Source organism: Cervus elaphus, chromosome 1, assembly GCF_910594005.1.
Source record: "Cervus elaphus chromosome 1, mCerEla1.1, whole genome shotgun sequence".
NCBI lineage: Eukaryota > Metazoa > Chordata > Mammalia > Artiodactyla > Cervidae > Cervus > Cervus elaphus.
The window spans coordinates 52245876-52390054 of NC_057815.1; the positions used below are offsets into that span (position 1 = coordinate 52245876).

The following is a 144179-nucleotide window of genomic DNA, read 5'->3' on the forward strand; positions in this document are numbered from 1 at the left end:
CAAAACCCAAACTGCCACATTAAAAAAAAAAAAATTTAAAGATAAATACAAATATCAGTATTTTCTAAAATTCTTGTAATTCAGGCTTTTCATACATTTGAGAACAGGCATCCCTACTGAGGAATACCAACAGGTGACTTGGGGGTGTTAGATGATGGAGGAGCTAAAGTCCTTCCAGTCCTCCCTTTCCACCCCACTGATACTTGGTACAGTTCTCGGATTTGGAAGCCTTGTTAAGTGGTGTAACATGAATTCCAAGTAAACAGTGTTAAGCAGAAATAAATATGAGCAAGCTGAATTCTGTAATGTATACAAAAGACACTATACCATAACTAAATTGTGTTTAATCCTAGAAAAGTGAGGTGGTTTTATCATTTAAAGTGGAGTAATTCACTCTGTTTGCAAATTAAAGGAGAAAAAAACAAATAATCATATTGTTTTTCCTGTTTTAGAATTGTCCTTTTCCATCCTGACAAGCTACCTATGAAACTTTTGTGAAACTTTTAACCAGGTCACTGAGAGATGCTTATGGTTGACAAGATGGCAGATGTCACTAAATGATCATGCCTCACATTGTCTTCTGCTGAACCTCTCTTGGGTCTCAAATTTTTTCTCAATATAGGTATCAGTTATCAAATGAATGGCAATAATACCTAGAGTCTGTTTATGATCCCTGGTTTGGATCAGAAGAACGAGAATGTGGAATGGAATTTCATCAGAACTCTGAGATCACTTAGGAACAATAGGTTAGAAGACTAATACTATTATAATAACAGTAATGATTATGATGACAAGTAATGAATCAATGCTATCAACTGCCTACCTCCAGATTTTTTGTATGAGAAAAATTCCTTATTGGTTCGTAGCAATCTGTTTTTGGATATTTGCCATTGAAAGCATTCTTGATACAGACTTGAAGCCTAGCTGAAGTCTGAGAGATGGGTGAGAACAGACAAAATTTTGCAGAGAGGCACATCAAGATCAAGATGAGAGAGATGAGAACTTTGGTTGACAAGCAAGTGGTAGGGGAAGAAGAATAGGAAAAAATGTGATGAGAATGTCCAGAAGGTAATGAGTTTTAGAAATTGTGTTATGTGAACTTGATCCTAGGGGCAGTGTATAAATGGGAAGTCACTTAGGGGTTTTAAAGGTCTGAAGTATCAAAACTAACATATCAGAATTGTGATTTAGAAAGATCATTCAGTAGCTGAAGACAGCATGCTTTGGAGAGGAACCAGACAAGAGGCATGGAAATCAGTTAAAAAAATGTCATCATGATACAGGTAAGAAAAATGTTGGCCTCTGGACCACACCAGTAGCAATTTAGATAGAAGTTAATATACCCCCAATGTTAAGGGAATAGAATGGCAAAGATCTGGTGATTGGTGCAAAAATCAGTATCAAGAGAGGGAAGAGCAGAGAATGATTTTCATTTCTAGTTTACCTGGGTAGCTGATGGGGTCTGTCAGATAGGACAGAGGAAGGAAATCTGGGGGACAGGGAGAAAAGACTTCAGAGATTCTGAAATCTATTTTTGGATAGCATTGAACAGTCTCTTCCAGAGCTAAATTCATCTTAAGGAATGGATGAAGGGCTCTGTATTGAAGTATTACAACTTTAACTCCACTGTATGACATATAATAGAACAACGTGTGTGTGTGTGTGTGTGTACACTTGTGTTGGAAATGGGATATATATACAGGGGAAGACAGACTAGGTTAAAAGAGTGAAACTGTTGGTTTTTTTTTTCCCTCAGGCATAGAATTTACCTTCTGTATGTTGGTGGGCTGACCAAATCTGTGAATAAGCAACTGGTTCCATAGTGATTTATATGGATGAGCAAGGATGAGTTCCATGTGATGATGGTGTGCCCATATCAGGTACTGACAAACTGGTAGCCAACTTGAAAAAGTAAGAAAGGTTGTAAACATTTTTTCAGGATCTATCAGTAGGCTTTATTACACCACATTTAGTGTTCTGAACTGTGTTAGCGGAAAGGACCAGCAATGCATAAGGTAGATGACCGTGTTTCCATGCCAGACAGGAAACAGACAGCACATTGGGAAAAGTAACAGAGGTCAAGGAAGGGCCTCCAAAAGTATGAGCAAGGTTAAGGCGACAATGAGTGATGGTGAAGTTGCAGGCAAGGGGAGGAGGCGGTGACTAGAACTCTTGAGAAATATGGAGCTGTAGGAGGGAGCAGCAGCATTTGGTAAAGCAGTGCAATCACTGCCAAACCACAGCCCAGAGGGAGTGACTGAGCAACAAGCTGCCCTGGGCTTTCTCTCCTCCTGTCATCTACTCCTGCCAGTGCCTCTCATGGGCTGAATCCAACTGGAAGCCAGAAGGCAAAGGAACCCAAATGTGTCATCCACAAAGGTCAGCTTGATGTGGCAAAGAACTACATGGAGAAGAGACTGGGTCTGCAGGAGCAAAGTAGAGCCATTCCACATGGGAATTTTCTTTCTCTGAGAAAAACATTTTCCCCTTGCATTTATTATTTAAAATTTTTTTCTGTACTAAGATTATGCTAATACATGTGCCCAGTAATAAGGAGGATCTCTGGATACACCAGGACCCTAGTACTGACAATTCTTGAATCTGTCCTTATGCTCTGTGATGACATAGAATTTTATGGTCTGTTAAGCAGAGTATGGATATATACAATATGCTTGCAGGTAAGATGCATCTGACAATACGAGAGATAAGAGGGTGCTCCTAACATGGTGTAAGTTAGAACAACACTGAAATTATACGATGAGGAAACTGAGGGCTGAAGTGAATGTCAGATCAGGGCAGGCATTCCCTATAGTGTATTGAATGTTACCTCTTATGTCAGAGGGAAAAAATTCAAAACTTGGCCTAGGCTGACAAGATCATTCTGGTATACTGGGAAAGAAGGCCAATGATATAGCCAGATTAGAACGTGCATTAGGCCATTCTGCTGTGCTGCCAGATGTTACATGCACAGTCCACCTTTCCAACGGTTTCAGCACCAGTGAGCTGAGCAGATTCATAAAGCTTATCAGGAGTTTCTGTTTTCTAAAGAACACACCACTTGAACCAGCACACACCAGGAGTCAAGCTGCCCTTCAATCTAGACAACTGTAATAAATTTCTTTGGAAAAATGTCTTCATAAAGAAAAACGTCTTCATAAAGAAAAACTCTAAAGTATTACAGACATCAGAACTAGTACTTTACGATCTACTAAGAATTCAGAGGATTGTGTTTAGCATGACTTTACATCAGTGGATAACAGCAGCCAATCAATGTTTATTGGATAAAAGTAGTATCTGTCAGCTGTGGAGTTTCTAACTTGGGGCATTTGTATCGTCTTCTGTAAGCATCTCTAGGTGAGGGGAGAAAAAAGAGGTTACTAGTGTCAGCTTTCATATTCTTTTTGGCAAATTCTTCTTGATTGTAAAATTTTGTATATTAAAAGGAAGCTTAACAATTCTGGGGCTGATAGAGGAAGGACAAACTTCATGTTCTGAGTTAAGTTGAGACATTTATTGAGTAACTTCCATGTGCCAAGTTGCTTTAAAAAACGGGCCCTGCCCTACAGGAGAGCTCACAATCGTATGAAGCAAACACAGTAAATAGATATTTTCAACCTAATGGGGGTAGGTTCTGTTTGCATACAGCTTAAGGCAAACTCCCCAATCATTTCAAATTTTCTCCAGTAAAACATTCTAAAATTAGCCATACTTTCAAATACCTGCCTGCTATGGTAATTATGAGAGGTTCCCATGGCACAGGCTCTAGAACTCAGCTTTAAGGACAGAAACACCTTCTCCATCTATCAAGAGTTGAGAATTCTCTGTGGGAGTTGCCTCTCCATAAACTCACAATTCACTGATGTGTAATGTGAGCATTATAATGGGAATTACAACAGGGAATTAAGCTAGTTAGAGGACTGTGGTTACCTGGCTGCACAGAAAGGACATACACGCATGGTTGGTACCACATAAAGACCAAGTAAGAAACTAGTAAGCATAGACATTAATATAATTACCAAGTTCATCAAAAACATAACAAAGACTTGGGCAATTTCAAGGGCGATCACAACGTATTAAGTTGTGGCTCTCTAATCATGAAAGAAAAACGCCATCTCAAGATCTGGAGTTTAAAAACAGACCTTTTTTAGGTCCAGAATGAATGGACTTTTTTTTTTTTTAAAAAAGCTTTTTTTCCCCTCAGCTTCCTCTCACCCTTATTTGTAAGTTACTTTAAAATAAAAACCTTTGCTTTTGTTTATAACAGACTCAGGCTCCTTGCAGAAAACAGGGGAAAAGTAAAAGAATAAGGGACAAAAAGGTAGACCACCCATAGTTATCACATAAAGCTAATTCTTGAACATTGTGACTTTATTCCTAGGAGGTCTGATCTTTTCCTATGTATCACTACATGTTTTGTATCGTGTTTTATGTGTTGATCTTTAGTTTTAAGACCTCCCAGGTCCATAGGACCTTGGTGTTATCTCACGATGACCGACTATCCACACCAGCAGTTCTCCTTAGTGTGCTTCACAATCACTTATAGGGCATGTCAGAACAGGCTGCTGGCCCACCCCAGTTTCTGACTAAGTATGGGTGGGCCCTGAAAGCCACATTTCTATTGAGTTCTCAGGTAATGCCAGATGCTCACTCATGCTGCTGGTTTAGGGTCACACTTCGAGAATCACAGAAAACTGAAAAACATAGAGACCAGTTGTTTCACCACTGGCACCATTAACACTTAATGACACTATTTGAGTAGAATTTTTTTCTCTTAAATTGATTTCATTTAGAAAATGAGTGTAATAGGTCAGTTCACTGAAAGTCCAAAATGTATTCATATTTAATAGGAACTGGGTGTTCTTTGACTAGGAGAACCTTCCAAGTGGTTTTGACCACAGCCACTCCACATTCCATAGTGAATTCTGAGCACGCAGAGGCCCTTGTTGGCCCCCAAATGTCTCCCCAACCTCATCCTCCATTAGTCATCCTCAACTTTAGCACCAAAATATTTACTCATGGCTCCCCACACTTCCCTTTACAGATGCCCTTCTCTGTACCTGGAGTGCTTCCCTTTCCCAGCATTCTTCCAATCAGACAAAACCACAATTCAAATATGCCTGTATGACCTCTTCCCTGAACACACTAAGCAGTGTATCACTCCTTTGTACTTTTAGTATTTTGTTCTTAATATGTTAATTAAACTATGTTTACCTACCTATGTTAATTAAGTCACATGATCCTAAATGGTAAGTAGTGTGTCATATTCCAATTCAAACCACTGACAAGTTTACAGTGTGCTGAGTGATACTGATAAACAGAGAGTTGCAATATATAAAACACAGTGCCTAACACAACACATGTACATGTGTTCCTATAATAAAAGATGGTATAGCGTAATGGACATGTGTAGCAGGCTTTGGTGCTAAACTACCTGAGTTCAGACCTTGGCTCTGCCACTAGCAGTGTAACGTGGATAAATTACTAACGTCACACACCTTAGTTATCACACCTATAAAACATGGGTAAACAGAGGTGCCCTCCTCAAAGGGCTGCTAGGCAAAAATGGGTTAATAATGTAAAACGCTTAGGGTAGTGCCTTGCACACTTGCTCAACAAGTGTTCACTAGTGTTATTTCTATACTGCAAAAGGTTCAAGCTGGTTTTCTTCTCAAGAAAAACAACCTAGTTGGGGAAAATAACAAGAAAGTTGTGAAAGATGTAACATAAAACAGAAAAGTAGGTATTAGATGTCAAAAAATTAAGGACTAATGAAATAAATACACATTCTCCTGGGATGACTATTTTAAATAAAATCGTATGCATCTGTATGTTTACGTTCAGGTGTATTTGTTAAAAGATAAAGAAAGCCATTTTAATACTAGGTTGAATCACATGAGATTATCTTCGTAGTTCAAGGACCATCAACTATTGGCATTAATAATTCATGTTTCAGCCTAAACTTTCTAGTTATACTTTGCTCTCAAAAACTGAAGATAAGCTCTTCACAGATAAATGTAGAAAGAGAAAGAAAGAAAAAGAAGAAAGAATTTGATATTCTGTATAACAGCAGAAAATAAAGGAATTCTGCTTCCAAAGCACCTCTGGAGGATCCCTAATTCAACCCCATAAAGCTGTAACATACAACTAAGTCAAATGTCTAGGAGAGAATATTAAGGTAAATATTTTGAAGAGAATAATTAGGAATGCTTATTTTTTTTAATGAATTCAGAAAAATCTCCACTGTCTCTTCATCTTGTATAAAAATACAGGTATTATATGTGATCTGTGATGAAGGAAGAAAAGGGAAGGAAGGAGAGAGGGAGGGAAGGAGTGGGGAGGGAAGAAGGAAAAGGAAGGGAGAAAGAAAGAAAAAGACAATTATAGCCTTATTAGCCAACCATAAAGATACTAAACTCATACTTATCACTTAACATTTTTCTATATAAATGTAGTTTACAGCCATCAACTTGTAAAAGAGCACATCAAACTTAATGTTAATCAAATTTTTTTAATAAAGAAAAATCAAAGGATTTAACAAATATGCTCAAATGACAAAGATGATTTGTTTAGGAATCTTAATGATAGAGATGTATGCTAAGAGTATCACCATTAAAAAAAAAAAAGACATTCATTCTATGACTAGAAAATACCTCAAGATAAAAATATTAATTCAATAAGAAAATATTTCATATTTCTTTATCACAGAGACTGTAGATTTAATTAACTCATTTCTATATTAGGTTATGCAGTATACATTCCTTTCTCTAGTTGCTCATGCAAAAGAATAGGGAGTTTTTCTCAAAATAGAACAAGTCAGTGCCAACAGTTTCAAGTCATGACTTAAGAGTCAAGCCTAGAAGAGCTTGGCTTGGAAGGCCATTTATATTCACCTGTACCCTGGCCTGATATCAGCTCTCTCCTTTTTTATGGTTACACTCTATTACTAATGAATGGTTCTTTATACTTACTCAACAGACAAGTTACAACAAATGTATTTATAAATTAATATGATATCATTCAACAGGGAGGAGAGTACCTGGAACCTAACTGACACCCTGGCACTGTTTTCAGAAAAACCACCTCATTCCAGCTAATAAATAAAAATAATATTTTAACACAAAGTATTCATCCTGCCTATGTGCTTCCCCTAAAATGCGGTGTAAGAGACTTAGAATTCAATAAAATTAGGATACAAAAAAATAATGAATACACCTTAAGAAAGGTAAAAAGTGTAAGTGAGAACTGTTTCCTGTAATTCTAACCACATTACCTCATGAGTAACTTTCAGGACAATTATTGTAAAAAAACAAATACTATAATGGAAATATAGGGATTCATTTATTACTTTTTGGTTTACAAACAAAGGCACCCAATAATGCTTCTATTTCTTATAAAAGACTATCGATATACATTTAAAACAAAAAAGCAAAAAACCCTGAACCTACAGACAAGCACAGAAAAGGGAGAGAAATAAGATTTTTCTCTTCCTGCTTCCAAACTTTATAACACAGATTCAGAAAATGTTTATTTAATGCCATCCCCAAGTCAAAGAATGTACTGCCATGCTTCTCAGTGATGAGTTATTAAACATATTAATGTTGCCAAGTCAAGTTTACTTATAGTTACAATGACTTCACAAGTGACAAATGCATATGCCAGAATTAGAAGAATCAAGAGTGAATGGGGGGAAAAACAATGTTTAAAATGTAGCTTTATCAAATGAGTTAAATGATTTATTAGATTTATTTAACAGGCTATCCTGTTAAAATTTGAGTCTGTGTGTAAAAATATAATCAGAAAGAACTAAAAAACCAGGTCTAGCAAATGACATCAATACAAATGATTTCTAAAATCTTTATGTTTGAGTTATGCTCAAAGTCAAGTTGGCGAGGATTAACAACCTATGTATGTTTTATACTAATTTTAAAACTTTTAAGTTCCAGAATGACATGTTAATTTATTCATTAGCTTTCTTTTGACAAAAGAATTCTAAACACACAAAACTAATGCAGTGGCCTTAGCACCCTCCCAATGATCATTTCCTCAAGTTAGATTACAATAATAATGACAGTTCAAAGATATACACCTCCCATGTACTTCACATGCCTGCTAAAGTTGTACCTGATTCTTTTGCAAAATGCAGATAATTCATCTAAGTATATTCAGCAGATGTATAAAAATCATACAAATGTTAGCATATTTTCAACACATTATGGAAATGTATTGGAGAGACGGAGCATTCAAAGGATAGAGCATCTATAGTTAATTATGTGGGCCACTTTAAATCAAAGGCATCATCATTTATTCCATTCTTAGACACTGCCATGGTCTCTCACACCTTATAAAAGGTATGGTCCTAGACCAGAGACTTCAGTATCACTGCAAAGAATATATATATATATATATTTATATACATATTGCTTTTAAAATAATGTTTTAAAAGTTTACTACAGAAAATCTGGCTTCAACATGGAAGCATTTTCCTTTTCAAGATTATACACCTGCATGGAAGAAGGTGATTTCCTTTACATTTAATTTTTTCACAATAATAAAATAAACTTCTTATACATTGCATCTGAATTGACAAAGAAAATTAAGATTAAAGTTCTATGTAACTTTTTGTATTGTAAACTGACTTCATCAAACATATTCAAGATACACTGTTAATGATTTAAATATAGTACAACTTGATCAGCTAAATTAGAACATGTTATGCTGATCTGTTAAACCAAATGTGTGTTACAACAGTAAGGAGAATTAACTACTATTAAGATTTAAAGGGAATTGTAATGTATCATTAAAATATACATCAACTTTCTTGCTATTACTTTTTTCTATACCTCATTTCTTTCTAAAAGCTAAAACCACATGCACAAAAAATAAAAGGTATCTTTAAACTCATTCAACAGTTTGCTACTTTATGTGGTATGTAAATAAAGTTCTTTATTTAATCTTATACACATTATTCTATGCATTATTTTTCTTGAAGGAATTCAGCTCTCAAGGTCAAAAGTTAGTATGTGTTTACACACATATGAGAACATTTTCTTAATGTTATGACTACCTGCAAATACATTCTTCCATAGTAATGTACTTTCAGCTTTAATTGGACAGTATAAGCCTTTTAAAGTCCCATTAGTAAAATCTATAAAGGGAGGCGAGCACAAGTATGATGAACTCCTCCCTGTGCCCACACCTCCTTATCAAGGTCTCAAGGAATCATCCAGCTTCAAAACAGGAACAAAATGTCACAGAATTGGTTGTTATTTGGTCATAATATGGTCAAGAAAAATGTACTCCTATTCTTCTTAATACTAATAGTTTTAGTGAATTTTCATTTTCCTTCTAAAAACACATGGCATATGCTGATATGGATTCTCAAACTCATTTAGATCCAGTAGGGTCTCTATAATAATATATAGCCTTCTGATTATGGAAGTAACTGACTGCTTATAGAAAATGACATGTATCAGACCTCTAACCAGAGAAAGAAGGAAAATGAAAACGTGCCTTTCACATTTGAGACCATTCAGTAACTTACAGGATGATGTGAAAATAGTCTGGCTGTAATTTTAACAAAACTAAAAATCACTTCAACTGATGATAAAAATCAAACACTGAAGAATCAAATATCTACCAACTTAGCTAGTATTCCCATCCAAATAAATGCTTTCCACTGTACTAAATATTATAATTAGAAAATCACTCTATGTTAAGGCATATTTTAATTAGTATGTTCCAGAATTGCACAGTTATACTGGTCAGTGTTCCTATCTCCCCCTCCTACCCTTACCCAACCCTATTCCCCCAGGGATCAAAATGTTAAGTCATGGTTTTGGTGGCTATTACAGATTTGAGTTGGCATACCACAGTGTATTCACTAGGCTTTTATGAGTATACATTAAAATGTTACATAAAATGTACCATAATTTACTCCACATTCTGAGCTAAGATGGTTTAATGTCTTGACAAAAGGTGAAATGACTTAAGTACATTTTATGCATTTAGACCACCATATGCATAGATGTTCTAATGCTAAATTCTTGTCTTCAGTATCTCATAGTGCTGGATGCTCGGAAGTAAGACAGAAACTTGTAACACAGACTAACCACGAAGTACCAGATGTTTCTTGCCATTTGTGATCTTGCAATAAAAATGCGCCAAATCAGGATCACAAGGATAGTATTGAAACCATAACGTATGTTCCTCAACCTGGAAAGCAGATCAAGAAATGTATTGGATACTATCTTCTAGAAAAGAATATTGTTGGATAGCAGATAATTCATATTCAATTCTTAATCTAATCAAAGTTCAAATCCATATTAATTTGAAACTTACTTAAAAATTAAGCAGAAATTAGAAAGTTAGCAAACATCAGAAACACCTGACTGTGCACATTCTGGACAGTAGTCCATCAAACAATGCATTATTTCTATTAACAATAATAACACAAAGTTTTTTGTAACATTTGGGATGTAAATTTACTTATTAACAAGTACTATTAAGCAGCCTTCTGTATGCCCTAAACAGTGCTAGACAACAAGTATGTTGGGTAAAACAGAAATATCTCTTGTACTTCCAGAGCTTATCTCATCTAAAAAGGGAGATTCATTACATACATCATACTACAGACAAAATAAATATTTTTGGACATCTTTAGCTGCTTACAAGTTGTCAGATAAAAGAACTTACTCCTTCAGTTATAGCTCTCTGTCAAGATCAAAAGTCAACTGGACAAGTCCTCATACCATGAATGAAACATGGTACTTGCTCTACACAGGAAGACCCTCCCATTCTCAAAGAGCAAGATGCTCATGTTTCAAAACATTTTTGATGTTTTTTTAATGGTGTTAAAAAGGAATCTAAATTCTTAGGTATGCCATAACATTACATAAATTCCACTAACTTAAACAGGCAGTGAAAGATATAGGACTACAGTTGATCCTTAAACAATGTGGGGGTTGGGGCATCAATCCTGCACACAAGTGAAAATCCAAATATAACTTTATAGTCAGCCCTTCTTACCTGTATTTTTGTATCAGTAAATTCAACCAACTTCACATTGTGTGGTACTATAGTATGTATTTATTGAAAAAACACCACATATAAATGGACCCACACAGTTCAAATCCATGTTATTCAATGCTTAACTGTACAATATATGAGCAATGGGTGTAGACAAAAGAACTTTGCTCTGCCACTTAATACAATATGACCTTTCAAATACAACTTCCCTGTCTCCATTTCTTCATCTATACAACTATCTGCCCTATAAAGTCTCAAAAGAGTTGAAAGAGCAAGAATAATGTGAGTTTTGAAAACTGTTATAAAAATGGTATTAAAATTACTATGAATAAAAGAGATTACTAATAAAACTAATTGCATCTCTGAATAATGGATTAATAGTAATTTTTTCTCTTCCGTTTTCTAAGTGTTCTTTAACAATTAGTACATATTAGTTTTATAAGAGACTAAGGGAAAAAGAATGTGAAAGACTAGAGATCTCTTCAAGAAAATCAGAGATACCAAGGGAACATTTCATGCAAAGATGGGTTCGATAAAGGACAGGAATGGTATGGACCTAACAGAAGCAGAAGATATTAAGAAGAGGTGGCAAGAATACACAGAAGAACTGTACAAAAAAGATCTTCACGACCCAGATAATCACAATGGTGTGATCACTCACCTAGAGCCAGATATCCTGGAATGTGAAGTCAAGCGGGCCTTAGAAAGCATCACTACGAACAAAGCTAGCGGATGTGATAGAATTCCAGTTGAGCTATTTCAAATCCTGAAAGATGATGCTGTTAAAGTGCTACACTCAATATGCCAGCAAATTTGGAAAACTCAGCAGTGGCCACAGGACTGGAAAAGGTCCGTTTTCACTCCAATCCCTAAGAAAGGCAATCCCAAAGAGTGCTCAAACTACCACACAATTGCACTCATCTCACACGCTAGTAAAGTAATGCTCAAAATTCTCCAAGCCAGGCTTCAGCAATACGTGAACTGAGAATTTCCAGATGTACAAGCTGGATTTGGAAAAGGTAGAGGAACCAGAGATCAAATTGCCAATATCCGCTGGATCATCGAAAAAGCAAGAGAGTTCCAGAAAAACATCTATTTCTGCTTTACTGACTACGCCAAAGCCTTCAACTGTGTGGATCACAATAAACTGTGGAAAATTCTGAAGGAGATCTCGGGAATACCAGACCACCTGACCTGCCTCTTGAGAAACCTGTATGCAGGTCAGGAAGCAACAGTTAGAACTGGACATGGGACAACAGACTGGTTCCAAATAGGAAAAGGAGTACGTCAAGGCTGTATATTGTCACCCTGCTTATTTAACTTATATGCAGAGTACATCATGAGAAACGCTGGGCTGGAGGAAGCACAAGCTGGAATCAAGATTGCCGGGAAAAATATCAATAACCTCAGATATGCAGATGACACCACCCTTATGGCAGAAAGTGAAGAGGAACTAAAAAGCCTCTTGATGAAAGTGAAAGAGGAGAGTGAAAAAGTTGGCTTAAAGCTCAACATTCAGAAAACTAAGATCATGGCATCTGGTCTCATCACCTCATGGGAAATAGATGGGGAGACAGTGCAAACAGTGTCAGACTTTATTTTTTTGGGCTCCAAAATCACTGCAGATGGTGACTGCAGCCATGAAATTAAAAGACGCTTACTCCTTGGAAGGAAAGTTATGACCAACCTAGATAGCATATTAAAAAGCAGAGACATTACTTTGCCAACAAAAGTCCGTCTGATCAAGGCTATGGTTTTCCCGGTGGTTATGTATGGATGTGAGAGTTGGACTGTGAAGAAAGCTGAGCGCCGAAAAATTGATGCTTTTGAACTATGGTGTTGGAGAAGACTCTTGAGAGTCCCTTGCACTGCAAGGAGATCCAACCAGTCCATCCTGAAGGAGATCAGTCCTGGGTGTTCATTGGAAGGAGTGATGCTGAAGCTGAAACTCCAATACTTTGGCCACCTGATGCAAAGAGTTGATTCATTGGAAAAGACCCTGATGCTGGGAGGGATTGAGGGCAGGAGGAGAAGGGGACGACAGAGGATGAGATGGCTGGATGGCATCACCAACTCAATGGGCATGAGTTTGAGTAAACTCCGGGAGTTTGTGATGGACAGGGAGGCCTGGCGTGCTGCGATTCATGGGGTCACAAAGAGTCGGACGCGACTGAGCAACTGAACTGAACTGAAGGGAAAAAGAATAACTATTTTATAAACAAAGAAAAAGCTCTACACTGAATAATGTATTATTAGATCTCTTTTCCTCTTTTAAAGATGTATTTCAATAAGGTAGAAGAAACTTTACATTATCTCCAGTTTAAAATACATTTTTATTATCTCCTGATATCTTTACTTCTTCAGTAGCAATAAGGGAAGATGAAAGTGATATTTAAAACTAAATTCCACTTGACTTTCTTACTAATGAATAGTATAAACTGATGAAAACAGTAAGCTTCAATAGTCATAGGTTAAATCAAACTACCAGAGTTACAGTCCAAAGGCAACCACTTTCCTAAATACAATATATTATTAGCAATATCTCAATTTAACAGCTTAGGAAAACACTAGTATTTCATAAGGAAGACAAGATGAAATCAAACTCATATAAAACTTACTTGTTCAGGTGTTTTCTAGCTGCAGGAAGGCCAGACATTTCTTCATTCAGTACATATTTCTTAGTTCCCATACAGTAGTTCTCTATATATTCTGCCCAATGTAACTGCCGTACATCAATATTAAAAGTCTACACAAACAAAAAAATTACTGGTTATTTTCTTGAATAATTTTTCTCATAACCAGTCAAAAATTAACTTTTTCCAAAGGCTAATTCCACAGGACATGCTTACAAAATGTTTACCATATTAATTTTTAAAATCTTACTGCTACTCACAAAAAAAGTTCTTACTCCTATTGCATTATCTTCCATTAAACACAGAAGCAATACACTTATTTCCAGTTTACTTCTATCCACAGTATCTCTTCCTTTTGAACATCTTGCATTTTACACAGATTAATTTTCCTAGAGAATAGTATTGACGTTAAGAGAAAGAATGTGGCTTTCTTTTTTTAAGAAGAACGAAAGCTGGCTTAGGAGTTTAGGTCACAGTAAGTAGGCCATTTGATGAAAATAGTAGATAAATATAGAAAAGAAAGCATTATAAAAATGCTACTTCATGACAAAATAAGAGGGCTATACTCTGCTCAGAGCTCTTCCACACACAATCAGGTAATTTTTTTGGTGTGATAAACAGATTATTCACAATTTAATTTACCATCACACCTCTCTGAAAATAGCAAGCTCTAGACTAAAAATAAAAAAGCTACCATAAATAAATCATTAAAGCACCACAGTACTGAAATGGAGACTTAAGATATGAGATAATATGAGAAGGTCATACATTTGTGTAACTGGATTCCCACAGGAAAAGTGAAAAAGAACAGAAAAAAAGCAGTATCTAAAAAGACAATGGCTAGAAATTTTCCAAAAATTGTGAGCCATCAAGCCACAGATTCAAAACACACACATACCATATATACATACATGTATCTATACATATTAGAGTAAAACTGCTGAAAGTCAAAGAAAGAAAATTTTTTTAAACCAGAAGAGGCACTGTAGATTACCTCCAAAGAAAGAACTACTAGCCTGACCACTGACATCTCAAAAGAAGCAATGGAAGCTGAAAGATTATGAGAAGATATCTTCCAAGTGTTCAAAGAAAGCTTGCTAACATAGAATTCTACAGCAGTATGAATATCATTGAAGAATAAAAATACTCCAAGAATAAAAACTGAGATAATCTAACATCAACAGAAGACAAACACTAGAGAAAGTATACTAGTGGGTACTCTTTAGGCAGAATGAAAATGATTCGACTGAAGTCTGAAATCATCAGAGGAGGATGGAGGAAGAAATAAGAGCAGTAAAAAGACAACTATGCTGGTAAATCTATATGAATGCTAATTGACTAGATTACACGTTTTAACCTTTGCATTATCCAAGAAAAGGTGGAAGTATCAATATTTTATTAGGCCTTGCTAAATTAAGAAATGATACTAAAGCAGGAACAAGTTAGCCTCCAGGCTTCCCTGATGGCTCAGTGGTAAAGAAACCACCTGCCAATGCACGAGATGCCAGTTCAATCCCTGGGTCAGGAAGATCCCCTGGAGAAGGAAATGGCAACCTCTCCAATATTTTGCCTAGGAAATCCCGTGGACAGAGGAGCCTGGTGAGCTATAGTCTGTGCAGGAGCAAAAGAGTTGGACACTACTTAGCAACAACAACAAAGCTAAACAAAATAATCATTTCTAACTATGAGATTTAAGTAGAACACTAAAGTAACATATAACCACATAAGTTAGTGGGGGGTGGTAATCAGAGCTAAAACATTTTATGGTCCTAAGTATCATTAAGGAAGAGGCTATACAAATTGCTCAATTTTTGTTAAGTATGCATGTTCAAATATCTAAGGTAACCTTAAAAGGAAAATTCATAAGAGTTTAAGTTTCAAACTAACAGAAAGCAAAATGTGGAATGGCAAAAAGTAGACTATTTGAAAAACAATTTCTGAGACGTTTTCCTTAAAACTTAAAACAGTATTTGGGGGGAAAATGCATAAAGAAGTAAAAATTCTCTTTGAACCTGACATTAAAAAAGACAATCAACATTTCAATCATGCTTTGAAAATATTTCTGCTACTCTCATACTTAATTATAAAATTCTAAGATAAAGCAACTTTATTTGATTACCAATTATGATTGAAAATGGAACATTATAAACAGATCAACTTTCTTATTGCATAATGTTTGTGGAAAATATCCAATTATTTCTCAGGTTGCTAATTAGCATACTCTAATAAGTATGCTCCTTATTTTCTAATATAAAACAAAAAATACTTGCCTTTTTATCTTCAGGGTTTAGTTGATTCATTAACATATTGACATTGTCAGTATTCCAAACCCAAGAATTACTTGTGAAATATTCAAGAAACACCATAGCTTTGTGAAGACGAGTTATTGTTTTCATCATCCTGTATTGTAAGAAAAACTGAGATTCATAATTTGCATAGATAAGGAAAAATCTCACTACCACCCAGGGAACCAATGTCTATTTTGAGACATTGACAGTAAAATAGTAACATGTAGTTCAATAAGTATACCAAATCACCAGGAAATAAGAATATTTCTGCATCTTGGAACATTATATAAATGCAAAACAACAAAAAAAATTAAGCAGCAGTAAATGAAATTAATACTGCCTAAGGAGAGTTTTGCTGATATATGAAATGGAATATTTCAAGGCCAAATTTTCTACATATAATACTAAGCAAATAAATGAATTCAATTAGCATTCTTTTCCTTTTTTGTTCCTTAAATCACATTTTAGTTCAGCTTCACTTTAGTAAGATTTTCTGTGAATTCATAACATACTGTTACATTTTAATCTCAACTCTCCAGCATCATGGAAGCAAAGTATACAGAAATATTCATTTGCCATTTAGTTAACTCTATGTATTTTAAACAACTTGCTCTTGAACACCTACAGGCGCCTGGATGTGCCATGAAATCAATGACTCATATTGACAACTTTCTCAAATAGATATTCAATATATTCCCTAATCTTCCCAAATCCCCAATATCCATCTTTATAGGAATAAGAAAGTTCAACGCTTTTCTGTTTCTTTTTAAAAGGGCGAGGGGCTTTAATCTTTAAATTTGGCATTTTATATACCATGGTTCACTGTAAGTCATTGATATCACAACACTAACCAGAACAGTAACATCTACACAATAATAATCAATGATAGGGAGAGAAATAGAAGGCAGAACTTTTTGAAACAAACACACCAAAAATTCCTAATCTCTGATAAAAAGAAAAATTATATGTGAAGAAATACTTTAAAAGAATTCTATTTATAGTCCCACAATTAAGATTAGCATTATACAGTTTAGAGATCCCCAAATCAGGGCTTCAGAAATGGGAGAAATAGGAGAAAATGAGAACATTAGCAATGAGGAGGAAATCAAAACAGTAACATTAGCTAAGCCAATTCTGACACATTCAATACATTTAGAAAGAAGCCCTGAATACAGACTACTGAAAGAAAATGAGACAACATGGACTATGTATGTAAAGAAGAACTGCACTTCATTAAAGAAAGTAATTACAAAATAAAACCTCCATTAAACACGGAAAGAATTATTGAGCATCAAAGGCTAAATTTAGACAGGAATAGTTCAAACAGATAGAATTTGAAGGGAGGAGAAGATTTACAAGTTTGGTAAGTAACACCCACTATCACAGCCAGTATAGTATACCTGAATCACACACATACACATATTTGGCTAATGTGGCTTTCTGACATCCACCTTATTTTAGAAGCTTTTCTTCCTAACTCCATTTTCACTGAGAATTCTCACTTAGTCTTATTTTCAGATTCATTCAAGTGACAGAATTACCCGAAAAGTCAATCAGTGATTCTGCCATAATTACAATAAAAAACTGGAGAGGGAGAAGGAAATCTGAAAGGTCATATATTAAGTTCACAGAACATTTATCAAGTAATCAAAGTCTGGATTCAATACTATGGGAAATATAAATAGAAACTTAAAACTCTGCCCCACTAGTCTTTCATTAAACATGTTGTCAGAGCAGGTCCTGGGACCACATTGTCCTGTATGTTCTGAGTGTTCATTCTTTGTTACAGCAACCTGAAAAAAATTCTTAAGAACTTTCAGAGGAGGGCAAGATTCTAACGATCATCTAGTCCAGGGTTCCTCATTCTCAACATTATAGACATTTTAGGCCAGATAATTCTTAGTGGGAGGGGCTGCCATGTGCACTAAGACGCTTGGCGGTATCTCTGATCTCTACCCACCAGGAGCCAGTAACATCTACTCAGTTTGATGACTTAAAATATCTCCAATAACCGTCCAGTGTCTCTTGAGGGAGGCAAAACTGCCCTCCACTGAGAATCACAAAAATAAAAACTTTAAACTAGAGAAAGTTAGCTAACTAACAAAACAACAAAAAAAAGGAGGCCACAGAACCATTTTTTTTCATACCATTTTTAAGAGAAAATAACTACTACATTTCAAGAGCTAGAGCAGATAACTTATACTGCTGCTATATGTGATAATATCACAAATTCTAGTCCCCAGAGACTAGTCACCAGGAATCCATATGATGCATATCTGAGTTGTACTTTTAAAATTATACCCAGATATACAGTTAAGTCAGATTTTTATCAAGTCAACTGACACTCAGAACAATGCAAATGAGTAAAATAGACACCATGAATGACATGACTGACATTCAATTCAATTCAGTCGCTCAGTCGCGTCCGACTCTTTGTGACCCCATGAATCACAGCACGCCAGGCCTCCCTGTCCATCACAAACTCCCGGAGTTTACTCAAACTCATGCCCATTGAGTTGGTGATGCCATCCAGCCATCTCATCCTCTGTCGTCCCCTTCTCCTCCTGCCCTCAATCCCTCCCAGCATCAGGGTCTTTTCCAATGAATCAACTCTTTGCATCAGGTGGCCAAAGTATTGGAGTTTCAGCTTCAGCATCACTCCTTCCAATGAACACCCAGGACTGATCTCCTTCAGGATGGACTGGTTGGATCTCCTTGTAGTCCAAGGGACTCTCAAGAGTCTTCTCCAACACCATAGTTCAAAAGCATCAATTTTTCGGCGCTCAGCTTTCTTCACAGTCCAACTCTCACATCCATACATAACCACTGGAAAAACCATAGCCTTGATCAGACGGACTTTTGTTGGCAAAGTAATGTCTCTGCTTTTTAATATGCTATCTAGGTTGGTCATAACTTTCCTTCCAAGGAGTAAGCGTCTTTTAATTTCATGGCTGCAGTCACCATCTGCAGTGATTTTGGAGCCCAAAAAAATAAAGTCTGACACTGTTTGCACTGTCTCCCCATCTATTTCCCATGAGGTGATGAGACCAGATGCCATGATCTTAGTTTTCTGAATGTTGAGCTTTAAGCCAACTTTTTCACTCTCCTCTTTCACTTTCATCAAGAGGCTTTTTAGTTCCTCTTCACTTTCTGCCATAAGGGTGGTGTCATCTGCATATCTGGGGTTATTGATATTTCTCCCGGCAATCTTGATTCCAGCTTGTGCTTCCTCCAGCCCAGCGTTTCTCATGATGTACTCTGCATATAAGTTAAATAAGCAGGGTGACAATATACAGCCTTGACATACTCCTTTTCCTATTTGGAACCAGTCTGTTGTCCCATGTCCAGTTCTAACTGTTGCTTCCTGACCTGCATACAGGTTTCTCAAGAGGCAGGTCAGGTGGTCTGGTATTCCCGAGATCTCCTTCAGAATTTTCCACAGTTTATTGTGATCCACACAGTTGAAGGCTTTGGCGTAGTCAGTAAAGCAGAAATAGATGTTTTTCTGGAACTCTCTTGCTTTTTCGATGATCCAGCGGATATTGGCAATTTGATCTCTGGTTCCTCTACCTTTTCCAAATCCAGCTTGTACATCTGGAAATTCTCAGTTCACGTATTGCTGAAGCCTGGCTTGGAGAATTTTGAGCATTACTTTACTAGCGTGTGAGATGAGTGCAATTGTGTGGTAGTTTGAGCACTCTTTGGGATTGCCTTTCTTAGGGATTGGAGTGAAAACGGACCTTTTCCAGTCCTGTGGCCACTGCTGAGTTTTCCAAATTTGCTGGCATATTGAGTGTAGCACTTTAACAGCATCATCTTTCAGGATTTGAAATAGCTCAACTGGAATTCTATCACATCCGCTAGCTTTGTTCGTAGTGATGCTTTCTAAGGCCCGCTTGACTTCACATTCCAGGATATCTGGCTCTAGGTGAGTGATCACACCATTGTGATTATCTGGGTCGTGAAGATCTTTTTTGTACAGTTCTTCTGTGTATTCTTGCCACCTCTTCTTAATATCTTCTGCTTCTGTTAGGTCCATACCATTCCTGTCCTTTATCGAACCCATCTTTGCGTGAAATGTTCCCTTGGTATCTCTGATTTTCTTGAAGAGATCTCTAGTTTTTCCCATTCTGTTGTTTTCCTCTATTTCTTTGCATTGATCACTGAGGAAGGCTTTCTTATCTCTCCTGGCTATTCTTTGGAACTCTGCATTCAAATGCAAATATCTTTCCTTTTCTCCTTAGCTTTTCACTTCTCTTCTTTTCACAGCTATCTGTAAGGCCTTCTCAGACAGCCATTTTGCCTTTTTGCATTTCTTTTCCATGGGGATGGTCTTGATCCCTGTCTCCTGTACAATGTCAGGAACCTCTGTCCATAGTTCATCAGGCTGTCTATCAGATCTAGTCCCTTAAATCTATTTCTCACTTCCACTGTATAGTCATAAGGGATTTGATTTAGGTCATACCTGAATGGTCTAGTGGTTTTCCCTACTTTCTTCAGTTTAAGTCTGAATTTGGCAATAAGGAGTTCATGGTTTGAGCCACAGTCAGCTCCCAGTCTTGTTTTTGCTGAGTTTAATGCAAAAGCAGGCATTATATTAAGGTCCTAATGTAAGGTGTAGAGGCTACTACTTTGCTCAGCAAATATCTGAACAAATTTAATAATATAAATTATAAGACTTTATATTTAACATTTGAGGCTTCCCTAGTGGCTCAAATGGTAAAGAAGCTGCCCTCAATGCAAGACACCTCGGTTAGATCCCTGGGTGGGGAAGATCCCCTGGAAAGGGGAATGGCAACCCACTCCAGTTTTCTTTGCCTGGAAAATTCCATGGACAGAGAAATCTGGGAGGCTACAGTCCATGGGGTCGCGAAGAGTCAGACATGACTGAGCAACTACCACCACGTATTTAACATTTATAAAACTGCCTAAATAAAAACCTTTATGTCTCTTGTTGCATTTAAAGTGTAAGCTCCCAAGGCATTCCTGGTTTGATATTTAGAAAGCCTTGTAGAGGACAAACTTCAGTTAAGAAGACTCTATTTGATGCTTCCTATTTGTAGCAAATTTTAATTCCCTAAGGTGGCTGCAAATATTATCTCCCATCTTATATGTTCACCTACAATATTACCTTAACTATTAAGAGGCCCATTAAGAGGTGAAGGTAACTTATACCAACAGAATGAGGTAGAAGTGATACTGTGACTTCTGTGGGGAGGTAAGAAAAAGTAAGGTAGCTTTCTGCCTTGCTCATTGGAATACTCACCCTTGAAGCCTTCATAGGTCATGTATGCTGTTCAACTCCCCCTGAGGCTGCCACACTGTGAGGAAGCCCAAATTAGTCCATGTGCAGAGACCACACTGAAAGGTTCTGAGACTATATAAACAGAGAAAATGTCTGGCCACCCAGCTGCTCAGCACCCTTCCTCTCCTTTACCATTCCCTACAGTGTACCTGGCTCTAGTCCCTGTGACTGCAATCACTTCTAAACCATCCCATCAAAGCTTTCTAGAACTTCTACTGCTGAAGAAGTTCTCAGTACAGAACAGAATGAAATGATTACTGTTTTAAGATACAAAGTCTGATATCAATTTTATCTAAATTTAAAAAAAAAAGATTCTAAATTTGAAAGATTTGTCATGCAGCACAAATAATGGGAACAGATATATCAGTACTAGGAGTGAGGGACTGCTGCAATAAAAAACTAAAACATGCAATTCTGGCTTTAGGATTAGGTGGTAGACAGAAACTGTGAGGCCCTTGAGACCACTGATAAAACACGGAAGAACCAAAGATATTAGTGGAAAAACTAAAAGGCTGGCTATAAGGAAGCTGTTGGTGAGAGTTTCAAGGTAAGTGAGGAAAATAATGTTGCAAGTTAGAACAACAAAACTATTACCTATGGTCACATGGAAAACAGAAAATGTATCTAATAAACTTGATGATCTAAGCCAAGATTTCCTCAAAGAGGACAAAGATCATCTTAAAAAATGAACTATCTGGTTTTAGTGGAATTTAGAAACAACTTCTGATCAAAGATCAAATCAAGAATGCAGATCTAAGATTCTGTTAGGGCCTCAAAAAGATTAAAGTAGTATACTTCTTAGAAACTTTCAGACAAAAGTTTCATTCTAGATGTTAAAGACATGTCTTACAGAGGCTCTAAGAGGCAGGATTTAAGAGTCTAAGGATATAAGAGGCAAAGATTTAAGACTCAAGGGTGCTGTTCCACAGCAACTTCATAAGGAACCCAAGACAGAAGGATATGTCTCAAAAAGATCTGTGGGTATGGTTTTGGCCTAATGGACTGGATTGTTTTAAAACAAATACATGGGAAACACACACAATTTTAAAGGAATCATGAATTTACACTTAAAAGGTCAGAGACAGTACCAAATGCAAAGAGGCCTCTGCATTAAGGTCCAGCAAACCAGAGTTTAGAGCCAAATAAATCTATTTTTAAAATAAAGTCTGACTGGAACACAGTCATGCTTGTTCATTTACATATTGTCTGAGGCTGCAGAATTGAGTAGTTACAAGGTGGAAGCTACATTTAACAGCAGAGGTAAAAAACTACAACAGAATCCATATGGCTCACAAAGACCGAAATATTTACTATATGGATCTCTGCTCTAAAGACTCCCAACTTTTTGTGGGCAGGAAGTAGGATAAGAAGGCTATTCAGTTGCAAACACAGGTCTTTTTATTTTTTTAAAGGGAAAAGAAGGATGACTCAGGAGAGAACGAAAACCTCAGAAAACAACCAGAGAGGGGGAATGAAACTCTAAGAAACCATCAAACATACCCTGCTGGAATGCAGAATTGTTATGGACCAGTGATTGCTGTGTGCCTCTTACTTTTTCTCTTTTGAACAAGACTGTCTAAATTATTTCCTATGCTTGTCTCACTATTATACATCAGATGGGCAGGAGGTAACCTGCCACTTTAGTTGACAGGTTTTCAGATCAATATTTGAGGAACTGTATCTGAAAAAGCTTCTTTCACAATTATAATAGATTTTACTAACCACACTGGCTTCAAGCTTTTGTCAGAGAGGTTTTGTGGGGACAAAGCAAGAACGTTTTCCATGTAGGAGGAATATAAACTGTTGGGACTAGAAGACTGACTACAGCAAACTGCACTTTCCAAAAATGGTTGCAACAATACCTTTCATCTCACCGGTTCATTTACAAGATGATCTTGACTATTCTCTATATCCCTGCTCCTTGAATCTTGAAAGATCTGTGACTCGCCTGGGACTAAATGAATAAGGTGGAAATAGTGCTGCATAGTTTTCTTAAGTAGGTCAGAAAATGCATGTTGCTTCCACCTTGTCTGTTGAAGCACTTTTCCTTAAAGCCTCCAGCTGTCATGTAAGCAGTCCAGCTCCCCTAAGGCAACCACTGGTCCTTGCAAAGACACTTTATGAAAAGATCCGGATACCACATGAAGAGACAATGATACTAGCTGTTCCACTGCATGTCCCCCTTTCAGTTCCATCTGACCTCAATCACATGAAAGACCTCTAAGCCAAAGCTGCCCAGTGGATCCCTTCCTAAATTCCAGATGCTGAGAGAAGCAATAAACCGAAAGAAATAATAAAATGACCATTGCTGTTTTAAGCCACTAAGTTTGAGATAATTTGTTATGCATCAATATCTATTATAAATTATTTAATCAACTCTGGTTCTTCATTTAAGTTTACTAAGCCCCCTTTTCTGTGTAAAGCATTGTGATATATTTAACTTATTTTACTTTTTGAACCTAGTTTTGATTTTTCTGCCTTAATCTACATAAAATCTATTAATATCAAGATAGCATGCACTGCTGTTCAACACCACTCATATATTTCAATATTTAACATACACGATGAGAAACATAATGGACAACTGAATCCAAAGAAAATTCCCTACATGTAACTCAAATCCAGATACACTATAACTAGCAGATACCTCGCTTTTATTTTTTGAGCAGCTGATGGAAGTTCTGGAATCAGCATCTTCTTTACACTTAAATACTCAAATCCTGAACTCTCCAATCAAAGGTTCCACTACAAATGCTAATGTAGTTAAAAAAATAAATATTTTTATAGTATATTTCACTATAATTGTGGTAAAGACAGTAGGATTACTTTAAGTTTGTGAGCTTTCAATAAAAAAAAAAAAGGCCACAACAACTATAAGAAATGAAGTTTTTGATTTGTTAACCTTTGTTTTAAATTATGACATTATCAACCTGAAAAATTAGTCAAAAACTGTAACTACAATATTATAAGCTGAATGGGAAGCTGAAACAGCTCAAGCAATTAATTTCCTAGAAGCATCCTAGGTTTTTTTCATATAAAACTGTACAATCCACTTAAAACATTTAACCCTTAATCCTCTATAAAACTCACCTCCAAGTGATAATGGGGAGGGAAGGGCTCAATTTCAGCTTATAATAACAATGACAACCTTGACGCTGGACATTTCCTGTAATATGGGATTTTGGAGGATCAATGGCCCAATAAGATGAGATCCAGTCTCCCCAAATATCCTCAATTTCTAAGAAATGTTCTAGCATCCGGATTGTGATTGTGATTAATCAGGTTAGTAACTAAAGGTAAAGCTCATGCTAGCGACTTTTTGTCTCTCCAGCAAGCCTCCACCACCTTACCAATACAGTGTATTTACTGCTATTCTTCTTACCACGGTTTCTGACCTGTCAACCTGAGTGCAAGATCGAGCAATAATGCAGGTACTGTGTGTCTGACACCCTTCCAATAATGAAGCAATAAGTTGTTGGAATAAAACTTAATATTGGGGCGCCTGAATACTTGGTTTAAAGGATTCATCTTGAAGGAATGATTTAGATAATATCCTGTAGGAAAAATAAGCATCAAAGCATTTTGAATGTTATTTGTTATTCAGAAAAAAATACCTGAAGTTAGACCTAGAATTCAGCATATGACAATAATTAATCATCCAAAACTTAGAACAGAATGAATTATAACACTACCTTTGCTTTTCTGACAAATTCTTAAATTCAAGAGTCTTCTCAGTCACAAAAGGCCATTAAGCCTTATCATAAGCATAAACAAATACAGAGTTAATATGCAGTTTCGTGTAAGCATGGGTTGTTTAACAGTCAGAGGAACAGATAAGACAGAGCTAGTCACCATTACCTTGGGCTTCTTCCAGTCATCCTGAGGTAGGTATCATACAGGAGTGCTGGGGCCTTATGGCTTACAGCAATCCAGTAATGATATAAAAGGTGATTGGAGGTTAGATTTACATTGGGCCGTCTGAAGGCCTGTTCGAGAGGATTCCTCTTGAAAGTGGAAATTACATGGTATTCTGAGGAAGAAAAGTTGCGTAACAGCTTTGATAATAACCATGTAGTGAAGTTTTGGAAAAAAAATCATGTTTTTACAAAGCAAAATATTTTACCAAAGATGTCAAGAGTTTGCTCATTTAAAAAACAAACTTTTCTACTTTCTATAGTAACTAAGGGAATATGGGTATTAAAGTGCTGAACTCAAGTGGTTTTAGAACTCCCACTATTTATGAATTTTAACTAGATGAATGAATTTTTGCTAAAATTCACTCTTAAAAATCCTTTTAATGTTTTACCTATATCAGTTTACAATGTCACTTTCTATATTTCACCTCTCACGATAGCTTCTTTCTTTCTGTTCCTCTTTCCAGATTCTTATTACTGTACTAACTTAAAAAAGAAAAGGGAAATCATCATCCTTTGTTTATGAATAATTAAGTTGCTCAAATTAACATATATCAACAAGCTTAAAACAACCCCAAATTAACTTCTGCTGTAATTTATCTAGGTTATACAATATCAAAACAATCAAATGTATTATCATTTACGTTAATACTTCAATGTAAATGTATACTGAGATATTCACTAAAAAATAAAGCTCAACTTGATTTTTGCTAAACTTCGGAACACAATGAAAGACTACAAAAAACCTAATTCATTTAAAGTGTTTTAAAATTCTTGAAAGAACACAACCAATTATCATAAAATTAAAAGCACCCTAGATTTTTTTTGACTGTTTATTCTCTAACAGTCAATCATTAAATAGAAATAAAAATGTCATAGAATAACCCCTAGGATAAAAGACAAAGATTTACTTTAAAATCAGAATTATTCCACAAGGGTAACAAAAGCTGTTTAATTAGAGATAAAATAAGACCTAGTATACTAAATCAACACTGTAAATATATTTTACTTTATATTTGACTTAAAAATCATCAAATTTCAGTACATTCTAAGTTATACTATTCCTGTTTTGAAACAAGTAACTGCATACACACTACTGCTGTGAATTTGTGAATTTAACAGATTAATAAACGCAACAGAAAATATTCTGGCAAAATGTATCCTACTTGCTTACTCCTTCAGCTATTCCTCTTAGGACAAGTAGCTATTTCCTGTGATATATCAACTCTTGTAGCTGTGAGTGATACTTCCTGTGAATAGGGAGCATCAGGATTAAGAATGCCCATGAGGGAGGAAAAAAGCTTTATTTCCATACCACGGGTATCTATGGGCATTGCTGCAGATGGCAGCAGAGAAACAGTAAGGGTCAGACAAGGGTGGGATGAGGAGGGAATACACAGCTAGGTATTTTTAAATTAATGAAACATTATTAAGGACCAAAAGGCAGTATTAGTAGATATTCTAACATGGCAACTAAACTAAGAATAAACTTGTAACTGGGTGGCTTTAATGCCTCATGGCTTATTCTAACGTAAAAACTCGGTGAACATTTTAGGTTTATAAAAACGTATTCTAACATTCAAAAATACAGGGAGAATCATACCAACTTCACCCCAGTGGAAGGGATTAGTGCTTCCAGTTGTACAGTTATACACCATGATGTTTCTTGGTCTGCAAAGACAAAGATCAAAGAAATGAAACATTTAAAAGAGCTAACCTTAACCAATCTAAATCTTATATGATACTTAAGTAGGAAGAATGAGGACTTTTCTACCATAAATATTTAAAATATTATCTTTAAAGGATTAATATTTATGTCTGAACAACTATTTACACTACCTTTTTTTCCAATCCTACCCGAAAAATATTTATAAAAAATAACAGACTTCATTTTTCTTCTTGTATTAGCATGAGTGTCTTTTTTTCATACAGGATAAAGAACCACCTTGGCTCATCCTATCTCCTTCCCATTTTCAGAGGCTCTAGTTAAAAAGAAATTGTGAACGGAATCTGCTTTTACCAGAAACAATATATTCATATAATCATATCCCTCCTTTTTGTAAAATATAAAACAGTGACTTCAAAAATAAGGGAAGATTATTATTTAGAAAAATGTCACTGAGGAGCTTAGGTGTTTAGGTTTAAGTGTTAGACCTATAAATACTACTACTCCCATTTAAAAGGAGACCCATGAGTTGATTGAAGTGTACTAGTGTGCATGTTTGATATATGTAAGTTGTTCTCTGTGAATTTCACCTCTTTATATATGACAAGTTTATACCAAGTTTTAGTCCGTATTAAAAAAAAATACATTAAAAAAAAATTTCTAATGACCTTGTCCATCCTGTAGGCAGTACACAACAATTTATGTTAATTCTTACTACTGCTGATGGAATCACTTCATTGGCTGTGGTAAGTCAACTCTTGCAGTTGAAAGGGATAATATCTATATAATATCAGTATGGGTTAATAAAACTGATAAATATCCATTATAGAGGATTTTTTAACATTAGTTCTCATCTCAGTTACTATACATCTAATAAACGACATTGCCATCTCATATACCTATTTACTCCGGAATACCAGGCTGCAGCAAGACTCATGTTGACAACTACATCTACAGGAACAAGATCTGCCAGGGCATTGTTGGAGGCACGCATTGTTCGAAGAATTCCTTTCCCTGCCTTTGTTGAAATTAAAAACAAAACCTTAAGATACAGAAGCCATAGTGCATATACACAATACAAAGATACACAGAAAACAGGAAAAAAAAAACCCCAGAATATTCAATACAGTAAAAAAAAGGCTTATTACTTACCGCAATAAAAAGACCACTTGGTCCATTAAAGTTATCAATCCATCCCTAATACCAAAAATTAAAAAAAAGTAAGGGAGCTTAGAAATACTATAAAATTAAGAGATTTACAATTTGAACTCTATAATTCCACAAACATACTTGGTAGTCTTCTTCTAAGAACTAAAAATCTGACTATATTCAGGCCAGAATATTTCTCCCCATCTTAAATAGTCTTTTCTGAGATTGCAAATGACTAATTATAATAATTTTCAAAGGGTAACCTACTCTTTCATTAACTCTCTGCAAAGAGAATTTGCAAAAAGGAGTTTTTACCTGTCAAATATTTAAGCTAAATTAAGATTGCTCAAGTTTGATTTTATGCCATTTACTAAGACAGTATCCTTAGATTGAAGGAAATGGTAAATTCTCAAGATTACTGAATAAAACAGAGTAATGTCAAAGTAACAAAATAGACAGTATCATTTACTACTACTACAGAGACTTAAGTCTTTCCTAAATCATTTATCTCATTTTATATCTATGTTTTCTCTTATTTCAGCAATTCACAAATACTATAATGCCTTGCTTTTCTACAGCAAATCACAGAAATTTATCTTCCTTAGCATGTGAACTATACAAGGAGAAGTGAACTTCTTAAAAGACCTTCCTCTTTTAGCTACTAAAAAGCAAATGAAATAAAATAAGATCCTGAATATTCTCATTTCTATTCCCTTCACCTCCACAAGGGAAACTAATCCACAAATAATTTTAAAAGCCAACAAATGGTGACGTGTCAGTGTCCAATCTCTTATCAATGACAAAGAAACTTGAAAGGCATGGTCTCCTCTGACTCCAGACAATACCACAGCCTTTAATTTTCAGTTAACATTTTAAAAGTTCATCTGCGTTTCTATACATGCAACATTACAATACATGCACCTTACATAAAAGTACCAATAAGAGTGTCTCTCTCTACAAATGGAAACAACTTTGCCACAATAAGCCATGTTCAGTAAACAAAACCTGCTCTTAAAAAACTGCCAACTCTTTTTGTACAAAATTATGACTTAAAATTCTCAGTTCCAATTATTTACAAAGATCTCTAGCAACTTACCGGAAAAGGTTCTTTCCAACTGGCACCAACAATTGATGGCCTTACAATTGCCACATTTAGCTTTGCTCCTTCTTGCTGTACAACATATTCTGCCAATGCTTTTGTGTATATGTATGTATTAGGTCTGTCTCCTATCAATTTGGGTGTGATATCATTTACTAAGCCATCATCCATCCACCTGGTAAACAAATTACATGCAAAAATATTTTCAGATATATTTTCATTTAAGAAATGAAAAACCACTTTGCATATTTCAAATATATCTGTGGCTCCAACTCAAGTGTCTGACAACTTCTACTAAAAAAAAAAAAAAAAGAAAATCAGCTTTTCTTTCATTAAACATCAACTACAAATCCAGATGTATATCCAGTTTCTATGTCTGAAAACCAAGAGTTTTTTCATATACCATATGTTAGGTAGCAAAAGTGAATTAGAACTGATTTATGGCCTTTTTTTAAAAAAACATCTTCTAGTTGTAAGTATTCATATACTTCCTATGTGTTTGACAAGGAGTACTACCCCGAGCTTAGACAGTTGAAGTTGTTTCATACTACACAATAGATCATATTTTTTTCTAAAGTCTAAATAAATTCCAAAATACATCTGGCCCCAAGGAATTAAAGATTTGTATATAACCATCATAACAGCATAACATGTTAATTATATACATTTTAAATGAACATACATTTACAATTAATATAAAAGGTCTAGTAATCTACTGTGAAGTCATAAAATTCCTTCAGTTCTCTCAGTGTCTCTGAAGAAAATGTCTACTATGATAATCTGTAAGAGGAGGGTAGTATACTAGGTGATCTCTATAGTCTTTTTCAGTCTAAATTACTAATTTCAATGTTATGTACTTGTTTTCAGATAGTTTTTCCTTTCTATCTACAATACTATGCATATTTGTATACTAAGAATACTGTTAGTATACAGTGATACCCATACTAACTGATGAGGATGTATAAAATGGGACTATCAAGATAAATTTTCTTCTGTATGTGAAAGTACTTTTTTGTGTGGAAGGAAAGAAATATTTATAAAATTGAAGGTAGGTTACTATTCAACATAGGAAAAATTCCATAATGGAGATGAACTTCAAAAGATGAATAAAAGAGTTGTTCCATTAAAAAATAAAACAGGCTTAACTAGGAGAGACTGTACAGCCAGTAAGCCTTATCATTGGAGGGAGATTACACAATCTATGAGTTATCCTAAAATTATCTGCTGGGCAGATTTCTTTGTAAACAAAGAAAGGAAATAATAGAATAGGTTTATAGGCTCTCTCTCAGCAACTCAGATGTCTGGATAGAGAAAAAGTAAGAAGATCAATTAACTTCCATGTTCAACTTTTCCCATAGATATTAAACACTTCTGCCTAATGTTCTGAGGAAAATGAGGTAGATATTTGGAACCATCTAAGAAATGGAATTAGAAAATAGAAACCAGGGAGTTACCATAAGAATGTCCCAGAGAGCTCCCAATACTAACTTTCTTACAAATCTATTTTCTCATATTTTATTCCCAGGAAAACCTTAAAGAAATGGACTTCCATGCTTACTTTAGAAGAAAACTTCGAGAAGGAGCTATGAACATTTTGTAGCGCCCCTGGGAAGTAAATAATTTGACTAAGAAAACAGGGGGTGGTAACTAAGGAGCTGAACATGAACAGATCTCTTGGAAGAAGAGAGACCTAAGGGCAAACAGAGAATAAAGGAAGAAAAAGCTTGCAGGAATATTATATGAGAATAAAAAACACGTGAAGATATAACGGATACTGGAATTTTCTGTAATTATAGTCTATAAAAGAAGAAAAGACCCTGATATTTATTCTTGCTCTGATCCTGTCTGTTTCACTCAATCAGAAGGTACAAGCTAAAGCAAATGAAATCTTGGCCATGCTGAGTTGTAACCACCAAATCACAAACACTTCTCAAGCAATAATTGATAGTAGGATTCTAGTCCTTAGAAAGATAATAAACAATAACACTAGGAATATCAATTAAAGGATCATGACTCCTCTGATTACCTAAAAATTCACGGCTCCTCTGAGGATATACAGTTGACACTTGGAAAAACACAGGGTTGGGGCATTGACTCTACTCGCAGTAAAAAATCCCCATGTAACTTTACAGTCAGCGCTCTGTACCATGGTTGTGTATCAACACTTTCAACCAACCACAGACTGTGTAGTACTAGAGTATTTATTTACTGAAAAAATCTGCATATAAGCGGACTCACATAGTTCAAACCTGTGTTACTCAAGGGTCAACCGGACTCCACTGGGCAAAATAAAAGCATAATCTTTTAATAAATTAGACCTTGCTATTGAATAGGCAGTCACTAGTCTCCATGGATATCAGGAACTTCTTGGTGGCTAAGATTGATTCCTTGGAAAAACTGAGACTTTAATACCATGAATAAGCTGTTCAAAGGCTTTCCTCCAACCATCACACCTGTTCAAAAGTGGAAGCTTCACAATGACTTCACCTAGAGTCATTAGGTACAAACTGATACAATAAACAGAACACAGTAGATATATAATAATTTTCTGAATAAGGAAGAGAGCAATGTATACAAATGTGTGGATGGAGAGAGAAACTAAACAGACAAAGAGATACATGTAAATAGATAAATCTGGATTCAAAGTTTGGGGTCAAAGCAAATTTAAATAAATTTCAAACAAACATACTCTAAAGAATCAATCAGCTTCTTGGGATCCACAGGGGGTGGATAGACTACTTCATCAATATGCTTTCGATTGCAGTAGGCATATGCCGTTGATACATGCATGAATACTTCCAGATTCTTCATCTGTTGTGCAAGCAGAATAAGCTGTCGTGTAGCAATCACATTTAACTGAACAGCATCTCTGTAAAACAAAAAGTCACAATAAAAAATTGGGAAGCTATGTCTTTCTTTCACTTACTAAAAAAAACCGTATTTCCATTTTAGAGTATCAAAGACAGAAAGGGACAAAGAGATATTTGTTTCTTTACAACTAATCCCTTAGCTCAGATTTTGTTTGTTATTTTAACATGAAGTACAGCCATTCTATCAGTTGTGTTTGCTTATTTTAAATTACCCAGAAATAGACGCAGATAATTTCAGTCTTTGGCTTTTACGCATACATTTTGAAGTCATTTTACACTTTTTTTGCATCTTGATTTTTGAAAGTATACTGTTTTATGAAATGACTACACCACATACAAAGAAAAGAAGAAGTAATTTTAAACTGCTATGGTAGAGTCAATTAGGACAAAACAGTCAAAGAAAACTCAAAAACATTAAATTTTATTAACATAAAATCAAGTAAAAATGTTTATTTCTCTTTTTGTAGCAATTACCCTAACCAACTTTTTAAGACTACACAATGCAAAGGAGTGTTAAGAATAAAACTGGTACATTTGTTACAAGAGGGACATGCAAAATCCCAAGGTCTATATATTTCCTTCTTGAAATTTATTTGAGGAAAAAATTTCACAAATGCAAAAGTATATATGCAGAATAGTAACTGATTAAGGCACTACCTAGAAAGAGCAAAAGCCTAGAGCTCAAATATTCACTATGATATGATTTAATACAGTAGGTATTTTTAATAGAATGAAGGAATACAGCCATTAAAAAAATTATGACAACTATAAAAGCATGGAAAAATATGTGAATAATATTTTTTATATTTATACATCCTGAAGTGAAGTGGGATTAAAAACAAGACTCTGGAATAAGACCTGGGTTCAAACCCAGCTTAGCATATCTATCAGCTAGGATAAGTGACCTTGTCACTCAAGCACTCAGGCCTGTGTCCTCATCAGTAAAGAAGAATAGGTAAGAGACTACCTACTAAGATTTTATCTAAAATTAAATAAAAAAAAAAAGTTTGCAAGTACTTAGCATTATTCCTAACATAGTCCCCAAATAGGCATTTCATAAATATTACTTAGAGGGTGAGTAGTTTTTGCTATCTATTATGTGCATGCTAAGTCACCTTAGTTGTGTCTCTTTGCAACCCTATGGACTGTAGCCTGACAAGGTCTTCTGTCCATGGGATTCTCCAGGCAAGAATACTGGAGTGGGTTGCCATTTCCTCCTTCAGCGGGGGTCTTCCAGACCCCGGGATCGAACCCATGTTTTTTATGTCTCCTGCATTGGCTGGTGGGTTCTTTACCACTAGCATCACCTGGGAAGCCCACTTCATATTATACTTTCATTTATAACTTATTTGAGGGGGGAAAAAGTTGAAATACTCAAAACCAGTAATACTGTGAAAAAAACTGGCAAAGTTAATACAGTGTTGGTGACACTATAAGCTGATACAACTGATCTGAAAGAGATTACGATAAAGCACCAGGAATTATAGAAGTAACAGTTACTAATTTAGCTGACCTACTGAAATTTTAACTGAGGGGGGAAAAACTTGTTTTAACCCAAATTTTTCAAAAAGAAATTAAAAATTGCTAAATTTGTTGTTTCAGGGAATTTTGGGTTGTGTTTTCACTTTTGTTTTTTAATTGAAGTATACTTGATTTACAATGTTGTGTTAGTTTCTAGTGTACAGCTAAGTGATTCAGTTACATATATATTAACATAAATATTCTTCATATTCTTTTCCATTGTGGTTTACCACAGGATATTGAATATAGCTCCCTGTGCTATACATTAGGCCATTGTTGTTTATCCATTGCGTGTATGAGTCTGCATCTGCTAGTCCCAAACTTTCATGCCAACCCTCCCCCACCCCTTGGCAACCACCAGTCTGTTCTCTATGTCTGTGAGTTTGTTTCATAGGTAACTTCATTTCTGTCATACTTTAGATTCCACATATAGGTGATATCATGTGGTATTCGTCTTTCTCTTTCTGACTTACTTCACTTAATATGATAATCTCTACGTCCATCCATGTAGCTGCAAAAGGCATTATTTCATCCTTTTTTATGGTTGAATAACATTCCATTGTATGTATATATACCCACCTTCTTTATTCATTCATCTGTCAATGAACATTTAGGTTGTTTCCATGTCTTGGCTATTATAAATAGTGCTGCTATGGACACAGGGTTGCATATATCTTTTTGGATTACAGTTTTGTGCAGATATATGCACCCAGGAGTGGAACTGCTAGACCATATGGCAAATCTATTTTTAGTTTTTTGAGGAACCTGCATACTGTTCTCCAAAGAAATTGGCTGCACCAATTTACGTTCCCACCAACAGAGTAGAAAGGTTCCCTTTATTCCCACACCCTCAGAAAAATTCCCTAAATTTGCCATACTAAGTGAATGTGAAATTACAGTATAATAACATGAACTATCACATCATGAAAATTATATATGAAAAAGTCAGAAATACAGAAATTGTTTCAATAGGAAAATTATAAATTTTATGCTTACATTTCATGGAAAACAATGTATTTTCAAAGAAAAACCATGAGAAAAAATTTTTTAAAAAATAAAAATAGTTTTGAGTTACATTTTCAATATTTAACAAGAAAAAAAATCAACCATTCTTTTAAAAGGCCAGAATACATGTCACAGATAAAATCTGGTCCACTTAACTGTAAAGTAGTGCTTTGATGCATATCACATTTACATAACAGTCGGAATGGGGAGGGTGCAGTTTTGGAAAAGGTATACAGAGAATATCCTATTACAGGTTTCTCAGGACAGGACAACAAGTTCTGGGTCACTAGGAACAAGAAATAATTCATGAGAAAAAACTCTTGGGCCTTATTGTTTATTTTAATTTAATAGTATCTGAGAACCTATGAAAACAGAAGAAAAAAATTTTTTCAATGAAATAATTGGGTTGGGGTCTTACAATCATGAGTTTATCTTTTTCTTTCCTTATCTCAACTGAAGGAGGAAAATCTGTTTGAACAGATATCCAGAAAAAAAGACATTTCACAGAGAGGCTACTGTCCACTGGACTGTAAGGCAATGTGCTATTTTCTTTCCCATTTGCAAAACAACAGTGGTAGGGAGAGTAATGTTTTGGGATATTTTGTTTCAGGCTCCTGAGGATGGTAACAGAATTTCTGGGTCACTGAAAATAAGGAATAACTTTAGAAAGGAAGCACACCTGTGCTCTTGTTTGCTCACCTCTTTCCATTCATCTGCAACTGAGAACCCAAAACTGAAGGCATTTTGTGCCCACATAAATAACTCTTAATATCCCTGCCAGGCTAGTATCCTCACTCTTGTTTTGCCACCATCCAATTTCTACACCTTGAACTTTAGGCTGAGATCCTGACATGTTAGATTGGAAAGCATTCAGTAATGCTAAACAAAAATAAAAGTTCTCACTATGTTTTGGTCATATGGATTCTTAAATGCATTTTATGTAACACTGGCTTTTGGTGGGGAGAGCAAAATGAACAAATCTTTGTAATAATGGTCCATCATTAATGCAGACACAGAAATCACTTCAATAAAGGAGAAACCTAAAAAAAAAAAAAAAAAAAAAAGGAGAAACCTCAACTTGAACAGCTAATAAATTTTCTTATTCATCTGTCTTCTATATTGGGTTGTTCAAAATCTATGTTGATAACACCTCTAAGACATAGAACAGAGATCTCATCCCTGACATGACTGACACCTGTTGAGTTATTTAAAATGCAGATTGTTGGACCTCATCCTTAGACACTCTCCAATGTCTAAACTGAGTCCTGGGAAACTACATTTTAAATAAATTCCCCATGCCATTGTGATCTCTCCCTCATCACTCTCTTTCCTATCTCTGAAAAAATACTACCTACATTACTGATTTCAAAAATACTACCTACATTACTGATTTCATCGCTAATGCTGCTGATTTTTCTTTTTAACTTAATGAAGATATAGAAACAGATGTCTAGGGGCCAATTAATCGACCAAAGCAGGAGACCCAGACATCTGTCATTTAAATCACATCCTAGGTTCTTCCTACAAGTGAGGATTCCCAGTTATTATTTCAAAACTACAGGGTTTGAATTTGGCAAACACAGTCCAAGATTCTGCATTTTTAACACATTCTCCAGTAATTCTTAAGCTTCATAACACACTCTAAAGTCTGAGAATCAATGCTCTTAGACTCAACAGTTTCTTAATTTTTTCTAATTATGGATCTTTACTTCCACTCCTTTCGGAACACCTACTCTCACATTCCTACCCTGGGCCTTCTCACCCCACAATGTTCCATCTCTAAAACCTCATACTGTGAATTTTCCCCCACCACATTATCTGTTCTTCCATTTCTGCACTTAAGCCTGTTTTATATCCTCATCATGGTCTCTAGTCTCTTGATACTTCTTTACTCTCAACTCCATTGACCCTGCCTACCCTCACTTTCCTTACTACTTAAGGGATACCAGGCTCTATAACCAACTATTTAAGTAACACCCTTTTTTATCCTCAATATCACTCTCTCCTTTTGTCAGTATTTCTTTATAACTCCTAATCTTGATATCCATTTCTCCCCACTTCAAGATTTATAGACCACCATATATGAAAAATAAATGAGCTCTGCTACCTCTCAACTTGCATAGCACTTTAACATATGCTCTTCAGTAACTCCACATTTTCTATTTTATGGTTATTTAAGCATATTCTATTAGACTATATGGACTTTGCAAATAGGATCTATGTGCAATTTATTCTGATTTATCCAAAAATATAGTTTGGGGAGTAAAATTTAGATTTTTTTGCCCTGGAAGTAAAAGCTTTGAACCGTTTTTTATTTGTGGGCTAACATAAAAAGTGGCTATAAAGAATAATTGCTCTGAAGCAACAAAGGTTTACTGTATAGCACAGGGAACCACACAGAGTCAATATCTTGTAACAGCTTATAATGGAAAATAATCTTAAAAATAATATATGTGTATATGAATAACTGAATCACCTTGCTGTGCACTTGAAACATTGTAAGGCAACTAGATTTCAATAAAATACATATTAAGAAAAAAAAGACATAAAAATGCTAACCATTAAAAAAAAGAATAACTGCTCTGTAAAAGTAGTTATTATATGTCAACCTACAGTATTTAAGAATGTTGTAATATCACCACTTAGACATCAATACCCATTAAAATTGCTTCACAGAAAACAGTAATTTCAAAGTAACAGCTGGGATTAGGTGAATAAACATACATGCCTTGGCAAGGAAGGGAAGAACAATAAATGTTCATCAATCTCTAGTGAAAGAACAAATAATAATAATAAATTTTCCCTTTTGTTAATGGTAATGTTGCTTACCCTAAGGGGAAGACAAAGAGAAAAAAAAATGTTTGCCCCAAAAGTATTACACTTGGGTCCTTCTCATAAGGTTATTTAGATAAGTTTCACCTGAATGAATGTTGTCTGTTTGCAAAACAATCTCCCTTTTGAAGAGATTCTTCAAAATCTTCAAAATTCCTCAAAATCTTCAAAAAAACATTCTAATTTTCCCTTTGAGGATTATATCACAATTATCAAGTATGAATATACCTTCTTCCTCAAAACACTTTCATAAGGTTATGTGAACTCTTTTTTGGTTATGAAAGCTAGAATAAGGGAAAATACTCAATAGATTGACTATTTCATAATAAAAACCCACCTATAATCACACTATCCAAATATAATAACTGGCCAATATTAAAAGTATGTATATAAAACATGTATGTATACACACATATTTTATGAAAATGAGATTATACTAAGTTCTAATAAGATTCTTTTGTCACTTCTGAATCTTGAACACATAACTGCTGCATAAAAAGAACTAAAAAAGTAAATAAATAATTATCACCAGATAATAAAGGATAAAGCCAAGATTAGAACCAAGATATGTAATTCCAAAGTTCATGCCTTTTCCATTACATAGTGCGTCTCAGCTTCCTCAAGTATAAAATGGATTTGCCTATTATATAAAGGTGGGTAATGTAAGCACGGAATGAAATAATGAGTGAGAAAACACCTTGAAACTATACAGCATTGTTAAAGAAACATAAGGGACTATTAATCATTTCCCTCACCTGAAATATAAGCAGAACTCACTGTAACGTTTTGGCGCTGAACTGTCATGTCACACAGTGTCAATTAAGGTTTGCACAACTACAAACAATACGGGGGATAAATCTCAAAATCCTTTATAATCAGAACTGAACTTAAAAACATTTTAAGAAGCCCTCAAGCAATCATGAAACCTAAAAAATAAACACCATTCTAACTGATCTAAGACCATATAAATAGATTTACATCATAAAACTGTATATAACATCAAAAGTGCTCTGAGTTAAGCACCATTATTTGCATTGCATATACATGAGACTTTTTAAAACACAGTGACCATTTGGAAAGCTATGTTTTTTCTTGAAATAGGTATCTTGAAGGAAGTCCAAACTGTTTTTAAAGTAAACCTATATCCAAAGGACCCTTCTATTAACAGTGATACCAAAATTTTAAAACAAAAACAAGGTATGACTTCAACGTATAAGCCATTTTTTCTTTCTCTGCAAAACCTGAGCCTAACTATTTAATATTTAGTATCAGATGAATATGTGTGAAGTAGAAAAATAAGGCTGCTGGAGTAGACACTTCTGAAAGAATGGAGGGAAAAGGAAATAAACACTATTAGTTGTTAAGACTAATATTCCTACCCAAGGTAAAGTTCTTTCTTCTAATCCACACTTTCCATTTGCTTTCTCCCTGCCCCATACTTAAATTCACAGCAACTACTTCTAAGAAACATACACTAGCAATCCAATATTTTTAACTGTTAAAAGAAGGAACATTTTTTTAACACTCTGTAGGATACTGAAAGCTACAATAGAGAGTAAACATTTTCAAAGTATTTTCAAAATGACGACTAAACAAGTAGAATTCAAATTAGATCTTTCAACTATGCTGCAGTCCAAATATATAAATACCTTTACTTACCTCAAATTTTCATTAAATCTTACTGTAGCTGCACAGTGGAATATAATATTGGTAGAATCTATGATGACCTCTTTATCTTCTTCACTAAGAGCCAGTTCAGGTTGGGTGAGTTCACTGTTGATTGCTATAATTTTCTCCCTAAAATCTGGATTTTCATCTCTCAATCTGTCAAAAAGCTATCAAGGGAGAAAAACATTTTAGGGCAGTATTTTTCAACTTTCTAAAATCCATCATCACCATCTTCTCCCCCAAAGATCAGTATTTTTTAGATTTCAACTATGCAAATCCTAAGGTTGCTTAAATTGCTATCATTCTATATGGAAAATACTCTATGGGGTCCACATTACTATCCCCATTTTACAGATGAGGAATCTGAGAAATAGAGAGGTTAAGTAATTCACCAAGGACACAGAGGTAGCAGTTTGCAAAGTTAAATTTTAACTGTTTATGCCTTTGTTTATTAGACTGTATGATCCCTCAGCACAGAGGTAAGCAGTATATATATCAGATCAATGTTTAAAATGATCAGATTTCTAAAATCCAAACCTTATCACTTTTTTTTTGGTTGTAGTCCTCTTTAGCAGATTAGAGTAAAATGCCATTAACTACATTCTACCTCAAATCTTTGAAAAATTTTAAAGGGGGAAAAAAGTAAGTATGTTAAAGGAAAAGAGTTTTTAAGGAAATATTAAGATCAGAAGCTGGAAAAACATGTAAAGTATCATATATATAGGATTCTAATTTGAAAATAGAAAATTCAATATTCCTTAAGTATATTCAAAGGAATAAATTTAACTAGAGAATCAGTCAGATCCCAAGATGGTTACAGTATGAACGTACATTCAACTGTGAGTCAAATTTAATTTTTTTACCCCAGATTTTATAGATGAGACCTCCAGACCACTGTTCTATTACCCCTGACTCTCCAATCCATTTAAAGTCCATACATGTAGTTTAAACAGAGAGTCTTAAATCTGAGGCAAAAAAAAAAAGTCTATAAAACCTACGTGGTACTCACTTTCACCTTCCTACATGACTTTTAGTAAGTAATAGTCTTCTCCTCCACCTCTAGCTAATGACTTCAACATCACTGTTTTTATAGTAATTAATACTTACTAAGCGTTTCAGATGAAATGAGTACTTTCCATACACTGAGAAAACAAGAAAATGACCTTTGCCTCAAGTTATTTAGAATCTTATAGGAAAAATTAAACAAGGAAACAGTTAAAATATAGTGTTATAAGTAATACAACAGGGCTAACACAACAGTGTTATGAGACTGTACGGGAGCAACAACTTGCCCTGCTGGGGAAGGACTTGAGATTATAAAGTAGAAGAACAGTGTTTCAGGCAGAGAAAGTGTCACATGTAACCACCTAAGAGTAATAGAGCATTTATGTTTGGGAAATTAAAAAGAACTCAGTAAGACTTGGCCAATGACAGGAGAAAGAATAAAGACCACAAATGCCATGTGAACAGGGCCCACATCTACTGTGCTCAGCACACAGGCCCCAGATAACAGAGTGCTGACAAACACTTGTTACGTGGATAAACTCATTAGGTGGAAAATACTGGATGAATACCTATGGAGATGAGTTCAGTTTTGTGAATGTTGGCTGTAAAGTGTCAATGAGACTCCACAGAAGATCAATGCCATAGAGGTAACTGGCTCTGTGGGTCCTGAGTTCAGGGAAGACAGAATCAGATTCTATAAACCACACATGTAGCCCTGGGAGAATATCACTCAGTACCAACAATGAGGAGCACCCAAGGTCCAGACTACATGAAGCTTTTTCCAAATCTATTTTAAAATACAACCGTTCATCTCACATACAACAGAAGGTGCTGAGTAATCAGCTAACTGGACCTAGTAAGAAGAGATCTAGGCCTAGAACAAATTCTGAAAAATATTTAAGGGGCTAGCAGAGAAAAAGGAGCCCAAGATACAACCAGAAAAGTACTTTTAACACATTGAATTCACTTTTTCATTCTCCCACACTGCCAATGACCTTTAATTCCTCTTCATATTAGATATCTCCACCACTAACACCAAGAATTGGTCATGCTGCTTCACAAGTTACATCTCAAACTTGATGCTCCTCCCTTCTCTAGCCACCATGTTGTTATTCAAAACCATCTTTTCCAATGCTTTTAACCCACTGGTACCCCAATTAGTTCCTACTTTACTAAGTCCACTAATGCCCTCTTTAATGTACTTTATTCTCTTTCCAGAATGTATTTCATGGTCAGCTATTGTAATTCAATCCTTGCCAGCAATGAAGTTTATTTTCCCAGGGACATTGCTGCATATCACTTCTCAAGCTGGGGCAACTTCAGCCCCCAGGGAATATTTGGTGGTGTCTAAAGACAATTATGCCTTGTCACAACCGGGATGGTGAGCAAAGGGAGCTGCTGGAATTTAGTGGGCACAGGCCAAGAGTGCTGACCACCCTACAGTGCAGAGGACAGCTGCCCACAGCAAAGAATCAGCTGGCCTAAAATGCAGAGTGCTCAAGCTGAGAAATTCTTCTAGAAGACAATGTCACATTACAGTATATGCCCTATGCTTATGCTCTTTTATTCCTGTTTCAAAATCATAGTAGACTCTACTTAAATGTTTAACAACTTTAAGTGTACATACTAATTGCTGCTTGATATAAAAAGAACTCATTTTATTGATTTAGCAGCTATGCTATATATACATGAGAATGAATGGCCCTAGGAATAATCAGTAGGATGTGCCATGGGGAATTAAAGGCATAAAATAAAATGACATAATTTTATAGAGTATTTTAGTCAAATATTTAGACAAATACTTGGGGACAAGGTCTTTTTATATAGAAAATAATGGCCATATGTTTAAACTACAAAAGTTCAATGAAATTTCAGGCTTTGAGTAGAAGATAATAATTTCCTTTACAAATAAGGCTTACTGGTGAGGAAAAATTTTAGATGCATTACCCTGGAGACTCCAGAGAAGATGCCCAACTCTTTCACATTTTACTTAGGTCCTCAACTCCAGCTTCAATAATTGCTCCTATCCAATCTCTCCTAACACTTCTACACTCTTCCTCACCCCCTTCTTAAAAACTCTGTAGACTGTAGGTTCCATTAAAGCAATGACTCTTACTTATTCCTGAATTCAACCCTTTGTATCAAGTCAAATGCCCAGCACTGAGCAGGCACAAAAAATGTTTTCTGAAAAATAAAAAATGAGTAAGAATAAGTTGGGAAACGATTATTAGTGGTTATACCAATTATAGGGGTTCCCTGGTGGCTCAGTCAGTAGAGTCTACCTGCAGCGCAGGAGACCTGGGTTCAATCCCCGGGTCAGGAGGATCCCCTGGAGATGGAAATAGCAACCCACTCCTGTAGTCTTGCCTAGGGAATCCCATGGACAGAGTAGCCTGGCAGGCTACAGTCCATGGGGTCGCAAGCGTCAGACATGACTGAGCAACTAAACCACCATACCAATTATAATTATACCAATTATAAGTGGTTCATGATAAAATGCCAACATGAGTAAACAAAAAGCAGAGACGGCAACAAAACACAAGCAGGCATTATTACGTAAAATAGGCCTTGTGGTCTTAAAGCCCCCTTAATGTTGATGCCTCCCTTTCCAAAAGTTTTAAGGGAAGTTCTACTGCCAAGCTTGGGTTCAAATTAATTTTGGATATCTGCAAAAGTCAGCTCTCTCCTTAAAGCATAAAGATTTTTGCCCCTATTGGTATATCCCTAAGAATGTGCCAGAAGGCTGTCCCCAAATGGTCTAAGCAACACTGCACCCTCTTAATCCGCAGCAGTTCTCAAAGTGTGGTAAGTTCCTAGGAGTCTCTCAGACTATTTTAGGTATTTCACAAAGTCAAAACTATTTTCATAATAAAACTAAAACATTATTTATTTTTCACTTTCATTCTCTTACAAGTATAGAGAGGAATTTTCCAAAGCTACATTTGTGATATCATCACTCTTGATGGCTAATGGAATGTGTGCTTGTACATGTATTCTCTTCCTTTAAAAATGTCTCTGGTTTAGAATCTACTATGACAAATATCAATAAGATATCTGAAACAAAACCTCACAAAAACAAAACCTTTTTGAAGTTATCAATAATTTTTAAGAGTGTAAAGGGGTCTAGAGACCAAAACTTTGAGAATCATTGCTTTATACAAACAATCTTTCAACCTATTTCAAGAATATGAAAAAATACAGTGATAAAGTAGTAATACTATCCGCAACACACTGCAGTCAATATACATTATCAAATAATTTGCTCAAGAGTTACAGTTAAAATTCACTTGGAAAAAAGCTATAAATTATATTATGTTTTTTAAAAACATCCTTATACTAGGCTACCAAATAGTTTTAATTTTAAAATGACATTTTATATATAATTTAAATGACATTTATATATATAATTATATATATATATAATTTAAATGACATTTATATATAATTTAAAATGACATAATTATAAAATGACAATCTCAGCTCTCACAAAGAAACTGAAAATGAACTTCGAACCTACCACACTTTAAGAAGGCAGATTCTTCAATCATAGTTATTATGTAGCTAGGTTTTATGGTGGTAAATACTTTAGCATTAACTCACATCTTTTTTTATTGTCGGTACAGAATCTAGCCATGAAATTAAGACGCTTGCTCCCTAGAAGAAAAGCTATGACAAACCTAGACAGTGTATTAAAACACAGAGACATCACTTCGCCCAAAAATGGTCCATATAGTCAAAGCTATGGTTTCTTCAGTAGTCATGTATGGATGTGAGAGTTGGACCATAAAGAAGGCTGAGTGCCAAAGAACCAATACTTTCAAATTGCGGTAATGTAGAAGACTCTTGAGAGTCCCTTGGACTGCAAGGAGATCAAACCAGTCAATCCTAAAGGAAATCAATCCTGAATATTCATTGGAAGGACTGATGCTGAAGCTGAAGCTCCAATACTTTGTCCGCTTGATGTGAAGAGCTGACCTTCTATGCTGAAAACACTATGCTGAGAAAGGCTAAAGGCAGAAGGAGAAGGGGGTAGCAAAGGATGAGATGGTTAGATATCATCACTAACTCTATGGACATGGATTTGGGCAAACTCCGAGAGATAGTGGAGAACAGAGCAGCCTGGTGTGCTACAGTTCATGGGGTCACAATGAGTTGGACACAACTCAAGAGACTGAACAACACAACAAATCTCTAATAACCTAAACAGCCTCTAGTGTATAGTAGGACTCATATATCTTAATGGAAGGAAGGACAAAGGGAAAGAACACAAGTGCATGGGAGTCTGTGGCAATGGGGAGAATATCAGTAGAGTATAACTACCCTTGTGAGCTATATAGTCACTGAGGAGCCCTCAAAGAGCTAGATTTGTTTTTTAAAACTAATTAAGGGAAAAGAAGTTTTTCTAGTTGAAGCAAGGACTATTTAAAGTTTTCATGTGGAGACAAACTTAATAAACACTAGGATAAAAGTAAATATTATTTTTATTCTTTAATATCTTACCAATAGTTTCAACTAATTTATTTTTAAAAGGAAAAACTAGTATTAATTTACACCTCACTATTAAAACCCTGTGGGTATAGAAGTACCTCTTAATGAATAAAAGGAAAATACAAACAAGAAAAACATGAATGCTTCACAAAAGAAAGAAGTTTATCCTTCTGAATCAAAATTATATTTGAATGGAAATCATTCCCAAACAATATAACACCTTGGTAAAGAAAAATTCTAAATATACTAGTAATTTAACCTTTTATTAATTTATCCTAAGTCATTGTAGTGAATATTGGTGATTGTATTTTATTGCAATGCTGTAATTTTAAGAAAATTAAAAGTTGTATTTAAACGCTCCCACACTTCTGTACAGGTCTTACTCTGTATGGTGTATCTTTTCTTTTAATTGATCTTCTGTTATCATACTTTGGGCTTCCCTGATAGCTCAATCAGTAAAGAATCCACCTGCAATGCAAGGACCCTGGTTCAATTCCTGGATCAGGAAGATCCCCTGGAGAAGGGCTAGACTACCCACTCCAGTATTCTTGGACTTCCTTGTGGCTCAGTTGGTAAAGAATCCACCTGCAATGCGGGAGACCTGGGTTCGATCCCTGGGTTGGGAAGATCCCCTAGAGAAGGAAAAGGGTACCCACTCCAGTATTCTGGCCTGGAGAATTCCATGGACTGTATAGTTCATGGGATTGCCAGGAGTCGGACATGACTGAGCGACTTTCACTTTATCATACTTTATCTCACCTAGGAGATAAGCTTCCCATTACTGCCCTATTCCATAAACTGACTCTTATTCCTGCTGTTGTTAACTCTGTTTTTCTCTGGTCTTCACCCATTTCTTTCTTGCTTTTGCCATCTTTTCTTTTAATTTTTGTAAAGAAGGCACCAAGTTTTTTGCCATCGCCTTTGGGAAATTAAGCTATTTCACTCAGCGTGTACCAGCTACAACATTTACTAGTAAAGTATCCAACTCTCAAGATTACTTTTCCCATTGAATCACAAAGGCTTCCATCATCTTTGCCTTACTTTCTTATCCACTGAGGAAATAATGCTATAAAGTAGAAAGGAATTTGTTATCAAGTCATCTACATTATATCCAACATCTATTAGCTACACAACTGCAGATAAAATGACAACTTCTGAGACTCACTGTCCATATCAGCAAAGTGGGATATAGCAACATTTGTCCCTACCAGAGCATGAGCTCTAAGGTCCAGTCATTAAGAGTTCACAAACACTGGCTCTAACACTAACTATATGACCTTGTAGAATGGGAATAACACCAACACTTACCTTATAAAGTTGCTGTAATAATTAAATACATACACAGAATGTTTTGCACATAGCGCCTGGCACAAGGTAAGCACTCAATAAAGGTCAGCCACTATTAACTATGGATTTCTACTGAAAGATCAAACCAGAATGGACTACAAATTATTTCTAATAAATTACTTATTTATTAACTCTAAGACAGCTGTTAATCTAGAATTAATCATATCTTTTGATACTTCTTAGCAATTCTTTGAATGCTCAGAGTAACTCAGATGTTTCTGGTTTTGGTCTTTTTTTTTTTTTAATGTAGGTCACAGCTGCCCTAGAAGGTTGAAAGTTACCAAATACCTACCTAGTAACTAATAAATTACATAGCTACTATACTGCTTTTGAACTATGGTGTTGGAGAAGACTCTTGAGAGTCCCTTGGACTGCAAGGAGATCCAACCAATCCATCCTAAAGGAGATCAGTCCTGGGTGTTCATTGGAAGGACTGATGCTGAAGCTGAAACTCCAATACTCTGGCCACCTCATGCAAAGAGCTGACTCATTGGAAAAGACCCTGATGCTGGGAGGGATTGGGGGCAGGAGGAGAAGGAGACGACAGAGGATGAGATGGCTGGATGGCATCACCGACTCGATGGACATAAGTTTGAGTCAACTCCAGGAGTTGGTGATGGACAGGGAGGCCTGGAGTGCTGCAATTCATGGCGTCGCAAAGAGTCGGACACGACTGAGCGACTGAACTGAACTGAACTGATACCAAAGTTATTAACAATAAATGTCAGATAAATTCATTCATTTTGAGAAAATTCAAAAGCTTATAACCATGAAATAATTTTACTCCAGCTCATCTCCATTATGTTTTTCTAAAGGTTTAAATGTGTAACATACTCTGTATTCTATACGACCCTTCTATCATCATATTATTAGTCAGAGGAGTATGTGATTTTGCCACTTCCTAATACTTTCATGGGGAGCAATTAGTGCTTACAAAATTTTAACTGTTGTCAAAGTATTGTGTCTTACAGCACAGTAAGAATTAGAAACTAACTTTTAAGTATTATTATTCTGAAAACTATTTAAAGCATCTAGTAATTACAGATAACTTGCCTCAAATATTCTAAAAACACATTAAACATATAACATAAAGGTACTTTAGAAGTTGTTATACAATTTTATCATGGAGGAAAGCTTTTATCTCCTACTGATCAGGACTCATACTCAGTTTACCGCCATTCTTACAGGACTTTCTACTAATTTTTTTCAGGATACTAGGCTGTTGATGATTATAATCATATACACACAAACACACTATTTTCTCTCTTCTTAATGATTACTTTCCATACTTACCTTGCAACTAATGACTTCTTCTACTCGCTCCTGGGGTGTCTGTCCAGCTTTCTGCCTCACCAAAACATACACGGAATTCACCTTAGGACAAGACCTCAGCAACTTTTCCAGAAGTACCTTCCCTAGGAAGCCAGTAGCTCCAGTGAGGAGGACATTCTTGCCTTCATAGTATTCTGGGATGGAAACCATTCTGATCCTAAAGAAAACATGACAAATAAGTATCAGTTCAAAGATCTATGCTAATTTTTATCTACTAAAATCTCTTGGTATTCAAGTATCTTAAAGGACAGGCAAAAATCCAAGATGAATGTTAACAGGGAACATTAACTTTTGGTTCATTTTAGTAAGGTAGAAAGTACAATGAACTGCAACACTAGCTTCTAAATCCTGTGTTTTTTTCCCTGGATCACCTCAATCAAGTCACTCACATTCTCTGGGCCTGGGTTTCTTTAACATAGCTTGTACCAAGTGACCTCTAAAAATTCCTTCAGCAATAGGAACCGAAATCTTCACTTAAACCTCAGTTAAACTCCAAACACGAATGAATGGTATTTCTCTGTCTCCACAAGTATTTATAACACCAAATAGAGGTCAGCAGCAAGGCAATTGCTCAGCTTGTGTAACATGGTGAGGTGTCATATTCACCCATCATCACCAGTTGAAACAAGAGGTAACACCAAGTCCTTTCTTTTATATGTCTGTAGTGACAACATATCCAAAAGATACTTAAGTCTCCCTTTTAAAAAAAGTCCTAGTAAGAAATATATCGGCTGAGTTATCTTCCTTACCCAAATTCCACTGAAACAGGAGAAAACAGAGTGAGTATGCTAAGAGAACGAACAAATAAAAGAACTATGGGTAAGTGGAAAAACCAAGATGCAGAAAGATTCATGCAGTATGTCACTATTCAAGGTTCAAACATATTCAAAAGAATGCCATTTACTGTGAAATGCATACACATGATAATCTTTATGGGTACATTAGAAAGAGTGTCACACAATCAGAGAAGATAATGAGGAGCTTCAACTGTATTTGTGTTTTATTTAAGCTAAGGAATAGATACATGTATTTTACCCCTAAATTTTTCACAATTATAAAAAAATAAATTTATTACAATCTGAAAACCGATCAATAAACAGTAAGAAAAGAAGACAGGAAAAAAATAAATAAATGAGGCTAAAATGATAGAGAAGTCACAGCAGAAGAAATAAAACCTAAGCAAAACAAACATAGGAAAGGACAAAAATGAGGTAAGAGCTATCTCAATCCTCTAAAGAGAAAACCCCAAATTCAGGATCAAGAAGCTAAATTAAAGCATACAGTAATCAAGGTAACTAAAGGTTGCTCAGAGAAAAGCAGAGCCACTCCCCACAGTTTTACTTTGCTGAGAACACCCAGCACAGGCACTAGGGATGAAAGAGGAGGAGGGCTGAGCTTGAAGTTGCTCTAAACATCCACAAATGGAGGTAGGGAAGATGGGGCATTGAGAGAAATAAAACAAAAACAACCAAAACAAAAGAAGTCTTCAGAGCACTGATCCCCAGAAATAAATTTTAGGTCCCCAGGCTATCTGAATGCTGCTGGCCCTTAAAACAAATTCATACAGAGCTCTCAGTAATTCCACTTGGAGAGAAAGCTCTCTTGGAAAAACAGACTTCAGAAAACTGGGAGGAAGCCAGTATCAGCTACCAAAATCAACCATTCTAGTCCTTCATAAATATGGATAACTAAGGATCATCAGATATTTAAGAAAATTAAGAAGGACCAAAATGAAAAGCAACAGAATCAATCACAAAGAACACTAAAGAAGTAAAAAATTTAAAGAAAATTTAAATTCTAATACTCTGTAAGTCATTCAACAAGAATACTGCCCATCCATCAAATAATAAACTACTATGAAAAAGGAATAGAGAATAAGAAAGCACTGGAAGTCATAAATGCAAATGTGGGTAGAAAATTCAATCAGTACATAAGTAACTATCAGAATTACCAAGTGAATTTAAGAAGGTCACCAGTTATAAGGTTTATATAGTGAAAAAAAAATACAAAACAAATGTATCTCTATACACCAGCAAAATACAGGAAACAAAGTAAAAAAAAAACAAACTATACCACTTATAATACCATATAAAAGCCCAAAAAATTATGGAATATATCAACTAGCAATTGATAAGGATACAGAGAAACTGGAACTCATGTACACTGCTGAAGAGAAAGAAAAATGATTCGGCTGATGATAGGAAAGCTTGGCAGTTTCTCAAAAAGTTAAACACATAATTATCATGACTCTGCAATTCCACTCCTAGGTTGTTGTTGTTTAGTTGCTCAGTCGTGTCCGACTCTTTGTGACCCAATGGACTGCAGCACGCCAGGCATCCCTGTCTATCACCAACTCCTGGAGCCTACTAAAACACGTCCATTGCATCGTGATGCCATCCAACCATCTCATCCTCTGTTGTCCCCTTCTCCTCCTGCCTTCAATCTTTCCCAGGATCAGGGTCTTTTCCAATGAGTCAGTTCTTCACATCAGGTGGCCAAAGTATTGGAGTTTCAGCTTCAACATCAGAATATTCAGGACTGATTTCCTTTAGGACTGACAGGTTAGATCTCCTCGCTGTCCAAGGGACTCTCAAGAGTCTTCTCCAGCACCACAGTTTGAAGGCATCAATTCTTCTCCTCTCAGCCTTTTTTATTGTCCAGCTCTTACATCTGTACATGACTACTGGAAAAACCAGAGCTTTCACTACACAGGCCATTGTAGGCAAAATAATATCTCTGCTTTTTAATATGCTGTCTAGGTTTGTTGTTGTCTTTCTTCCAAGGAGCAAGTCTTTTAATTTCATAGGGGCAGTCACCATTCACAGTGGTTTCGGAGCCCAAGAAAATAAAATGTGTCACTGTTTCCATTGTTTCCTCATCTATTTGCCATGAAGTGATGGCACTCCTAGATATATACCCCAAAAGAACTGCAAACAGGTACTCAAAAAAGTACCTGTATACACTTGTTTACAGTAGCAGTGTTCACAACAGCCCAAAAATATAAACAGCCCAAGAATCTATCAACAAATGAATGGATCAACAAATCACGGAATATACGCTGTGTATATATACTACTCTGTGTATATTATTCATTCATAAAAAGGAATGAAGTATACTGACATGTACTACACAATGAGGATGAATCTCAAAAACATACTAAGTTTAAAAAGCCAGATATAGAAGACCACATACTATAGGATTTCATTTACATGAAATCACCAGAATAGATAATCCATAAAGACAGAATGCACACTAGCAGTTGGCAGGGGTTGAAGGGTGAAAAGAGTGGGCCATGGGGGAAAACTACTTAAGGAGCTTTACTTTGGAGAGACAGAAATGTTTAGAAACTAGACAAAGGCAGTAGCTGCACAACATTGAATGGAATAAATGTTATTGAATTTTTCAATTTAAAATGATCAATTTTATATTATTTGAGTTTTTATCTTAATGAATTATTTTTGAAAATACCAAAAATTAGAAGTAAATGTGAAAGATACTAACTGAAAACTAAAAAATATTGAGAGAAGTTAAACAATACTTAAATAAATAGAAATATGTGTATAAACACATTAACCAAAGTTTAAGCTGTTTTTGTTTAGGTATAGAAAGTAAGATTCTAAAATGATACAGAAATGCAAAGGGCCAAGAGTAGCCAAGACAAGCAATAAGAACAACAAGCTGGAGGACTTACATTATCATGTATTAAGATGTATTATAAAGCTACAGAAATATGTCACTGGGATAAGAAGCAAAGACTACCGTATATCATACCACGCACAAAAATGAATTCCAGAAAGACTATACATCCAAATGTGAAAGGCAGACTAGAATATGACACAGAACATCTCCACAATTGGGTTAGGGAAACATTTATTAAATAGGACACAAATAGTACTAATCAAAAAGGAAAAATGTTGACAAACTGGAAACCACTAAAACTGAGTTCATCTCACAACACTATTAATAGAGAGAAAAGGCAAATCAGGTAAAAGATATTTGTAGTAGCACGCATAATGCAATTACTACCCAGAATATATGAAGAGCTACAAATTCAGTAAGAAGAAAAGAAAAATGGCAAAGGCCTGAAGAGATAATGAAGCACAAAGGAGATCTTCACTTGCTTCAGATGTTAGTCAACCAAGCCCAGGAAGCACAGAGAGCCCCAAGGAAGGATTAACCCAAGAAGGAATACACTGAGACACACAGTAATAAAACTGACAAAAGTCAAAGATAAACTATTAAAATTCACAAGGAGACAATGACAACATACAAGAAAACTCCTACAAGGTTATATAACTGATTTCTCAATAGAAAAGGGAATGGCACAATATATTTTAAGTGATGCAAGGGAAGAACCTACAAACAAGAACACTCAGCTAGACTCTAGTTCAGATTTGATGGAGAAATCAAAAGCTTTACAGACAAGCAAAAGTTACCACCAAACCACCCATAAAACAAATGCTAAAGGAAATTCTTAAGGCAAGAAACACAAGAGAAGGAAAAGACCTACAAAAAATAGACTCCAAACAAATGAAAATGGTAATAGGATCACACACAGCAATAATTATCTTTAAATGTAAATGGATTAAATGCATCAACCAAGACACACAGACTAACTGGGTGGATGAAAAATTTGCATGCATGTACTTCCACTTACCACATCACTCTATTTAACCCCCCAACTGTATGTAATTATTTTACATTGTTAATCATGTTAATCATGATAATCATGTTAATCATGTGTCCTTTATGGCTTGCAATTGTAATGATCTTTTATTTTTTGTCTGGCTATTGATTGTGAAAACTGATAAACATGTTTTACTTCCGAGATTATGTTACTATCATTCATTTTAATAACACTGTACCCTGACTGGTCAACAGAAAATAACTGGATTCTATATCACTAAAACTACCATTTAACAGAAAAACCTGTAATTACTTTTTAAAACCCAGATGCACATTAGAATTACCTTGGAATTTTTTTTTTTAAATACAAATGCCACAGGTAATTTTTTTCTCCAAAGCTCCAGATGTGATTCTAATGAGCTGCCATGTTTAAAAACAACTGGACTATATGATGATCTTTTACTTTTATCTAGTTTGTTTCACTTTTCCTATTTCGTATTCAGTACTCCCATTTCATTTACTTTATGCTTTCCAATTTCCCTATCTTTTTTTGTTGTTCTTTCTCCAGTTTTTATCAAGTGTAGACAAGCTTTTGTATACATATAAAAAGAGAGAGTATGTATAAATGTATATAGTATAGAAAACTTTAAATTTTCACTTACCTAAAAAATTAATGACATTTTGGTTCCACTTATCTAAGTAGGAATAGAATGCCAGATTTCTAATTTATATTCACTCAAAACTTTTGATACAGTGGATTCATTCTGGCATCTAGCATTACTGCTAGAAGTCTCTAGTCCAGTTATTATTTTAGTGATTTTTTTTAAATTTGAATGAGGCTTGAAATTTCTAATGCAATTCTGAAAACATAAAGAAATGTTGTGTTGTAAAAAACAAAACAAAACAGGAAACATGATACAGTATTAACTAAGGTACAGATTTTGTTCAAATTTGACAAAATTTTATGCTAGTGTCCACTATTTGTTTTCATATTTTATTCAAGATTCTACATTGTATTTAGTTGCAATGAGCAGCTTCAGCTGCATGCAACAAATATTGATAAACTCTCTTTTCATTTTTATTGTTAAAAATATTTTCTACTTTTCCTTGTAATGGTTTCTTAGATACATACATCATTTAAAAGAAGACATTAAATTTCCAAATACAATGGGGTTTTTTAAATGGCCTTGATATTAATTTCTCATTTAAGTGCTTTCTTCTTCTCTGCAATCACCCTCTGTTTTTTCCAGTCTTTTAATTTTATTGAAGTTTTCAATGGTTAAATCAAAGATTTCTCTGGGTAAATGTCAAACTGCACTTGAAAACATGTAGGTTATTTTCAACTATCTTTTGACATTGATTTCTAACATAATTTCACAGTGATAAGAGAACAGACTCTGTATGATTTCAATACCTCTAGATCATGAAATTTTTGCACCTTGTTTTAGATTCCTTGTTTAGTTCCAGTGTTTCCTGGTTTATAGTCTATGGGAACTTGAACAGAATTTGTATCCTGTTGTGTGAAAATTGTATAAATCTTAATCATGTTGAATTAGTTCACAGTGCTTTTCAAGTCTATTATATCCTTCTACTTTCCTGTCTATTTGTTCTATTAATTTTTGAGAGTCTGATATTGAAACTCCAACTAAAAATCTTAATTTATCTACTTAAAAAAATAATTGTAATATATAGTGAAGCTATATGTAACTGTTTTCTGTATTTTCCAAGTCTCCTGCAAATGTGTTATCACATCTTCATAATTTAAAAAATAAAAAAGATAATAAATAAATAAATAAAAAGACTATTTCAAGACTTTGCCAACCCCAAATCTAATTAAAACCATAGAGCACTAAAGTTGTCATAGGGGAGAAATGAAGAATAATTCTGCATCAATACACCTAACAAATCTGGTAAATACTAATAACAACTACGTACTAAATATATGTTAAACACAGTGTCCTGAGCACATGACCTAGAACAAGTTATCTAATTCACTGAGCTTCAATTCCTCCCTATGTAAATATCTGTTCAACAAACATTTATTAATCACCTACCAGATACCAGGCACCAAAAAGTTTTCCAGAGGTGTGCACGTGCATTTAAGACAGAAAAAGATACTAAGCAAATTTTCCCCTTAATCACTGAGCATTTATAGCCTGAATACATGCTTGGCTCAACCCTAAAAAAAACCCATCTAAGGACTTCCTTCCTTATCCATCAGGGAGGACGCCCTCCCTGTAAAGCCTAAACAGCCAGTTTGTTAACATCAAATAACAAAAATTTTTACCAAACTTAATATTCTGTCCTTAAGAGTATAAAGACTAAGAGAGCTATAAAATGAAACTGCTTATCAGTTTCAGGTATTTAGCTTAAAACTATCTGCACATGATTTTATCTTTAGGGTTTTCTTCATGGAAGAAAGAACAGATTTCCACAATTCCCCAACTTTATCACAATGCAACCACAAACTTTACAAGCACCAAGTATTTTTACACTCTGTCTCCAGGTATTCTTGATTCCCCCACCCACCAATACACTTTACCCTATTAACTTACTGGCAAAGCCAGTACAAATGAGAATTTTTTTAAGCCAAGTCTAGACTGATCACATTTTCCACGGAGTCCTGTCAGTATGGCCAAAAACTACCAGAAAAGCAGAAACCAGGAGAGAAATGCTGCCAATCCTTCCAGAACATGCAGTTTAGATTCTTACTGTGTGATTTTACTTAAATGAAAAGATATCTAATGCTCCTATGATCCATTGAAAACTATCTGAAGCACTGCAAGAATGAGAAAAGCAGCAGTATTATTTCCATGTGCCAGGGCAGAGAAGCAGGGAAACATGACTCATATTTATTTTCACTGTTCTTGAGCTGTCTTAAGAAAACCACCAAGCAGTGGCAGTTGGGTATCTTCTTCAGAAAGTACCTTATCCTATGGTTCAAAAGTTAAAGAGGCAGAAATCTTTTGCAAGACCAGCAAAATGATGGGTACCAAATATTACAATTACTTTCAAGGCTTTCTTGCTAAAGTGGGTTTTGCTACTGGGTTTTATATTATGCATATAAACTTACATTAAGAGAACATATTACAAAACTACTGAAACTAAGATACATTCACTTGCTAGAAGCTCAAGTTCAGGCTCTGCCACTTTGAAGCCATGAGATCCTAAGACAAAACTACTACTCTGAACCTGTTCCCTTATTCATAAATGGAGAACATGCAGGTCTCATGGGCAAAAAGAGCCTGAAACGGACACAGAGAAACCACAGATAATTCTAAGACAGCACCCACCCAATCAACATAAACCGCACCTTTGTAAAATAACTGTAATCTCTTAATAAAAGTCCTAATATTAATGAAAAGCCAATCATGTTGTCTCATTACTTTTAGAAACTTAGTTAAGATAAAATAATTAGATAAGTTTTCTCTCATTTTCAACTTGTAAAAAAAGAGTTATTTAAATAGACAAAACAATCAAAATGAGAGATTGGGGTATTACAAAACCAAGAAAACCGTAAAAATCTGCCCACAAAAAGTAGCTTTTTAGTGCCAAGAAATGGAAGTTCCTTTGCCTATATTAAAGCTAAGAACAACTCAAATTAAAATTTTAACACATTTCAAGTAGTTGTTTCAGATACTTGCTAAGCAGAAAGACAAATATGAACAGTTCTTGGAGATAAGGATATGGTGAGAGAAAGGAACAAGGCGGATCCATGGGCTTGAAGTAAAGTTTTATAGAAGACTCACCAGTGATAAGAAAAATAAATAATAAAGGCAAGACAGGAAAAGGAGAGATTAAGCACAAAAAACTGTATCTCTCATGCTTTCAGATACAATTTCCTACAAGCCTTCTTAATAATTTTTCTTTCTCAATGCAGGTAGGCTCTTATCAACAGTTAAAACTCAAAGGCTGTAGACTTTACCAGTATTTCCCTGAAGGCCATTTCCAGAGGCAGCCAACAAAGAGAACGAGAAAGGACAAGGTCTACTGTCAAACCCAGAATCTGACTCACAGGCCACCGAGGTGGACTTAATTATTACCACCATCAGTTTAAATAAAAGGACTACATGCTAGGGTTAAGGAGTAAACACTTACCAAAGGCTAGTGGATTTATCTCCAAGTCTACACTGAAAGACTTTTCCTAGATATAATTATTTATTGGAATAAATTAAAAAAAAAAAAAACCTTCAGGGTAGTAGAGGTAATCAGGTAAGGCAGACAAGAAGCTCTGAGAGCATAAGGTCTTGCTTAAGATTGATAACAAAATTCAAACATGTTTCTACAAACACCTGTAACAATATATACAAATACCTACACCTATATATAAATATATATAAATACCACATACTACACTTAACTACCTTTGAAAAACAGTGAGTTTTGTGTAACGGGGCATGGGCTCAGATATTTGTACTCCCAAATTTTTACTAATGGCACATGGATTACTTTGAGCTGAAGGAAGTGAGATTTAACATAAGCAGAAAGAATTCTTCTCAGACCTTCCCTCATTTGATTAAAAGCAGAAACTTCCAAGAAGTGAGGGCTGCCATAATGAGGACTCTCTGAGTGAGTTCTATGGCGATAAAGACTGAAAGTTAGCACCAAAAACTTTACTAAAGTAACCTGTATCTTCTATTAGTTTTCCCACATATTTACCTTCCCACAATATATTGCCCCTAAAGTCCAAATTCCTTTGTGTCTAGTCACTTCTCCATAATTTATAACCCTTTTTAACACAGTATATAAGCTCTCAAGTCTCAAGGTGAAAACCACGTCTTTTTGGGTCTTCACTTTTCTGTGATGCCCTTATGCAAGTTTAAAAACCATACATATGCCTTTTCTATTACTCTGTCTTTTGTCATTTTGATTTGTAAGCCTCAGTCATAGAGCTTAAAGGGACAGAAGAAAAGTTTTTCCTCCCCTACAAAAGCTATTAAAAAACTAAGTCTCTGGTGAGGCCATTTTCAGTATTCTACTGAATCTGGTCCTGTTATAAACTGTTTCCTGATAAGTAAGTTAGGCTCACTTTGTGGAACAATCCTTTCGGGCAGCCCAATGCCATGATGCAGTAAGGACCTGAGTCTGGCAGGGTTGGGTTGGAATTCAGGTGCACCCATTTATCTTGGGGGTGAGCTTACTTATCTGTTTGTTTCTGCAGTTTCCTCATCTCTAAAAACATATAGACAGCATATATACCTCCCACCCTTCACTTCATAGCGTTTGTGTAAGGATTAAGGCTGAGCACATAATTACATTTTTGTATTCATCTTTCCTCTACTTCTTTGGCAATGATTTCTCAGTATAGTCCCTCAACAATCAGTCTGATCTATAATATTTCAGTCTAAAAAACGTTAATTTATCTTTTTTTTCCTGCAAATAATCATTTACTTATGAGTATAATTTTTAGACTAGGAAAAAAAAATTATTACCAAAGTAAAAGTGCAAGTGAAATCGCTCAGTCATGTCCGACTCTTTGCAACCCGGTGGACTGTAGCCTACCAGGCTCCTCCATCCATGGGATTCTCCAAGCAAGAATACTGCAGTGGGTTGCCATTTCCTTCTCCATGGGATCTTCCCGGCTCAGGGATCGAACCCAGGTCTCCTGCATTGCAGGCAGATGCTTTACCCTCTGTGCCATCAGGGAAGCCCAACTCAGAGCTAATTTATCTCTGGATTATATACTATTACAGTCACATGCACATAAACTCATTTTTTAATTCTGGGAAGGAAATTAATGATTTTAGAAGGTTTAAACTAAACCTGAGGACTAAAAAAGGGAAGAGGTGGTTCAGCTTATATTGATGTGAAACACAGATTCATGATTAATTTTAAAGGCCAAGATGTAATATACTGTATAATATACCACCTTTTATGGAAAAAGAATGAAAAATGAATGCATATGTTTACAAATAAATAGATTTTTCTAGCAAAAAAAGCCCAAAACTTGATAATAACAATTGCCTCTGGGAGGGAGAACTGGATAGCTCAGGAAGAGAAATTATGGACATTTGTTTCTCACTATATATCCAGTGCATGTGTTATGTATTTTTAAAAACCACTATTTTTGTAAAACAGAAAAATCAGAAGGTACCAAAAAAAATTTGAAAGGGTGTATTTTCCCATCAATTAGCCAGTCTCCATTATCTTTTGTCCTCTAACAATTTACAAACTCCCTTTCATCTAAGAGGAAAAAACAGTATGAAAAATCTTTTTAAAGTGAAAATAGAAGAGTATCATTGTGTTAAGATACACAGGATTTACCTTTCTTGTGGTAACCTTTATTACCTGAGCGTTTCCTTTTTTCCATGTATTTTTGTCCGTGCACACTTTCATCTATTTTGGTTCCAGCCGCTATGTGAGTCTTTCTCTAGTCACAGCAAGCGGGGGCTACTCTCTAGGTGCAGTGTGTGGGCTTCTCACTGCAGTGGCTTCTCTTGTTGCAGAGCACAGGCTCAACAGTTGTGGCGCACAGGGCTTAGCTGCTCCGCAGCATGTGGGATCTTCCCAGACCAGGGATCGAACCTGTGTCTCCTGCACTGGTGGGCAGATTCTTTACCACTGAACTAACAGGGAAGCCCTCCATTTCTTTATTAGATGGAAAACCTACTAGGTTAAAAACCAGAAGGTGCTTTAACTGCGAAACTGCTGTTTAACGAGATTTTAACAGGCTGGATTTCCTAAATGGAATGTGAGAAATTCTTCCCCCATCAGGATAAGGTTGATCTTTGGATCAGATACCCCTCTCTCCCATCTCCTGAGAGGACCTCTACATTCATCATGCTCACCAAGGAATCAAGTACACAAAAGTACCAAATACTACAGTGAAGGTCTGCAGTGAGATTGGCTCTACCTGTATGTTTTTTCTGTACCAGTATTTACTGAACACAAACAGTAAAAGCTGACAAAAGATAGTTGTAGTCCTAAGTTTTAGCTGCTATAGATTTGTTTAGAAAAACTAAGCACTGAATACAAAAGTCTCTAGACAATGTCCATTCATTCCAGCTTCCTAAAAATTTCCACCTAAAGTAGGATCTGTTTAGCTGTCTTCCTCTTAAGAACTGACTCCTTTGTGCCTCTAACATGTAACTAACCCAAAGTAAATAACCTACCAATGGAGACAGTTGGGAAAACAAAGAATAATCTACTTCATCTACCTTTTCATGGGGAGTCACTGATTGACTCCCAGTCAGGGACAATTCTGTGCTTAACACAGTCACATCCAATGCTGTTTTGTCACATCATCCTACACCTCTAAGCTGGAGGACAACTTGGCAGGAGTACTGAAGGAAACTCAAGCAGCAGTAAATAGAATGCTGAGCTAAATGGCCTTTTAATATCCCTTAGATTCTATGACTGAAAAACAAAACCACAACAAAAAAAACTTCAAATATTCTTAAAAGGGGGGAATTAATTCCAAAATATTTTAAACCGAGAGTTGGCACAGGTTTTCTGTAAAGGGTCAAGTAATAAATATTTTCGGTGTGTGGGCCATACAATCTTAGTAGCAACTACTCAATTCTGCCATTTGTGGCACAAAATCAGCCATGACCAGTAAGCAAATAGACATGGTTGTGTTCCAATAAAACTTTATTCACAAAAACAGGAAGATAGTTAGTAGGTCATAGTCTGCCAACCTGTTATTTCTAAATAAATATTCTGAATATTTCACATTCTGAAAAATGAACTAAGAAAGGTATCAATGGTATCAACTGTACCAGGAGTCTAAATATTCATTGCCTATGATTCCACTACTACTAGAGTTAACTTGCATATCACTAAAATGGACAGTAAATACTCGATTGTTACATTTTAAAAAAAAACAAAACAATAAATGAATGCCAGGCTTCATTTATACAGATAAGCCACAAACTAAGTGCAAAACAAAGACATGATTGATAACCTTTTTTCAGATAGACTAAAAATATCTTTATTTTTAAAAGGGAAGTCCATTAAGTTGTTCAGGGCTGAAGCCTGGGCAAGACTGTTTTGGAAAAAAGACTACAAATGAAGAGTATGGAGTATACAATCCAGTCATAGACTCAGAAACCCTAGACCACTACCATGTTCAAAAAAATCTTGATACGATAATCAAAACACAACACAGAATGTAAAGAGGTCAAGAGCTAACCCCAACACTGTGGAAGATACAAAGTTTGTTTATAATCTGTGTAGAGCACAGGCTCAATAGTTGTGGCACATGGGCTTTAAGTAAGAGGTCTAAAAGTACCTATTCTTTTCTACGTAGAAGTATTACATGGCTAAAGGAATGGGATTGGAAGCAGAAAAGAGACTAAGCACATAGTAAATATTACCTAAGTATGAAAATTCCCCCAAAAGCTACACTGAGTTACAATGATGACCATGAGGATATCCCATATACATACTTCTGCTTCTTCCTTATTGTTTTTCTATTTCATTCACTTTCCAATAAAAGATTAGGTATCTGTAACTGCTAGGAATTAATATCTTTCTAATCCAGAAGTTCATGAACAGGATTGCATGAAGGCGGGTATCCAAGGGACACTTAGTTTCATGAAAAATATTTTTCTGAGTGTGTTTATATATGTGTGTGTACAGGTGTGCAACCCCATGCATATATCTCTACATTATTCTAGAGGAAAAAATCCACTGCTTTTATCAGATTCTCAAAAGGGTCAGTAAGTCTAACAGTAAAAAACTACTATCAAATTTTATGTGTACTATGTGTGTATGCTAGAGGGAGGAGGACCTAAAATGCAGAGAACAGAGCTTCTTCAAGGTCACGATTAAAAACCCCATTCACATCTAATTTGGAGTGAAAAGTGAAAGTGTTAGTCACTCAGTCGTGGCCAACTCTTTGTGACCCCATGGTCTGTCAATGGAATTCTCCAGGCAAGGATACTGGAGTGGGTTGCCATTCCCTTCGCCAGGGGATCTTTCCGACCCAGGGATCAAACCCAGGTCTCCTGTATTGCAGGCAGATTCTTTACCATCTGAGCTACCAGGGAGGCTGGAGTAAAAATGTGTAAACACTTAAAACATAATTATATCCATCTCTCTCAAAGCCTGTTATGGATTGAATTGTGTTCCTCCTAAAAAGACATGTTGAAATCCTAACCCCTAGGATTTTGGAATGTGACTTATTTGGAAACAGGGTCACTGAAGTATAATTAGTGAAGGTAAATGATATAACACTGGAGCAAAATGGGTCTCTAATTCAACATCACTGGTGTCCTTATAAGAGGAGATGCATTTGCAGACAGAGATACACAGGGAGAACTACACCTGATAACAAAAGCAAAACTGGAGTTACACATTGGAGCTACAAGCAAAGGAATACCAAAAATGGTAAGAAAAAATTAGTAAGAGGCAAGGAAAGACTCCCTTACAGGTTTCAGACAGACCATGGATTTTAGACTTCTAACCTCCAGAACTGTTAGACAATAAATTTCTGTCGTTTTAAGCCACCCAATTTGTAGTACTTTGTTACAGCAACCCTGGAAAACTAATAGAAGGTCAAATATCATAGTAACTAAAATTAAAGAACAAAAGACTAGAACAAAAGGCTTTCTAAAGATGTTCATGTGTCCTTAAAACCTAATAAACACATCATGGGCACTTTCCAACAAACATGACAGTTTCAATTACCAAAACACACTCTACTAAATAGTTAAGAGATGGAATGGCTTTTCTAAATGGGTACAGGAAAGAAGAGAAGAAAAAAGTTTTATGTATCAGAGGTAAAAGACCAAAATAAAGTTAAAGATCAGATCCCAGAACAAATCAGTGGGATATACCACTGACTGTACATCTAAATACTGTATAGAGATAAATACTGTATACTGATAAATTTCAGTATACAGTAGCAGATTCAGGGAAAGCAGTGTTCTGATTATCTACTGCTATGTAACAAAATCACACTAAAACTTAATGTCTTAAAACAACAATAATCATTTTTATTTTCTCTCACTGTATCTCAGAGTTAGGAATTTGGAAGAGCTCTAACAAGCAGTTTTAGCTGAACAGTCCCAGCTCCTGCTGTTGGAGTCCTGTAGTCTGTCCACATGAGGCAGTCTGGGACAGCACGGCAATCTCAGGCTATACAGCTTAAAAGCTGCTAAAGACTTCAAGACCAGTATTTTGTTGAGTTGGATAGGGAGTTCACCTTTTCAGACCACACCTTATTGCTCACAAGTGAATCACAAGATCACCCAAATTCAAGGGAAGGGGGCATAAAATGCCACCTCAGGATGAGAGAATAATCAAGGTCACATTAAAAGAACATATGAGAAGGAAAATATTGTTACAACTACATTCAGAAAATACAATCTGCCACAGAGAATATGGTAAAGTGACTGACTATTACTCTTGAAATGGTCAATCATTTGAAACTCTCCCATAGATAAACAAACTGATGACTAAAACAAATTTCTGAGCTTGTCTTACAGAACAGCAACTAAGGGAACAGCTTATTAAAAACCCCTCTGCTTGGAATCTGCTTCCATCGATCAAACTCATCTTAATTATTTCTTCTAACTCTTTTAAACACCCCCTACAGATATACCTCTGCTGAATGTGTCCCTACAGTATCAGGGGCTTATGCCACTTTTCAGAAACTTGGAGTCAGCTCTTATTCAGTTTAAGCTGGCTAAGATTTTTGGTCGGGACCACTGACACTAAAACTGGGCCTATGCAAGTGTCCAACAAATGATGTCAGAGGGCTCAAAAATCCACCCTCAGATCATGCTAAATGCCTCCAGTTTTGAACATGCATCTCAAGAAGCAGCATGTAACTTAGATACACCTACAAAGAATACTGATTACTTCAGCTTTTCCCTACCTTTGCCTATGCCTAATACCACCCTGCTTCTTTATTCCATAAAGACTGCAAACCCCTTACCTTCAGGGAAGCGAATCTGATCTCTGTTCTCTTATCTCCTCACCTGACTGCCTCCTGAATAAACTCTTTCTCTACTGCAAACCTTTGAGTCTGTTGCAAACATTTTGGCCTACTGCACACATGGGGCAAATGAACCTGGTTTAACAACACATTTAATCCATGTCTGACCTATTTCACAGGAAATACTTAATCCACCTAAAACGTCTTTTAAAGACTTGGCCCATAGGTCTCATATTTTCCAGTACAGATGATTCTTGAACAACACAGGTTTAAACTACATGAGTGTAATTATGCACAGATTTTTTTCAATAAATGCATACCACAGTACTGTATAACAGAGTCAGTTGAACCTGAGGATGCAGAACCATAGAGTGCTGTTTCTTAGTTGCTCAATCGTTTCTGACTCTTGGCAACCCCGCAAAGACTGTAGCCCACCAAGCTCCTCTGTCCATAAGGATTCTCCAGGCAAGAATACTGAAGTGGATTGCCATGACCTCCTCCAGGGAATCTTTCCAACCCAGGGATCAAACCCAGGTCTCCCACACTGCAGGCAGATTCTTTACCATCTGAGCCACCAGGAAAGCAAGCCCATAGATACAGAGAGCCAACTGTAAAATTACATATAGATTTTTTTGACATCCCTGAGGACTGGCACCCCCAACCCCCACTGTTGCTCCAGGGTCAACTGATTTTGCCTAACAAATAATTTCATTCACTCAATAAAATTTTCATTTTCCCATATTCACTTAACTGTGAACTTCTAACCAGTAGATTTCTACTTGGAGTTGACATACTTGCAGCCAAAAACCACCCAATTCATTCTAGCTAGACTATTAAGAGGCCTCATATTGTAAGTGAGCATATATTTTCTTTTAAAAAATTTTTGATAGACTCTCATCTAGAGGCATACTGGGAACCACGAATGTCTTTTTACTATATTTTAATAACTCTAGAATCTTTATTTATATAGATTAACTTCAAAAAATAACTCTATAGAGTCTTGAGTGTTTTGTTTAAGATGAAAACCTCCTCTGCAAGTGAGCTGTAAACAACAAAAAAAGGGCTAAAATCCCAACTCAAAATGTACAAGTTGATAAGAATAGTGGGTTCCTTTTTCCTTTCAAAAATTAAGGCTTACAAAGCATTTTTTCCACAAACAAAAGAATAGCTCTAGCATCTTGGTTTTCAATAAAAGATGCTAGTGTCTAACCCTGTTGTAAGCACCCATTGAAGTAAATATAATGGTCACTCTGTTTGCCTACACAGATATTGATGCCAATATTTAACTCTCTATATCCATTTTTCCCCAATGTCTAGGATACTTCTCAGTAAGGAATCTCAGTAGGTTCATCAGTCCTTAGGGCACTACACAACTATTTTGAATACTGACATTGCTCTGTAAGCAGGGCACTTTAGCAAGTTAAAATGCCTCATTATCCTGGAAAATTACACATTAAAAAAAATCAGACTCATAATTTCTTTGAGTGACATAAAAATCAAACACAAAAACATCTTTAAATATCAAGTTTTACTTCATCAGACAGGAAATATTAATTCTACAGCATTAAAATTACCAGCTGACAAGAAAACTTAAATTTTTTAGCAACGCCCATTTTCCTTTCTGTCCTTAAGGTCTGTACCAATAGGGTAACGTCTCTACCATAAAGCCTACAGAAAAAGGACTGTGCTCTTGTTAACATGTTTGGTGAAAAGCAATTCCACTACTTACAAAAACATGCATTCAATTCCATTCTGGGATAAAACAATTCTTCGATGGGGCGATCTTCTCTTCGCGTCTTTGGATCGACGTGCCCTCACGCCTCAAAGATGGATTTTCCTGCTATTATCTAAATAAATAGAGCTGTAACACTGAGCTGTAACACTGATTTATTTAAGAGCTATAACACGCACGGTCTGTTCTCCAAGAGCTGTGACCCGCCAAGGTGCTTTAATGTCCATCACTCCAAATTTTTGTTGTGACGAGACAAAGAACTGAGGAACATACACTCGCGTGACATCTATGGTGCTGTGACTCGGGTTTAAGCTGGCTGAAACAACCTCCACGCGGAAGATGCCAAGCGCAGCAGGAGCCCAACTCAGCGAAGCTCCTGCGGTAGAAGCAGAACTCGAAGAAAATCCAGCGCAGGGGAAGGCCCATCATGCTGGAAACCGGGGCAGCGAAAAACAAACTCAGCAGAAAGCCCACGCAGCTCAGCCTCAGATTCCAGAAGACCTCCGGTTAAGGTACGAGGTCCTCGCTCCTATGGCTGGAAGGACATGCCTAACAATTACAATCTCTCGTTTCTCCTTTCCTTGAACCCCCCGCGAACAGGCAGGCGGCAGTGGGCGCAATTGAGGGACTCTGGAGAGGTTACTCTTCAAGTAAGTCCCAAAGGCACTATCTGCTGAGCCCCAGTAGCTGTTACCCAAGCCGGTGGGGGTTCTTCTGTCCTTACTCTTTGTGCCAAAAATCAGGCCAATGAAAACTGAGCACCGGTCAGATATCTAGCAAATTTTCCAGTAGGCTATGAAGGGGATTCCTTGGCACGTTTTCCCACTGCTTTTTCCTCTTTTCCTTCAGCTCTTTCTCCCAGGACGCGAGCCCGACCAAAACCCAGGATGCCCGGCTCAGGCTTTGAGGTCTTATTGCAAACATTCAGTGAGAGACAAAGCGATAAGTGGGAGGTGGATTTGCTATGATTCAGAGAGAAGCGCCCATTCTACAGGGTACCGGCCATGGAATGTGGCCTAACTAAGTTTTGCGAGAGGGGCGAATTCATATGCTAATGAGTGGGAGGGTCATCCCAGCCACTGGCTTACAGATTGCGGATTAAAGTTTGCTGGATTGGACCCAATTGACTTTAATCAGTTTACGTTATGCTCTGGTGCTGTCATTCTTCCAAAGGTTGTGCTCTGCCCCCCTTCCTTCCTGTTTCATGCTCCTTTCCTCAGCCACATCCGGGCCCACAATGTTGCCTCTACAATCTACTAGAGGGATAACCAGAAAATAGCTGGCCTTGGGAGGGAAGAACTGTATAATATCCAACCCCTTAGTCCTACCTAGCACTGGTCAGGCTGGAGACCTTGGGGACGCCCAAACTCCAGCCCGGGGGTCCCAGGAGGTCATCACGTCTTGACCTGCCTAGGGATCTGGTCCTTGAAAGGTTGTCACGCCTCAGCCTTTCAGGGATCCGCTAGTCCCAAGGGTCCCAGGAGGTCGTCACGCCTCGACCTGCCCAGGGGCCCAATTCTCGGGAGGCCGTCACGCCTCGACCTGCCCGGGGATTCGATCTCTAGGAGGCTGTCACGCCTCAGCCTGCCTGGAGATCTGCATCCTGACCCGGGGATGCCTTGCTCTCAGGTTGCCACAGTACTGGGTAGGATAAGCTTCAAAAAGCCTATTCGTTTTTTTCTTTTCCTTTTCCTCCCTAACATGACTCTTTTTCAGATGGGAAATAACCAATCCACTTCCCGGCAGACGCCCTTGAGATGCATCCCTGATAACTAGATGACCCTGAACATACTAGGGTCTTAAAGGAAGCCAGGAGGTATGCAACAGGGCTTCACATGTCAAGCGATAGATACCCAGTAGGGGAAACTGCAGTCCCCTCCTCTGATCCTAACTGGAATTATAATGACCCTGAGCACATTTGGGAAAGGGATCATTTTCTAATCTGTATAAAGGCAGGACTGAAAGCAGCCCAGCAAAAAGTAATCAGCTATGCCCGGGTCTCAGCAATAACTCAGGAGTCCAATGAGAACCCCATTGCCTTTCAAGAAAGGCTAAAAGAGGCCCTCCAAAAGTTTACCAATTTGGACTTAGACTCTTTATGAGGGACAGGTGATTCTAAAGGACAAATTCCTGTCCCAATGTGCATCAGATATCAGAATTAAGTTACAACAGCTACAGCAGCAGGACTCTGCTGCCTCTCTAGATGAGATGATCCAGACAGCCACCAATACCTTTTATAACAGAGAACAGGAGAAGGAGGCCAAGGCCCAGGAAAGGGAGAGAAGGAAAGAGACAAGGCATGCCCAGATGCTGGCCGCCCTCCAGGGAAGCCCTATGGCACACCCCACAAGCCCTTGAATGACAAGGCACAAGGGAAATGCCTAATCTGTAGACAGGCGGGGCATTGGGCCAAAGAGTGTCCTAAGTGTGACAAGTCTCCTAGAACAGCTTGCCACAAATGCCATCAATTGGGACATTGGGCGGCACTCTGCCCTGGGGACCCAAGAGCCTCAAGGTCAAGCACCAAGCCTTCCCTCACAACTGAAGCGGCCCGCTTCAGCCAGCCCGCCTGTCACAGATAACCATCACAGGTCTGGAGCCAAGGGTGCAACTCCCTTAATGGGAAGAGACATACTCACTAAACTGGGGACCACCCTTGTGGTGGGAAGCTTTTCAGCCCCTAGGGCCCTACAGCTTCTGGTTACTACTGAATAACCCATTACACCTTCTCCAATAAAGAGAGAACAAAGACTATGGGAAGACAAAATTAACCCCCAGGTGTGGGATCAGGGGATTCCTGGACAAGCCCACCAAGCTGAACCTGTCATTATTGTCCTCCGAGATCCCACTCGGTTTCCTAACCGGAAACAATATCCTCTCAAAAGAGAGGCACAGGAGGGACTACAGCTTTTAAAAAATAAATTCCTTGCTTGTGGGCTATTGGTCCCCACCAGTTCACCATGTAACACCCCAATCCTCTCAGTAAAGAAAAAGGATGGAACCTGGCGAATGGTTCAAGATCTCCGGATCATAAATGAAGCTGTAGTCCCCCTCCATCCCACGGTACCCAATCCCTATGTAATCTTGGGAGAAATCCCACCCAGTGCCACGTGGTTTACAGTCTTGGATCTCAAAGATGCATTTTTTTGCATACCACTGGCTAAAGAATCCCAATATCTTTTTGCCTTTGAGTGGGAGGCCCCAGGAGAAAAACACCAACAGATGACTTGGACAGTATTACCTCAGGGGTTCAGAGATAGCCCCCACTTGTTTGGACAGGCCCTTAGCCGGGATCTCCTAGATCTGGACCTGGGAGCTAATGGGAAAATATTACAATATGTAGATGACCTACTAATCTGCTCTCCAGATGAAAAAAGTGCCCAACAACAGGCAATTCAGGTTTTAAACTTTTTGGCAGAAAGGGGATATAAAGTCTCCCATGCTAAGGCACAGATGGTCAAGACAAAGGTCACTTACCTGGGAGTTCAGATTACACATGGGTCCAGGAGGCTGTCCTCTGATCGGGTACAAGGAATCCTCCAGTTGCCCTCCCCCAAGACTCGAAAATAATTGCGAGCTTTCCTGGGGTTAACTGAGTACTGTAGAATCTGGATACCCAACTATGGTCTAATTGCCTAGCCCTTATATAAAAGCTTAAAGGGACGAGCTGATTCAATCCCACTAATGTGGGGAACTCCTCAAAAGGAGGCAGAGGCTACACTAAAACAGGCCTTAACTCAGGCACCTGCCTTGAGGTTGCCAGATCCAAAAAAAGCATTCCAACTTTATGTCCATGAAAGAGAGGGAATAGCCTTGGGAGTGTTAACTCAAAGGTTGGGATCTGAGCCCCAGCCTGTAGCTTACTTATCCAAGAGACTTGATCCAACAGCCCATTGCTGGCCCCCCTGCCTTTGAAATCTTGCAGCTATTGCAATCATGATAGAAGACCTTTTGTTTATGTCAATGACCTCTTCCTAGATCCAGAGGTACAGACCCTCCAGTCTCATACCATGGCCTTTGGGCAACTCCAACAGGATATATGCTTGTGGGGTATGAACCAGGACCCAAAAGACTCTAAAGACTCGCCACTATATGCTCCAGGGACTCCAGTCCTAATTAAAGTCTGGAAAGATGGGTCCCCAAAGGCTCAACTCCAGCCCACATGGAAGGGCCCCTACCCTGTAATACTTTCTACTCCCACAGCGGTCAAAGTGCCAAGACATGACTCCTGGATTCACTACTCACGAGTCAAGCCATGGAAGAAAACAGAAGAGGACACTCAATACACCTGTGAGCCCCTGGGAGATCTCAGATACCTATTCAGAACTACAAATGAGTGCCCTTCTAATAAACAACCCCAAAATCTGGTCTCTGGGGATAAGATTTCTCAAGACAGCTCTAAAGAGCCAACACAGCTTGGCAGAGATTGTACTCCAAAACAGACAGGAGATAGTTCTTCTGATCTCTGAACAAAGAGAGACTTGAGCCATCCTGGTGATGTAAATTTAAAATTGGCTAACGCCCCTACTAGTCCTTGTCATGCCATACTGATGCCATACATAATGACTGTTCCATGTACTGTCAATTGTCTAACCTGTCTTGTCTCTGCCCAGGTCAAGCTACGACATGCAGCGCCAGTTCAACAAAGATAAAACTACAGCCAACCACGGAAAACCTCAGTCACCCTTAGATGGACACCGCTATAAGGACTATGAGGCCTGAGACTAGCAAGAGGGGGAGGCCCAATGCCCCTCGCCGTCCCAGTTCAGCAGGAAGTAGCCAGAGAGACCTCGATGCCCCTATTCCCAAAGAATTGGGCCTCCCATCTCTTGAGGGGGGAATGTTAGGTAGGTAGAATAGGGAAAAGGAGTCCAAGACGGCGGTGGCTAAAAGACCTGGAAGGGAAAGCCCGTGAAAATAGAACAAAGGAAGGTCCGAGGACCGGAGTGAGAACCTCAGGTAAAACAAACAACGCTCCTGCCTAAGCCCAATTTGCATAGGACAGGCCCAGGGGGAGCCAAAACCATATAAAAAGAGGAGCCAAAGCCCTCTTCTCTCTCTCTCTCTCCCGTGACTCTCTCTCTCTCTCTCTCTCTCTCCCCCCCATGACTCTCTCTCTCTCTCTCTCTCTCTCTCTCTCTCTCTCTCCACCCCCCCATGCGATGGGGTGATCTTCTCTTTGAGTCTTTGGATCGACATGCCCTCACGCCTCAAAGATGGATTTTCCTGCTATTATCTAAATAAATAGAGCTGTAACACTGAGCTGTAACACTGATTTATTTAAGAGCTATAACACGGTCTGTTCTCCAAGAGCTGTGACCCGCCAAGGGGCTTTAATGTCCATCACTCCAAATTTTTGTTGTGACGAGACAAAGAACTGAGGAACATACACTCGCGTGACATCATCAACATCCTTCACCCTGGGAAGGCAAAAATAGCTAAGATAGAAATTTAGGTAAAACTAGCCAAAATGTACAAGACCACACCAGATATCATCTTTGAATTTGGATTCAGAATCCATTTTGGTAGTGGCAAGACAACTGGCTTTGGCAGGTTTTACTATTCCTTAAATTATAGAAAGAAAAATGAACCCAAACACTGACATGCAAGATATGGCCTGTATAGGAAAAGACCTCAAGAAAACAGCAAAAGGAACAAAGAACACAATGAAGGAAGTCAAGAGGACTGCAAAGGCCAATGGTGGTGCTGGCAAAAAGTGAGCTGGAGATTGGACAACAGAAGGAATAAAGATTCTGCAGTGACTGTGCAAATTTTTCATGAGATGATTAATAAACTAAGAATGTTTATGTGAAATAAAAATATATATATATACTTCAAATTATTCAGTAAAATTAACTTTAACAGGAAAATGTTCCAGGTATACCCTGATCATTCCATGGAGACTACACACACGTTTATCCAAAAAACTGACTCAGGCAGATTATCAATCATGTACCCTATGTGGTCTAACTTAAAGCTATCAAAGCCTATTCATGAAGATTAGTAATTTTAAGAACAAGTTGACAGAATCAGATATTTCACTGGTTATAGAAGTAGTCAGACTTTGTTTAAAAGAGTTTATATTCAGTCTGATTACAATAGCAAATGTCCTTAACGATATAAAAGTGCTTTGAAGCTCCTGCTATATGCTGTATTTCTTGTTTTTGTGTCACTTTCTTAAGAAGTCTTCTCAATCTGTTCCCAAGACTTAAAAACAGGCTCTATTCAGTCAAGGCAGCATTTTCCAAATCGTGGTAAATGGGACTGGGAAATTGTACACTTTAGCCCCAACCAGGAGAGTTACAAAACACATTAGCATATCAAAGACCTACAAAAAGTCCTTAGGTAAAGAAAGTAGACCTCTTTGAAAGCCTGGCCTTTCACAAATTTCCAAATGTGGCTAAAAAAGCAAAGTGTCTGAGAAGCTCATCGATTACCACACCAGCCTTCTGAAGTAATGACTGTACAAACATGAGCCAAACCTCCCACGAACTACAAATGATTTAGAAAGCATTCCATTGAGCCTCAAGACTACTCTGAATAAACCATTAAGCCAGTTATTAAGAGTTGCAAAAGTGAGTATGCTATTAGAATGTACCAAAGACTTCAGTACCAAAGACTTCAGTTGCTATACAATTACTAATTCTGGGTGCTGCAACTCACGATGCAGCAAAGCACCAAATACACACACTCAAAACATGGAATTATGTAATTTTCAAGAGGAACAATCAAACATCGTTAGTAAAACTGTGTTGTCTTTAGCTGGTCATGGTTTTTAATTTTAATTATTCTTATTCCTAATAAAAAATTACCATTAGTTGAACTTCATTATTTTAGTTGTTTTAATAAACCTGTGAAATGTGTTACACAATTCCATCACCAGAATTTGAGACCTAGCTAGTTTTCTAGCTAGTCTAAACTTTAAGATAAATACATTTTTTGTCATTCAATTAGGAACCATCCATATTCTTAACTGCTGAAGACAGTTCCTCTCCCCCAAAATGCTTATACCTTGACAATTTAGTTGCTATTACTCCACTAAAAAGAAGGAATTACTGAGCTACAGAATGACCCAGCTAAAGGGCTGGGATTAAAAGAGCTGGGCGGTCACTGTTCTAAAAGGCCTCACCTTAGCTATGGGGCCACTAATGTACGGGCGGGTCTTCTCCCTGGTCACCATGTCCACACCAACCAAATATGGCATAAGGACTTGGAATTAGGGCCCTTTGTGGAAGTAATAATAACTTCTCTCATCTTGAATGTCAATGATCCCTCCAGTCTCAAGTTTTGGGTAGGAAGCTTCCGGGAAGGTCTTAAAACAACTTAATCCCACAACAAAGTCTCTTCTCAAAACTCTTTTCCTGGTCTATCTTTAAAACTTTCCAGGTTCTGCTTTCTGATGACTGGGGAGTGGGGTGAGGGAAGTTGTGGGCTGACGGGGGTTGGGGTTCAAGAGGGAGGGGATATATGTATCATTATGGCTGATTAACGTTGCCGTATGGCAGAAACCAACACAACACTGCAAAGCAACTATCTTCCAATTTTGCAACAACAAAAAAAGAACTTTGCCAGGTTCATATGTACAGCTTGCAACAAAATGCTGTCAAGCACAGAAAGATACAGAAAAAAGGAGGGAAGTGTTTGATGATTTTGTGGACTCTTTATCTTTTTCTAGCTCTGAAAGTGACTTAGTGCTTCTAAGAACCCTACCCTATTAAGCCTTGTGACCACAGGTTATTGTGCTAAAGATGGGATTAGAACATATACAGCAAAGTAAAAATATTAGAGTTTAAAAATTCAGAGAATTCTTGGTCAATTTATCAATTGAGAATCAAAGTCACAATGCTAAAAACTCTAGTATTAAGATATTTCCTTCTCCAGAAACTGAGATCCATAATGAAGAGAGTCAAGATAATAAGAGCAACACTGCACCTGACCTTGGGCAAGTCAATTAACTGCTCTGATCATCCACAGAATTTACTGAAGAGAAGGTTAAACCAGTGATGGATAAATCCTCTTCTACTTCTCAAAGTCTAGATATTACCATGTATTAGAAGATGCTATTTCCCAGTTAATACATTAGATACTCAGAAAATTATTAACTCAAATGGGTCACAAGGGTTATCACTTTAAAGCCATACAACCAATATTCACTGATCTTCAAACAATCTATGTTCTGCTCTGCAGAGTCAAATGTCCCGCTCTGCAGAGTCAAATGTCCCATTTAGCAGCTAACTGATCTGTTCCTATCTCCTAAGGATTCTGCTCACGCTAATACCCATAATTATGATTATATTGAGTTAGCCAAAAAGTTCACTCAGATTTTCCCGTAAGGTGGTACAGAAAAACTGGAATGAACTTTTTGGCCAACCCAATACTATTAGCTACTATTCACAAGTTTTTAAAACCCTATACTTCTCAGAAATGTATTTAGAACCATCCGTCACACTAGATGCACAATAAATACTTATGATCTCAGGGCTCTACTGAAAATTAATCCCTTGTCAGACCAATACATGTTTCTAAGCCCGTGTATCATATCTAAGACTTTTTTTTAACACAAATGTGAACCTCAAAATACTTTAACAGATCATTTCCTCCACAGACCTGAACTATTTAAGGGCAACAAAAGTCAAAGTTCTTTCCTTTACCTCTGAAAAAGCAGTATTTATGTATTCATTCTTAAGTCATATTCTATCTCATGTTAATTCAGGATGGACAGCAGCCACTATATAAAGTTCCACACACTTATTCCAAAATCTTTGGTAAAATCATTCCTATATATTCATTAAATTGGCTACAGCTTGTTCTTCCCCAAGAATCCAATTAAGAATGGGTCTTTTAAAAAATTAAGCATTTGCATAATGAAATTTATAATTTCACTCAATAATGAAAAACACTTGTTTGTAAAAGGTCAGGAGCACATAGAAATAAATTTAAGTTGAATTTTACCAATATGCTTTCTGCCTAAACATTAAAGAATGAATTAACAAACCAGAATCTCTATCATACAAACATGCAAAGATATCTGAATGTATTTTAAAAGGCTTATCAGCCCCCTGAAACTGTATGAAAAACTGTGCATATGTGTATTTTTTCTGAGGAGAAGAGACAGCACAAAGCTATGAGGAGATGCTCAAAGGGGTTTATGACCTTTGACTAAAACTCTGCATTATGGGAGATATTTTAAAACGTTAATTTGCAGCTAACAGTTCAAAGTTTTTAGGTCAATACTCCAAAATAGTAAGATACAGTGGTATGAATTCCTTACATTCAAGAAGGAGTTCTCAAATGACTGCCATGCCAACATTTTTTGGCAAAAATTCCATAAAAGACAAGAATGACCTACAGGAGATATTTCAAAGTAATCTTAAAACTGTCAAATGGTTAACATTTACATACACACATATCACACACCTCACCAATGTCATTTCCCATTTAGAGTCTCTAGTCCAAGCACATGACCTGATGTTACTATATTCTGTTTTATATATGTCTATATATATATGACTATATATATATAGTCAAGTCTCTCCAACTACTTATCCCTGTCACATAGTAAATTATATCTAATTTCTCTTGCTCAAAACACTATAACATACAAGTCTCAAATATATTTACACAAAGAAATTTCCACTTCAGTTAGATTAGCATGTCTACTGTTTCACTTATCAAGCTGTACGGTTAACAACTGGTAAAAATGTCTAGGACTTGCTTCAAAATTTAAAAGGCGAGGGGGGCAAGGGGAGTGAGTGAGGATACAGATAAAAAGGATTGACCACAAGCTGAAAATTGTTAAAGCTGGTGATATGCATGTATAAAATGTATACAAAGAAGAAAGCTCTTGAATCTGTCTTTAAGAAGCTCTCTGTTCTACTAGAACAAATAATTTCAGAATTTGTATGGAAGCACAAAAAACCTCGAATGGCCAAAGCAAGCTTGAGAAAGAAGAATGGAACTGGAGGAATCAACCTGCCTGACTTCAGACTATACTACAAAGCTACAGTCATCAAGACAGTATGGTACAGGCACAAAGACAGATCAATGGAAAAAAGCAAAAAGCCCAGAGATAAATTCATGTACCTATGGACACCTTATCTTTGACAAAGGAGGCAAAAAAAATACAACAGAGAAAAGAAAATCTCTTTAACTTAAAGTGGTGCTGGGAAAACTGATCAACCACCTGTAAAAGAACAAAACTTTCTAACAACATTGTGGTGGTGGTGGTTTAGTTGCTAAGTCATGTCCGACTCTTGCAATCCCACGGACTGTGCCCACCAGGCTCTTCTGTCCATGGGATTCTCCAGGCAAGAATACTGGAGTGGGTTGCCATTTCGTTCTCCAGGGGATCTTCCTGACACAGGAATCGAACCCGGGTCTCCTGCATTGCAGACAGATGATTTACCAACTCAGAATGGATTAAAGATTTAAATGTGAGACCAGAAACTATAAAACTCTTAGAGGAAAACATAGGCAGAACACTCTCTGACATAAATCACAGCAAGATCCTCTATGACCCACGCCCCAGAGTAATGGAAATAAAAACAAAAATAAACAAATGGGACCTAATTAAACTTCAAAGCTTTTGCACAACGAAGGAAACTATAAGCAAGGTGAAAAGGCAGCCTTCAGAATGGGAGAAAATAGTAGCAAACCAAAATATACAAGTAGCTCATGCAGCTCAATAACAGAAAAATAAATGACCCAATCAAAACATGGGCCAAAGAAACAAACAGACATTTCTCCAAAGAAGACATACAGATGGTTAACAAACACATGAAAAGATGCTCAACATCACTCATTATCAGAGAAATGCAAATCAAAACCTCAATGAGGTACCATCTCACGCTGGTCAGAATGGCTGCCATCAAAAAGTCTACAAACAATAAATGCTGGAGAGGGTGTGGAGAAAAGGGAACCCTCTTACACTGTTGGTGGGAATGCAAACTAGTACAGCCACTATGGAGAACAGTGTGGAGATTACTTAAGAAACTAGAAACAGAACTGCCATACGACTCAGCAATCCCACTGCAGGGCACACACACGGAGGAAACCAGAACTGAAAGAGACATATGTACCCCAGTGTTCACTGTAGCACTGATTACAATAGCTAGAACATGGAAGCAACCTATCTGTCCATTGGCAGACAAATGAATAAGGAAGTTGTGGTATGTATATACAATGGAATATTACTCAGCTATAAAAAAAAAAAGAATGCATTTGAGTCAGTTCTAATGAGGTGAATGAAACTGAAGCCTATTACACAAGTGAAGTAAGTCAGAAAGAGAAACACCAATGCAGTGTATTAACAAACATATATGGAATTTAGAAAGACAGTAATGATGACATTATATGCAAGACAGCAAAAGAGACACAGATGTAAAGAACAGACTTTGGGACTATGTGGGAGAAGGCAAGGATGGGACAATATGAGAGAATGGCACTAAAACATGTATATTATCATATGTAAAACAGATGAGCAGCACAAGTTTGATGCATAAAACAGGGCACTCAAAGCCAGTGCTCTGGGACAACCCAGAGGGATAGAGTGGGGAAAGAGGTAGGAGGGGGTTCAGGATGGGGGGAAACCTGTACACCTGTGGCTGATTCATGTCAATGCATGGCAAAAACCACCACAATATTGTAAAGTAATTAGCCTCCAATTAAATAATTAAAAAAAAAAAAAGCTCTCTGTTCTATCACGCAAGGCAGACTTCTTTAAACTCTGCTTGCAATTTTCCATAATATAAAGTTTAAAGAAGTCTGTCTTGCCTCTTAGAACAGAGAGCTTTTTAAAAACAGATTTAGGAACTTTCTTCTTTGTACATCTGCCCAGTAGAGAGCAAATACTTACTTTTATAAACATATTTATTTCATTCTTCATGTGAAAGGGAGCAGTATTACTTCTCAATGAAACCTCAACAACTCTTTGATGATGTTTTATTTAAACGATTCTTTTATTAACCCAGATAAAACATATTCATTCACTCATTTAACTACTTACTGTTTACCCACTTTCTCAGATAGTCTGTCTTGAAGAAGATATAAAAAGTAATTCATACTCTCTAATGAAACAAGAATCTGAAAATATCCTCAAGTATCCAGGGAAAAAATGGGCAGGGAAGGAAGACAGTAGATGAAGAGAGAAAAAAAAGTAAAAAGCAACAAATACAGTTGTTTAAGAAAGGGCTTTAAGACTTTCACATTTTTTAATAAGAAAAAAGGCATACAGTTTCTTCAAGTTAGACAGGTCTATAAGTTCCCCTCCTCATTCCGCTCTACAGATGAGGAACCTCAAGGTCAGAGAGAGGAAGTGACTTGCCTCAAGTTACACATCAAGTTGCTAACAAAACCAACATTAAAATTCAGATCTGCTGATTCACAGTGCAATGTAAATTTTCTGTATCAAAATTTTTTCTTCTACACTATAATATTCACTACCTGAAGAGAATGACTATTTTATTATTAGTATACACTTCAATTCTGTATTATACCATACTAAAAAAAAGTAATAGACTAAGTAAAGGTGGAAGACGGAAGAAAATGCAAAGAAACTGCTGAAACAGTTATACACGAAGACTACATGCACATACCACACTTCCTTAATTCTGAGACACATCTGACTTTAAGACATAGTATCCATTTCACAAACATTTTTAAAGAAATATAGACACTGTAAAAACTTCATTTCAAAAAATACTAAAATGTGAAACCATATACCTCTAAAGCAATAAAATATAATGTACCCTCTGAGACACAAAAATCACTGTTATTTAAAACCCTATGTCACAAGGCACAAACACGCAGAGCAAGAGTCCCATCTTCAAAGGTAAGGAAAAGTTACTAAATACCTAAAGCTATGTGGTATTCTTTTCAGTCATATGTACTAATAAACAAGTCCTTCTAGCCATATATTTCAGATGCATGAGCTGTGGGACCAGGAAGAGCAAAATTTGAATCTGAGCCCTGCCACTTGGCTCTCTGGCATTTGGAAAGTTACAAATTCTCCGAATCTCATTCTCTTCATAAAATGAAATATCCACCTTAGAGAACTGCATGAGAATCAAATGTAATATTAATAATTTATTTAAGGAGCATAGTACAGTGGCTAGATTAAACAGTTTCCTCCTACAATTCCTATGCGCCAAATGAAATTAAACTAAAAACTACATCCCACTCTTGACTTACAAGGTTGGAATACATCTATACTAGGACAAATATTTCTAATTTGCTTTGGAATGATTATTTAAGAAAAGATAATTTTCTTGAAATGTATCTCATTTCTTCTTCAAATTGGGAACAGAAAACATGACAAATTCTAAGTGTTTAGGTTAAATTTGTTATATGTAAACTCAGCACTTTCATGTAGCTATACTGAACTGATACTCTAAGCCCATTACAAACACACTGAAGAGACGAACTATAAATCCACAAGTGGGAGCAAGGAAGGGCTACATGTAGGTTTAGGGAAGGCCAAAAAGATAGATAAAATGACTCAGTGTGTGATTTGTAAGGTCTGGTTTTTTTAACCTTAAGTTCATTCATTACACAATATTCAGAAAAGCCAAGACCATATATCTATGTATGATTCAGAGTGCTTTAGTAACCGGATCCTTCAGATTAGGCAAATGTACAGTTTCAGGTTGTTTCCAATAATAATTCATTTTCAAGAAGGAACTGTGCCCATCAAAGTGGCACATATGCAGTAGACACTGAAACAATACTATTTTCCTTCCTATCCCAAACATAGACTAGGCCACCCACATATTCCCTCACTATTAGTTCATATTAGTTGAACAGTTTCCCCCCACTAATTATAAAAATAACAATGCTTGTTTTTATAAACTTGGAGAAATACAAAGAGCACCAGCATTTTTAAATTATCCATCACCTTACCAGCCAATAATTAAAATATTACAAAGGGACATACCAACATCTTTCCTATGAATTTGACCATAATTGTGATCATACCAAACTTTAAATTTGTATAGAGCACTTGCCACTAAACACAATTAACTACCAGCCTGTATTTCAATGTCTTTATTTTGGCTTTCTTGAGATTAAATTCACACTAGTTTTTTCCTTACTTAACTCAATGGTTTCTTCTCAATCTTTGTTCTTCTGAGTCTCTCAGCTACATATTTTGCTACTGGTAACTTCCTCTTTAGTAGAACTCTATCCTAAGTTTCCCTAAACGGTGTATTTCTCAGTGTCAACAAAAGTCTCTCCAACTAATCTTTTTCTATTTCTTCACTAGCTCTCTTCTGTTAACTCCTGACAATCTCTAAAAATGGTTCAGGCCTGACCTTGAATTTGCTTGCCAACTTTGAATCACCAGCACTTAACACAATGCCTGGCACAAAGCAGGTGTCCAATTCACATTCACTTATTGCGTTTGCCAACCCTGACCTGCCACTTACTAGCTGTATGACCCTGGTTAAATTAAATCTCTCTGAACCTTAACTCTCTCATCTATAAAGTAGAGATAATCAAAGGAAGATGAGGCTTGGAAAGTTCAAAATAGCTTCTGGCACACAGTAGTACCCAATAAATTTTGCTATTAATATTAACATAATCTAGCACAAGAATCAAAAATATTTATTACTATATATGCTTGAACACTAAATCTAACTGTGAACAATCCAACTTATTTTCACCATATCCTTCTTACCATAACTATCAAAAAAAATTCTTGTACTCATTTCTTTATTACCATCTCCAAGCCATCATTAAGTATTTGAAGTTCTCTCTCTATGTAGCCACCATACAAAACCATCATTTATCAATTAGGCTATAACAAGACTTAGTTGATTTCCACACCCTTAAATCTTCAATCAAATCTAACTCCTTAAAACCATTTTTAATTTGTCACTCTTGCCCACAGTTGCTTATAACATGTCCATACTACTGGAATATCATCCTGTCTTGCAAAAACCCACACCCCAACTCCTAGTTCAAAAGATGGCTCGACACTCACCTCTTTCAGGAAACTTTCCCTGATTAACTCCACACCACTGAGATTACTCCTCTGCTCCCAGTCGCCTCAGCACCTCAGCACTTAGGTATTCTGTTATACTAAGAGTAAAATGTGATCAGTAAATAACATTACCAAGAAATTACTTCCACAAAAGTATTCCTACATCCTAAAGAATGGTCCATTACCTACAATGCTTTGGTATGTGGTTAATAAAGAAACATACAACAAATGCCCTCTTTGGTTTTTGTCCTTAATATTATATTATTTTATGTTGGTGAGTGAGTGAGTGAAAGTCGCTGAGTTGGTTCTGACTCTTTGTAACCCCATGAATTATACACATACAGTTCATGGAATTCTCCAGGCCAGAATACTGGAGTGGGTAGGTCTTTCCCCTCTCCAGGGGATCTTCCCAACCCAGGGATTGAACCCAGGTCTCCCACATTGCAGGCCAATTCTTTACCAGCTGAAGGGAAGGGAAGCCCTATGTTGGTAAAGAAGTATTTAATTCTTCATAATCCTTTTGCCCTACCCTCAAGCAGAAATTACACCTTAGTGGGAATCACCTTCTCCTGCTTAAATTCAATTGAAATGCATTAATGGACCATTTCATTTTCTAACTTTTCTCTTCCCACACCCCCAAATAAAAATTCGAAAGCTTTAAACAGTAAGAAAGTAACAATGATACCAAGTTAATCTTTCCTCTAACTGAAAGGAACTTTGAACCTATCTAACTACAAAACTCTCCCAAGGCTGAACAATTTCCCAACATGCACGATACACAATCGAATTCTGTATCAAAATGTTTGACTCTTATACAGCAACAGGACTACCTGTGTTCATTCTTATTGTGTTACTATAAGAGACCTTATATTGCTTTTACATTACACAGACAGTTGAGAAATTCCCCTGCAGGGCAGAATTTCTTAAGTATCCTCTCATGTTATCTTTAAACCTACACGTTGGACTAAATGATACCTCACTGTCATCCAATCAAAAGGAAACAATAATTGTGCCATTGCTTCTGGGAGGATGAGCTCCTGCTGAGGCAAAACAATGAGATGAACTGTCACAGGGGTTGGAGAGGAGGGCAATCACCCTCAGAAGTGAGAGTTAACAGGTCTGAGCATTTGGCCATGGATGACAAATAGATGGGAAAACAATGGAAACAGTGAGAGACTTTATTTTCTTGGGCTCCAAAATCACTGCAGATGGTGACTGTGGCCATGTAATTAAAAGACACTTGCCCCTTGGAAGAAAAGCTATGACCAACCTAGACAGCATATTAAAAAGCAGAGACATTACTTTGCCAACAAAGCTCCGTCTAGTCAAAGCTATGGTTTTTCCAGTAGTCATGTATGGATGTGAGAGTTGGACTATAAAGAAAGCTGAGCGCCAAAGAATTCATGCTTTTGAACTGTGGTGTTGGAGAAGACTCGAGAGTCCCTTGGACTGCTAGGAGATCCAACCAGTCAATCCTAAAAGGACTGATGCTGAAGCTGAAACTCCAATACTCTGGCCACCTGATGTGAAGAACTGACTCATTGGAAAAGACCTGGATGCTGGGAAAAACTGAAGGCGGGAGGAGTAGGGGATGTCAGAGGATGAGATGGTTGGATGGCATTACCGACTCAATGGACATGAGTCTGAGTAAGCTCCGGGAGTTGGTGACGAACAGGAAAGCCTGGCGTGCTGCAGTTCTTGGGGTCGCAAAGAGTCTGACACGTCAATAACTGTGAAAGACGAAAGACTGAACTGAACTGAAGTGAGTAGTGAATGAACCTATTGCCCTGGCTTTTTGTCTCCTACCTGACCAAACGGACAGTTTGGTCCGTTTGCTGACTTACTCATAAAAGATCCACACCCTTCAGCTACCACACATAAACCTACACCCTTCAGCTACCACACATAAACCTATCTCCTTTGCTCCCTGTATACTTTCTCCTAACTGGCCTCCTGACGCCTTCTAGTCAAACAGCGTGCACCCACACCTCACCTAAAACCTTCGCCTCTCAGTCACCTTCCGGCTTTAGGAAGTGCCTCGTACTCTGGACCCGCGTGTCCCAAGCCTCTTTCCGTCACTCCCAGTTGATTTCCTCCCACTCTCTGTCAATGCCGATTTCCGAGAGGCCAAACACGCGCCCTGGCTCCACACCTTCTCCGAGGACTCCCTTTTCTGAGCATCACCCTATTCCCATCACTTTCTTGGTCCCCAGATCCAGAATCCTTCCATCACAGGCCTCCTTTCACTGCCACCCTCGAGCGCACAAACCTGCTCCTGCGTTAACTATCCTGCCCCACCTTCGCCACCTCTACGCAGCTTCCCCGCCCCAGGCGGCGCCCCCAGGCTCCCCGTCTGCAAACCAGGCCCCTCCCTACGGCTCCGCTCTGGGTCCTGGCCCTCCAGAGGGCGGTGGCCCCGCCAAGCCGCGCGGAGACCCTCCGGCAGAAGCTTGCACCCCCGGCTCCGGGCAGCAGGGGGTGGGGGTTGGGGCGGGGCGGCGCGTACTGCCCCCGCCTCAACCGGGCCTGTCTCCACAGCTCCCAGAGCCGCGGCCCGGGCCAGGAGAGGAGGGGCCCGCAGCCCGCCTCTCCTGCCCGGGGTTCCCGCCTCTCACCTAGTCGCAAAGGCTCTGGCCTCGCTTTCCTCCCGGCCGTCCAGTGAGGCCGCCGTCGCCGTAGCGCTCTCCTCACCCGCTCTTCCACCGCCCCGACCGGCTGCTGAAGAGCGGATGGGTAGTGGCAAGCCCATTGGCTGTGGCCAGTACTCGCGTCAGCCGGTCCCGACCCGGACCTCGGAATGTGACTGGCTGGCGCGGCGCCTTTTCTCCAAGTCTTGTCCTGATTGGCTCTCCCGCGCCCCTTACCAGAGGACCGCTCACCCTCCTCCGGGTTCTGGCCTCCCACCCCCTCAACCCCGTTTCCATCCGGGCGGGAGGGGGAAGGGAGTGGACGCGTGTGGGACGCGAAGGGCCAATGGGAGAGCGGAGAGGGGGCCGGGAGGTGGGCTCTGCAGCCGGCCTGCCCGCGGGGCAAGTTCAGCCAATGGGCGCGCCCCCCACATCCCCAGCTCAGGAGCGCCCCCGCTGGCCGCTAGCGTTCCAGCGGGTCTCGCCCACGGCCACGCCCGGGCTGCCCGTCGCCTGGAAGCGGCGCCGGTTGGAAAGGCGGGGAAGATGCGGCGAAGCGGGTCCGAGGGACGGCGGGTAGCCATTGTGGCGTGCTCCCGCACTGTCTACGTGAGGCCCGGTGCTCGTCTTGGCGGGGCTGGTTCGGGTCGGTGAGAGCCGAGCCGCCGCTCTGTGGTCCCCTGGAGCCTCCGCGAGGTGCTCTAGAGAGAGGGAACCTAGCGTACGTCTAGTCCAGCCCCGCGGGACTCTGGGCCAGATATTTACTTAACACTTCTTCCAGAATAATTTCATATAAAACTTATCCATGGTGAGAAAAATTAGAGTAATGTTTACCTCACGGAGGTAGGAGGGGAAATGGAAGGGGCCCAGGGCACCTTCAGGGTAGCTGGGAGCGTTTGCCTCTTGTTCCAGGTGGTAGTTACTGAGGTGGTGTATGCCTCGGTAAAAATTCTCCGAGTCGTACAATTAAGATGTAGTGCACCCAACGCACTTTATATATAAATATCTCAATTTTTTTAATGATAAAAGGATTGTGAGAAAAACTCTTGTCATAATATTACTATAACCTTAGGCTTCATGGGACGCCCACGGTATAAACAATCCACTGGGATTTAGCTATAATTCAAAAAGTAGAAACTATAGGAAGGAAAAAAAAAGGATTGTGAGAATTTAAAACGAGTGAAGTTCCTGGCACGGTGACTAAAACTCACAGATTGGTGCTTTAAGGGTGGGCTAAGATGTTTCAGAAGATTTACAGGCTGTTTCATTGCCTGACACTCAGTAGAACAAAAGCACCCAGGGTGCTGCACCTAATTGAAACCTACATAAGTTTACTGAGCTGCCTACTTTATGGCCTACCTAAGTTATAAACCCAGGAAACTGTATAGTTCGGTAAATAAAAGTAAATTACACCAAGTCAGAAATGTATTATAGTAGTTTACAGCCTAAGGTTACTATATATTGCTGAGAATATACATAGGAATAGACACGAAAAACACATATGTTACTGATGAAGTTTATGCATTCCCTCAGACTGTCATAACTTCTTTAAAAACAGAAGACAAGATCAAGCTATAATTTTTTTATTCAAATAGTACATCTTCCTGCTGTAAGGAAATACTTTTCTTATGGTATGTATTGATAACATTTTCTAACTCATATATTGTTCTGTCAAAGTTTCATTAAACAGTTCTTTTGAGGTTCTTCACTCCATCTTTGCAACTCTATGCAACTATTCATTTATTCATCTGAATTTTGTGGAAGAGAAAATTGGGGCTCAATGAGACAAGTAATCTGCCCAAAATCACATATGTATTAGGTGGCAGAAGTGGGGTTGAAATCTAGGCCTATTTGATGCAAAATTCCATAATCTTTCTACAGTGCCACATTTGCCTCCTCCAAAACAAAATCAGGTCATTTTGCTTTGTCCTTATTCATCTTTGTATTCCCCACAATGAGTAGCACAGAATCTTGCCTATGTCTCTCATGCAACTCATGGGGTTAAAAGTTATTACCACCATGCTTCATTTTTATAGATTTCATAACAAAGTGTGAACTACTTAAAAGTAACTTCTTTGATTAAACGAAAGGGAACACAATTTTGTAGCTGCAGTAAACAACCCATTACAACTATCTAGAATACATCAGAAATGCGCTTTCATGGTATAAACCGAGCACAGCATAGAAAGAGTTTTAGGCAGCTTTTCTCAAGAGTCAAATTTCTAGTGAGCACAATTATTCTCTGCAATTCTTTTGGTGTTCTCTACCTTGGCTGCATACAATTATGACATCCAGAATTGGTCTGCTTTAAACATAAAGCCTGTTATTAAAAAAAAAAAACAGGCAAATCATGTGACGGCAGCATTTAGAGGAACCTATCCCAGAAGCTGTCCCTGAAGAGACAGCTCAGAGAACCAGGCAGCCCAGAAACCCAGGCATGGAGATTAATCCTGTTGGAGAAAGCGGTTCGTTATTGTGGATGACCTGAAACGTTTCCTGTATAATTACCAAGTGTTGAAAGGCTCCATGCTACTGTTGTGTCAGAGATGGAGTGCTTATCATTAAAGTGACCAGTGATAACGCTCCAGAGCATGCTTTGAGACCTGGTTTCTTGTCTACTTTTGCCCTTACAAAAGACCAAGGGGGAAAACTCAGACTTTCAAAAAAGAAAGGTGTATCATCTGTTACTATAACACATACCAGGTGGTTGAATTCAATCCTTTACCTTAGGTGGTGAGTTTCATAGCCAGCACTAATGCTAATACAGTACTAATTGTCAGCCTAGAAAAGGAAATTGCTCCATTATTTGAAGAATTGAGACAAATTGTGGATTTCTTAATCTGGCAGTTTCTTACCATCATCATTTCAGACACACTATCAATCCATCAGTCTTTAGGCCACAACAAGAAAGGGCCCCTTTTCCACCTTACACTGGTGAAAGAGCCTATAGATAGAATTTATGAACAGATTGATTGTTATCTTTTCTTGTGTAGGGCTTTTTCTTATTTAGTGAGATCACAGAAGGTTCAGTCTATCACAGCTCCTATGCAGTTAGTCCAGTCACCAAATATGCATGAGATCCTATTTAGTGGCTCAGAATCAAAATGATACTTTAATTCACTTGAGCAATGAAGTGCTCAATATGTACTGTATTGAACAATATGCCATGCCTGCAGAATGAAGCAGACTCTTTTTATTGTGAATAATGAGGGCATATTTTTCTTCATATTACTTTCTTTGCATTGAGTATTAGGAAGAAAAAATGGCTTGTCATTTTTCAGTTACTAAGTTGTGTCCAACTCTTTCTGACCCAATGGACTGTAGCATGCCAGACTTTCTTTTCACCCTCTATCTTCCAGGATTTGCTCAAGTTCATGAGTATTGAGTCAGTGATGCTGCCTAACCATCTCATCCTCTGTCGTCCCCTTCTCCTCCTGCCCTCAATCTTTCCCAGCATCAAGGTCTTTGCCAGTGTGTTGGCTTTTTGTATCAGGTGGCCAAAGTACTGGAGCTTCAGCTTTAGCATCAGTCCTTCCAATGAATATTCAGGATTGATTTCCTTTAGGATTTATTAGTTTTATGTCCTTGCAGTACAGGGACTCTCAAGAGTCTTCTCCAGCACCACAATTCAAAAGAATCAATTCTTTGGTGCTCAACCTATTTTTGTGGTCTTTTTTTTAATGGTTTCGCAAAAGTAATAAAACCAGTACAATCACTGGCTTTCCTTTGTACATATTTTTTTTGGGTGTAAGGAGTCTTACTAACTGCTTTGTCAGAGAATGTTTGACGGGAGGATTCCTACATGCTGTCTCTCATGAGTCCTTTGTCCCTCTTCAGGCAGAACAGCACGCTGCTCCCAGGGACTGAGGTCATTGTGTGAGGCAAGCATGAGTCTCCTTTAGTAAACATTCTCCTTAGGACAAAACAGCTTAGTCTCCTTCCCCTTTGTTGAGATATGGATTGTCTCCCGACCTTGTGACTAACATTACCCCTTGTTCCCTTGGTAACGGTTGCTGTACATTTGGTTTTCTGATCTCTATCATTCCCAAAAGAAGTTTCTTGTACTGCAGCCTATATATACTCATAGAAAAATCATTAAAGCACGTTTGCTCCATCAGAGCTTAGGTCCCTGGGTCTTTTTTGTCTGTCTGTCTCTCTCTCTCTCTCTCTCTTTCTCTCTCTCTTTTTCTGGCTGACTCTCTGGAGCGTGGAGACCCGTCGTGCTCACTTTTCTGCCCGGGCTTCTAAGACCCCCTTGAGAGGGCGCCTGGTGCCTTCGTGAGCGATGCAAGTCCTGTGTCAAGGACTTTATTGGTCCTCTGCATAAACCAAGGGATGTCAGCCTCTTTCTCTCTTTCACTTTCTTATCGTTGACTCCGTACCACAAGGTTCCGGTCCATTAAAGGACCCCAACACTGATTTGATTCTTCCCAGAGGGTGCTGCTCTTTATTGGAAATGAAAATGATACCGAATGTCTTTCTATTGCACTCTGCTTTCTATAACCAATCAGTATTTTTTAATGTTTGTATCTTTTTTATAAAATTTAGATGTGATTCATTATTGAATTCTGTTTCCACTGTTGGTATGTATGTAAACATAGTAATATAGCCCTTTTTTTCATATATGAATATAAACGACATAGTATTTTTTTAAAAGTACAGTTTGAGCATTGTGTAAGTTTTCTCTCCCCCAGACTGTTTTCAAACATTTAAAAATTATAACTCATAATTCACTCTTTCAACCACATGATTAAATGTTTGTTTTTTATCTGGTCTGGAGACAACTTTACCTAACATCAGTTAGTCAGTCAGTTCATTTACTCAGTCATGTCCAACTCTTTGCAACCCCATGGACTGCAGCATGCCAGGCTCCCCTGTCCATCACCAACTCCTGGAGCTTATTCAAACTCATGTCCATTGAGTCGGTGATGCCATCTAACCATCTAATCCTCTGTCATCCCCTTCTCCTGCCTTCAATCTTTCCCAGCATCAGAGTCTTTTCCAGTGAATCAGTTCTTCAAGTCAGGTGGACAAAGTATTGGAGCTTCAGCTTCAGCATCAGTCCTTCCAAAGAATATTAAGGACTGATTTCCTTTGGGATTAACTGGTTGGATCTCCTTACAGTCCAAGGGACTCTCAAGAGTCTTCTCCAACACCACAGTTCAAAAGCATGAATTCTTTGGCACTCAGCTTTCTTTATAGTCCAACTCTCACATCCATACATGACTACTGGAAAAACCATAGCTTTGACTAGATGGAGCTTTGTTGGCAAAGTAATGTCTCTGCTTTTTAATATGCTGTCTTGGTTGGTCATAGACTTTCTTCCAAGGAGCAAGTGTCTTTTAATTTCATGGCTGCAGTCACCATCTGCAGTGATTTTGGAGCCCAAGAAAATGAAGTCTGTTACTGTTTCCATTGTTTCCCCATCTATTTGCCATAAAGTGATGGGACCAGGTGCCATGATCTTAGTTTTTTGAATGTTGAGTTTTAAGCCAGCTACTTCACTCTCATTTTTCACTTTCATCAAGAGGCTCTTCAGTTCCTCTTCGCTTTCTGCCATAAGGGTGGTGTCATCTGCATATCTGAGGTTATTGATATTTCTCCTGGCAATCATGATTCCAGCTTGTACTTCATACAGCCCAGCATTTTACATGATGTACTCTGCATATAAGTTAAATAAGCAGGGTGACAATATACAGCCAAGAAACAAGATGGCAGAGTAGAAGGATACGTGCTCATCTTCTGTGAGAACTCCAAAATTGCAACTCACTGCTGAACAATCATCGACAGCAGAATGTTGGAGCTAACCAAAAAAAGATACCCCATGTCCAGGGGCAACGGAAAAGCCCCAACAAGACGGCAGGAGGGGTGAAATCGCATTTAGAATCAAACATCATACCCACCAGCAATGCTCAGATGGCTCAAACAAAACATTGTGTGCGTCAGGACCTAGAGGCCCCACAGAGACTGAGCCAGACTTGCCTTTGAGTGTTTGAGTGTCTGCTGTGGAGGCACGGGTCAGCAGTGACCTGCCCCTGGGACAGAGGCTCTGGCTGCAGCAGACCTGGGACACCCAGCGTGTTACATAAGCCCTCTTGGAGGAGGTCACCCTTAGCCCCGCCGTAAAGCTGCCAAACAGATGACCCACAAACTGCAGAAAAATTATACCAGAGAAATTCTCACACTGTTAAGAAAGTTCTGGGACCTGCAACTGATTTCCCAACCTAGGGTTCCGGCAAAGGGACTGAGAACCCCCAGGGAGTTTGACCTTGGAGGCCGGTGAGAGACTGATTCAGACTTGCCTGTGAGTGTCCAGGAGTAGGTCAACAGTTTGGCCTCAGGCCAAACAACAGGGAGGGAACACAGCCCTACCCTTCCAACAGTTGAATTCTCAGGCCTAGCCAAAAAGCCTTAAGAAGATAAGAGGCAAAATTTTGCCTCCCCTACAATTTTTGGTGATAAGGTTGGGATTTTAACAGTTGGGACACTCAGATATCCTGGGACATCAGACAAAAAACTGGCAGAAGGTAACAGTTCTTACACATTGGTCCTTTAAATCTCTGCCTGCATACCCCAATCAAAACAAGAAAAATAAAAAGTCTCTCCTTATCTTTTCCCTTTCTAAATGTGGATTGTCAGGAGAAAAATATATGTGAAAATTTGTTCTTTGAATTGTGAGTCTTGTAAATTTGGTTCCCAATACCTATTGGCAATAATCCACAGGCTGCTCATCTTTGTTTTTTGTTTGTTTGTTTTGTTTTTCTGTTTCTTCGTAGTATTTGTCATAAGGAGAAAAATCATAAAAGGAGATGCCCCATTCATCTTGTTTCTTGTCATCAGTGCTTGGCTTTGTGACTAGTGAAAATAATCTATCTTGTCTCTACCAGTTGGACTGGATGGTACAAGTGTTGGCTTGAGTCAGGTAATCAGCCAAACAGGCTAGAAGTCAAGACACAAAATGACAAGCAGCATTCTCATTGTCCAACCTTGCCAGCTTTGTCTTAATTAGAGATTCCAGCCCCTAGGAAACCTTTGTTCTACCTTCACTGTCTTCCTAGAGCTAGGAAGCCCTTATCCTAGTATTGCCCACTGGATGCTACAGATTCGCTAGTTAATGCTGGAAGCATTTCGAATCCCTGTTGGAAGCAAGAGACAACAGTTTCACAAACCCTGTTCTTACTGCTTGTAACAGTGAAGCTCTTTGCATTCTTAGGCTAAATCTGTGTGAGTGAACTTTGTTGGTCTTCGGAGGGCTGCATTTTTTCTACTCTCCGGGCATGCCTCTCATGTCTGTGGTTAAGCCATAAAAGGTTTATTGAATTTTAAGCCATAAAAAGGCTTGTTGGTTTTGAGTCATAGCTGAAATAGGTATGTCGTGTCTGACTCTTGCGACCCCATGGACTGTAGCTCACCAGGCTCCTCTGTCCATACTGGAGCAGGTTGCCATTTCCTCCTCCAGGGGATCTTCCTGACCCAAGGATCAAACCCACATCTCCTGCGTTGGCAGGCAGATGTTTTTACCTCTGAACCACCTGGGAAGCCCCTAAAATAGGTATATTCTTGAATACTTAGACTTTTATATCTGAATTTTTTTAGACAGCACTCACCCTAAACACATATCCTATTGCTACCTATGGGAAGGTCAAATTGAAAGGAAAAAATAAGACAAAGGTAACTCTTGTTTAAGTTTGTAAATTTTGCTTTTCTGTATTTATACCTAATGCATGGCTAAGATTTAAAATGAAAACTGTAGCATCTCTTTTCCTATCTGTCTCTGTATGTCTATGTGTATATGCAATACTTTTCTATCTCTGGATGATATTGCCAAAATTACTTTGTAAAAGGGTTCTATTTAATTGGCTTAAAACATAAATGCTTACATAAATTTAAGTATTCATAAAACTCTCAGAAATATAGAAACTAACCCAAATGTTTCTCGGGTACACAGCATCTGGGATGAAAGCTAGCTTAAGTTTGTTGGTTTTAGTAAAAGCAGTTGTGTCTCCAGAGTTGTCAGCATTAAACGTAATGAAAACACAGAATGTATTCTATTAATATTTGGATTTACTAGTCAAAAAAATTTATGTTATCTCAACTAGATGTTTGAGATTGTAAAATTTTAAAATCAGAATGTATAATGAAAATAAATTGCTTGATGTATGTCAAACACAACAGTATGTTTAAAAAATTGGAGAAAGTCATGTTTTAACTTTTAGGTTCTTTGCTTCTGTGGTTTTTTAAAAATATTTGCCTGATTTATCTACAGGAAAAATAATTTATACTTGGTTTTTTATTAATGAAATATATATGAATATATATAATATATATAATGAAATATTAGATCTACTTAAAAATAGTTTCCTAAATCTGTTCTGAAGCTCAAGGCCTTAAAGTTATATTAAGTTAAATTATGGATATTCAAATCTGTATGCTTGTCCAGAAGCAACAGTTACAACTGGACATGGAACAATGGACTGGTTCCAAGTTGGGAAAGGAGTATGTCAAGGCTGTATATTGTCACCCTGCTTATTTAACTTATATGCAGAGTACATCATGTAAAATGCTGGGCTGGATGAAGCACAAGCTGTAATCAAGATTGTCATATCAATAACTTCAGATGTGCAGATGACACCACCTTTATGGCAGAAAATGAAGAGGAACTAAAGAACATCTTGATGAAAGTGAAAGAGGAGAGTGAAGAAGCTGGCTTAAAACTCAACATTCAAAAAACTAAGATCATGGCCTCCAGTCCCATCACCACATGGCAAATAGACGGGGAAGCAATGGGACGTGACTAAGCAACTGAACTGAACTGAACTGATGGATATTCATTGAATATCTAGATCATTTCTAAATGAGATAATACACTAAAACATTAATTGCTAAACCTAAGTTTATTTACTTTTGGCTTCTTAATTTTTAGGTAAAGGATTTGAAGGTAAAGAATCTGCCTACAATGCAGGAAACCTGGGTTTGATTCCTGAGTCAGGAAGATCTCCAGGAGAAGGGAATGGCAATCCACTCCAGTATTCTTGCCTGGACAATCCCATGGACAGAGGAGCCTGGCAACCTACAGTCCATGGGGTTGAAAACAGTTGGATGTGACTGAACAACAAACTCTTCTTAATTTTTGCAAAGAGAAAAAAGATATTTGAAGGTCTGTTACTATACATATTTTTGCCACATTAAAAAAATTGTGTATATGAAAAAGCATATATCTCTAAAACTTATAAATGTTTATAATTATGTGCCTGGTATACCTCATTTTATTACACTTCACAGTATGTGCAGGAGACTGCCTGCAATGCAGAAGACCTGAGCTCAATCCCTGGGTCAGGAAGATATCCTGGAGTATGAAATGGCAACCCACTCCAGTATTCTTGCTTGGAAAATTCCATGGACAGGGTAGCCTGGTGGGCTCTAGTCCATGGGGTCACAAGGGGTTGGACACAACTGAGTACATACACACCCATAAGATGTTTTTAAATGATTGCAATAGTATATGGATACAAACTATAGTTAAATTTTTTTCTCTGTTAACATGACAAAGTTTATTAGATTATTAGTCTGCTATTGTAAAATTTTTAAATTTTTTAATACAGTTTTTAAAGGTTATGCTATGTTTGGTCTGCTTTTAATACAAGATCATAAAAGGATGTTTTCTTTATTTTTGTTTGTCAAGGAAATAAATATTTTGTGTTTGATCAAAGTAATTTCCTATTTCTCTCACTGTATTTATTAGGTCTTTGCTTACTTTCAAAACTGAGTCTTTGGTATTAAAATAGCTGATGGTTTTTTTTTTTTTAACACCTATGTAATTTTTTGCATTTCCCTTTAAAATCTTTCAATAGTCACCTTAATTAGATATCTGTTTTTCAGTGACCTATGATACTACTTAAGTGTTTTAAACCTTTTGACAATTTTGATAAATTTCCCCCAATCAAATTCAAAATGAAGACTTTTTGACCTTGAACTAACTTAGATTTTCTGTATGCCCCTCAGAAGATCTCAAAAGACTTGTTCCCTCTCCTTGAGAAGAGCGAGATTAATTAGCTTATTTAATGTGTTAAATTACATAAAAGCCATTGTTAGAAATGCTAAACAACTTTCATTTGTTTATATTTGTATGGCCATATGTTGCTAATATTTCAAGAATTTTCCAAATTTTCTAGAAATTTGTCAGTGTCCTTATTATCTATGTAAGTAGTCATAAACCCAGTTATTTAAAAAACATTCCATGTCACAGAAATAACCAAATGTCCCTGATAATTGTATCGTTATTTATTTATTTATTAGTATCATTTTTTAAATAGTGAACTCTTACCAGATCTTTAACCATGGCTGTTTTTAAGTCTTTCATCATTCACAGTTATTGACGTGTCTGACTCTTTGTGACCCCATGGACTGCAGTATGCCAGGCCTGCCTGTCCATCACCAACTCCCAGAGTCTGCTCAAACTCATGTCCATTGAATCGGTGATGCCATCCAATCATCTCATCCTCTGTCCTCCCCTTCTCCTCCTGCCCTCAATCTTTCCCAGCATCAGAGTCTTTTCCAGTGAGTCAGTTCTTTGCATCAAACGATCAAAGTTTTGGAGTTTCAGCATCAGTCCTTCCAATGAATATTCAGGACTGATTTCCTTCAGCATGGACTGGTTGGATCTCCTTGCTGTCCAAGGGACTGTAAGGAATCTTCTCAAACACCATAGATCAGAAGCATCAATTCTTCGGCACTCAACTTTCTTTATAGTCCAACTCTTACATCCATACATGACTACTGGAAAAACTATAGCTTTGACTAGACGAACCTTTGTTGGCAAAGGAATGTCTCTGCTTTTTAATATACTGTTCAGGTTGGTCATAACTTTTCTTCCAAGGAGTAAGAGTCTTTTAATTTCATGGCTGCAGTCACTATCTGCAGTGATTTTGGAGCCCCCAAAAATAAAGTCTGTCACTGTTTCCACTGTTTCCCCATCTATTTGCCATAAAGTGATGGGACCAGATGCCATGATCTTAGTTTTCTGAATGTTGAGTTTTAAGCCAACTTTTTCACTTTCATCAAAAGGCTCTTCAGTTCCTTTTCATTTTCTGCCATAAGTGTGGTGTCATCTGTGTATCTGAGGTTATTGATATTTCTCCCGGCAATCTTCATTCCAGCTTGTGCTTCATCCAACCCAGCATTTCTCATGATGTACTCTGCATATAAGTCAAATAAGCAGGGTGACAATATACAGCCTTGACATACTCCTTTCCATATTTGGAACCAGTATGTTGTTCCATGTCCAGTTCTAACTGTTGCTTCCTAACCTGCACACAGATTTCTCAAGAGGCAGGTCAGGTGGTCTGGTATTCCCATCTCTTTAAGAATTTTCCACAGTTTGTGGTGATCCACATAGTCAAAGGCTTTGATGTAGTCAATAAAGCAGAAATAGATGTTTTTCTAGAATTCTCTTGCTTTTTTTGATGATCCAGCAGATGTTGGCAATTTGATCTCTGGTTCCTCTGCCTTTTCTAAATCCAGCTTGAAAGTATATTGGATACCTCAAGAAGAGCGGAATTCACCTAAATCCATGGGTACTATGGCACATGGGTACATAGGCAAAGTCTGATGGTGAATTCATGATTGGCTTCTTATCCTTGAAAGACTTTTAAAGTTTCAGCCTAAGATTCCTTATTAAAAGTTCTATCAAAGCAGACAAAAAAAACCTATATGATAAGTCATTCTTGCTGCACTTACATAAATAATCAGGCTAAGTTTAATAAGACTAAACTTATTTTACAAAAAGAAAATAGTCTTACTGTAACTATGTTTAATAAAAATGGGGTTGACTCTAGAGAGAAAACATATTTCAGTGAAAAACTATAACACATTCTTGTAACTATTAGATTCTAGCTGTGTTCACTGTCTTTGAGGTTTTGTTACCTACTCATAAACTGCTCTAGATTTTTAATTCTTCTAGTTTCCTCCAGTATATGGCTACCACTCTCCAAATTATCACTTCTAATTTTTCTCCCACCCTTCTGACTTGAAATCACTAAGAACTCAAAATTCCCTTTTCCCCAAGTCCTAAAATCTAAAACTAGATGACAATATAAACTTCAGAAAAATCATCACAATAAATCACACATTAAAAGAAAACCTTCATGCCTGCTGTCTTGTGTGGGCCACTCAGAAAATTCACCAGAACACCCAGTGCCATAACCAGAGACTTCAAACTTCAAACCAGGATATTCATCAAAGTACAAAAAACTACCCTCCTCATTCTACCATCTAAAGATGCTTCTAAGCTTAAATCTAGAAATCTTCTCACCTGGCTGTCCTCTGTACTCAGAAACTAGGTTTCCAACTGTTAATATTTATTTTTCTTTTGTTTCCATTTAAAAATGCTCCTCATTGAATGCCTGATTGTTCACATCAAATAGAGATCTGACTTAGATGAATTACTACTCTCACATGTACCACTGCCTTCTGAACTGAGACACTGCTGTTCAAATGAACTGACCTATTCTCAAGACTAAGAGACTTATTCAATGATAAACAGAATAATCTGCCAACTCAGATTCTGGATTATGAATCTTTAGGGGGAATTTCAAAGGAGAGGAATAAAAAGTGGCAGACTATGCCACTCCAAAATATGCTTTGACATAAGGATTATTTTGAACTAAAGGCACTTGAACGAATGCTGCTACTGCTGCTGGGTCACTTCAGTCATGTCTGACTCTGCTACCCCATGGACTGTAGCCTGCCAGGTTCCTCTGTCCATGGGATTCTGCAGGCAAGAATACTGGAGTGGGTTGCCAAGTTCTCCTCCAGAGGATCTTCCCAGCCGAGGGATCAAATCCACATCTCTTATGTCTCCAGCATTGGCAGGCAGGTTCTTTACCACTAGCTCACCTGCTATTTGAAACAATAACAGATGCCAAAAAAACTTCTAATCTCCCCATTTCTTCCTCAAAAAAGGAGGTGAAATCTCCTGTGTGAAGGATACTCTCCCTATACCAGGAGAAAGAAACATTCTTCAATAGGGAATCAAAGCTGAGAGAATCCTGTATAAACAGACCTGTTAAAATGATTCTTATCTTTTTTTAACCTTCCCACGTAATTTAGTTGGTGGTTTAGTTGCTAAGTCGTGTCTGACCCTGGTGTGGGTTACTATTTCCTTCTCCAGGGGATCTTCCCGACCCAGGAATTGAACCAGGGTCTCCTGCATTGCAGACAGATTCTTTACCAACTGAGCTACAAGGTACTTTCCCACAATTTCTTCTTTGTTTCACCTAATGTAAAAGCCTGTGGGTTTTGCCATTTGTTGGGGGGCGGGGGGGGGGGGTCTTCGTTTTCTTATCAAGTCCCTGTGTCATGTAAAACATACAAATGTGTATACATTTGTCTTGTATTATGTCAGTTTAATTTTCAGGCCCTATTGAAAACCTCTAAGAAGATAGAGGTAAAATTTTGCCTTAGTTTTTGAGCATCTCCTCAAAGACCCTGTTTGATAATAGTGTTCTATTGTTAGCTGGCTTACAGGTATTGGAAGAAGAACAGTAAATGTAACATTTCTTTAAATACCATTTGTTGTCTTTTTTTCCAAGTGTCACTGTGAATAGAAGTAACTGTCTTGCTAGCCAGTTTCTTCCCACAACTGATTTGATAGTCATTTGCCAATCTTTTGTGTATAGCGTTGGCATTTATTTGGAACTTACTTTGAGGGTGGTAGTAAATCAATAGAACCCTGAGACCTGGAGGTTATTTTCTTTTTCCTGCCTTTTTTCGTTTTTCTTTCTTTTTTAGTGATTTACTCCCTTTGTGCATCAGTCAGAATACAGCTGCTCCCAATGCCCAGAAGTGAGAAGCACTAGTTCTGTATTCTAACACCACAACAGGTCCAAGGTGTAAGTCACAGACTCTGACTCCCCTCTGTCCTCCTCTTTGGGTGGTTCTTTTAGAGAATTATGCCTAAAGTCTCTGAAATCAGTATCAGCTCACCCTTGAGCTTCTAGGGAGAGGCCTCTTTAACAGAAACAGTTGAAACAAAGGACCTGAACTGGGAGAGCCTTAGGCAGCAAACCACACCTATGTGTAAAAAAATTGTGAGTGATTACAAATGTATGCTTCTTAAGGAAATAGAACTTACATTTGACTCAATCCCCAATCATTTATTCTCCAGAGTGGAGAACAGTGCACAGATTAGTTTCTCCATTAAAAAAAAGCCATTTTACCACTCTGTTATGATATTTATTATCATATAACAAATATGATATAATAACATATATTTATTAGTGCAGCCAATTGTATGGTTTTTTCTCATGAATTAATCAGTGGTTAGCTTGAGAAGAATAGAGCAGTGATAAAGAGTCCTGACTCTAGGGACTTCCCTGGTGGTCCAGTGGTTAAGAAGCCACCTTCCACAGCAAGGGACACAGATTTGATCACTGGTCTGGGAACTATGAGGGCTTCCTGGTAGCTCAGTTGGTAAAGAATCTGCCTGCAATGCAGGAGACCCGGGTTAGATTCTTGGGACGATCCCCAGGAGAAGGAAATGGCAACCCACTCCAGTATTCTTGTCTGGAGAATCCCATGGACAGAGGAACCTGGCAGGCTATAGTCCAGGGGGTCACAAGAGTCGGCCATGACTTAGTGAGCAAACCGCCACTGGGAACTTTTAAAGACCCCACACGCCTTGTAGCAGATAAGGCCTCAAGCTGCAACTACTGAGCCTATGTGCCACAACTAGAGAGAAGCCCACGTGCTGCAACAAAAGATTCTGTATGCGACAACAAAGACCCGATGCAGCCATAAATAAATTAATAAAAATAGTTTAAAAAAAAAAAAAAAGACTTCCCTGTTGATCCAGTGGTTAAGAATCTTCTTGCCAATGCAGAGGACACAGGTTCCATTCCTAGTCCAGAAAGATTCCACATGGCACAGGGCAACTAAGCCCATGCACTCCAAGTACTGAGCCTGTTGCAGAGTTACTGTAGCCTGCACACCTGGGAGTCCATGCTCTGCAACCAGACAAGCCACCACAAGAGAAGCCCAAGCACCACGGCTAGAGAGTAGCTTCTGCTCATTGCAACTATCGAAAACCCGCAAATGCTGAAACACAAAAGAGAGAGGAGAGACGTATGTCCTGACTTTGGCACTGAACACCTGGCATTACACCACCTAGTAAGTGGCACAATCCAAGCACTACCACTTACTATCTGTGTGACCGTGGGCAAGTTATTTTTGTCTCAGTTTCCTGGGGGTGAAATGGAAATAGCAGTAACAGCATTTACGTCATAGGAATGCTATCAAGCTGAATGAGTTAATATTACATTTTAAAGCATTCTAGCACATGGTAAGCCCTATGTAAAAGCTTATTTTTAAGATTGTTAAATCCTAAGGGGGCAAGTAGAGTGAAAGATTTCTCATAACCGATAATGTCTCTGTCTTTTGAAGATATACAAATATGTCAAACATTTTAGAAATACTATTTCCAAACTCCACAACAAGGTAGGTATTATTGTCTCCATTTTACAAAGAAGTGGAAGGTTAGTAAATTTAATTTCATTGCCTAAGAGCATATAACTATCTGAATAATGAAGTTGGGAATTCTAACAAGATGTGCCTAATTCCAAAATGTGTGTCCTTCCACTGCACATTAGTCTTCTAAAGTTACCTGACCATTCATTATTTTCATGACTCAACTCAAAATACACTGCATTTATTTATATCCACACTATTTTAGGACTGGTCTAAGAGTCACTTTGCCCATCTCCTTTCACAAGTGGGAAAATTGTGTTCTTAAGAAAGTAAGTGGCTTTCCCAACACTAATTATTACTTAATCACTGTTAAGTAGCCATTGAATATCAACTGAACATTGCTGGTAGGGAACGGAATGAATTTACATGTATCGCTTATCGCATTGCCTTTTACTTAGTAAGCAATCAACACCAGCTATTTTTGTCATTCTTCATTTATTCATTAATTCATTTAGCAAACATTTGTTAAGTATTTCTGACAAACACCTGGGAGTACAAAAGTTAATAGGATATGATTCCTTTTAAATGTCCACTAGTTGTTCAGTATGGGAGCCATTAACCACATATGGCTACTGAGCACTTGAAATGTGGCCAGTCTAGATTGGAGAATGCTATAAGTATAAAAAATGCAGAATTTTGAAGACTTAGTACCAAGAAATAAGATAAAATACCTCATTGATAAATATGTTGCATATTGAAATGATAATAATTGGGATGTATTAGCCTAAATTAAAATATCTAAATTCTTTTAATCTATTTCTCTTTACATGTTTAATATGACTACTAGAAAAATTATATGTGGCTAGTATTATATTTCTATTGGACAACATTGATCAAGATGGCAAAAAAATAAGGACAATTAAAGGTAGTCCAACAAGAAGTCTTGAGAAACCTATATGCAGGTCAGGAAGCAACAGTTAAAACAGGATGTGGAACAGTAGACTGGTTCCAAATAGGAAAAGGAGTACATCAAGGCTATATATTCTCACCCTGCTTATTTAACTTATATGCAGAGTACATCATGAGAAACACTGGCCTGGAGGAAGCACAAGCTGGAATCAAGGTTGCCGGGAGAAATATCAATAACCTCAGATATGCAGGTGACACCACCCTTATGGCAGAAAGTGAAGAGGAACTAAAAAGCCTCTTGATGAAAGTGAAAGAGGAGAGTGAAAAAGTTGGCTTAAAGCTCAACATTCAGAAAACTAAGATCATGGCATCTGGTCTCATCACCTCATGGGAAATAGATGGGGAAACAGTGGAAACAGTGTCAGACTTTATTCTGGGGGGCTCCAAAATCACTGCAGATGGTGATTGCAGCCATGAAATTAAAAGATGCTTACCCCTTGGAAGGAAAGTTATGACCAACCTAGATAGCATATTAAAAAGCAGAGACATTACTTTGCCAGCAAAGGTCTGTCTAGTCAAGGCTATGGTTTTTCCAGTGGTCATGTATGGATGTGAGAGTTGGACTGTGAAGAAAGCTGAGCACTGAAGAATTGATGCTTCCGAACTGTGGTGTTGGAGAAGACTCCTGAGAGTCCCTGGGACTGCAAGGAGATCGAACCAGTCCATTCTAAAGGAGATCAGTCCTGGGTGTTCATTGAAAGGACTGATGCTGAAGCTGAAACTCCAATACTTTGGCCACCTGATGTGAAGAGTTGACTCATTGGAAAAGACACTGATGCTGGGAGGGATTGGGGGCAGGAGGAGAGGGGACGACAGAGGATGAGATGGCTGGATGGCATCACCAACTCGATGGGCATGAGTTTGAGTAAACTCCGGGAGTTTGTGAGGGACAGGGAGGCCTGGCGTGCTGCGATTCATGGGGTCGCAAAGAGTCGGACACGACTGAGTGACTGAACTGAACTGAACTGAACAAGAAGTCACTCAGTAATGTCCAACTCTTTGCAACCTTGTGGACTATAGCCCACCAGGCTTCTCTGCCCCTGGATTCTCTAGATAAGAATTACTAGAATGGGTAGCTAGCTATTCCCTTCTCCAGGGGTTCTTCCCTACCTAGGAATCGAACTCAAAGCTACCATACAACTGCACATGCTAGCAAAATAATTCTCAAAATCCTTCAAGCTAGGCTTCAATGGCACATGAACTGGGAATTTCCAGATGTATAAGCTGGATTTAGAAAAGGCAGAGGAACCAGAGATCAAATTACCAACATCCATTGGATCATAGAGAAAGCAAGGGAATTCCAGAAAAACATCTACTTTTACTTCATCAACTATGCTAAAGCCTTTGTGTGGATCATAACAAACTGTGGAAAATGCTTAAAGAGATGGGAATACCAGACCACTTTACCTACCTCCTGAGAAATCCATATGCAGGTCAAGAAGCAACAGTTAGAACCAGACATGGAACAACAGACTGGTTCAAAATTGGGAGAGGAAAAAAAAAATTGGGAGAGGAGTACAACAAGGCCATATATTTTCATCCTGGTTATTTAACTTATATGCAAAGTACATCATGCTGGGCGGGATAATCATAAGTTGGAATAAGATTGCTGAGAGAAATATCAATAACCTCAAATAGGCAGATAATACCACCCTAATGGCAAAAAGTGAAGAGGAACTAAAGAGCATCTTGATGAAGGTGAAAGAAGAGAGTGAAAAAGCTGGCTTGAAACTCAACATTCAAAAAAACTAAGATCATAGCATCCAGTCCCATCACTTCATGGCAAGCAGTTGGGGGAAAAGTGGAAATAGTAGCAGATTTTATTTTCTTGGGCTCCAAAATCACTGCAGATGGTGATTGCAGCCTTGAAATTAAAGGATGCTTGCTCCTTGGAAGAAAAGAAATGACCAACCTAGACAGCATACTAAAAAGCAGAGACATCACTTTGCCGACAAAGATCCGTATAGTCAAAGCTATGATTTTTCCAGTAGTCATGTACGGGTGTGAGAGTTGGACCATAAAGAAGGCTGAGCACCAAAGAATTGATGCTTTCAAACTGTGGTGCTAGAGAAGACTCCTGAGAGTCCCTTGGGAAGCAAGGAGATCTTTACCAATCAATCCTTATAGAACTCAACCCTGAATACTCATTGGAAGGACTGATGCTGAAACTGAAGCACCAATACTTTGGCCACATAATACAAAGAGTCAACTCATTGGAAAAGACCCTGACGCTGGGAAAGATCGAGGGCAGGAGGAGAAGGGGGCGACAGAGGATGAGATGGTTGGATGGCATCACCGACTCAATGAGACATGAGTTTGAGCAAACTCTGGGAGATAGTGAAGAACAGGGAAGCCTGGCATGCTGCAGTGCATGGAGTTGCAAAGATCCAACACAACTTAGCGAACAAGCAGAACAAACCAATTAGAAGAGTCATTAAAACATCTGTGGGAGCACAGAGGACAAACTGCCCAGAAGTCAAGAAAATCTTCACAGAGGAGGTAAAATTTGACTTGAATCCTAAAGGATAAGTAAGAATATTGTCAGATGAATATTTTCCAGGCAGAAGATAAACATGTATGATGCCATACAAACATGAAAGAATAACTGACATATTGTCCGTTTTGGGATGAGAAAATGGGAAAGGAAGAGAGATTCAGATGGCTATAACCTGGGTCACGTTAGTGGGAATCATTAAGAAGAAAGGGCCACAAAAGATATCTCAGAAGTAGAACTAACGGGACTTGGTAACTCTGGTCAGGGAAGCAACAAAAAGAGAGGGATGAAGAGAGATACCTAGTTGTATTTGTACATGGCTACATATTATTGACATTTCCTTCTGTTCATTCACCAAATATTTACTGAAGACTTATTTAGGTGCCAGATAGTAGGCAGTAGTGTGTAATGGCTCCTGGTGACAATGTCTTAACATTATTTTATTATGTTTTAAAGACTCATGAAGGATCAGAAAAGAATATATTATTAAATTCACATTTATTACTGTCCCGGGCTTCCCTCGTGGCTCAGTGGTAAAGAATGTTCCTGGCAATACAGGAGACATGGGTTTGATTCCCGGTCTGAGAAGATCCCCTGCAGAAGGAAATGGCAACCCACTCCAGTATTCTTTCCTGGAAAGCCCCAAGGACTGAGGAGCCTGGCAGACTACAGCCCATGGGGTTTCAAGGAGGTGGACACAACTTAGCAACTGAACAACAACAACTGGCCCACTATTGAAACTTTTATTTTACTTCTGTGGAGTAATCTTATTTTCAGGGACATTAAACAATCAAAGATCTAGTGCTAAGGTGAAAATAGGGGGCTTCCTTATCTAATGAGACAGTCAGAGCAGGAATCTGATCCCTGAGGGGAGAGATCAATCCACAGGCTGGCAGGTGTAAACTCCACAATATGGAGTTTAGAAAGAATGTGAAGAAATAGGAGCTCCTTCATAAACTGCTTGCAGATTAGCACATTGCATTTTGAAAAGCAGTTTCATGGTTTGCGGTAAAACTGAAAATGTACATTTCATAGAAGTCAGCCATTAGATTTTTGTATCCCTGAGCACGGTTATGGAAAGCAAGGCTCTAGCAGCCCAGGCATCTGTGGGAAGAAAATGTGAGAGCTTCTATAGATGTGTTTTTAAAATATGTACATATACAGAAAGTGTGGAAATGTTAGTCACTCAGTCATGTCCAACTCTGTGATCCATGGACTGTAGCCTGCCATTTCTTGAAACTGTCCATTTCTTGATGTTAAGTTTATTTACTGTAATAATCACACACACAAAATTATATGTAAGAAAGTTTGAATAATAAAGAGGAAACAAATATTTAGCAACTTTATTTTTCATTTTAGCTTACATAAGAAGATGTTCTGCTTACCTCTGCCTGGCTCACTAACATATTTCTATTTTTAGTATAGAGTTTGGCAAACTTTGAGTGGTAAAGAAAAGTTCTTGGTTACAATAGTTACTAGAAATTTACAACCAGGTTAGAGTCTTGTTGGCCAGAACTTGAGGTACATAGCAAAATTTTAGGATGGGTAAAAAATTGAGAAGGGGAAAGGACCTCATACCTGAAATATGAATGACATGTGTACTTCTCTCTTCATCTCTGAGAAGTGGCAAGTCAGGTTACACAGACCTTCAAACATAGAATGGTAAGGAAAAGCACAGGTAATGTATACAGAGATGAAAGAAAAATTATGCAGGAGAGAGAAACTCGAGTTCTTTTCTTTCAACACAGTAGGAACCAGATAGAGCCTGGAATCTAGAGTCATTGTTTATTGGTGTTATGCCCCAACTTTTCCAGTATATAGCCACAACTTTTACTTAATAAAAACATCAAGGGGGCTGAGGGAATCTCACTTTGTAAAGTGGTATTCATGTTATTCAAGAGAGTAAAAGGGATGCCAAGATATCAGGGATATCTTATATGTAGCAAGTATGGTTGTTACTGGACTTATTGCTGGGAGAGCGGGCTATTGGGAAGCCTAATAGGCTGGAACAACAAAGTGGATAAAGGGGTGTTGAGGAGGTGGGGGAGGACTTGGGGAGGGAACCCATCAGATTGTAAGGTCTGAATGTGAGGCTTACTAGTCCAGAAAGTAAACTTTGGACCCTATAATGAACAGATTCTCAGTGAGAGACTCAATAACAGAATTTTCTGTGTTGGTGCAATTAGCTTGAAAGCTGGATGATTGGTTTATACAGCGGATGTATTTTTCTAGTGACAGTATGTTCATGTGCCCTTTTCACTGCATTCCTTTCCCAGAACCACAGTTTCTGTAGGCTGAATAAACTATCTTAAAGTTTTTGGCTAGAGGGTCCTTCTTCAATGAGAAGTGCTGTGACAGAAATTCAAATAAGAATGCTTCCAAGGACAGAGAGGTTATGCAACTTTTCCAAAGTCACACAAGTACACTGAGCTGTGGGGATATAAATTACCTCCCTGTGGTCACAAAGCCAGCAAATGACAGATGTGTGTGTGTTCAGTTGCCAAGTTGTATCTGGCTCTTTGCGACCCCATGGACTGTGGTATGCCAGGCCTCCCTGTCCGCCACCATCCCCTGGAGTTTGCCCAAGTTCATGTCCATTGAATGGGTAATACAATCCCACTATCTCATCTTCTATCCCTCTCTTCTCCTTCTGCCTTCAAGCTTCCTGATCCAGGGGTCGAACCTGGATTTCCCACACTGCAGGTGGACTCTTTACTGTCTGAGCCACCATGGAAGTCCTGACTTGCTGGAAAAAACCCTGATATTGGGGGAGTGACAGACACAGGATTAAGAAAAGTCTATATGAGATAATTGGATTAAAGTTTTACTGAGCAAGGCCCTGCCCACCAGAGCAAGACCCAGTTTTCCCCACCGCCAGTATCTCACATCAGGAAGCCTACACAAGCCTCTTAACCTCCTCCATCAGATTAAAGAAGAAGCAAGAAGAACCACAATCCCACATCAGCTAGAACAAAAAGCACATTCAGTTCAGTTCAGTTCATTTGCTCAGTCATGTCTCTTTGCGACCCCATGGACTACAGCACGCCAGGCCTCCCTGTCCATTACAGAAAGCAAATCAGGATGAAAAAGCAGAAAGTTATGTCCCAGATGAAAGGAAAAGATAAAACCCCAGAAAAACAATTAAATGAAGTAGAGATAGGCAACCTTCCAGAAAAATAATTCAGAATAATGATAGTGAAGATGATCCAGGGTCTTGGGAATACAATGGAGAAGATGCAAGAAATGTTTACCAAAGCCGTAAAAGAACTAACAGAGAAGGCAATGGTCACCCCACTCCAGTATTCTTGCCTGGAAAATCCCATGAACGGAAGGGCCTGTTGGGCTGCAGTCCATGGGGTCACAAAGAGTCCAACATGACTGAGTGACTTCACTTTCACTTTTCACTTTCATGCGTTGGAGAAGGAAATGGCAAACCACTCCAGTGTTCTTGCCTGGAGAATCCCAGGGACAGCGGAGCCTGGTGGGCTGCCGTCTATGGGGTCGCACAGAGTCGGACATGACTGATGCGACTTAGCAGCAGCAGCAGCAGCAGAACTAAGAAACAAACAGATAGATAAATAATACACCAGAAGGAATCAGTAATAAATAACTGAGACAACAGATAAATGACCTGCAGGACAGAATGGTGGAAATCACTGTCACAAAGCAATATAGAAAAAAGAAAAAAAAAAAAAAAATGAAGACAACATAAGAGACTTCTGGGACAACAGTAAATGCACAAACACATCATGTATGCTTCACCCAGTTTCCCCTACTGTGTGTAATATCTTTTACACAAACAGTACAGTTACCAAAACTTTCCACTGATGTCATTTTTCTATTCCTAGTCCAAGCTGGTATCCCATATTTGCATTTAGTTATCACATTTCCATTACCATTTCCCCTCCAATCTTTGACAGTTTCTAAGTCTTTCAGTTTGGGTAAACTCCGGGAGTTGGTGATGGACAGGGAGGCCTGGTGTGCTGCGGTCCGCCATGGGGTTGCAAACAGTTGGACATGACTAAATGATTGAACTGAACTGAACTGAAGTCTCTTTGTTCTTTATGACTTTGAGAGTTTTGAAGAGTACTGGTCAGATACTTTGTCAAATATCCTTCAGTTTGGGTTTTTCTCATGATTACACAAGAGTTATGAGTTTGGGGGGAAATTACCACAGAAGTAAGGTGAATTTTCCTCACACCATTTATCAGGGGATATATGATATCAAAATGATTTGCCACTGATTATGTTAACCTTATCCACTTGGTCAAGGTAGTACCTGCCAGCTTTCTCCACTGTAAAGTTACCATTTTTCTTTCCCATACTCTGTTCTTTGGAAGCAAGCCACTAAATCCAGCCCACACTCAAGGAGATGGGAATTATCTCTCTCCCCTGGAGGAAGAAGTATCTACAAATACTGTTTTGAATTCTTTTTTAAATTAATTTATTTATTTTAATTGTAGTCTAATTCTTTACAATATTGTGGTGGGTTTTGCCAAACATTGACATGAATCAGCTGTGGGTGCACATGTATCCCCCGTCATGATTCCCTCCTCCCACCTCCCTCCCATCCCATCCCTCTTGGTTGTCCCAGTGCACTGGCTTTGAGTGCCCTGCTTCATGCATCGAAATTGGACTGGTCATTTATTTCACATATAGTAATATAAATGTTTCAAAGCTATTCTCTCAAATCATCCCACCCTTGCCTTCTCTCACAGAGTCCAAAAGTCTGTTCTTTACATCTGGGTCTCTTTTGCTCTCTTGCATATAGGGTTGTCATTACCATCTTTCTAAATTCCATATATATGCATTAATATACCACATTAGTGTTTTTCTTTCTGACTTACTTCACTCTGTATAATAGGCTCCAGTTTCATCCACCTCATTAGAACTGACTCAAATGCACTTTTTTTTATAGCTGAGTAACATTCAATTGTGTATATGTACCACTGAGTAACATTCCATTGGGTATCTATACCACAACTTCCTTATCAATTCATCTGCTGATGGATAGGTAGGTTGATTCCCTGTCCTAGATGTTGTAATCAGTGCTGCGATGAACACTGGGGTACACATGTCTCTTTCAATTCTGGTTTCCTCAGTGTGTATGCCCTGCAGTGGGATTGCTGAGTCGTATGGCAGTTCTGTTTCTAGTTTCTTAAGGAATCTCCACACTGTTCTCCATAGTGGCTGTACTAGTTTGCATTCCCACCAACAGTGTAAGAGGGTTCCCTTTTCTCCACACCCTCTCCAGCATTTATTGTTTGTAGACTTTTTGATGGCAGCCATTCTGACCAGCGTGAGATGGTACCTCATTGAGGTTTTGATTTGCATTTCTCTGATAATGAGTGATGTTGAGCATCTTTTCATGTGTTTGTTAACCATCTGTATGTCTTCTTTGGAGAAATGTCTGTTTGTTTCTTTGGCCCATGTTTTGATTGGGTCATTTATTTTTCTGTTATTGAGCTGCATGAGCTACTTGTATATTTTGGTTTGCTACTATTTTCTCCCATTCTGAAGGCTGCCTTTTCACCTTGCTTATAGTTTCCTTCGTTGTGCAAAAGCTTTGAAGTTTAATTAGGTCCCATTTGTTTATTTTTGTTTTTATTTCCATTACTCTGGGGCGTGGGTCATAGAGGATCTTGCTGTGATTTATGTCAGAGAGTGTTCTGCCTATGTTTTCCTCAAAGAGTTTATAGTTTCTGGTCTTACATTTAGATCTTTAATCCATTTTGAGTTTATTTTTGTGTATGGTGTTAGAAAGTGTTCTAGTTTCATTCCTTTACAGGTAGTTGACCAGTTTTCCCAGCACCACTTGTTAAAGAGATTTTCTTTTCTCCTTTGTATATTTTTGCCTCCTTTTTCAAACATAAGGTGTCCATAGGTGCATGGCTTTATCTCTGGGCTTTCTGTTTTGTTCCACTGATCTATATTTCCATCTTTGTGCCAGTACCATACTGTCTTGATGACTGGTAGCTTTGTAGTATAGTCTGAAGTCAGGCAGGTTGATTCCTCCAGTTCCATTCTTCTTTCTCAAGATTGCTTTGGCCATTTGAGGTTTTTTTGTGTTTCCATACAAATTGTGAAATTATATTTTCTAGTTTTGTGAAAAATACCATTGGTAGCTTGATGGGGATTGCATTGAATCTATAGATTGCTTTGGGTAGTACACTCATTTTCACTATATTGATTCTCCCAATCCATGAACATGGTATATTTCTCCATCTATTTGTGTCATCTTTGATTTCTTTCATCACTGTTTTATAGTTTTCTATATATGGATCTTTTGTTTCTTTAGGTAAATCTATTCTTATGTATTTTATTCTTTTTGTTGCAATGGTTAATGGGATTGTTTCCTTGATTTCTCTTTCTGTTTTCTCATTGTTAGTGTATAGGAATGCAAGGGATTTCTGTGTATTAATTTTATATCCTGAAACTTTACTATGTTCACTGATTATCTCTAGTAAATTTCTTGTTGTGTGTTTAGGGTTTTCTATGTAGAGAATCATGTCATCTGCAAACAGTGAGTTTTACTTCTTCTTTTCAAATCTGGATTCCTTTTATTTCTTTTTCTTCTTTGATTGCTGTGGCTAGGACTTCCAAAACTATGTTGAATAGTAGTGGTGAGAGTGGGCACCCTTTTCTTGTTCCTGATTTTAGAGGAAATGCTTTCAATTTTTCGCCTTTGAGGATAATGTTTCCTGTGGGTTTATTGTAGATGGTTTTTATTATGTTGAGGTATGTTCCTTCCATGCCCACTTTCTGGAGAGTTTTTACCATAAATGGGTGCTGAATTTTGTCAGAGGCTTTCTCTGCATCTATTGAGATAATCATATGGTTTTTATCTTTCAATTTGTTACTATGGTGTATCACATTGATTGATTTGCAAATATTGAAGAACCCTTGCATCCCTAGAATAAAGTCCACTGATCATGATGTATAATCTTTTCTTTTGTAAGAAAAATTTATTCTTTCTTTCACATTGACATATCTACTTATTTATTCAGTGGTTTCTTTATATCAGCATAAGTTCATGGGTATTTATTTTATTCTATGTATTATAAGAGAATAATCGTTATTTTGTTGTTATTTTGTTGATGAAATAATTGCAGCTTTGGTCAGACTTTTCTAGTTCTGAAAGTTATTTCAGGTTACCTGAGGGTTATTTCAGGTTACCTCCTGTGTCCTTTTATTGGAGAATTATATTTAGGAACCAATATCTGAGTCCTGAGTGTGCTTATTGCTGCTGAGTTGCCACCATTTCTCAGCCCACTCAGTGAACAGAACTAGCAAATGTGTGTGTTTATGTGTGTCTGTGAGGGTGTGTACACATAGACATTAATCCATGTAAACACACACATACATGTTTCTGTATCTGTGTGCATATGTCTTACAACAAACCTGAGTTCATACATCCCTAACTCTAATACAGCACTACAAGATTAATTCTAGCCTTTTCTCCTTAATTAATTTTTAACTTTATTCTCTGAGAGTTAGAAATCTGGCTCCTATTATCTATACCATTCAATTATTCTACCCTGTGTATGTTATAGTCACTCAGTGGTTTCCAGCTGTTTGTGACTCCATGGACTGTAGGCCACTCTGTCCGTGGAATTATCCAGGCAAGAATAGTGGAGTAGGTAGCCATTCCCTTCTGACCCAGGGATCGAACCCAGGTCTCCTTCATTGCAGGCGAATTTTTTTTTACTGTCTGAGCCACCAAAGAAGATCTTATTCTACCCTTCTATGTATATAAAGTAATTTCAGAAATGTTAACTCATATTAACTAGTTCTTTTTGTCTTTAGCCTTGAAGTATCCTGTCAAAATATGTTTTTCCAAAGTCACTTAAGTCAGCTCCTGTTTTTTCCACTTCCTTCTGTCAAGTTATAGTGTACATTTGTAATATTAGGTTCATTCATCATTGTCTGCATTCCATCCTGAGATTTCTGCACATCCTGGTTGATATTTTTTAAATTTGCATATAGAAATTCGCTACTTGTGATGTGTAATTCTATGGGTTGTGACAAAGGCATAAGTCATCTGTCTATAAATACAGTATCATATAGAATATTTCCATCACCCTATAAGTTCCCTTGTGCAGCTGACTTGTAGTCCGAATTGTTTTAAAATACTAGTTTCCCCTATTAATTGATTTATTCACTTTAACTACATAGTTGTTTGTAGAGCCTAGGAGACATTTTGCTGGCTTCTTACATATGCTGAGTTGATAAGTTTAGGATTCAAAGAGCAGTATTCCTTTTCATTTCTAAAACTGTGGAAGGCTCCACATTGCTTCTTACTCCACCACCATGTATTGACATTAAGTCATTTATAGCTCATCTATAAAATTATGATGACTCCAGAATTGCTTCTAAAAGACTCATTTTGGGCTGAACTATGGGACTGTTCCATTTCCTTCTCTATGTAATATCATATCAGAGTAAGATTTATATTTAATCTGTTATTTGCAGTTGATGAGGACTTTGTATAATGAGTAACTGCCAGGGCAGTTGGTAAGGGTGCTGCTTGTTCAAAAGTTAGAACCTAGTCTTCAACTGTCAAAAGTGGTCCACTCAACTTTGATGTCTGTTTATGATGACTCCTTGACCTTTCTTGGCCATCTCATACTCTTTCAGTCTTCTGAGCATGTAGTGAAAATTGTGGACCCATCACCCAGAAAGATGCAAAAACATACATCAACTCAAAATGCTGTATATAATTAGAATGTTTCATGAACCTCCTCCCCACACCTGAAGATGGGAGACCCTCTAGAGATCCATGGATTCCTGATTAAGAATCTTTAGGTCCATGGATTCCAGATTAAAAAACTTTATCTAGGACTTCCCTGGTGGTCTAGTGGTTAGGAATCCCTATGCCAATGCAGGGCACACATGTTTGATCCGTAGTACAGAAAGGTTCCACATACTGAAGGACAACTAGGCCCATACACACAATGACTAAGCCCAGGCGCCACAACTACTGAATCTTACATGCTCTAGGGCCTGTGCTCTGAAACAAGAGAAGCCACCACAGTAAGAAGGCCACACACTGCAATGAAGAGAAGCCCTTGATCACCACAACTAGAGACAGACTGTGTGCAACAACAAAGACCCCGTGCAGCCATAAATAAATAATCTTTATCTAAACACTAGTAAGTGAAGTTGATGAACACAACAAAGGAACTGTTGTTAATTAAACAGTGTATTCTACTATAGAGTTAAATGTACATGTGTACATTGTGATGGTTAATTTTCTGTGCCACTTGGTTAGATTATGTGCCTAGTCGCTTGGTCAAAGAACAGACTAGGTGTGTTCTGTAAGGGTTTTGTTTTGTTTTTTAACATGTGATTAACATTTAATTTAGTATAGTTTGAATAAAGCAGAGTACCTGCATAATGTGACTGGGCCTCATTCAATCAGTTCAAGGCCTTCAGAGTAACGACTGAGGTTTCTGAAGAGGAAATTCTCACATCTGCAACATTGAAGCCCTACCTAAGTTTGTAGCCTGCTGACCTCCAGAATTCTCACTCCTGCAACATCATCCTGAATTCCCAGACTGCCAGGCAGCCCTACAGATTTCAGACTTGCCGGACCTCCCAATTGTGTGGGATGATTTCTTAAGACACACATACAGAGACATCTCACATATATAAAATCTCTAATTGGTTCTGTTCCTCTAAAGATTCTTGACTAGTAGTACATATATCAAACTGTAACAAATACACAGTGAATTCCCAAAGAAATGTTCAATTTCCTTCTTACTATGAAAAATGATGAAACCAATTAGTGTTTAACTAGGTATCGCCTCTGTTTTGATCCAATTTTGATTTCTCTTGTCTTTGCCTTGTCCAAGTCCTGTAGATGATTTTTGTTTTGTCTCGGGCTGTTCTTTTTCTACGTAAGACTGTACTTGGATACTCTAATGCTGCTGTAGCAAATTATTCCAAACTTGTTGTGGCTGTGCATGATGGTTCAGTCATGTCCAACTCTTTGAAACCCTATAGACAATAGTCCACCAGGTTCCTCTCTCTATGAAATTTACCAAGCAAGAATAATGGAGTGGATTGCCATTTCCTACTCAAGGGTCTTCTGGGTCCAGAGTCGAACCTGTGTCTCTTGTGTCTCCTGCATTTGCAGGCAGATTCTTTACCATTGCACCACCTGGGAAGCCCAAACTTAGTAGTTTAAAAACCTTAAATTTATTATCTTACAGTTCTGGAAATCAAGTCTAAAATGCCTGTCAGCAGGGCTATTTCCTTCTGGAGGTTCCAGAGGAGAATCTATTTTCTTGCCTTTTCTAGTTTGGGGAGGCTGTCTGCATTCCTTGGTGATGGCATCACTTCAACTCTGCTTCCATTGTCATATTTCTTATTCTGACTCTGACTCTCCTGCCTTCCTTTTCTAAGAACTTTTGTGATTACATTGAGTCTAACAGGATAATCAAAAAATAATTTCCCTATTTCTTAAGAACTTATTCATATTTTAAAAACAAATTTTGCATGTATGATAACATTTACAGATTCCAGGAGTCAAGACATGAGTATCTTTAAGGATTTATTATTCGGTCTACTACAGATATCATTTTTCTCTAATTTATTCTCTATTTTACTTTTACTTTTATTCATAAAATAATTTACAAAGTTCACATTAAGGACTGTTTTGATTAGTTTATTTTCATAGGTGTATTCTCATACTCTACAGAAGTATTTTTTTCACTTGTTAAACCCCAATTGCTTTTTTCTTTTTCTGACTTTGATGTTGAAGCATTACTCTCTGTATATCTAGGACCCATACATTCTCTTGGAGTTCTGTTTTGTCATTTGTATGGCAATGGAAGGATAATTTAACAATCCTCTTGTTGAGAAAAATAAATTATTCTTTAGTGTTCTAGCTGAAAATGGGTTTCTTCCCACTAGTCAGTGGTGTATAGGTTGGTAGTGTATATGCTCAACTGCTGTTCTTCCCTTTATCCTTGCCAATATTGGTTTGGGTTTGAAGTTGTATCAACCAAAAATGTTCACAAATATTGTCAAATGTCCCTTGAAGGGCAAAATCAGCCTCAGTAGAGAGTCATTGTCTTAGATGAGTCATGACAATCCAGTTCTCCTTTTTCAGTGACTTATTTAGAGAAGAGCATATGTTCTGGCAATATGAAAGGAGAAGTCTATTTAGAGTTTGGGGTGGAAGGAAGAGAGGTTCTGAGGAAAACTTTCCTTTCTGAAAAAAACAAAGCACAATAAAAATTAGCTCCCTCTTAGTTCCTTCCCTATCCTTGCTTGCTGGGATGCTGGTGTGTATAAACTTGAATCTTGGAGCTGTGGCAACCATCTTGTGATTTTGAGGTATGGCAGAACAAAAGATAGGAATAGCTTAGGTCCTCAATGACATAGTTAAGCTGCAGAAATAGCCTTGAAAGATCTAGATACTAGTAACATAATAGATGTATGTTCAGTTCAGTCGCTTAGTCATGTCCGATTCTGTGACCCCATGGATTGCATCATGCCAGGCCTCCCTGTCAATGACCAACTCCCAACGTCTACTCAAACTCATGTCCATTGAGTCGGTGATGCCATCCAACCATATCATCCTCTGTTGTCCCCTTCTCCTTCCACCTTCAATCTTTCCCAGCATCAGAGTCTTTTCCGATGAGTCAGTTCTTCACATCAGGTGGCCAAAGTATTGGAGTTTCAGCTTCAGCGTCAGTCCTTCCAATGAATATTCAAGTAGAAGTGTGTGAGAGGTGTTAAAAAAGAAACATCTGTAACTGTTTCAATACTTTGCAGAATAAACATGTTCATAAGTATACCTAAGGAACTTTTAATAGTCTCAATTAAACAAAGCAAGAACTCAAAAATCAGATAAGATGCAACAAGAGATGGAGGGAAATTGCAGAGTTATGAAAACAATTCAAGGGTCAAAATAACACTAACTGTCTCTAATAAATTAACATAAAATAGGAAGAAATAAAATGCACACAACTGAAAAAGGATTTCTAAAACAAAAAAGCCTAATTAATCACTTATAAGAGAAAAAACAAAAATGAAAACAATTAGAATTTAGTCATTACAGGAAACAAACTTTATTCAACATGAGACTAATTATTATCTGCATAAGAGTGAGCTTGAAAAAATTGCAGCAAAGAGGATTTCCCTGGTCATACAGTGGTTAAGACTGCTCTTTCAATGGAAGGGGTACAGGTTCAATCCCTGGTCGGGGAACTAAGATCCCACATGACGTTCAGTGAAACCAAAAGAAAAAAAGGCAGACAGTGAATATATGTATATGTATAACTGATTCACTTTGTTGCACAGCTGAGAGTAACACAACATTGTAAATCAACTATACTTCAACAAAAATTTAAAAAATGAAAAGACTGAAATAGAGGTAACAAAAAATGCAGCAGAAAAAAAAATTAAAAGAAACTGAATCTGTAAAATAAACAGCTGATTTTTATCATTCTAGAGTGATTTACTTGAGATGAAATATATCAAATTAAATTGAACTTCAAGATTAAAGAATGTTCTTCAAGCATCCACACAGAAAAAAACAGGGGCAGGGAATTTGGATTATCCTTTGACTCTTCCACAGCAACATTCATGCCTGAAATATAATACAATAATCTCTAGAAAATTAAAATGTGAGACAAGAGTACAACACATATAAGGAAGCATATTAACATCCTTAAGAAGAGAGAAACTCAGGAATCACATTACCCAGGAGTACTAACACAAAACTACTTTAAGAAATCCATATATCCAGGGTGTGGAGAAAAGGGAACCCTCTTACACTGTTGGTGGGAATGCAAACTAGTACAGCTGCTATGGAGAACAGTGTGGAGATTTCTTAAAAAACTGGAAATAGAACTGCCATATAACCCAGCAATACCACTTCTGGGCATACACACCAAGGAAACCAGATCTGAAAGAGTCACGTGCACCCCAATGTTCATCGCAGCACTGTTTATAATAGACAGGACATGGAAGCAACCTAGAGGTCCATCAGCAGATGAATGGATTAGAAAGCTGTGGTATAGATACACAATGGAGTATTATTCAGCTATTAAAAAGAATACATTTGAATCATTTCTAATGAGGTGGATGAAACCAGAGCCTATTATACAGAGTGAAGTAAGCCAGAAAGAAAAACACCAGTACAGTATACTAATGCATATATATGGAATTTAGAAAGATGGTAACGATAACCCTGTATGTGAGACAGCAAAAGAGACACAGATGTATTGAATAGTCTTTTGCACTCTGTGGGAGAGGGCGAGGGGGGGATGATATGGGAGAATGGCATTGAAATATGTAAATTATCATATGTGAAACGAATCGCCAGTCCAGATTCGATGCATGATACAGGGTGCTCAGGGCTGGTGCACTGGGATGACCCAGAGGGATGGGATGGGGAGGGAGGTGGGAGGGGGGTTCAGGATGGGGAACATGTGTACACCCATGGCAGATTCAAGTCAATGTATGGCAAAACCAACACAATGTTTTAAAGTAAAACAAATAAAGAAATTAATTTAAAAAATATGGAATTAAATAACTGTGATGGGGGGATCAGGATGGGGAACACATGTAAATCCATGGCTGATTCATGTCAATGTATGGCAAAAACCACTACAATATTGTAAAGTAATTAGCCTCCAATTAATAAAAATAAATGAAAAAAAATTAATTAATTAATTTAAAAATCTGAAAAATAAATAAATAAAAATAAGTTTGTGATATAGCTTAAGTAAATTATCTTTAGGAATTTTAGGAGGGAGTAAACTTAATCCGGGACAAAACTTGTTGGCTTGATTTTTGTCTTTTAAATATTTAGTACCTTGTTCATAATAGTCTTTGCATATCATATTTCATATTCTTATAAACTAGAAGAATAGAATTATTCAGCAGGAAACAGTCTTTAATTTTCTTGGTCTTAAGTTGCATTACTAGTATGGTCTTTCCAAACTTCAAAAAAAAATGGAACAGGAGGGAAAACTTACTGCCTAATTCTGTGAGGCCACTGTGATCCTAATACCAAAAGCAGATAAAGAGAGGATTTCCTGGTGGTCCAGTGTTTAACACCTTGCACTCTCACTGCTGAGGGAGCAGGTTAAATTCCTGGTCAGGGAACTAAGCTCCTGCAAGCCACACAGCTCAGCCAAAAAAAGCCAGACAAAGGCCTCACAAAGGAAAAGACAGAACAAAACTACAGATGGACATCCTTTGTGAATATAGTCACAAAAATCCTCAGCAAAATAATAGCTGTGTATTTGTGCATTTATAAACCATATTTAGCAACATATAAAAAAGGATATACACCATGGCCAAATGGCACTTACCCCAAGAATGAAAGGTTGGTGTGACATACAAAAATCAAGCAAATAATATGCCACATTAATAAAGTTTAAAAAATCACATGATCATCTCAATATTGCTGATAAAAACATTTAACAAACTAAGAATAGAAGGCAACTTCCTCAATCTGATAAAGGGTATATGTGAAAACACTACTGCTAGCATCATACTTGATGGCAAAACTTTCAGAGCTTTCCTCTAAGATCAGGAACAAGACAAGGTTGTTTGCTCTTGCCATTCTATTCAGTGTTGTGCTGGAGAGTCTAGTCAGTGCAATTAGACAAAAGAAAAGAAGACGAAAGAAAAGAAGAAAAGTCATCCAGATTGGAAAGCAAGAAGTAAAACTACTTCTATTTGTAGTTGACATAATCTTGTACATAGGAAATCCCAAGACTCCATTAAAACCATTATAAAACTAATAAATAAATTGTCACTGAAATTACAAAATAGCAGATCAATATACAAATATCAGTTGTATCTAGGTACACCAGCAAACAACCATCAGCAAATAAGATTGAGAAAACAATACCATTTTAATAGCATCAAACAAATAAAATATTAAAAAATAATCTTTTAATTATTAAAAATTTTTGAAAAAATTAAAGAAGACCTAAATAAATGTAAAGACATGGTCACAGGTTAGAAAACTTCACATTGTTAAGATGGCAGTGTACCCCAAACTGATCTGCAGATCCAGTGCCATCCCTTTCAAAATATCAGCAGCTTTTCTTTTGATCCTAAAATTCATATGGAATACCAAGGGATTCAGAGTAGCAAAAATAATCTTTAAAAATATCAAAGTTGGAGGACACACAATTCTTGATTTCAAAAATTACTACAAAGCTACAGTAATCAAGACAGTGTGGTACTGGCATGAAGATGGCAATATAGATTAATGAAATCAAGTTGGCAGTACAGAAATAAACCCTTATATTAATAGTCATTTGATTTCAAAAAGAATACTGAAGCAACTCAATAGGGAAAATAATAATCTTTGCAACAAATGTCACGAGGACAAGATATCTATATGTAAAAGAGGGAATTTGTTCCCCTCACTTCACACCATGTAAAAATATTAACTGAAAATGAATCAGAAAACTAAATGTAAAAGCTTAAACTGTAGAACTCTTAGAAGAAAACATGAGTATAAGGTTTTGTTACCTTGCATTAGCAAGTGATTTCTAAGACATGCCACCAGATAAATAATAGATAGATCAGATTTCATCAAAATTAAAAACTGTTGTTCTTCAATGTCAAGAAAGTGAAATAATTAACCACAGAATGGGAGAAAATATTGCAAATTATATATCAGATAGGGTTTCCCTGGTGGCTCAGATGGTAAAGCTTGTGCCAGCAGTGCAGGAGACCCAGGTTCAATCCCTGGGTTGGGAAGATCCTATGGAGAAGGAAATGGCAACCCACTCTAGTATTCTTGCCTGGAAAATCCCATGGACAGAGGAGCCTGTCAGGCTTCAGTGCATGGGGTCACAAAGAGTCGGATACGACTGAGCGACTAACACACACACATATATCATTTAAGAGACTAATATCCAGGATACATAAAGGAAGGTCTCTTTCAACTAAACAGTAAAAAGACAATCCAGTTACATGTGGGAAAAGGATTTGAATAGACATTTCTCCAGAGAAATTATACAAATAGCCAATAAGCCCTTGGGAAGATGTTCAACATCATCAACCATTAAGGAAATGGAAATGGAAACCACAATGAGATACCACTTCACACCCACTAGAACAGTTAAAATAAAAATGAGGAACTGGGACTTCTCTGGCAGTCCAGAGGTTAAGACTCCATGCTTCCACTGCAGGAGGCACAAGTTTGATCTCTAGTTGGGAAACTAAGATCCTCACGTGCTGAGTGATGTGGCCAAAAGAAAAAAAATGAGGGACAAATAGTGTTGAGGATCTGGAATAAAATCTTATACTTTGCAAATGGTGTTTGTCAATTTCTCAAAAGGTTATACATAGAATTACCACATGAGCCAGTAACTACACTCCTGGGTATATACTCAATAGAATTGAAAACTCATGTGGACACAAAAAACTGTACATAATGTTCATAACTGCTTTATTTACAATAGCTGTAAAGTGGAGACAACCTAAATATCTATCGATTGTGAATGGATAAACAAATTATGATGTATCCATACAACAGAATATTGTTTAGCCATAGAAAGAAATAAAGTACTAAGTCATGTTACAACATGAATGAGCCTTGGGACTTTATGCTAAATGAAAGAAACCAGACATACAATGTCATGTATTACATGATCCCATTTATATGAAATGTCTAGAATAGGCAAATTCATAGAGACAGAAAATAGACTAGTAGTTGTTAGGGGTTGAGGGGAAGGAAAAACATGGAGTAACTAATAAAAACATTCTGGTATGTTACAGTAGTGATAGTTGCAGAAGTTTGTGAATATACAGCAACCACTGAGTTTGATTCCTTAAAAGGGTGAATTTTATGGCATGTGAATTATATAGCTCATTTTAAAAAAGAAAAGAATGAGGGAGTGTAAGGGCCCATGTACTGCTGTTCTTTGGGCTGATCTCTGAGCCAAACCAAGTGAATATTAACTGAGAAAGGAAATACTATAGTATTATAACCCCTTCCCACATGGAACATGTCCAAAGAGAAAATTGACAAAGTCAAGAGACTCCAGCAGAGCCAAACATTCTCTGAAGAAGCAAGTTGATATCTTTTTCTTTATTTTATGAGAGGTTTCATTAATTTCTATAGGAGATAGACCAAAAACAAAAACAGCAGAAAAGCCAAAAGATCACACTTTTCTTTGCAATCTGCCTCAACTCCTTCTGTTGCCAAGTACTGAGAATCATTCAAGTGATGGTTATGGGACAGCCGATGGTAATGGTATTCACAGGAATCAAAAGATGGGAATCCAGTCATGTGGGAAAGCCTCTGGCAACACAGGAAAGGACAGGAAGCCATGTTGTTGGACAGTGGACAGTTTTTGGTTTGGTTCCCAATATTCACCTTTTCCTCCTTAGCACCCCAATTTCCTTTTCCCCTATTATCTCTTCCACTTCAATTAAAAATTTGGAGCTATCATTTGATACTTGGTTTCTAACTCAAGCTAGGAGGGCAGGCCCCTGACTCAAGCTAGGGCATTGTATATTCCCTCCCTGGAATTTCAATCGCTAGCACAGGGACAAAGAGATTGAAACTATTAATGATCATATTTCCCTTCTGTCTGTATAGCAACATCTTGACCAGACCATTCCTGCCACCAAAATAGCTGCTGTCTCTAGGGCTCTCTTGCTTCCCACCAGTTCTCAAGCCTGACTCTCCTATCTCCAGTCAGTTTGATTATATCCCTAATGCCTTCTGAATAAACTCCCTTCTGCTCAAGTTAGAGCTGTTTTCGGTAGTTTGCCACAGAAAAACTCACTCATGAATAACTGGAACCATGATAGGGCTAGGTCCCATGGGACTGGGTGACCATGCATAATCCAAACCGGTTCCTGGGAAACTTCCCTGGTGGCACAGTGGATAAGAATCTGCCTGCCAAGGCAGGGAACACAGATTCAATCCCTGGTCCAAGAAGATTCCACATACGGAGGAGCAGATAAGCCCGTGCATCACAACTACTGAGCTCAAGCTCTAGAGCCCTGGAGCCGCAACTACTAAGCCCACGTGCTACAAATACTGAAGCCCAAGCGCCTAGAGCCTGTGCTCCACCAAGAGAAGCTACCACAATGAAAAGCCTGCCCACTCCAATGAAGAATAGCCCCCACTTGCCACAACTAGAAAAAGCCCGCACAAAGCAACAAAGACACAGCACAGCCATAAATAACAACAATTTAAAAAAAACAAAAAACAGCTCTTGGGTCCTCAGCAGTAGAAAGTCAAATACTATCTCTCTAGTGCAACAGGATCAACTACTGTTTGTCTGCTTCTCTCTACATCTGTTTCTCTCTTTCACCTTTTATCTTTTCTCCAGCTCACAGTTCCTGTACACTCAAGCTTTCAGTTATTCTCTTCAACACACTCATGGTTCTTGCAAGGGAAGAACCTTTCCTCTACCCTTTTAGGTTCTGTGGCCAGGCCTGAGCATTAAACAGACATAGATAGAGTAACAGGAAAAATGTATACAGATTTTGTTTAATATTGTTATGTGCACTTGGAACCTTTAAATGAGAATTGAAGACCCGAAGAAGTAGTTAGGACCAAGAGCCTATATACCTTTAAAAAAAAAATTGTGGAGAAATGACAAGACAAAGGAAAAGAGTTTAACCTTGTAGGAGTGGTAAATTGTAGAAGTGACTAGGAAATATCAGGGGAAAGTAATGGAAGATAAGGGCTTCCCCGGTGGCTCAGTGGTAAAGAATCTGCCTGCAACACAGGAGACTGGAGTTCAGTCCGTGTTGGGAAGATCCCCTGGAGAAGGGAATGGCAATCCACTCCAGTATTCCTGCCAGGAGAATCCCATGCACAGAGGAGACTGAAGGGCTAGAGTTCATGGGTTTGCAAAGAGTCGGACATGACTGAGCAACAAACACTTTCACTTTCAGGGTGATTGAAGGTTGGAAGCACACATTCTCTTCACCCCCCATTCTTGGGGATAAATCTTCCCTTACCTTAGGCTCTTACCATAAGGATCCTCTGAAAATAAAGAGCAGTCCATTTTCCAACATATGAACAGCTCAGTCTTTTGCATTACCACATGTAGGTTTACAACCAATCAAGCTCATTTTAGATAACTGTGACTTGTCTTCAGCTCTGATTTCCTACTTCTACTTACTTGGACAAAGTCACATACCTTCAGTGATTTTTAGGTGTAGGCTATTCTATTTCCAGACTAAAGAAAAATGTTTTTAATATCATTTTCAGGAGGTAGTTCTGCTTTTAAAAAATATCAATTTACCTTTCTAAATAGGACACTCAGGTTTTCAACATAAGCCCTCTATATTTGTGTATTTTTACTGAATTCCCCAAGGAAAGTTTATAGATACTTGACTCATATTCGTGCATGCATGCTAAGTCACTTCCGTCGTGTCCGACTCTTTGCGACACTATGGACTCTAGCCCACCAGACTCCTCTGTCTTTGGGGATTCTCCAGGCAAGAATACTGGAATGGGTTGCTGTGCCCTCCTCCAGGGGATCTTCCCGACCCTGGGATCAAACCCACATCTCTTATGTCTCCTACATTGGCAGGTGTGGGGAAGCCCCTGACTCATATTCATATAACTAAAAAAGTCATTCAAAAATAATACTTTCCAGAGTATGGATAGGGTCTGCTCTTAAAAGTAATCTGTTTTTCCAGATTACTCTGAGGCAGAAGGTACTTGTAGCATATAAATGAAAATGTTATTGCATATACATTTTTGGCAGTCTTTAGTAAGCAAAGTTTCAGCCTTTAGTAAGCAAACTCCTTCCTCAGTTAAGGCAAAGCATTTCATGTCATTCCACTATATAGAATGTGAGCCAGCCTATGTATAGGTGGTCCTTCTGTCAGGTACTTACCTGTCCTCAATCAGCTGTGGCCATGTGGTATAGGATGAGGTGGTCACATAATATACAACAGTTACTTGGTCAACATGGGCTATAAATGGGACTGAGAACACAGCAAATGGGCTCTCTCAGGTATTCAGTATAATTCCAAGTAAGTCACAACCACAATGAGGAGCTTGGTGCAGACACAGAGAACAATACAGTGTTCTAAGAGTTGTCATACAGCCTCTCCCTGTCCTCTGTAAACAATGGTGAAGAAAATAACCCAAGTTCCTTGTTGAAGTTTCTGCTTCTGCACAATGAGTAGCATTGTGCATTTATCACAGGAAGAGCAAGTGTCCAAAGTTCAGTTCAGTTCAGTTCAGTTGCTCAGTCGTGTCCAACTCTTTGCGACTCCATGGACTGCAGTATGCCAGGGCTCCCTGTCCACAACCAACTGCTGGAGTTTATCCAAACTCATGTCCATTGAGTCAGTGATGCCACCTAACCATCTCATCCTCTGTTGTCCCCTTCTCCTGCCTTCAATCTTTCCCAGCATCAGCGTCTTTTCCAATGAGTCAGCTCTTCACATCAGGTGGCCAAAGTATTGGAGTTTTAGCTTCAACATCAGTTCTTCCAATGAACACCGAGGACTGATCTCATTTAGGATGGACTGGTTCGATTTCCTTGCAGTCCAAGGGACTCTCAAGAGTCTTCTCCAACACCACAGTTCAAAAGCATCAATCTTTCTGTGCTCAGCTTTCTTTATAGTCCAACTCTCACATCCATACATGACCACTGGAAAAACCAGAGCCTTGACTAGACAGACCTTTGTTGACAAAGTAATCTCTCTTCTTTTTAATATGTTGTCTAGGTTGGTCGTAACTTTCCTTCCAAGGAGTAAGCGTCTTTTAATTTCATGGCTGCAGTCACCATCTGCAGTGATTTTGGAGCCCCCCAGAATAAAGTCTGACACTGTTTCCCCATCTATTTCCCATGAAGTGATGGGACCAGATGCCATGATCTTAGTTTTCTGAATGTTGAGCTTTAAGCCAACTTTTTCACTCTCCTCTTTCACTTTCATCAAGAGGCTCTTTAGTTCTTCTTCACTCTCTGCCATAAGGGTGGTGTCACCTGCGTATCTGAGGTTATTGATATTTCTCCCGGCAATCTTGATTCCAGCTTGTGCTTCCTCCAGCCCAGTGTTTCTCATGATGTACTCTGCATATAAGTTAAATAAGCAGGGTGAGAATATATAGCCTTGATGTACTCCTTTTCCTATTTGGAACCAGTCTACTGTTCCATGTTTAGTTCTAACTGTTGCTTCCTGACCTGCATATAGGTTTCTCAAGAGGCAGGTCAGGTGGTCTGGTATTCCCATCTCTTTCAGAATTTTCCACAGTTTATTGTGATCCATACAGTCAAAGTCTTTGGCATAGTCAAAAAAGCAGAAATAGATGTTTTTCTGGAACTCTGTTGCTTTTTCAATGATACAGTGAATGTTGGCAATTTGATCTCTGGTTCCTCTGCCTTTTCATGAACTCCTTATTGCCAAATTCAGACTTAAATTGAAGAAAGTGGAGAAAACCACTAGACCACTCCGGTATGACCTAAATAAAATCCCTTATGACTATACAGTGGAAGTGAGAAATAGATTTAAGGGCTGAGATCTGACAGACAGAGTGCCTGATGAACTATGGACGGAGGTTCATGACATTGTAAAGGAGACAGGGATCAAGACCATCCCCAAGAAAAAGAAATGCAAAAAAGCGAAATGGCTATCTGAGGAGGCCTTACAAATAGCTGTGAAAAGAAGGGAAGCCAAAAGCAAAGGAGAAAAGGAAAGATATACCCATTTGAATGCAGAGTTCCAAAGAATAGCAAGGAGAGATAAGAAAGCCTTCCTCAGTGATCAGTGCAAAGAAATAGAGGATAACAACAGAATGGGAAAGACTAGAGACCTCTTCAAGAAAATCGGAGATACCAAGGGAACATTTCATGCAAAGATGGGCTCAATAAAGGACAGAAATGGTATGGACCCAACAGGAGCAGAAGACATAGAGAAGAGGTGGCAAGAATACACAGAAGAACTGTATAAAAAAGATCTTCACGACCCATATAATCATGATGGTGTGATCACTCACCTCAAGCTAGACATCCTGGAATGTGAAGTCAAGTGGGCCTTAGGAAGTATCACTACAAACAAAGTTAGTGGAGGTGATGGAATTCCAGTTGAGCTATTTCAAATCCTGAAAGATGATGTTGTGAAAGTGCTGCACTCAACATGCCAGCAAATTTGGAAAACTCAGCAGTGGCCACAGGACTGGAAAAGGTCAGTTTTCATTCCAATCCCAAAGAAAGGCAATGTCAAAGAACGCTCAAACTACCGCACAATTGTACTCATCTCACATACTAGTAAAGTAATGCTCAAAATTCTCCAAACCAGGCTTCAGCAATACGTGAACCATCAACTTCCAGATGTTCAAGCTGGTTTTAGAAAAGTGTCCAAAGACCAGAACAGAAAAAAGTTGACTAGAGTGAGGGGACTTTAGAGGTGTTTGATCATTTGTAGAGGTGATGTGACTAGTTTTTGAGCACTAAAATACAACCCTTTATTTGGTCTTTGAGTTTCCTTTATGCAGTCCAAGAAGAAACAAGCAAGTGGGACAAATTGTTAAGAAGACAATCCCTGGTTTAGAACCAATTTCAACAGGACATTATTTTGCATTTTATTTTGTTTTGTCTTTAAGCTTAAACAGAGGACAGATAAATAGACAAGAGTCAGGAACTGGAAAAGATTTTATAGTTCCTTTTCTATTATTTCCATCTTCAGGATGATTTTTGGTTTTGTGAGGTTTTTGTTTATTTTGTTTTTTTTTTAATTTTTTGTCTATTTATTACATGTCTGAAGTACCATTCTTTGAAATAGCACCTTCCTTGTCTAACTCCAACTCCACTTTTGGAAAAAAAAAAAAGTTCTCACTTTTTAAAAGAGCTTTAGAAATTTGTTAATTTTACCTTGGGGGCAAGGAGGTAGGGAGCTTATGCCTTATGTTGCTATAGATGAGACTTTTGAAAACTATTGTTTTACTAAATCTTGGAGTCTCCTCTCTGAGTCACTAAATCATTTTACTTCTTAGTTTAGAACCTGCTAAGCTTGATTTGTTATTGTTGTTCAGCTGCCAAGTCATGTTCAATTCTTTGCAACCCCATGGACTGCAGCAGCCCAGGCTTCCCTGCCCCTCACCATCTCCTGGAGTTTGCTCAAGTTCATGCCCACTGAATCAGTGATACCATCCTACCATCCTGTCCCCTGTTGCCCTCTTCTCATTCTGCCTTCAATCTTTTCCAGCATCAGGGTCTTTTCCAAAGAGCTGGCTCTTCACATCAGGTGGCCAAAGTATTGGAGCTTCAACTTCAGCTTCAGTCCTTCCACTGAACATTCAGGGTTTATTTCCTTTAAGATTAACTTATTTGATCTCCTCATTGTATAAAGGACTCTCAAGAGTTTTCTCCAAGACCATAGTTCATAGTTCAAAAGCATCAATTCTTCAGTGCTCTACTTCTGCTCAAAACATAAATTTAAAACAAAGTTCCTTCAGTCAAATTTTATCAAGTTGCCCATATTTAATTAAGCTTTGGATTCCCGTGGGAGAGAGGGAACATACCATTTATTGAACATACAATGTGTTCTATGCACTATACATCATATTTTTATTCAGTCCACAAACTGCTCATTGTATTAAGTGCCATTGTCTCTACTTTACAGATGAGGGATAAAAATGAAATTCAGAGAAACTGAATAACCTATTGCCTAAGATTACCCAATGGATATGCAGCAGAAATAAAATTCAAACTGAACTGTTAGGTTCTTAACACTATTTTTCTCTTCCATCTCTTCAGTTGATGACTAGGTAACAAATAAACATTGCTTACAAAAATTTCTTTGCTGTTATGTTCATACTATTGTTAAATGCTTAATTCCAGTTCTATCTTAAAATGTCTGTAATTCTGCCATTTCACAAATAATCCTTCTTTCCTTCAGAAGTGACTCTTTCTTGGATGATTCCATTATGCCAGTTCATATTCAAAGTGTAAGTGGAATATTTCACTCAGTTTCTCTAACACTATCACATCTTTGGTTGACCATCCAGCCATAAAGTTTTCTATCTGGCTGCCTCCCAAGTTAACTCAAATAGGTTGAAGGCTGCTGTCTTATTCCTCAAACTGTAAGGCTGTGAGGCTAAGGATGGAATATCTCTTACATGCTGTCAAAGACCCTAAGGACAAATGATGAATGATAGAGTCATATCTGAGGTCAAGATAGAGTAGTATGCATCAAAGGGTCTTAGAAATGCCAGAGGTAGGTATCAAGGTGCAGAGGCAAACAGATGAAGGAGACAGTAAGAAGTATTAACAGCAGTAGTTCCCAAACTTGTATGTCCTTAAGGAGATTCTGATCTGTAGGTCTTGGGTAGAAACAAGGTATCTGCATCATTAACACAGGCCAGAAGTGATCCTAATTTGAGAATCCCTATGAAATGCATCCCTGAAAACAGACAGTATCTATTGATAAGTTCACCACAAAGGAGAAGAAGTAGGGAATATCTATGGTTTGGATACGATCTCCTCCACTCCCAGCCCAACTTGATGTACAAGGGGCTGATCCAAATAAATAGGCAAAGCTTCAGAGAACATGTTGAGGGAATGGAAAGTTTTGTTTATGACTAAGACTTCCAAAGGGCAGAATAGATTGAACAGGTTGCAGAGAAATTATACGGCATCAGATCAATAACTAGAGGATGCTCAGAGCTATGTAATTTAGAACATTCCATCTTTCACAAAATGTTTCTTGACCACACTTCCCCTTACAAAAGCTGCTTTATTTCTCAATTTCACTTTACTGCAAAAAAATTTGAGAGAAGATCCAAATTAATAAAATCAAGAATGAAAATGGACATTACTTTAAATATTACATAAATAGAAAATTTATAAGAGAATGTTATAAAAAATATGTATTAACAAATTGGATACCCTGGATAAAATAGACATATTCTTAGAAACACACAGAAAACTAAAACTGACTAAAGAATAAATAGAAAATTTGAATAAACCTGTAACTAGTAAAAGGATTGATTCATTTATCTAAAAACTTGCAACTAGTAAAATCCCAGAACCAGATAGCTTCACCAGCAAATTTTATTTATCAAACATTAAAGAAAAAATAACACTAGTCCTCAAGTCACAAACTCAAGTAAGATTTATTTCAGGAACATAAGGGTGGGTCAACATGAAAATCAATGTAATACACCATTTTATGAAAATGAAGAGGTGAAAGTCAGATGATCACCTCAATAGATGCAGAAAAAGCATTTGACAAATTCCAGCACCCTTCCATGAAAAAAAAAAAAGGTCTTCAAGCCAGGAGGAGACAGAATCTTCCCCAACCTACTAAATGGCATCAGTGGAAAAACTCGCAGCTAACATCATACTTGAAACTTTCTCCCTAAAATCAGGAACAAGACAAGGATATCTACTTTACACTTCTATTCACTATCTAGCACTGGAAGTTCTAGTAAAGGCAATTAGGCAAGACAAAGAGTAAAAGTCATCCAAATTGAAAAGAAAAAGTAAGGCTATTTCACTGATGGCATAATTTCAAATACAGAAAACTGTTAAGAATCTATTTAAAAAACTATTAGAGCTAACCAATGAATTCAGCAAAGTTGCAGGATACAAGATTACTTATAAAAATCAATTTTATTTCTATACTCTATCGACGAACAATAGACCCTAGTGGTCCATTGGCTAAGACTCCATGTTCCCAATGCAGGTGCCCTGTTTTCTCTCCGTTGTTAGGGAACTAGATCCTACATACCACAACTGAGAGTTCACACACCACAATCAGAGATCCCAGGTACTGCAACTAAGACCCAGCACATCAAAATAAATAAATAGAAATAAATGTTTTAAAAAAAAAGAACAATCTGAAAATGAATTTAGAAAACAATTCCATTCACAATATCATCAGAAATAATAAAATACTGAAGAGTAAATTTAACTGAAGAGGTGCAAGATTCACATACTAGATACTATAAAACACTGCCAAAAGAAATTAAAGGGTCCTCCCTAGCAGCTGAGTGGTTAAGACTCCACTTTCCCAACACATGGGTCATGAGTTCAGTCCCTGGCTGGGAAACTAAGATCCCACATGTTGCATCAAAAACAAACAAACAAACAAGCAAATAAAAAAAGAAATTAAAGAAAACCTGAATAAATAAAAAGACATCATGTGTTCACTGATTAGAAGATGAAATTGTTAAGATGGCAATATTCCCTACATTTACAGATTAGTTGCAATCCCTATCAAATTTCAATTTCCTGCTTTCCAGAAATGGACAAGTCAATCCTAAAATCCATATAGAATAGCAAGGAACCCATAGTAACCAAAACAATCTTGAAAAAGAATAAAGTTAGAGGACTCAGAACTCTAAACTTCAAAACTTAACTACAAAGCCACAGTAATCAAAACTGTGTGGTATTGGTATCTGTGTAGACATATAGATCAATTAAATAGAATTTTGAGTCCAGAAGGAAATCCTCACATTTATGGTCAACTGATTTTCAAAAGGGTGCCAGCACTATTCAGTGGGACAAAAATAATCTTTTCAACAAATGGTGCTGGGACAACTGGACATCCATATGCGTAAGAATGAAGCTGGACCCTTATCTCACACCATACACAAAAATTAACTCAAAATGGATCAAGATTTAATGTAAGAGATAATATAAAACTCTTAGAGGAAAACTTAGGCGCATATTTCAATTTCTTGCAATTGGCAGTGAACTCTTAGGATATTGAAAACACAAGCAAAAATATATATAAAGATATAGAAAAGAAAAAATAGATGTTAGACTTCATTAAAATAAAAAACTGTACATTGAAGGACACTATAGAGAAAGTTAAAAGACAACTCAGAATGGGAGAGAATATTTGCAACTCAAACATCTGATAAGGTTCTAGTATACAGAATGTATTTTTAAAAAAACCTAATACAACTCATCAACAAAAAGGCAAACAACCGAATTCAAAAATGGGCAAATGTTTTAAATGTATATTTCTCCAGAGAAGGTATACAAATGGCCAGTAAACATATGAAAATGTTAATCATTAGAAAACTGCAATTTGAAACCGTAATGAGATACTACTACACATCCACTAGAGTGGGTATAATTTAAAAACAGGCAGAATTTTCCTGGCAGTCCAGTGGTTAAGAGTCTGTGCTTCAAATGCAGTGGGCATGGGTTCAATCCTTGGTTGGAGGACTAGGATCCCACATGTTGAGTGACCAAAAAAAAAAAAAAAAAAAAACCACAACTAAATAGGAAAATAATATTATTGGCAGAAACTTGTAAGCTGTTCTTCAGAATATAAAATGGTGCATCTATTTTGGAAAAGAGTTTAGTATTTCCTTAAAATTTTAAACATAGAGTTATAATAAGACTCAGAAATCCTCTAATACTACCAGGTATATTTACAAGAGAGTTGAAAACAGATAGAAACTTGTACAGAAATATTCATAGCAGCATTATTCAGAATAGCCAAGGAATGAAAAAAAATCCCAAGTTTCCATGATTGATGAATGAATAAGTAAAATGTGGTATATCCATATAATGGAATATTGTTTTGCAATAAAAAGGAATGAACTACTGATACATACTACAACATGTGGGTGGTGGTTTAGTCGCTAAGTTGTGTCGGACTCTTGTGACCCCATGGACTGTAGCCAGCCAGGCTCCTCTGTCCATGGGATTTTCCAGGAAAGAATACTGGAGTGGATTGCCATTTCCTTCTCCAGGGGATCTTCTCAACCCAGGAATTGAACCTGGGTCTCCTGCACTGCAGGCAGATTCTTTACTGACTGAGCTATGAGTGACCCTTGAAAATTTCTAAGTGAAAGAAGCCAGACACAAAGGCAATATATTACATGATTCCATTTGTGTGAAATATCAAAGATAGTCAAATTCATAGAAACATAAAGCTGATTAGTGATTGCCACAGGTCTGGTCGTGGAAGGAGAATGTGAAACAAATGCCTAATGCTACAGGGTTTCTTTTCCAGATAATGATGTTCTGAAATTAAATGATATTATGGTTGCACAACTTTGTGACTGTACTAAAATCATCAAATTGCTTTTTACTTTAAAATGGTAAATTTTCTGTTATGTGACTTTTTTTTTTTTACCTTATTTAAAAAAATCAGAAGTCATAAATTGACGTCACCAACATGTAGAATTTCTACTCAACTAAAAGACATTAGTGGTGAGAAAACCACCTGTATAGAAAAAGCATAAGTAATATAAGTAGACAGCTCACAATAGAAATATAAATAGCCTTAAGAGAGGAGAAGATATTGAACTTTACTAGAAAACAGAAAAATAAAAATGATACAATGAGTTTGCATTTTCACTCAGTAGATTTGCAAAATTGAAAGAGCCTGAAAATATCAAGGGTGACTATGTGCTAGAAGAAGAGATTATCTCATATGTTGCTAATAGTAGCTTAGATTGCCATCATTTTGGACGGCAATTTGGAAATAAAGTATTAAAATACTAAACATACATAAATTGTAACTCAGTGATTCTTCATGTCTCTCAAGAGTTCTCCTTGTAGTCCCCCAAAGAAATACTAACGGTAAGTACAGGTACACAGGGAAGTATGTACAAGTATATTCATTGCAGCATTGTTTGTAAACCCCAAAATAAGAAACAAGCCAAGTGTAGTGTAATAAACTGTTGTAAAGTCAGACCACAAAATACTATATGATCACTGAAAAAATAATATTAATATGGAAAGACCTAAGATACAGTGTTGAATGGGTAAAAGAAAGTTTCAGAACAGTCTTCCTTTATGTAAAACCTAAACCAAACTATAAAATATAACTTTGTTTCATCTGGGAATGTGTGTATGTATGAATATAGGTGCAAGGCAGAAAGTTTAGAAGTCAAAATTAAAGTGGTATCAGTGATTCCCTATCGTGAAAAGAAAAGGACCAGATTGTTGAAGGCATTTGGAGTATGTACAAGCATGTTCCAGAAAAAATCTGTTTCTGCTTTACTGACTACGCTAAAACCTTTGACTGTGTTTTTTTTCAGTAGCTCGGTCATGTCCAACTCTTTGTGACCCATAGACTGCACCACGCCAAGCTTTCTTGTCCTTCTCCATGTCCTAGAGCTTGCTCAAACTCATGTTCATTGAGTTGGTGATGCCATCCAGTCATCTCACCCTCTGTCATCCCCTTTTCCTCCTCCCTTCAATCTTTCCCAGCAACAGGATCTTTTCTAATGAGTTGGCTCTTCATGTCAGGTGGCCAAAAGTATTGGAACTTCAGCTTCGGCATCAGTCCTTCCAATGAATGTTCAGGACTGATTTCCTTTAGGATTGACTGGTTTGATCTCCTTGCTGTCCAAGGGACTCTCAAGAGTCTTCTCCAACACCACAATTCAAAATCATCAGATCTTTGGTGCTCAGATTTGTTTATGGTCCTACTCTCACACCCATACATGACTACTGGAAAAACCATAGCTTTGATTATATGGAACTTGTCAGCAAAATAATGTCTCTGCTTTTTAATACACTATCTAGGTTGGTCATAGCTTTTCTTCCAAGGAGCAAGCATCTTTCAATTTCATGGATGGGGTCTCCATCTGTGTGATTTTGGATCCCCAAAAAATAAAGTCAGCCACTGTTTCCCTATCTATTTGCCATGAAGTGATAGGACCAGATGCCATGATCTTAGTTTTCTGAATGTTGAGCTTTAAGCCAACTTTTTCACTCTCCTCTTTCACTTTCACCAAGAGGCTCTTTAGTTCTAATTCACTTTCTGCCATAAGGGTTGTGTCATCTGTATATCTGAGGTTGTTGATATTTCTCCCAGCAATCTTCATTCCAGCTTGTGCTTCATCCAGTCTGGCATTTTGCATGATGTACTCTGCATGTAAGTTAAATAAGCAGGGTGACAATATACAGCTTTGATGTATATTTCCTTTCCCAATTTGGAACCAGTCCATTGTTCCATGTCTGGTTCTAACTGTTGCTTCCTGACCTGCATACAGGTTTCTTAGGAGACATGTGAGGTAGTCTGGTATTCCCATCTCTTCAAGAATTTTCTGCAGCTTTTTGTGATCCACAGTCAAAGTCTTTGGCATAGTCAATGAAACAGAAGTAGATGTTTTTCTGTAATTCTCTTGCTTTTTCTATGATCCAACAGTTGTTAGCAATTTGACCTCTGGTTCCTCTCTTTTTTAATCAAGCTTGAACATTTGGAAGTTCTCAGTTTACGTATTATTGAAGCCTCGTTTGGAAAATTTGGGCATTTTTTTGTCAGCATGTGAAATAAGTGTAATGTGTGGTAGTTCGAACATTCTTTGGCATTGACTTTCTTTGGGATTGGAATGAAAACTGACCTTTACCAGTTCTGTGGTCACTGCTGAGTTTTCCAGTCATCTTTTAAGATTTGAAAAAGCTCAGCTGGAATTCCGTCACCTCCACTAGTTTGTTTATAGTGATGCTTCCTTGACTTTGCACTCCAGGATGTCTGGCTCTAGGTGAATGATCATGCCATTGTGGTTATCTGGGTCATTAAGATCCTTTCTTGTATGGTTCTTCTGTGTGTTTTTGCCACCTCTTCTTAATATCTTCTGCTTCTGTTAGGTTCATACTGTTTCTGTCCTTTATTGTGCCCATCTTTGCATGAAATATTCCCTTAGTATCTCTACTTTTCTTGAAGAGATCTCTTGTCTTTACCATGGTTTTTCTCTATTTCTTTGCATTGATCACTTAGGAAGGCTTTCTTATCTCTCCTTGCTATTTTTTGGAACTCTGCATTCAAATGGGTATATCATTCCTTTTCTTCTTTGCCTTTGGCCTCTCTTCTTTTCTCACCTATTTGTAAGGCCTCTTCAGACAACCATTTTGCCTTCTTGCATTTCTTTTTCTGGGGGATGGTTTTGATCACCGCCTCCTGTACAATGATACAAACCCTCATCAATAATTCTTCAGGCACTCTGTCTATTAGATCTAATTCCTTGAATCTATTTGTCACCTCCATGGTATAATCATAAGGGACTTGATTTAGGTCGTACCTGAATGACCTTGTGGTTTTCCCTACTTTCTTCAATTTAAGTCTGAATTTTTCAATAAGGAGTTCATGATCTGAGCTACAGTCAGCTCCCAGTCTTGTTTTTGCTGACTGTATAGAGTTTCTCCATCTTCGGCTGCAAGGAATATAATCAATCTGATTTCTGCATTGACCATCTGGTGATGCCCGTATGTAGTCATCTCTTGTGTTGTTGGAAGAGGGTGTTTGCTATGACCAGTGTGTTCTCTTGGCAAAACTCTGTTAGCCTTTGCCTTACTTCATTTTGTTCTCCAAGGCCACACTTGCCTGTTACTGTGTGAATCATGACAAACTGTGAAAAATTCTGAAAGAGATGAGAATGCCAGACTACTTCACATACTTCCTGAGAAACCTGTATGCAGGTCAAGAAGCAACAGTTAGAACCAGATATGGAACAACTGGTTCCAAATTTGGAAAGGAGTACAATAAGGCTGTATATTGTCACCCTGTTTATTTATCTTGTATGCAGAGTTCATTATGTGAAGTGCCTGGCTGGATGAAGAAGCACAAACTGGAATGAAGATTGCTGGGAGAAATATCAATAACCTCAGATATGCAGATAACACCACCCTTATGGCAGAAAACAAAGTGGAACTAAAGAACCTCTTGATGAAAGTGAAAGAGGAGAGTGTAGAAGCTGGCTTCACACTTGACATTAAAAAAACTAAGATCATGGCGACCCGACCCATCGCTGCCTGGCAAATAGATGGGGAAACAATAGAAATAGTGAGAGACTTTATTTTCTTGAGCTCTAAATGGTGACTGCAGCCATGAAATTAAGATGTTCCTTAGAAGAAAAGCTATGACAAACCTAGACAACATATTAAAAATCAGAGGCATTACTTTGCCAACAAAGGTCTGTCTGGTCAAAGCTATGGTTTTTCCAGTAGTCATGGAAGGATGTGAGAGTTGGACCATAAAGAAGCCTGAGCTCCAAAGAACTGATGCTTTCATACTGTGGTGTTGGAGAAGACTCTTAAGAGTCCCTTGGACAACAAGGAGATCAAATCAGTCAATCCTAAAGGAAATCAATACTGAACATTCATTGGAAGGACTGGTGCTGAAGCTGAAACTCCAATACTTTGGCTACCTCATGCAAAGACTTGACTCATTGAAAAAGACCCTGCTTCTGGGAAAGACTGAAGGCAGGAGGAGAAGGGGACAACAGAGTATGAGACGGTTGGATGGCATCATTTAATGGACATGAGTCTGAGCAAACTCTGGGAGATAGTGAAGGACAGGGGAGGCCGAAGTGCTGTAGTCCATGGGGTCAAAAAGAGCCAAACACGACTTACTGACTGAACAACAACAACAACAAATGTTTGTTCCACATTCTGATAAATAATTTAAGACAATTTTTCAAACAAGAATGGTAAGCATTTCAAGAGGTCTTTGGCGGTAAGGAAAATGCCACTGATTTGTATCTTGAACGTGTAGAACGCTCCCAACTTCCTCAGAAGACAATATAGTGTAGTTGTGAAGCCACAGACTGACACTGGACTTCCTGGGCTTGCATTCCAACTCTGCCACTGACTCCTAGAACTTTGAGCAAATTGATTACCATCTTTGTACATCAGTATTCTCTTTCTTAGAATGGAGATAATTGTATATACCTCATAGAGTTATGAAGATTAAATGAGTTCATCTATACAACATATTTAGAATGACTCTAGTTATTTCAGTTGTACTCATGGGATTTGGGGCTTCCCTAATAGCTCAGCTGGTAAAGAATACACCTGCAATGCAGGAGACCCCAGCTTGATTCCTGGGTCAAGAATATCCCCTGGAGAAGGGATAGGCTACCCACTCCAGTATTCTTGGGCTTCTCTTGTGGCTCAGCTGGTAAAGAATCTGCCTGCAATGTGGGAGACCTGAGTTCAATCCCTGGGTTGGGAAGATCCCCTGGAGAGGGGAAAGGCTACCCACTCTAGTATTCTGGCCTGGAGAATTCCATGGACTGTATATGTATAGTGCATGGGGTCACAAAGAGTCAGACACAACTGAGCGGCTTTCACTTTCACTTTCATGGGATTTTAATTTATGGAGATGACTGAGTGATGTCATGGAGAAAATTAGTTATGTTTCCAAGAGTAGTTATGTTTCTCACATGATGCAGACCACATGGGGAAACACTAGTGTTGATCAGGAAGCAAAAAAGAATGAAAGAGAAAGCCTGGCCAAAGACTTTATAGTTTTCTGTAAGAAAGGCAAAACAACGCAGGGAAACTGCTTCCAAATGACTAGCTTGAATGATTCTAGTTGTCTCTGGGCTATAGGGGTAGTCTCTAGTTTCTGGCAACTGGACCTAAGTGATTTAGAACAAGGAAATATTCACTTGGGGTAGAAGAATTAGATAAAAACAGTGGTTGGGATGATGTACTTGGAACTGGTTGATTTGTGTATGAAAAATATGTCTTCAGGCAAATTGTTTATTTTCTCTGGGAATTAGCAATCCTTGGGAGGAGCAGTCTCTTCTCAGCCAGCTAGAGCCCCCAAGATATCAAAGCATCATAAAATATTAAAAAACATGATTAATACACTAGCTGCCAATAGAAAGTGCTATATGAGTGTTTGCTACTCTTCTACAGGAAATACTAAAACTTGCTAGATGTCAAAGACAAGGAGAGTTCAGATAGGACTCATTGTGAAGGTTTGAGTTGATTTGCTTTACAAGTGGCAGAGAACTTACGGAAACTTAGAAAAACTCCTGCCCAGAATTTTCTTTGGCTGGAAAGCTCTACTTCAGTTCTAGTTCCTGACACTATCTTGTTGACTTAGAGAACAATGTCTTGAATTTAAGGTTATATACCTGTCTGTGTTTTCTCTACCTTTTGGTTTTCATGGAAACCAACCTAGGGATGTGCTTGACTGTATTGTTCCATAGTACAAAGCTTTTATGACATAAGTCACTGAACTTTAAATGGGATAATACTAAGCTAGTACCACCAACCAGACTAACCAAAGTATAGAGGTGGTGTGAACAAAATATGTTAATAGAACAGATTGTTCGGGAGACATGGTGGGAGTTGTAGATATACAAGCCTGAAGTAAAGGTCATATCAGTCCTTTTTTTTTAATTTTTAAAATTAATTTATTTTTTAATTGAAGGATCATTGCTTTACAGAATTTTGTTATTTTGTCAAACCTGAACATGAATCATCCATATTTATCTTTTTCTTTCATATCAGTTCTTGATACCATCTGAAAATGGCCTTCAACTTTGTTACTGTTCGTTGTTCAGTTGCTCAGTCATGTCTGACTCTTTGCTACACCATGAACTGTAGCACACCAGGCCTCCTTGTCCCTTACAATCTCCCAAAGTTTGCCCAAGTTCATGTCCATTGTGTCAGTGATGCCATCCAGCCATCTTATTCACAGATGCCCTCTCCTCCTTCTGCCCTCAGTCTTTCCCAGCATCCAGTGAGTCAGTTGTTTGCATCAGGTTATCAAAGTACTGGAGCTTCAACTTCAGCACCAGTCCTTCCAATGAGTATTCAGGGTTGTTTTCCTTTAAGATTGACTGGTTTGATCTCCTTGGTGTCTAAAGGACCCTCAGGAGTCTTCTCCTCCAGCACCACAGTTCTTTGGTGCTCTGCCTTCTTTATGGTCCAGCTCTCACAACCATACATAGCCTTGACTATACAGACCTTTGTTGGCAGAGTGATGTCTCTGCTTTTCAATACACTGTCTAGGTTTCTCACAACTTTCCTGACAAGAAGCCATTGTCTTCTGATTTCATGGCTGCAATCACCATCTGCAGTGATTTTAGAACCCAAGAAGAGGAAACCTGTTACTACTTCCACCTTTTCCTCTTCTATGTGCCATGAAGCAATGGAGCCAGATGCCATGATCTTAGTTTTTTAAATGTTTAGTTTTAAGTGGGCTCTTTCATTCTCCTCTTTCACCCTCATCAAGAGGTTCTTTAGTTCCTCTTCACTTTCTGCCATTAGAGTGGTATCATTCACATATCTGAGGTTGTTGATGTTTCTTCTGATTATCTTGGTTCCAGTTTGTGATTCATCCAGCCTAGCATTTCTCATTATGTGCTCAGTGTATAGGTTAAATAATCAGGGTGACAGCAAACAGCTCTATCTTACTCCTTTCTCAATTCTGAACCAATCAGTTGTTCCATACAGGGTTCTAACTGCTGCTTCTTGATCCACATAGAGGTTTCTCAGGAGACAGGCAAAATGGTCCAGTATTCTCATCTCTTTAACAGCTTTCCACTATTTGTTATGATCCACAGTCAAAAGCTTTAGTGTAGCCAACAAAACAGAGGTAGATGTTTTACTGGAATTCCCTTGCTTTCTCTATGATCCAGTGAATGTTAACAATTTGATCTCTGGTTCCTCTGCCTTTTCTAAACCCAGCTTCGATGTTGGGAAGTTCTTGGTTCACATAATGCTAAAACCTAGCATGCAAGATTTTAAGCATAACCTTACTAGCATGGGAGATGAGTGCAATTGTCTGATGGTCTGAACATTCTTTAGTACTGCCCTTCTTGGGATTGGGATAAGGATTGACTTTTTCCAGTCCTGTGGCCACTGCTGGGTCTTCTAGATTTGCTGACATATTGAGTGCAACACTTTGATAGCACCATCTTTTTAGGGTTTTGAACAGCTCTACAGGAATTCCATCACATATACCAACTTTACTGAGCAGTGTTTCCTAAGGCCCACTTAACTTCACACTCCAGAATGTCTGGGCTAATGTCCAGGCTCTGGGTGACTGACCACACCATTGTGGTTATCCAGTTCATTAAGATCTTTTTGGTACAGTTCTTCCATGTATTCTTTCCATTTCCTGTTGATCTCTTCTCCTCCTACTAGGTCTCTACGTTTTCTGTCCTTTATTATGCACATCTTTGGGCAAAATATTCCCTTGATATTTCCAATTTTCCTGAAGATATCTCTAGTGTTTCCCCTTCAACTCTGATCAACAAATTATTTTATCTGGCCCAGCTCTTAGGGCTTATTTTGCCTTCTAGTCTGGTGCATGTCTTACAGATCAAAGCTCTTGCAGATTAAAGTTCTTAACTAGGTTGCCCTTGACCTCATGAACAAAAAGTTTCATAAGTAATTGTACAAGTGGTGGAAGTGGAATGGAGACAAATAGATCGTCTTGCCGGACGAATTCTTGCCGGATATACCTGCAGGACTTTATGGTAACTGACTATATATAGGGGATGAAGGGCCGGGGACTGAACTCTAGTGACACAAGGAAATGATTGTTACCATCATGAAATGAAGTTGAAAGGAAGTTGATTAGAGTGAAGGGAGTCCATATCCAGATATACCATATTTGAGGTGATCTGCTGGCGTGCTTCGATTCATGGGGTCTCAAAGAGTCGGACACGACTGAGAGACTGAACTGAACTGAACTGAACTGATGTTCAAGTAGCTCTGCCCTCTAGACAAGAGAGGGCATGAGCCTTGATGAGAAAACATCAGGATAAGAATTGTTTTGAAATTATTAAGCAAGGACCAGGGTAACCAAGGTCATGTTCCTTGGGTGTGGTAAGAAGAATAGGGAGTACTAGGGAAAGTGGAGACCAGGTGTTCAGAAGCAGGAGATCCAGAATAGTATAATACCTGGACAGAGTTCAAAGGACATAGTTCATGAAGTAGAGAGCAAGCCATCGTGTCTAATGCGGCATGCATGTGGGCATGCTAGGTTGCTTCAGTCATGTCCAACTCTTTGTGACCCTATGCACCGTAGCCGTCCAGGCCCCTCTGTTCCTGGGATCCTCCAGGCAAGAATACTGGAGTAGGTTGCTGTGCCCGCCTCCAGGGGATCTTCCCGACCCAGGGATTGAACCCATGTCTATTGCGTCTACTGCATTGGCAGGTGGATTCTTTACCACTAGTGCCGCCTTTACCATTAGTCCCTAATGAAGTATATACGTTACATGAAACAAAAGAAAACTGATCCCTGAATGTGGCAACACTGGAGGAAGAGTGTAATTGGTAAGGTAAGGAAGCCACATTTCAACAATTAAAGAAATACTTTATCTGGGTCAGACGGAAGTGACCAGGATAAATTCAAGTTTCACAATGAAGAGATGGGATCGACCTATGTGAGGTACTCGGTATATTTTTTTATGCTGTAGAAGTGTTACGTTTTATTTGATCTGATTCACAGATACCATCTTTTGGAAAAGTAATTACACTAAATCGAGAGTTCAATTGAACTTCCAGATTAATGCCAAAGTAGTTCAGAAATATAATGAGGTTATTTTAGAGAATACTTTTATTGAACAATATTATTCAGCACTCTATAATTAACTAAAAAATAAAAAACAAGAAGAAGCTGTCTGCAATCTTGTTAACATTTATCCTCTACAACAAAAATATCACATGGTACATTTGAAAAGGACAAAAACAGTCATGTTGTGTCACTGTTATATGTATATCATTATGCTTCATGAAAATAAAAAAATATATTTTCACAAAGTTAGAAATTTTTGCTATGATTTTCAACTGCTATCCTCTGAATGGCACCTTCATAGAATTTCATAATGCACATGCACAAAAATAATAAATATGTGTATGATTCTCAGTATTCATGTTGAAAAATGTTATAATCAGCATGAGGTATGTTACAAGTAATTTATTATTAAGAAAAGTTAAATAACAATTTACAATCACAGTTGACCTCTTTGCAGAAATTGGCAAGCTTTTCTTAAAATTTATATGGAAATTCAAGGGACTAAGAATAACCAAACAATCCAAAACAGTATTGAAGAAGAACAAATTCAAAGGACTCAAGCTTCCCAATTTCAAGACAGTGCTACACTAATCAAGACAGTGTGGTTCTGGCATAAGGATAGAAAGACAGATCAGAGGAATAAAACTGGGATTCATAAATAAACCCTTACATTTCATGAACAGCTGAGTTTTAACAAAGGTGCCAAGACAATTCAATTGGAAAAAAATAATTTTTCAACAAATAGTGCAGGGACAGCAGGATATCCACATACTACAGAGTGAATTTGGACTTATACCTCACATCATATACAAAAATCAACTTAAAATGAATAAAAACTGAAGTCCAAACAGTAAAAGTATAAAACTCTTAGAAGAAAACATAGAGATAGATTATGATCTTTGATTAGGCAATTGCTTCTTAAATATGAAACTAAAAGCAGCAGCTGAAGGAAAAATAGATTAATTACACTTAATCTAAATTAAAAATGTTTGTGTTTCAAAGTACACCCACTGAAAAAGTGAAAGGCAATATACATAATGGGAGAAGATTTTTGCAAATCTTATCTCTTGGATAAAAGACTAAAATCCAAGGACTTGCCTGGTGGTCTGGTTGTTAAGACTCCTTGTTCTCAATGCAAGAGGCCTGGATTCAATCCTTGGTCAGGGAACTGAGATCCCACATGCTGCATAGGGTAGTTCCTCCACGGGGTAGTCCAGAAACACTCTCAGGAGCAAGCCTCAATGCAGAGTGAGAATCAGTAAAAACAAAACAAACAAACCCTAGCTTTCCATCCTTAAGAAGGACAATCCTGAAGCCCAGTTTGTGCAGCTCTTTAGAGGGTTCAGAGAGGGATTGAATTCCAATTGCCTATGCAATAACTCACTGAATAACACATCTTTTATCAGGAGTTTGTCTCATTTTTTAAAAAAAAGTATTTATTTTTAATTGAAGGATAATTGCTTTACAGTACTGCATTGGTTTCTACTAAATATCACCAGGAATCAGCCATAGATTTACCCATGTCCCCTTCCACTTGGACATCCCTCCCCATCCCACTCCTCTAGGCTGTTACCAAACCGCGGTTTGAGTTCCCTGAGTCATGCAGCAAATTCCCATTGGCTATCTATTTCACATTTGGCAAGGTATATTTCCATGTTACTCTCTTCATACCTCTCACCATCAGCAGTTCTTCTATGTCTCATTCACTTTATTCTCTCCCTCCTGCTTACCTCCTAAACTTAAGCCCTTGTTTCAAACTTTCCTTTGTGAGAAATTTAAATGAATAATTGTTTAAAAGTATATATATAAGATTATATCTTGTATTTAGTTTTATTTTGCACACAAAAATATACATACATATTCCTGCTAAGAAAGAACAGAAGACAACTTCAGGTTCCCAGCTAACTAAATTAACTTTCATATATGTTATGTGTGATAGAATGTAAAAATCTCTGGGGACCCTGGCACTAAGACTTGAGTTAGAAGTTTGACTATAACTTGAAACACTAATGTGTGGATCATCCAGATTGCTTCACGGAAACAGATTCCTCCAGTCTTTCCCACTACCGTGGCAGGTACCAACAGTGTGACAGTTTTTGTTTTTCTCTGTCAAATAAAATCTTATCCCAAGAGGAGGGATAAGTTCAGTGTCAATCATTCTTCATGGTTCTTCTTGTCTGTCTTTGGATTTTATCCAGATTCCAGAGCTTACTGAGTTGCAAGGTAAACAAGACAGGGACCTCTAGCTTTCAGTCTAGTGTGATCACTACCAGAGACAGCCTCAAGGCCTAGTCTCATTTAGTCCATGAGTTCTGCCATGAGATCATTTTTCATTAGACTTCATATTACGCAAAATTAGACGGTTCAGTTGCGAAGACTCAGCCATGGGGAACTTTGCCACAGATCACCAAGCCAAGGTACAGAGAGTTCTGCCACGGCTTAGCGTAGCTACCTGTATGTTTCCAGTGCACTATATTTGGACTGTTCTGATTTCTCTAAGGAAGCTATTACTTCCATACTTCTACTGGCCTTTTCCTACTTTTTGCTAATCTACCTCTCCAGGGACACAGGCTTTTAATTCTTCCAATACTTGAAAAACACCCAGGCTTTCTTTTCCTACTACTTTCTTCAATAATGGACTTAACCATGCATTAAGAAGCTCTAGATATTTTTTTAAAATATTTATTTATTTGGCTGTGCTGTGTCTTAGTTGTGGCATGTGAACTCCTAGTTGTGGCATGTGAGAACTAGTTCCCTGACCAGGGATCAAACCTGGGCCCCCTGCACTAGGATCATGAAGTCTTAGCCACTGGACCACCACAGAAGTCCCAAAGTTCTAGATATTTTAAACAATGAGAACAAAACTTCAACATCATCAAAAAGAATTTTCGAGGGATATGACACTCCCAGTTTTCAGAAAAGTGATAGTCTGTCAGGGATATGCAGCATGTTGCTTCTAAGCAGCAGAAAATAATACTAATGAGTGTTTGTATCCGACCTCATTCCATTTAATTCTTAGTAACTCAGCTGGTTGGACATTTGTCTTGGTTAAGGGGCATTGGTGGTGTTTCCTGGTTAATCCAGAGATTAACTGGTCTTTCTTAGCAGGAGAAAAATGTCATGAAGGGTAATAACCAAATGACATGAACATATATGAATATTACCAAACTCTGAGAAGTTTGGTGAAATAATTGAGAACCCTGGTGAGACAATATAAGAAATTCTCATGACATATTTGATGTTAGTGTTTTGGTGGGATAAAATGTCGCCTATTTCTATTCCTTAGAATGCCTAAGGAAAGATACCATGAGTCTGGGCCATGCCTTCAGCTCATATAGTAAGTCAAGGACAAGCAAAGGTTGAGAACATACAGCATATGGATGATGCTAGGGGAGGTATTCTAGTCAAGCCCCAGCAGAAAAGGTTAAGATAAAACTATAGCTCATCACAGGATCATACCTCATTAGACACAGAGATATCTCTGTCTCAATAGAGAGAGGATGTTGCTGAATCTTTTTGGAGTAAGCTTCAGGAGCATCACTTTTTTGAGGAGTGATGTTCTTTCTTTTTTGCCACCCTCCCAGTCCTACCAGGTAGAAGAGACAGAATTAAACCTGTCATTGGAGTTTATTAATTTTGTTAAGCAGAGGAGCCAGGGATGATTGGGAAAAGGAAGAGGATAAATGACAGAACTGCCATATCAGGAAGTGGCAAGGTTGGTGCTAGTAGCTTTAAGCGTGAGTGAGTCCAAGAAAGTGCACAACTATGTCCCTCTGCCAGCAGAGCACTGGTGTGGGCACAAGTAGGCTTGGAAAACTATACCCACATCTCCTGACCTGACAGTGAAGATGAATCTTCCAAGAGAGGAATGAATAGAAAAAAAATCAGAAAAAGTCAAACTGAGGGTGCTGACAATTGATGTGACCCTGCTGGGATTGGTTGTTATGGGGAAAGTAGACACGTAGTGTGGAGAGGCCGAATTCTACTAACATTATCCTCTGAGACACACACAGCTTTCAGGGAGACCCTTTTTATTTTCTTGACCTTATCTTGCTAAATGGTTTCATGACCCACTATTAATGTTGCAATTAACTTCTTTATTTAATTTTTAAACTTTTATAGGCTATGTTTTTTGTCAAAAAAGAATAAAATTATAGATGGAAAAACAAATTTATAAATACTTATAATAGCTCCTCAGATTTAACCAACATTGGTTACATATGGCATCTAAAGTTTTTTGTATACAGATACGGACATCTTTGTTCAGTTCAGTTCAGTTCAGTCACTCAGTCATGTCTGACTCTTTGTGACCCCATGAACCATAGCACGCCAGGCCTCCCTGTCCATCACCAACTCCCGGAGTTTACCCAAACCCATGTCCATTGAGTCGGTGATGCTATCCAGCCATCTCATACTCTATCGTCCCCTTCGCCTCCTGCCCTCAATCTTTCCCAGCATCAGGGTCTTTTTAAATGAGTCAGCCCTTCCCATCAGGTGGCCAAAGTATTGGAGTCTCAGCTTCAGCATCAGTCCTTCCAATGAACACCCAGGACTGATCTCCTTTAGGAGGGACTGGTTGGATCTCCTTGCAGTCCAAGGGACTCTCAGGAGTCTTCTCCAACACCACAGTTCAAAAGCATCAGTTCTTCGGCACTCAGCTTTCTTTATAGTCCAACTCTCACATCCATACATGACCACTGGAAAAACCATAGCCTTGACTAGACGGACCTTTGTTGGTAAAGTAATGTCTCTGCTTTTTAATATGCTATCTAGGTTGGTCACAACTTTCCTTCCAAGGAGTAAGCGTCTTTTAATTTCATGGCTGCAGTCACCATCTGCAGTGATTTTGGAGCCCCCCAGAATAAAGTCTGACACTGTTTCCACTGTTTCCCCATCTATTTCCCATGAAGTGATGGGACCAGATGCCATGATCTTAGTTTTCTGAATGTTGAGCTTTAAGCCAACTTTTTCACTCTCCTCTTTCACTTTCATCAAGAAGCTCTTTAGTTCTTCACTTTCTGCCGTAAGGGTGGTGTCACCTGCATATCTGAGGTTATTGATATTTCTCCTGGCAATCCTGATTCCAGCTTGTGCTTCATCCAGCCCAGCGTTTCTCATGATGTACTCTGCATATAAGTCAAATAAACAGGGTGACAATATACAGCCTTGACGTACTCCTTTTCCTATTTGGAACCAGTCTGTTGTTCCATGTCCAGTTTTAATTGATGCTTCCTGACCTGCATACAGGTTTCTCAAGAGGCAGGTCAGGTGGTCTGGTATTCCCATCTCTTTCAGAATTTTCCACAGTTTATTGTGATCCACACAGTCAAAGGCTTTCGCATAGTCAATAAAGCAGAAATAGATGCTTTTCTGAAACTCTCTTGCTTTTTCAATGATCCAGTGAATGTTGGCAATTTGATCTCTGGTTCCTCTGCCTTTTCCAAAACAAGCTTGAACACCTGGAAGTTCACGGTTCACGTATTGCTGAAGCCTGACTTGGAGAATTTTAAGCATTACTTTACTAGCGTGTGAGATGAGTACAATTGTGCAGTAGTTTGAGCATTCTTTGGCATTGCCTTTCTTCGGGATTGGAATGAAAACTGACCTTTTCCAGTCCTGTGGCCACTGCTGAGTTTTCCAAATTTGCTGGCATATTGAGTGCAGCACTTTCACAACATCATCTTTCAGGATTTGAAATAGCTCAACTGGAATTCCATCAGCTCCACTAGCTTTGTTCATAGTGATACTTCCTAAGGCCCATTTGATTTCACATTCCAGGATGTCTGGCTCTAGGTGAGTGATCACACCATTGTGATTATCTGGGTCGTGAAGATCTTTTCTGTACAGTTCTTTGTATTCTTGCCACTTCTTCTTTTTATCTTCTGCTCCTGTTGGGTCCATACCATTTCTGTCCTTTATTGAGCCCATCTTTGCATGAAATGTTCCCTTGGTATCTCTGATTTTCTTGAAGATATCTCTAGTCTTTCCTGTTCTATTGTTTTCCTCTATTTCTTTGCACTGATCACTGAGGAAGGCTTTCTTATCTCTCCTGGC

The 144179-nt window shown here is 37.8% G+C and overlaps 1 protein-coding gene, 1 long non-coding RNA gene and 1 pseudogene across 4 annotated transcripts; 1 reads left to right on the forward strand and 2 right to left on the reverse strand.

Moving 5' to 3' along the window:
- Nucleotides 1–7311: 7311 nt before the first annotated feature.
- On the reverse strand, nt 7312–82210 carry FAR1 (fatty acyl-CoA reductase 1). 3 transcript variants are annotated; one of them, XM_043902603.1, is made up of 13 exons: nt 81980–82110; nt 79365–79462; nt 47109–47304; nt 38967–39142; nt 31769–31948; nt 29077–29254; nt 27984–28028; nt 27731–27849; nt 26769–26836; nt 25110–25281; nt 15929–16058; nt 13644–13771; nt 7312–10212 (listed from the first exon to the last, which is right to left on the reverse strand). In XM_043902603.1, exons 3-13 carry the CDS (start codon nt 47295–47297, stop codon nt 10050–10052), a joined length of 1548 nt encoding a protein of 515 aa, XP_043758538.1. In that variant the 5' UTR covers nt 47298–47304; nt 79365–79462; nt 81980–82110; the 3' UTR covers nt 7312–10049. The 3 variants fall into 3 exon arrangements, with proteins under 3 accessions (XP_043758538.1, XP_043758528.1, XP_043758520.1); XM_043902593.1 differs by lacking the exons at nt 25110–25281; nt 79365–79462 and adding an exon at nt 24634–24805 and having other exon boundaries at nt 81980–82210; XM_043902585.1 differs by lacking the exon at nt 79365–79462 and having other exon boundaries at nt 81980–82197.
- Nucleotides 82211–82846: 636 nt separating this feature from the next.
- On the forward strand, nt 82847–85099 carry LOC122701770 (annotated as a pseudogene).
- Nucleotides 85100–107484: 22385 nt separating this feature from the next.
- LOC122691757 lies at nt 107485–116722 on the reverse strand. The gene is made up of 3 exons (XR_006340504.1): nt 116688–116722; nt 112243–112245; nt 107485–107617 (listed from the first exon to the last, which is right to left on the reverse strand). It is a non-coding gene; the product is annotated as an uncharacterized LOC122691757 (long non-coding RNA).
- Between the last annotated feature and the right edge of the window lie 27457 nt (nt 116723–144179).

Coding starts and splice junctions, on each gene's coding strand:
- FAR1 (XM_043902593.1), bottom strand. CDS start 82,113: ATGGGCTTGCCACTACCCATCCGCTCTTCAGCAGCCGGTCGGGGCGGT. Junction 47,305..81,979: donor GCCAGAGCCTTTGCGACTAG/GTGAGAGGCGGG, acceptor TGTTTTCTTTAG/GATCAGAATGGTTTCCATCC. Junction 39,143..47,108: donor AAGAAGTCATTAGTTGCAAG/GTAAGTATGGAA, acceptor CTCCCTTGATAG/CTTTTTGACAGATTGAGAGA.